The sequence below is a fragment of the Mya arenaria genome, chromosome 7 (genome assembly GCF_026914265.1).
Source record: "Mya arenaria isolate MELC-2E11 chromosome 7, ASM2691426v1".
NCBI lineage: Eukaryota > Metazoa > Mollusca > Bivalvia > Myida > Myidae > Mya > Mya arenaria.
The window spans coordinates 23897375-24041553 of NC_069128.1; the positions used below are offsets into that span (position 1 = coordinate 23897375).

Sequence of the window (144179 nt, forward strand, 5' to 3'; positions counted from 1 at the left end):
CCATCACAAAATAAAATAACGTATTTTGCATAAAATCGATTTATGAAGTTTGTGGCTGTAATAGTGGAGTGTAGCCAGAACTCCAGTGTTCATTTTATTTTTCTTGCGGTCACATGTACAGTGCATCTTATTTTCTTTAGGTTACATTATTGCAACTAAAATGAAACAAACATGTTGATTGGTTAAAAATACTAAAAGAGCCAATTAAAACACGCGGCTTACTTAGATTTAGAACAAAGTGTAAACATTCCTTAGTTTTTGAAACACAGTCCTTATTTGTGTGCTTTCACTTGAAAATGAACGCTTAGCGAAGTTTCATTTGGCTTAAAAGGTAAGTATCTGTTGTTTAAAAGACAAAAACAGCAGATAAGTTGACATGACATGAAATGATCATGACCATGACCCCGGATCAAATGTGTATTTGACAGATCCCGCACAGACCCGATATACGGTATGATAAAGCGCCACATTAATGGCTGTTTATCATTTAATAGCACAAAGTGCAACAACTTATAATCTATTGTGAAAGAAAGAGTGTATGCCCAAACAGAGGTTTGAACCCCATACCTTACAACCTACAGCCGACACCACAACATCAATGCCATAAAAGCTAGCTCAACAGCGAGGCTGTTGGAAGTGCCGTATAAGGCTGACACTACACATCATTCCATGACAATACATTCTAGCAAAGCTTAATATCCTTACAGACATCGCGAAAACTATTTGTCTGACGCTCTAGTCTAAAATAATAGACGTGTTATACGGGATTCTTTCTATACGGACGTCTATACGGGTTTGAAAAATATTGAAATTGTATTTAGTGAAGTATTTCATGTTTGAAATGGATAATAAAGGTTTATATACAAAACTATTTTGCACAAAACAAGCATTAAACACATGATCTACCTTTCCAATAAAACAAAACCTGACTGACACAGACAACAATTATGCCAAGCAGAACAACTTGACCCAATCGTAATAACTTGGCCACCTCCGACAAGCTTCGTGATAGACCTCGTAAATACAATCATAACAACTCGGCCATCACCGAAGTGCAGCCTTGCGTAGTTTTGACAGAATGAAATGAAGAAAACCCCATTAAACTCATAATTATTCGTTGGATATTTATTTATTCATAAATATTGTGTACGGAACTCATATAAAATAACCTTATCTAGTAATATTTCTTGTTTTTATGATATTTTATGGACGCAATATGCTTTAACCCAGAATCTTGATCAGAACAACTACCCACTTTTGGTACAAAACAATTTGTAAGTGAAGGATTTGACATATCACAAATTGTAAAAAAGTCTGTCAACATACTATTATTTGGACTATCTGACGCTCTAGACTGGTAAATTTTGACTTGATCCATCTTAAATTGTTATGAGTCGGCCTGTCAGACTAGACAGTTTTCAAGCCCAGATGTAAAAAATAATGAAGTTCTTATCTGTATAAATTATCAAACAAGAAAAAAATCTTTTGTTTTATAGAAAATCAAACTGAGTCAATGATATGGTCAAATAACCATTTGTTTATGAATCACTGGTATCTTTCTATGTGGTTCCTGTGTGATGTATAAAAAAGAACATTGTTACTTTAAAGGTACTGGTAGTTAACATTTTATTCTTGTGTAAAAGACATTTTATATGCCGCCAGAAACTGACTATTCAAAAGTTTACTATAATACATATTTCTGCTTATAGTGGTTCATTAATACAACTTTCATTGTCACCGCCAATATCAAAACTTAATTTTGTGTTTCAAAAGTTAAGAAGTAAAATGAAAATGTTAATAGATGCCGAGTACTTTAGCAGACATTTGAAGGTTTAAGATTGACCATTCAAAGAAAAAACAACGAGATATTGTCATAGCCTCAGGGTCATTGCTGCGTTGTTCAAAAACTGTAACCTTGGCCATAACCCAAAAACCATTTAAGTTTACATTGGCACACATGTTCTCAGTGGCAATAAGCATGAAGATAGCAAGACCCATAATTCTGGAACCTGTTTGACTGTAAAATAACAGATGGTTTGTTTTGGTGCTCACTGCTCTGGTTAAAGCAGTATACTTATTATTATATAGTCATTCTAATATCGCTGAATATCACTGTTATTTTCATTTGACATCTGACATGATCTGTGGCCTCCAAGTGATAACACTTTACATTTCAGACCCAAAACTTAGCCTGTCACCTGTGGTTTTAAGATACTCAAATGGAGAATTTTGTGTTGTATGAAGAGTTGGGAAGGGGAGACCACTCCATTATCTATAAGGGACGGAGAAAGGGCACTATCAACTTTGTGGCAATCCACTGTATTGAGAAATGCAAAAGACCGGAGGTTACTAACACGGTAAGATTTTTTTTGTCTTGTTCAAACTTTCTTCTTGTACTATCTGCAGGGTTCCCTCTGGGTTTTCGAAAGTTCTCACATCTTGAAGCAGGCGAAATTGGGCCTTTTGGTCTTTCAAGGGGAGCATCCTGTCAGGGGTCACAGGGGATGAAGCATCCTAAACCTTACGGTTTTCAAGCATTTAAGGGCCTAAGAAATCTGAACTATTTTTAAAAAAAAAATATTCTAAATTTCTCAACTAAAACTCAAATAACTTCATCAAAAAGTTGTAAGAAGTTAAAATTGGACAAAGTTGGAGCCAGTAAATTCATGTTTTTAAAAACACAACCAATTGGGGAAGGTTTTTTGCTGATAGTTGCTTACAGAAGGAATTATAAATAACTTGAGAATTATTTTTCCTGTTTCAGGTACGCATGACCCATGATATCCAGCACCTTAATGTTGTCAAGTTCTATGAATGGTACGAGACGAGTAACCATCTGTGGCTGGTCGTGGAGCTGTGCACCGGAGGTAGTCTGGAATACCTCATAACCCAGGATAAAAATGTGCCAGAAAGCTCTGTGCGGACATTCGGTATAGACCTTGTTACGGGGCTTCATTATATACACTCCCTCGGGATACTGTTTTGTGATCTGCGACCTTCCAAGGTGAGGAATAACACATTTGTGGTAATGGTTCATGTATCTATTGTGTGTTTAATTAAATGGGTGGCTTCATTGATCTTTTGTAAGGTACATGTATTGTAAAATTATATAACAACATTCTCTAAATCATAAGGGCAAGGCATTTCATATTTTTAGCTTGTTGTTATTTTAAGAAAACATCAAAGTATTGTAAGGGCCTTGGATTTGGAGGTGATTTCATTGGTATCATTGTTGTGCATAAACTTTATCCTTGGCCATCGTTAAAAAACAACAAAGGATATTCCCATGAAACTTCTGTCACATGTTTACAGTGACATTATGCACATGAGTATCAAGGCCGATAACTCTGATTTTAAAGATATTTGAGTTACGCTGCAGCTCATCTAAAAAATCAGCATGTTATCCTCTTTCAACGCTCTTGTGATATCTTATTTTGATATAAAGTTGTTTTAATTGTTGGTGTATGTATTCTAATATATCATCTTATACCCTCTATGGTTGGCATGTTGTAGTCGCACTTGCCGTCCGTGGGTCTGTGAAATCATTTGTAGTAATGTGAAAACCCTTGCTTGTATGATTAGAATAACTTGTAACCTTTCAGATTCTGCTAGATGGCCCAGGAATTCTGAAGTATGCAGATTTTGGGCTTGCGAAAGTGGAAGGGGAAAACCTAGAAGAACTTTTCCAGAAGTTTGCGGACGCTGGGGAAACCTGGAACACGGAGTCCGACTTCGCAGATAAAAGATCCAGGACAGCAGGTCAGGCCAAATGACTCTCTGTTAGCCTTAATGGTCGAATTAACACAAGCCTCTAGCCCTGCACTAGTGAATGTTTTATGGGTGTGGTCATATTCTGGATTTTATATAGCAGAGTTTGCTAATTTCTTGTTCATATTAAGCATAAGGGTAAACATTCGGGCTTGTTCAACCAAAAGTCTTATTTCAATGACTGTAGCCTGTCTGTTTCTCTAAGGTATTCTGTCAGCGTGAGAAAGCTTTGATCTTAACTAAATTACTGTTAACAATATTTACATGAAACTTAGTTTTATATGTTGCCAGAGACAATAGGCACATGTGTATCCATGACCATAACTTTGGCTTTGATAGTTATTAAGTTATGTCCTTTTCTGATTCAGTAAAAAACAGAGGAGTGACTGCATCTGCATACATGCCATATCCCCCGGCGGGGGGGAAAATCCCCGGGATTTTCGACCCATCCCCTGGTCCCCGCCGGGGGATCCATATCCCCTGGAATTTAAAAAAAATTTATTATTATTATTTTATTTTTTTGCAAAACTTGCTTAAGGTTGACAGTGGAAAGCATCAATAATATTATGAGTGTGAAATTCCATGAAGGACCATGATGACTAAGTCCAAAAATGATTGTAATTTGAGTGTATTTCTGTATTTATTCTTATTATTAATGCAGATATCGTGCAAGTTTTCGCCGCGTAAAAATCCCCTAGTGTGATATCAAAATCCCCTGGAATTCAGACCAAAATCCCCTGGGAAGCCTCTCAGAAATATGGCATGTATGCATCTATTTAAGTAGCTCTTGTTGATTTGTAAGATGAACCCAATTAGACAGAACTGTCTGGACATAAGTTTAGCATCCTAATTCATACGCTTATAATGTCTTTGATTACAAAATGCAACATGGTCATACGATTTACATTGCCCGAGAAGTTTTAAAGCTTGGTGAAATATCCATTCGCAGTGTTTAACGTGTCTATGTATATTACAGGTCACACCAATTACAGCGCCCCAGAGGTTCTGCAGGGTGGAGAAATATCCATCCTCAGTGATTTATGGTCCCTTGGCTGTACCATGTACGAAATGTTCACAGGTAAGAAGGCACGGTTTTCGGAGAGAGAAATGCATATAATGGAAGATAGTTATTATGTTCCCACAAATAAAGAGCACCTGGTTGCCACTTTGTCCGTCTTTTCTTGTCTGGGGAATAACATTAAAAGTTTGAATGAGAGTAACAAAAACAGGGGACAATATGTGTAGTGTGCAAGAAGTATATTCTTACTTTTTGTCATTGCTGAATTACCTCCTTCTTTCACTTTTAAAGTATGCATTAATAAGGAAGCACTTGTACTGACCATAACTCAAACAGTGCTGAAAGGATTTAAATGAAACTTGTTATATAGGTGGATAGCAATGAGAAGAAGTGTAGTGTGCAAAAGCTTTAATCCCACCGTCCCTATCTTCCGAATTATCTCCCCTTAATGATGGGTTTATACTTCATTATTGTCCAGTAGATGTAATTGAGGAGAAGTGCATTGCACAGAAACCATAGCTCTGGAGGCCACATTCAAATTTTGTAGCAGACAGCAAAACCTTTTTTCTCACAGAAATATTATAAAATATCATATTTCCTACATAAATATAAATGAATTTTTTATAGATATGACAACTTATATACTAGCTAATAATTAAATTGATAGTGATTTAAACTACAGAAAATTGTCAATGTTATTGATGAAAATTTAAAAAAAATTGATCAACTTGACCATAGTGTTTTAATTCTGTGTATCTGTACTATTTGCAGGCCACCCGCCATTCCTTGCCGAGTCTTACCCCCAGCTTGTCGACAAGATAGTTAATAAGGAGTTCCCTCCCCCTAAAGTCAAAGGTCAGTTACCAGGATATTGGAATAAGAGTACCAGTTTCTCAAATAGAGTATAACAATATTAAATATTTAAGTTTATTTAATCGAACTGCTAACTGAACTAGATATTTACGATGTAAAGAATGGTGTATTGGGATTATCATTTAAAGTCTTAAAACTCTTCAAAAGGTGAAGTACACAAAATTCTGCCAAACAAATAAGTGTGCGCTAAGGTTGGTTCTGTGATAAGGGACACAGGCTTGTTTAAGGTATTTGCACCAGTTCAATGAGTTGTCCTTGCAAAAAAGTAGTTGAGATATCGATTGCCTCACTTCCAAATGTTGAAGCTACAAAATCCAATGTTTTCAGAAGCAACGTTTTTAGTATTTATCTTGGTAAATTGACCACAAATTTTATTTTTACAAAATGCCGAAGTTACACTTTTTGTAGTAACAATTTCTGAAGGTTTGTCAGTTTTGCTTCTCTATGAGATGTCCAATTATTGTTGAACATTTGGATCACATGATACAACACAATGCTCTCATTGGACTCGGCATTTTGCAGTTAGATGCAGCTCGCCTTTATGATTTAAGTGATGTTTAACATTCCAAGTCGGAAAAAATGCAGCTTTGGCATTTTGAAGTGAGACCATTGATATTGTCCTAGCTGTGTTGCCATCATTGACGTCATTGTTTTGTAAAAATATCATCATGGAATGACCATATTTAAAAACTTAAGATTTTCTTCCAAACAGAAGTGTACACCTGTTACCAGTATTCTTAAATGTACAATTACGGTCAACACTATGACGTAAATTATTGTAATAAATAAGGCTTCTTGATGGATCGTGAAATATGAATTCAGAATTGGATCTCACTTGAACCGACAATAATAGAGGTTTAGAGTGCTCTTTGAAATTATGAATACAAATACTAAAAATTACGATAAATTATTATAATCATTTTGAGATTTTATAACACATTACAATTTGTATAACTCTGGCTTGTGGGAATCAATGCCATCTCTGCCTAAAATGGACAAACAAATAAATATATTACAGAAACTTGTTTTTAAAGTCTCCCTGGTCACAAAAATACTTAAGTCAAATCTCAATTTCAATACTCAACTTATCTATAACAGTTTGAAAAGTGTGTGACTGCATGAATAAAACTGATTTAAATCAACAGCTGACTTATATACATGCACACCAAATTTGAAGCTGACATCCCATTGGACAAATAGTAATATAATAATTTAAACGCTAAACCATATAAAAGTTTGTTCATAGAGGGAGAGTCATGCAGAAGGGAAAGTGTAAACATTCACAAGGAGTATTGTGTTTGTGTTTTATCAGGTACAAGGTTTTCATCTAAACCCTCTCCAGATTTTTTGAGCTTGATAGAAGGGCTGTTACAGAAGGACCCAGACAAAAGGTTAGTATGTTAACTATTTTAAGCCATTAAAAGAGAAAAATTGGCAGCAAGCATTTTTACCTTTGTTATAAGTTTCTGTTGACAGAACAATACCCTTGGCTATAACTCATAAACTGTTCAAGATATCCAAATAAAACTTAATACACAACTTGCTAGATACAAGACACGCATGTACAGCAAGGCCCATTACTCTGACTTAAATAATGGTTGAATCAAACCTTTTATTCGACAAGGATAAGCATTCGCTGCATATATAAGGCTGTATCTGCAACAAGCGATGTATGATAGTTGATGAATTACACATTTTTAGTTTGAATGTTTCTACTTCCAGGCTGGGATGGCCGGGACTCGTTACACATACTTTCTGGCAGGGAAAACTAGCTCACCTAGCCAAGGATTTGGTTATGTCGCAAGATGTCCAGGTAATTGAGTTTAACTTGAGGAATTGTCATAACTTTGTTGATTACATTGTTGGTGTCATTATTGTAGCAGTTGATGTCTAGCTAAGACTTATTTTAGTTATAATTTGGATAAGATTGAAGATATTCGCATAAAACTTGGCTGGACATTACATCAGTTTTATCTGAAGATATTCGTACGAAACTTAATTGGACATTACATATCTCACATCTGAAGATATTCCCACTAACCTTGGCTGGACATTACATATGTATAATCTAAAGATATTCGCACGAAACTTGGTTGGACATTACATAGGTTTCTTTCTGAAGATATTCCCACGAAACTTGGTTGGACATTACATAGGTTTCTTTCTGAAGATATTGGCATGAAACTTGGCTGGACATTACATTTGTTTTATATGAAGATATTCTCATAAATTTGGTCAGAAACTTGGGTAGGAATTACATATGTTATTATCTCAGGATATTTGCATGAAAGTTGGATGGACATTACTTATGTGTTATCTGAAGGTATTTGCATTAAACTTAATTGGACATTGCTATTTATTATCTGAAGATATTCCCATGAACCTTTTTTCAACATTACATATGTAAAATCTGCCATATACAGTTGAACCTTGTTGGCTTGAACTTGCTTGGTTCGAATTTCTTGTTGGCTTGAACTTGCTTGGTTCGAATTTCTTGTGGCTTGAACTTGCTTGGTTCGAATTTCTTGTGGCTTGAACTTGCTTGGCTCGAATTTCTCGTTGGCTTGAACTTGCTTGGTTCGAATTTCTCGTTGGCTTGAACTTGCTTGGTTCGAATTTCTCGTTGGCTTGAACTTGCTTGGTTCGAATTTCTCGTTGGCTTGAACTTGCTTGGCTCGAATTTCTCGTTGGCTTGAACTTGCTTGGTTCGAATTTCTCGTTGGCTTGAACTTGCTTGGCTCGAATTTCTCGTTGGCTTGAACTTGCTTGGCTCGAATTTCTCGTTGGCTTGAACTTGCTTGGTTCGAATTTCTCGTTGGCTTGGACTTGCTTGGCTCGAATTTCTCGTTGGCTTGAACTTGCTTGGTTCGAATTTCTCGTTGGCTCGAACTGGATGTAAAGGACCGATTTCTTAAGACTGAGTGTAATCAATCCCGCTTGGTTCAAATTTTCCGAGGCTTCAAGTATTTTCGCCAGTCCTTGGGAGTTTGAGCCATTGGGGTTAGAATGTATATGGGTCTTATAATGATCAAGTTATGCCGTTTGATAGTCTTAAGAGAAAGGATAAGCATAGGTATGGGTATCTGCTTGATTAAGGAGCATATGTTTTAGATCGGCTTAGACATAATGTTGTCTTGGGTAAATAGTCCTGTTCACCTATTTATATTCACAACAAAAAACACATTTAAACCAAAAGATAGGATTACGAAATAATCTTATAACAATGTATATATTTAAATTAAAGAGACTTTTCAAAAATATGTAAATATATCTATGATTGCCAGCTTATGACCCATGAAATGTTGCAAAAATGAATAAGTTGATTTCTTCCGCAGGACTCATTTTTGCTGAGGATGCCATATATATGAACTTATTAAGTTTATGATATGAATGTGGTCCTGGTATTATAAAATGGTAATGATGAATACATGAAGGTTTATTCTCTTTATTTATGTTATAGTTTATTTTATAGTTAGAAATACATTCAAATCAAATGTGTTATGCTTTTTTTTAAATCCCATTGCAAATGGAATGCTGGTTTGTCCAGTTAGACCACTCGTTTCTCAATTAGGTGACCCTGGACAGGTTTGAATCCTGGCCCAGGAATATGTGAGTTTGGTTTGTTGTCACCAAGCCAGACAAGTGGGTCGAATCAGGGTTCTTCAGTCTCCCCCACTCTCTAGCGCAACATTGTGCCAACAAGAGTCATTTAATTTAAATTATTATAACTTTCTTTAAAATCGTAGTAAAATAAATAGTTTTTAAACTCATTAGAAAGCTACTCTCTATGTCCTTCACGCCTGTTTTTTGTTTACCATATGGCATAGTGTTTCTTTTCATGTTTTATAGTGATTGATTTTGTCATTGAAATAAAAATCATATTACCCTGTTACAAACATCAATTTGATATTTTTCACTGTTTTTAAATTATAGCCCACTTTCTTGCCCAAATCAAACATCTTCACGCACACGGCTAGGGCACAATTTAAACCATGTTATTTTCGAACAAAACATAAATGCTTTTTAAATGCTTTAAATGAAATTATTATTTTCAGTGTAAGATCACAATAAAATTCACCTTGTGAAGGTCTGAAGAGAACATTTCTTGTGGTTCAGCCACTCAGCGAAATATATTGTGATCTTACACTAAAACAAACAATTGTCATCTATCTTCGATAATGCATGCATATAAATCAGCGACTGCCTGATGCTTGTGTCATATAAAGCTGCGATTTCTTATGACTTGCGATCGTTATTGCACCTTCAAACTTTGCTGAGGCCATGTCGCTAATCAAAACAATATCAAGACTGTCTGTGGCCTCCTTCAGTTTCGCCTTACACTTTAAACCAGTTTTTATTTCTGTCACGTCAACAACTGGACCCCTTCCTTTCAAGTACACAGTGTACTGGAACACTACTTCATCTGGCCAGCCTTCAGACGGTGGATGAACGAGTATTGTCGCTGCTAGCTCGCAGTCCGGATCTGTACGATAATTAGGATTTACTGATGTTGATTTCCATAACAGAAACATGTGATCGTTTATCTTGTTTCTTTTGCTGTAGAAAGTTTTTGTTTCTTTCCAAGATATTTTATTGTGGAGAGCATTTTCACCTTTGACCACCAACTGTCTGAGTACTCCTAAACTTAGGTGATCATCTTGGTCAGGTTTCAAACAGATTTTGGTTTCTTCCTTATGTTGTAGTTCAATAAAAGGTTCACAGATTGCGTAGCTATATGTATACATGTATTTGCCTTTACTGTTCTGAAATAATGAATGCCTTTTTCCGAACCGCATTTTTAATGTTTGTTTTATGTCATTCAATAGAGAATCCAATCCGTCACATTTGCCTGCTACAAAAATACTTACTTTCTTATCATTTTCTATTTCTTGCAAAATTCTATGCATATCTGGTGTTTTAAAGTCAAAAAGAACAAATAACTCCTGTATTTTTCCATCTTTTGACCGTTTGTAGACTGCAACAGTTGTCAACTGTTTGTTCATAAACATCGTTAGAAAAATGCTGTCATTCGAGCAGATTTCAAAACAGTATGAAACGTAAATAGCAAAGGCTGATAGTTCGGAAACCACATGTATTTTATGTTCTGGAAGACATGCTTGGATTGCGTATTTTTGTATCTTATAACCTATATCGATGTTTGCATGGGTTATTCCAGGTTGTAGAAAAATCCACTTAGTGTTTGAATAATTTGTCAAAGTAAATCCAGTTTCATTGTCATTTTCAAAAAGTCTGGTTGCTTCGTAAATAAGTGGGAACAAAATTCCACCCATGTCCACTGTGAATTCCTTTTCAATACAAGAAATATTTGTAATCGTATTATTTTTATGTAACACACATGTTGATTTTTTGTTTTCAAAGAAAAACAAGAAATAGTTGTGATCTCTTTTCTTTTGGGCAAACATTTTAATTATTCTTTTTTTTTATAGAAAATCCAGTCAATTTCAAAGATAAGAAGCAAAAATGTTGTTCGTATGGAGAACCTTTTTTTGTAAATTAGTGCAAAAAGGAAGTAGGTAATAAAAATCCTATTTTGCATCAATTAATCACTTCAGAAAATCTGAAACATTTCACTATGTTTTATTTTTCATCAGTGTATACAGTTTAAATTTGTATGTGAAAATATATTAGCTGCACAAATATCCGAAAAATTCAGAAATCCATTTAGCATATTAAATGTTTGCTTCTTAATGCTTGGTGATTCTTTATAGATTCAACTTCACTTAAGTTGTGGTGTAATATTTGCCTTTACATCAGGTTTCCTTGCTTTTTAGCTCACCTGTCACGTAGTGACAAGGTGAGCTTTTGTGATCACTCTTCGTCCGTCGTCCGTCCGTCCGTCCGTCCGTCCGTCCGTCCGTCCGTCCGTCCGTCCGTCCGTTCACAATTGCTTGTGAACACAATAGAGGTCACAATTTTGACCTAATCTTTATGAAACTTGTTCAGACTGATCATCTCTATAAAATCTAGGTCAAGTTCGATATTGGGTCATCTGGGGTCAAAAACTAGGTCACTAGGTCAATTAGTAGAAAAACCTTGTGAACACAATAGAGGTCACAATTTTAGCCTAATCTCAATGCAACTTGGTCAGAATGGTCATCTCTATAAAATCTAGGTCAAGTTCGATATTGGGTCATCCGCGGTCAATAATTAGGTCACTAGGTCAATTAGTAGAAAAACCTTGTGAACACAATAGAGGTCACAATTTTAGCCTAATCTCAATGCAACTTGGTCAGAATGATCATCTCTATAAAATGTAGGTCAAGTTCGATATTGGGTCATCCGCGGTCAACAACTAGGTCACTAGGTCATTTAGTACAAAAACCTTGTGAACACAATAGAGGTCACAATTTTAGCCTAATCTCAATGCAACTTGGTCAGAATAATCATCTCTATAAAATCTAGGTCAAGTTCGATATTGGGTCATCCGCAGTCAATAACTAGGTCACTAGGTCAATTATTAGAAAAACCTTGTGAACACAACAGAGGTCACAATTTTGACCTAATCTTTATGAAACTTGGTCAGACTGATCATCTCTATGAAATCCAGGTCAAGTTCCATATTGGGTCATCTGGGGTCAAAAACTAGGTCAGTAGGTCAATTAGTAGAAATACCTTGTGAACACATTAGAGGTCACAATTTTAGCCTAATCTCAATGCAACTTGGTCAGAATGATCATCTCTATAAAATCTAGGTCAAGTTCGATATTGGGTCATCCGCGGTCAATAACTAGGTCACTAGGTCAATTAGTACAAAAACCTTGTGAACACAATAGAGGTCACAATTTTAGGCTAATCTCAATGCAAATTGGTCAGAATGATCATCGCTGTAAAATGTAGGTCAAGTTTGATATTGGGTCATTCAGGGTCAATAACTAGGTCACTAGGTCAATTAGTACAAAAACCTTGTGAACACAATAGAGGTCACAATTTTAGCCTAATCTCAATGCAACTTGGTCAAAATGATCATCTCTATAAAATCTAGGTCAAGTTCGATATTGGGTCATCCGCGGTCAATAACTAGGTCACTAGGTCAATTAGTACAAAAACCTTGTGAACACAATAGAGGTCACAATTTTAGGCTAATCTTAATGCAACTTGGTCAGAATGATCATCTCTATAAAATCTGGGTCAAGTTCGATATTGGGTCATACGCAGTCAATAACTAGGTCACTAGGTCAATTATTAGAAAAACCTTGTGAACAAAATAGAGGTCACAATTTTAGCGTTATCTTAATGAAACTTGGTCAGAATGATCATCTTAACATAAGCTAGGTCAAGTTCCATATTGGGTCAACCCAGGTCAAAAACTAGGTCACTAGGTCAATTAGTAGAAAAACCTTGTGAACACAATAGAGGTCACAATTTTAGCCTAATCTCAATGCAACTTGGTCAGAATGATCATCTCTATAAAATGTAGGTCAAGTTCGATATTGGGTCATCCGCGGTCAACAACTAGGTCACTAGGTCAATTAGTACAAAAACCTTGTGAACACAATAGAGGTCACAATTTTAGCCTAATCTCAATGCAAGTTGGTCAGAATAATCATCTCTATAAAATCTAGGTCAAGTTCGATATTGGGTCATCCGCAGTCAATAACTAGGTCAATAGGTCAATTATTAGAAAAACCTTGTGAACACAACAGAGGTCACAATTTTGACCTAATCTTTATGAAACTTGGTCAGACTGATCATCTCTATGAAATCTAGGTAAGGTTCGATATTGGGTCATCTGGGGTCAAAAACTAGGTCAGTATGTCAATTAGTAGAAATACCTTGTGAACACATTAGAGGTCACAATTTTGGCCTAATCTCAATGCAACTTGGTCAGAATGATCATCTCTATAAAATCTAGGTCAAGTTCGATATTGGGTCATCCGCAGTCAATAACTAGGTCACTAGGTCAATTAGTACAAAAACCTTGTGAACACAATAGAGGTCACAATTTTAGGCTAATCTCAATGCAAATTGGTCAGAATGATCATCGCTGTAAAATGTAGGTCAAGTTTGATATTGGGTCATTCACGGTCAATAACTAGGTCACTAGGTCAATTAGTACAAAAACCTTGTGAACACAATAGAGGTCACAATTTTAGCCTAATCTCAATGCAACTTGGTCAAAATGATCATCTCTATAAAATCTAGGTCAAGTTCGATATTGGGTCATCCGCGGTCAATAACTAGGTCACTAGGTCAATTAGTACAAAAACCTTGTGAACACAATAGAGGTCACAATTTTAGGCTAATCTTAATGCAACTTGGTCAGAATGATCATCTCTATAAAATCTGGGTCAAGTTCGATATTGGGTCATACGCAGTCAATAACTAGGTCACTAGGTCAATTATTAGAAAAACCTTGTGAACAAAATAGAGGTCACAATTTTAGCCTTATCTTAATGAAACTTGGTCAGAATGATCATCTTAACATAAGCTAGGTCAAGTTCCATATTGGGTCAACCCAGGTCAAAAACTAGGTCACTAGGTCAATTAGTAGAAAAACCTTGTGAACACAATAGAGGTCACAATTTTAGCCTAATCTCAATGCAACTTGGTCAGAATGATCATCTCTATAAAATGTAGGTCAAGTTCGATATTGGGTCATACGCAGTCAATAACTAGGTCACTAGGTCAATTATTAGAAAAACCTTGTGAACAAAATAGAGGTCACAATTTTAGCCTTATCTTAATGAAACTTGGTCAGAATGATCATCTTAACATAAGCTAGGTCAAGTTCCATATTGGGTCAACCCAGGTCAAAAACTAGGTCACTAGGTCAATTAGTAGAAAAACCTTGTGAACACAATAGAGGTCACAATTTTAGCCTAATCTCAATGCAACTTGGTCAGAATGATCATCTCTATAAAATGTAGGTCAAGTTCGATATTGGGTCATCCGCGGTCAACAACTAGGTCACTAGGTCAATTAGTACAAAAACCTTGTGAACACAATAGAGGTCACAATTTTAGCCTAATCTCAATGCAAGTTGGTCAGAATAATCATCTCTATAAAATCTAGGTCAAGTTCGATATTGGGTCATCCGCAAACAATAACTAGGTCACTAGGTCAATTATTAGAAAAACCTTGTGAATACAACAGAGGTCACAATTTTGACCTAATCTTTATGAAACTTGGTCAGACTGATCATCTCTATGAAATCTAGGTCAAGTTTGATATTGGGTCATCTGGGGTCAAAAACTAGGTCAGTAGGTCAATTAGTAGAAATACCTTGTGAACACATTAGAGGTCACAATTTTAGCCTAATCTCAATGCAACTTGGTCAGAATGATCATCTCTATAAAATCTAGGTCATGTTCGGTATTGGGTCATCCGCGGTCAATAACTAGGTCACTAGGTCAATTAGTAGAAAAACCTTGTGAACACAATAGAGGTCACAATTTTAGCCTAATCTCAATGCAACTTGGTCAGAATGATCATCGCTATAAAATGTAGGTCAAGTTTGATATTGGGTCATCCGCGGTCAATAACTAGGTCACTAGGTCAATTAGTACAAAAACCTTGTGAACACAATAGAGGTCACAATTTTAGGCTAATCTTAATGCAACTTGGTCAGAATGATCATCTCTATAAAATCTGGGTCAAGTTCGATATTGGGTCATCTGGGGTCAAAAACTAGGTCACTAGGTCAATTATTAGAAAAACCTTGTGAACACATTAGAGGTCACAATTTTAGCCTAATCTCAATGCAACTTGGTCAGAATGATCATCTCTATAAAATTTAGGTCAAGTTCGATATTGGGTCATCCGCGGTCAATAACTAGGTCACTAGGTCAATTAGTAGAAAAACCTTGTGAACACAATAGAGGTCACAATTTTAGCCTAATCTCAATGCAACTTGGTCAGAATGATCATCGCTATAAAATGTAGGTCAAGTTTGATATTGGGTCATTCACGGTCAATAACTAGGTCACTAGGTCAATTAGTACAAAAACCTTGTGAACACAATAGAGGTCACAATTTTAGCCTAATCTCAATGCAACTTGGTCAGAATGATCATCTCTATAAAATCTAGGTCAAGTTCGATATTGGGTCATCTGCGGTCTACAGGTGAGCGATACAGGGCCATCATGGCCCTCTTGTAAATACAATACTTAGCTTGCTTTATAAATAGTCCTGTCAAATCATCAAATAAAAATACAGGCCAATATTTGTTATCAAGATGAGTATTTGAAGTTATAGACTATACCCTCAGCAGAGCTATTAAAAAAGTGTCATCTTATGGTTGTAAATAACGGTGCACCAGATTTTCAAGTAATCCCACTAGCTGATACATTGTATTTAGAAAGGCGGTGATATTATCTAATGTTTATCTTTCAAAAAAATATTTATATTTATCTATTTATTAATCTGTATTTATTTACTTATTGATGCATTTATTTCCTCACTTTTATATATGCAAAACACTTATTATCGTATAATTCAGATCTAGTTACTGGTTTTTTCTTTTAAAGTGTCCTCTTACAGACGTAAGAAACTGTTTGGCTAGGACGAACACCAAATTTATTCTAGGCTTTCCCTTGGAAAAATTGGTGATCCTCCTAGCGAAACGGCTTCTAACGTCTGTAAGAGGACGCTTTTGAAGAAAAACTTGTACTGTATCTATTACATAGTCTCATTTGTCATAGTTTGGTTTCAAATGGCAAAGATGAAATTTAAATTCTGTTTGACTTGAGCTGGTATGAAGAAAAAAGCATGGTTTACACAATTGTCGAAGAATGAAGCATATGTCATTTCTAATACTCTCTGCATCGTATTTTGACATTATGTCACCAGTTATTTATGTGCTTAAAAGTAAAGTGCAATACAAATTGTAAACAAAATTAGTTTCATCTAATCCAAAATAATATTAGAATGCCATTGTAACTTTTATTAATAAATTGATCAGTCTGATATGAATAATGAGGTATGTAGTTTTTCCTTGGAAAAAAATAATGAGAAACATGATAATCAGTGTGTGTATACCATGTGATAAATTGCGTCATAAATGCTACGTCGGAAGGCAATATTTTGCTTCGATTGAAGACTTAAAACAATGATAACTTTTCATTTTCTTTACTATTTTAAATGAAACATAGCGCAGTCTATGCAGCTAACGGAGCCCCGCCTTCGGTTTTTTACAAAATTTTGATTGAGAGTTTAGTTTCTTATAACACTTCGACAAACCTTTTCACGATACAGCCGTCTGACTGAGCACTGTCAAAACATTGTTTGGGAAACAGGTTTGTCGAAGTGTTTGATGAAACTAATCACCTTATCAAACTCCGATTATAAAACAAAGGTGGGGCTCTTTAAGCTGCAAAGACTGGCCTTTGTTTCATTTAAAATGGTGAAGTAAGTGAAAAGTTATCTTTGATTTAAGTCTTTATTTTATGCAAAATATTGCCTTCCGACGTAGCATATATGACCTAATTTATCACGTGGTATACACACACTGATAATGACAGACTAAGCTTAATATGTTATTTGTGTTTGAACAGTCAAAATTGAGCTTTTTTTTATTATAACCTATGTCACTGTGACGTGAGTTACTTCTCACATGACATGACACGTGATGGGAAATAAATTGATCTTATCTATCTTACAAATCATTTAGTGCGTGAAGCCTTGTAAATATTAATCAAGAGAGGCATACGCTTTTAAATATGTCTTCACAGCCTAATCTTATTGATTTATATACTTTCAAGCAAAAACACTTAGTCGACATCTATCAACACTTTTTCATTTTTGACATGATTTCTCCAGTTGAAAAGTTTTCATCATTCATCCAATTAGATTCATAATCAATGGGTAAAAAAATAAACTTACACAATGTTAAGTAATCCATTCCCAAATTAGAAAAATAATGAGTGGGTAATATTATGATAGGGTTAGAAGGTGACCCGATATGGGATATACTGGGCAAAGGAATTCCTGCATATATCCCATTTCCTGTCACCTACCAATCTCGTAACATATATATCATGTCAACAACAGTTTACATGTTCAAATGTTCCATTTATTTATTAGAATATTCATCAGAATCGGAAAATAGACGCCATTTTGGTATGATATAAATTTGGTATCCCAATACAGTAAAACTGCGATCGCTGGAGGTCGCCGGGGACCGAGCCTAAACCTCGAGGGAACCGATGTTTGAAACGACTCGATTTTCAATTCTCCAGTCTGTTATGAAATATAGTTCAGTGTATTTCAAGTATGAAGTAGTCTGTTAACTAAGACACTGTTTACAAAATGTTTATATTGCAAAGCAAAAAAAGGAAAAGGAATTATTTTCACAGATTCCGATGTTGGATCGATATGGTAGTGTTTATTCATATTTTTATTACTCATTTACATTTCTCACAATTAACTTCTCGTCATTAACCTCACACCTTATCAATTGCCTTTCAACTGCAATTGCAATTTTTACAACTTGCGAAAATTTTAATACCTAGCAATTGTGTGTTTATTTTGGAACACGCTTTTGGGAAAAAGTGTGAAATTATGACCTCGAGCGAGCCATAAGGTTTTGTGCATGATTTGTGTTCTTGGGACCGAGAATATTGCTCGACTCCTCGACATAATTAGGTTTCGATGCTGCGTAGGTATATTTTATATGCAAATAGGAGGAAAAAAGTTCGGGACCAAGCTCCGACCTCGAGGGAACGCCGGTTCTCGAACGATCGCTTGTTCGAACGACCGCAGTTCTACTGTATATACAAATATGGGGTCACCGCTTGACCAGCCCTTGAACAATGGCATTGTTTCATTTATGTTGGTGGCATGATTTCTGGAGTTCTGATAAAATGGCCATGCTTATATTGCTATGATAGAGTCTCAGAAACTGTCTGACAAAACACCGAGGTGCATGCAGAAATGTATAGGTACACTTAGTTGACCACTCGACTCACAATAAGCTATTGAGGGAGAAATGTCGGTATAGCTCTTTGTAATCTGTACATGGTAGCTACCTGTTTTGTCCTTGAAAGGAGCCTCCATTCTTTTTCACAAAGTACTGAAGAAATACAAACTAGAGAACTAGACTGCCTGTCTGTCTGTCCGGAAAATCTGGACATTGCAATAACTCAGAATACCTCAGAAAATAATATAGCAAGTTTTATTGGCCAAAACAAAAAAAATACAAAGAGGATCACACCAAATGAAAGAAGGCTATAGTGTCGTTGATGCTTACATCTTGCTCAGTGTGTCTGATGTGTGTTGTTGTTAAGGCAATGTCTTTAAACAATAGCCTACATTAAGGTGAAGAATTTGAAACACACAGGAGGATATTTAGTGAGCCATTTAAATCCTCAATATTTAAACAGGCCTTTACATATGATTTCAGGGCAGCATGGCTACCACAGCTAGAAGCAGTGTGTTTGTGGATGGGACGGGCTCGGTGTTGGGGAAGGTGAAGAATGTTGAACTCACAGACCGACCCACGACCACTCAGCAGCCTCACGATGAAAGTCTTTCAAGACCAGGTATGTGAAAATTGTGCCATTTAGGTTTGCTGAATGTAATAAAGTATCATTTTAAATTGGCATAATACAATAGAAACTTCAGGGACAAGCCCAGAAGCCAAAACTCCCAATACAATTCTGTATAGTGGCATATATTTACACCTCATCTTCCATTCCTTAAATGAACTGCCTTTCGGCAATTGCGTTCATCAATCGATGAACGCAACATCTTCGGATATGTTCGGATCGCAATTCATCGCATAACAATAAACATGAAAATTTGATCTTGTTATTGTTTGTATTGTGTCAGCAGGTCCCGTAAAATATAAATCAACATTTTAGAAAGTGCTAAGTTATTATATTTTAAATGTTTTGTTGCCGAAAGTGTTTCAATTTTACGTTTAAAAGTGATTTCAAGTGGTTGATCTTTTCCCACGTTATTATGACGTCATTTGAAAAAAAACGGTCGGGTCGTCCTATTTACAGAATGGGTAAGAACGGATTACTGAAAGGTAATCCGAAATGAAATGAAGTATTTTTTTAACGTTTCTTGAATAAAATAATGAACTATTGGTGTAAATATAAGGAATGAATTGCGGGGTTGATGTCATCATCGGGGATATGAACGCAATTGTGCTGGTCAAAGTACGCGTGGAGTCCTTCGGACTTCACACACTTAGACCAGCCCAATTGCGTTCATACCCCGATAATGACATCAAGCCCGCAATTCATTCCTTAAATGGTTGAGATGTTACAGTGACACATGACATCAAAAATGAAAAGCCAGGATAGTGGTACATGGTAAAGGCGTAAACAAGAGACACACAAAAGAAAAAACAATGACAGATTGCACATGCATTATTAATAATATCTTCATTAATACATGTTGGGGCTACCACTTTGATGTCTTGAATGCATACTTTGTGATGTTGTTGGAATGTTTTCATTAATATTCTAAAGGAAAAAGAAAATCAGGAAAAATGCTGTGTTATGTTAGACAGTATAATAAAGAAATCGGACAGTCTTGCTTTCAGTCTAGAGCATACGGCAATTTAGAAGTGACTTCTCAGTGTAGCATACCTTTTTTATGATCAAAACATGTCAGTGAATCAAAGCATGGTTATACTGTCTCTACACACGATGTGGTCACTTTATCAAATATGCAGTGGTTACATTCAACCTATTTTATTTGTCTTTTTAGAAACATAATTTTTTACATTGTTTAATATTTTGTTGGAAGTGGTCAAGCACTATAAATAAGTGTTATGTGCAAATTGGTTTAATAATTGACTAGTCTATGGAACATATAATTTTTTTATCAAGTGTTGACTAATATTTCTAGTGATCAAACTTAATAGGTTGGCTTCGTAATAGGGTATCAGACAAAGATGGCAGGGTTATTTATTATTCGACAAGTCAGCAAGAACTTTATACCATGCACAAAAACAAATGCTTTACATTAAAGGCACTGCAGGTGGTGACTTTCTTCGCCCAAAGACAGCACCAAGTGATGATGGCGGGGCTAGTCTCTTCACACTGAGGTAAGGTGTATACAGGAGGGAAGATGATTTAAGTTTCAATTGATTAGTATATGTGAGAGCCATATCACTGTATTAGATCTACAGATAACAGTTAGATAGTGTACTTGCTTTTAGAATAACACCTCTCCTCTTACAAACAAATTCAAAGTTGTAATGTTCACTCTTTGAAATCACAACAGAAAGTGCAATATCAAATACTGCATTACAAGATGGCAGTCTGAGAGTGAACTTTTAAACCTTTTAAATTTCACATTTCCCTACTTTATATAAAAAAAAATATTTTCATATCTTTAAAATGTCTACATTCGAAAACAAGGCTTCACACTGCATTGACACCAGATGACAGTTTGAGAGTTCTCTCCCTTATAAACAACACTTTTACCCACTTTTATTGAATATAAATTATATTGTGATTGTACTCTGTCTACATGTTTTACATGCAGTGCAAGGCCCCATACTGCTGTACCGCCAGATGACAGTCTACGAGTGAACTCCCCTTACAAGCAACACGCCTCCCCACTTTCGACCCGGGAGCCAGTGGGAATAGGAAAGGACACATCAGAACTCCTGCAGACCAAGAATGAGATACTGAACCTTGTTTACCACCCGTCAGATTTCTCAATGTCACCTATTGTGGATAACCCTAAGGTATTGTAAATGTTGAGTTTGTTAAATAATACAATGAAAAATGCAGGGACAAGCCACATAAGAGGGTCGTTTTGGAAGCTTGTGAAATTTCAATATAAAAAGAATGAATGTTTGTAAATTTGTACAAATAAAGTTCATTGCAATTTGCATTGGTGATAAAATTAAGTGGTGTATGTTCTCAAAAGTTACATCTAGATTTCTGATATCAATCAAGTCACACATTGTGTAATTGATTCAGGACAATAAACTATCACTACATTTGTGAAAAGAATATAATTTCTACAGTATGATATCCCCTGAATTTGGCAGGTTGATTTGGCTCTAAAATATGTGACAGAAGTGTCACGTCTTGACATTATTTCCTGAACATTTGAAGAAGTTATCTTTGGCAGCAGTAATAAGAGAACAGTTGTTTGTTTGTTCAATGACTCCGATTGTTGAGGAATCCATCCTCGGCACCCCAGCGTATCATAACCTATATGATATCATACAGGTTATGATACGCTGGAGTGCCGAGGATGTGAGGCATTATGCATCTTACATTTAATATTACCTCATTTGCATAAAAAATCAGTTTGAATAAAATATGAAATATTTTTCTCTGCGTAGGTCCAGAGACCACCCACAGCTAAATACGACGCCAAGACCTTGCCAGTGAATCCGATATCTCCGGAGAAATTCTCCTCGCTGCCAGAGAAGGACCAGACAAGGCATCTGAAGGCTCTGCTGGACAACATCAGTACATCAGAGAAAGGGCCGCCTTCACAGAAAAGAATTCAGGTATGTTTATATTGGGGTTTTGAAAAGGGGCTGCAGAAGAGGGACAGGGTGGTAATGGAGAATAAGCCCATTGTTTGTGGCTGAGATGAACTTTGACAGAAAATGTTCAGGCTAGTATTTAATTGAAGTATTATTAGGTTTCAAAATACAAATATCTAGTTTGTATGTATTTATAGTTTTATTAAAAGTTTTAATCAAAACAAAAGAAATTTGAAAAGTCTAAATCATTTTATTCTATGTAGGCAGAAGGCTTCATGAGGACAGAGGAATGCTTTTGAAAAAGAACAGGGTGCAGAACCCTTCTATAACTCCTTAGCTAAAAGTTTATCCCAAATCTTGGACATAAGTGTAAAAATGTTTAAGATAATCTTATGAAACTTGTTTAACATATTAAGTTTGACAGTGTGCACATGTGTAGCAAGACACATAACTCGTGAATGCTGGTCTATAGACAAGTGAGTTTCAACCATGTACTCCCATTACGCCCAGGTTTGAAATTAATAGATGAAGATTTTTCATGTAAGGAATGTTTAAATACTTTGAGGTATGTAGGAAATGCTAGCATTAAAAGGCTTGAAATAGACACTGCAGGAAGGAAGACAGACAGATAGATAGAAGTATTTTTTTCGACTTCTACATAGAACATTGTCAATACACAATATATACACATTTTAATATGTGTACAAATTACAACAATAGGGAACTGAATTTCACTTTCCAGGTGTACCATTACATGGCCGCCCTGTGTAATTGTAAGGAGGCCGCCACCTACCTGGCCAACAACAACGCCTTCAGTGTCCTGACCAAACAGCTGAAGGAAGTCACTCATGCCGAAGTGTAAGTGTACATGTCAGATAAGGGAGATAATTTTTGAGCCAGGGGAGGTCATATTTGAGGCAGGGGAATTGCTAATTTACAATGGCTGCCCTCTGTAATTGTAGAGAGGCTACCACACATCGGCCGGCCAAAGTGTAAGTATAGTCAAGGGGGATTATTTCAGTCATTGGAAAGACAATTAAATAATGTTAGTGTTAAAACTTAACTGACAACATGATATTGTAGCCAGGGGAGAGAATATTTATTCACTGAAGATATCTAATTTGTGTTTTTCACTGACAAGAAAGCAAATGAGGGGAAATAATTCCATAGACAGTGATTGAACCTTTATAAAGGTCAATGGAAATAATCAAGGGGAAGTTATTTGGAATGATATGGACACTGCAGAAATGGCAAACAACTTCAATGTTTTATCAGCCTGAACACTCATGTTCCACACTGTTACTGTGTTAAGTAAATTTTGCCAAAAATGATCAGTTCCACTCAAATTTTACCAGCCATGGCTGGTTGGTCTTAAGGGTTTTGTGAACTCTGAAATTGAATGTCATCTGACTTTGATTTTTGCTGTTTAAGCAGTCATATGCCTATATGAATATATAATCAAATATTTCAGGCGTGTAAAGATTGCCCGGGTTATTGGGCTGATGGCAAACAACACAACTACACTGGATGAATCTACCAAAGTATCGGAGGTGAGAACATTCGTTCCTCTGTCTGTCATTACGACTTACCCGGTATGAATTCTTTAAAGAGGCTCTCTGATGTAAAATTTGTTCATATTCAGGCCTTTTATTATAAAGTTATTTATAAAAGACATAGCAAGCAAGAAACAAAAACATTATTTGCAGCTGTTACCATTGTTAGCTTGGTGGGTTTAGAAATAAGGATAGATTTTCTACTTTCTTATCTTAATACAAAATATCTTAATACAAAATAATGGTCACTGATTAACTTAGGAAGTTTGGTTAAAGTTTTAGGATAAGTTGGGATTTTTCCTCAAATTTCGCTGTTCTTTCAATGGACCTGATACTTCAAATGGTTGTTCAGGGCCATCAGACCTTTAAGTTAGACAACTCTATATGATACTTATTACATATAATAGACCCTGATTGACTAAGGAAGTTTGGTTTAAGTTTTTCAGCACATTGAAACTTCAAATCTCAGAAAAGGTTCATTCAATTGACTTGTTACTTCACACAAATGTTAATTTAGTAAGAAAACTCCATCCTTATTATGGCTGCTGAATGATTTTAAATGTGGCGTTTAAGTTTTTTGGCACATTGGGTATTTGATCATATTTTGAATTTGCTTATATAATATGATTTTCAACGCAACTTAAAGCTACTGTTTTTAACAAGCACATTTTTTATCAATTATACATGCTATTCTGTAACGTTATATATATATATCATAGACACAGAAGCATATAATCGAGAGCCCTGTCTTCCAACAACTCTTGTTAATAGAAAATGTTGATTTATTTAACAGGCATTGACAATAATAACGGAGGTGTTTCGCGAGAATCTCAAGAACACAAGGGTAAAACAAGGCCTCCTGCCCGCCATGGGGGAACTCGTGTACCTGGTGGCTTCACAGGTAAGTATTTACACTCCTTTATCCTATTAATTGCATTCACATTTAAATGAAAGCCCACATTGAAATTATTTATTCGATTTAGTTTTTGACAATTCTTTCCATGTTATATTTTACCTGAATGATATTACCATTTTCCCGTGAATATGATCGTTCTTAGCGTAATATTGGTAGCTAAATTTTGGTACTTGTGTGTATGTAGTTAAACAAAGATATTGTGTATTTCAGTAAAGTATAAAAGCATTTAAACATCAATTATTTAGACTCTTGAGGGAAATAATTTAAATACTTTTCAGGAGGAGAAGCAGTTGTCCGCTATCGAGAACTGGAACATACCGTCCATGACGTTTGCTGTCATCTCCCGGAGCTGTAGAGATGGGGTATTTGCATGCACTTTAAATTTGGTATCATTAGTGTGTGAAAGAATCAAACCCAACATTTATTAACTTGGCATTTTGGAATGAAACTAAATCTGTATTAATTTTGTTGTATTGTTTTTAAATGTGAGAAAGTTATCAAAAACCGTAACTAACATTTTATATCCTTATTAGCTGTTCAAATAGATGATGCTGTTAGATAATTTAATAGATTTTGTTGTTTTGCTTTGATATCCTTTACACCACATTGCTGCAAAAAAAGTTGAGAATGTTGCTATGATGACCTGTCAGGTTGCGCAGATATAATATAGAGTTCTAAGGTTTAATTTTTTTGGTTCAATTTTAGGAGGATGCCTTAATACACCACATAGCGGCAAAGATAGTTGAGAACGTTGCCACGACAACTGGTCAGGTGACCCAGAAATTGGTAACCACGGAGATGGCTCAGTCGCTATGGTACATCTTCAAACATTCCTCACTAGATGCACTGAGGATCACTTCATTGTCAGTAAGTATTAAAAAAAATGAAAGACTTGTGTAACACCTTAATGAATAATGATGAACTGCGCAGCAACATTTACAGAAGTCTGTTCATACTTTAATATCATTTCTTAGCTGTTACATACTCAATTAACTTTGAATTTTGATCAACAAAAATGTTCAAAACAATGTGACGCACATAGCATCCATGCTCTTGATTTCAACGTCAACCTCGCTCTGACAAGGCCAAATCGGGGGCATGTGCCACATTCTTGTGACAGCTCTTGTCATTTTCAACTAATAAAATTTGAAACATTTTTTATTTTCAGGCAGATAAAAAATGTATGTAATTTGAAATACTGGGTATGTCTTATTTCACATCTCCAAGCGCAATCAGGCAGTTTTACACAGTAAGGTTGTCTACCTTATTTTCTGGATTGTCTTTTGCATAGAATAAATTTCCAATATTGCTTATTTTCAGGCATTTGATAGGATAACCAAACACAAACTGCTAGTTTTCCAGTTTGTCATTGATACAGTGGGCTTGTTTACCCCTTCTGCTAATTTAAAATAACAAAACTTGCAACACTTCTTTTCAGGCCTTGCACAGGATCACCAAACACAACCCGGCAGTTTTCCAATCCGTCATAGACACGGTTGGGTTGTCTACCTTACTTTCTGCATTGTCATTTGGAATCAGCAGAATCCAGCAGTCCATTGTTACGATGTTTGCTACACTGATTGTCTCAGGATCGGCTGTGAACAGGCTTACACAGGATAGGGTGGGCTTTATAAATGAGCAACATTTTCATTACCTTCTGTTCTTAAATAAGTACATTAAATTCTGATCTCCAGTTACTAAGTATCTTAGTACGTTGCTGGCCCCGAATTTCTCAACTGAACTCCATCTTTTTGATGGTGCACTTTCATTATATCTTTCTAGTATGTATGTCACAAAGTTTAGATTTTTTACATATTTTGCATATAGTTATTAGTTTGTGACTGGTGACCATATTTGATTTTGTCATCATAAAGATTGTTCATTCAAATTATCAGTTTCTGCTGGATGGATTTTAATGAAACTTCACTAAAATTATAAGCACGAGGTCTAGTTGTTTGGTTATGGCCATTTCATTTTTTACATAGATGCATATAGTTTCTTATCTGCATGATATCTTCAGAAATTGATTTCATGAATTTCTTCCTACCTTAGCACAGAGAATCTAAAATTTAAGTGGATGTGCTTTAAATGCTTTCCATATAAAATAATCTCTATTTTCATATGGTTTAAATTGTGAAATGTCATCTTGTTAAAGTGTTTTGGGTGAGAATTTGGCTAAATAAAATATGATAAACCTGTGAGCTAAGCCTAGAATGTTTCAATTTTAAGCCTTATGATCTTTATTTAAACATGCCCCTGGTTTATAACCTGGATAAAGGTAATTTTCTGACAAGCTGAAGAGAATTACCATAATCATTGTTTGGGGTGATAGATGGATCTAAATAGTTATAATTTTGTAATAGTGGTATTGTAATAGGGACAGTTTTGATTCAATTACCAAAAATGTCATTTGACTACGACAATTTCAGGACTTCCTGCAGAAGATTTTGCGGCTGTTGGAAAGTCCGTCCACAGTTATAAGGGGAAAGGCCTTTATTGTGATTCATGAAATGGCAAGAAACAACCATGATGTCCTGCTCCAAAGTTGCCAACTTAGGTATTTTTTTATGCCCTGTTTTGAAAAAAGGGGCTTATACTTAGTTATACACTTCTTGAACTGTTCATATGATAACATATCCCATGCTTAAGTTGAAAGAAAATTGCAAAATATAGCGACAAAAATGAAACACATTTTGAAAAGTTTAAATCCATATGGAATGCCCATCTGTATTTTTAGAATGAATATACTTTAAAACTGTGTACTCTTGTGCCAAATACATCTAAAAATAGATCCATTCGATCTTCACAAGAAATTCAAACCCCAATATCTTGACTTGTTGAAGCGGTGATATTTGTCCAATTTCAAATTTTTGTATTTTTATGATACTTCATACATTTCCACTGCACAGGTATCTTTTTTTCTGTTAATGAAGTTGGCTGTCTTTATCATTCATTTCCAATGCATTTGTTGAGGCTGAAACTTTATGCCATCCACAAACACGCCTGCCTGCCAACATGCCCATCCACCAACATGCCTGCCTGCCAACATGCCTATCCACCAACATGCCTGCCTGCCAACATGCCCAACCACCAACATGACTGCCTGCCAACATGCCCATCCACCAACATGCCTGCCTGCCAACATGCCTGCCTGCCAACATGCCCATCCACCAACATGCCTGCCTGCCAACATGCCCATCCACCAACATGCCCGCCTGCCAACATGCCTGCCTGCCAACATGCCTGCCTGCCAACATGCCCATCCACCAACATGCCCGCCTGCCAACATGCCCATCCACCAACATTCCCACCTGCCAACATGTGCATCAACGAACATGCCCATCTACGAATATGCCTGCCTGCCAACATGCCCATCCACCAACATGCCCATCTACCAACATGCCCACCTGTCACAAGTTTAGTTATCTTCTAAAGCCAGCTTTAATTCTGAAAAATTATGAATCATATAACAAGATTTCTTCTTGCAGGCTTGTTATGTACCTAGAGCGGGATTGTCGACGCCAGACACCGAGGGACACAAAAACTGACCCTGGCGAGATTGAATACTTGAATCAGTGTCTGGATCTGCTAATATCGTACATATGTGACGCGGTTCCACGAGTTATGGACGACATTTTGGGGGCCCTTGATGCAGTAGCGGGACGGAAACACCCAAACAACGTACAGGCCAAGCAGTTGAAGCTGGCATTGCCACTCGTCCATATATTTCTGCATCTGGTGACAAGCCAGGTTGGTACACTGTTAAAATAAAACAAATTATAGATAAAGTACTTTCCTTACATTTCATTCAAAATACTGTCTGTTCACACATTTACTTGGTGTGATGATTCAGAGATGTTTAGATGTATATGCAAGTTTAAAAGCCAATGCCTTTTGAAATACACAATGTGTAAGTCTCAGACTGTAAGCATTTCAGGAAATTTTTCATAGGATTTAAGCAAATGAATTGGTCATGAAATTTACGTTTTCTGCAAAGCTTATTTTGATTTATTGAAAATCATTTGGGTGTAAAATATGTTTAAACCAATGTGGTTAACTTTGAAGTCACGTTCTTGTTAACTAGGAGAGAGAGGGTGTTTTCAGGTATTCCGTCCACGTATAGTTAATGAAGGATTTATTAAAAGCCTGGGAAAACTACTGACCCATGTGAAGAAAATTGAAAATGGTGAAACCAACATCGATTCCACTAATGGTATGTAACTGTGTCTGAATGTTTTGGTGTGTGGTTAACATTTTTTGGCAATAGGGGAAAAGAGATGTGTGTTTTTCATCTTCTTAATTATTTGGAGAAAAATGGTCTGGCTATTGTGATGGCCAAGGTGTAAGGATCTGTGGCGTAGTGAAAATATTTTAACCCCATACCTCAGAAACCATTAAAAGTATTCAAATACACCAAATTACACATGTTGTCAGAGACAATACCCACATGTGTAGCAGGGCACATAACTCTGGCTTTAATAATTATCAAGTTATCAATGCATCTTGTACGACTGAAAATAACTTACATCAAAGGCCAAGCATTGACATTCACTATGCGACACTCTTGATTTATTTAAGCAGTATACATTTACACTTTTTACTGAAAAATTGTTTTTAACTTGTTAATGTTATATGCATTCGTTTCCATGGTTTAAAGACGAGATTAAATGGAAGGCAATATTGTATTTCATTTATAATTAATTCATCTCTGTTTTAAACTTATAAATATCTTCTTATTTCTACAATAATAATGTATTGTAACAGAGAAAAACAAAGGTAAACATTTGTTTTTACCCATAATAGATGTGCCAAGAGCTTTATCAAACAATACCATGTATTCACATTTGTGATGGTACGCTATCGCTAGGATTTTCTTTTGTGCCATATTGTTTCATTGCTTTTGAAGGTCATTTTGATCGAGGTAAAGTAAATACATGTTCATCTGTTGTTTAACTGTGTATTGAAACAAGAAAAGAAATACCGGCAGGTCATTAGATTGTCAATAATTGGCAGCAATTTTCATATTTGAATGAGTTTGAGTGAAGTTACATTATAACTAAATTGTAAATTCGGCTGATTTCGGCCCTTTATATACGGGGGTAACTGTCAGAAATGTTAGTATTTCTCAGGAATTGTTAATAAAATGCCCCCATTATGCTTCTGACAAAAAAAAAAACAGGATAAAATTGCTCACAGAAAACATCATGAATTGCTCTTAAGACCTAAATCATATAGAAATTTAACCCTGGGTGGGCAGGATGTGGCAAACCTGCCATTAAAACGTAGTTTTAAAAGAAAAAATAAATTCATGAATTTCTGATCAATAATGATTAATCAGAATATACTTTGCTAGAATTTTAGATTTTATACTTCAATTGCTTTTTATAGCTTCTTGTTTTTCTAGACTACAGTGCTTATTTCATTGTTTCAATATCTTATATGTCATCTGATTAATACAATTACTCAGCAGCTTTTTTTTTGCTTTTTTCCCAAAACAACAATTTTCAAAGAGTATTTTTTTTTCATATCTCAAATTATACTGTTGGGTCAGGGTAGATAGTACGCAGGGCAGAAATAGGGAGAAATCCGGTAAAAACTGTACAATCAGTCGAAACCCATTGGCTTAATAACACTTGGCTCGATTTTCTCGTTGGCTCGAACTTGAAGTAACGGACCGTTTTTTTTTACTCTATGTAAGCATTCCAGCAAAGCTTGATATTCCCGAGGCTTATAGTATTTTGGCCGGTCCCTTGGATATCAAGCCAATGGATTTGGACTGTACTTTGTTAAGTATACAGGGAAAAAAAACAACAATTCTTTTTATTCCAAGTCCATTCATAGAATCTATTTTATGCAGGCAATAATTTTATAGACATAAAATCTTGTTCTGTGGAGTAGAACCGTGTGGTATCTACAGTCAAATTAGATAGTGTCATTTAAACGTTTCGTTTGAAATATGTACATACTGTTTCTTTTATTTTATTTTTATACTTTCTTTTTTCATTCTTCTCTATCTGACACCCTGCAATTTTGTGAATTTTTTAATGCCCAATGACCTTATATAAGGACCACAATGGAAATAAGGGATTATCAATCCCTTTTTTGTGTTATCCTTAGATATATAATGTAGTTAACATGGATATATTTTATTCCTGATATTATTTATCATGTGTTTAATTCCATGCTATGTACATTTTATGCTGAAATAAATCTATCTATCTATCTACCTTTGAGGCTAATATAATCTTGGCATCATGTGAAAAGGTTTGATCGGTAGAGATAGGAAGTGTAAAAATTGTAACAAAACAATCTTACATATCAAGATTTCCTACCATATTTTCTCGACTATAAGGCGATTCGCTTATAAGACGGCCCCCTAACTTTGCCCATGAAATCTGGTGCTTTTTGTATTTCCTTTGAACAATAAGACAATTTTCAGAACTTTATTTAAATGTTATGAAGTACCTGGTAATTTATTTTACAATTTAAAAGTGATTAGCAAGCACTGCCCTTTTAAATGATACCAAAATTATATATGGTCATCGGGTGTGAAACTTTAACATACTTGCCAATAGACATGATAGGCTTTTTCTACACTGGATGCATTCAGTCTTTACCAACTCTTATACAGATAGATATTTTGAGAACTGTTATTTTGTAATTTAGATTGAAAAAGAAGGTATTTTTTTTAAATATCTGAAGTTTATGCTACCAAGATCACATAAGTTTCACAAAGGCTTGAGTTAAAGATGCACTCTGACTCCAAAATAAGATTTACCACAATTAATACAATTGTTTTAATCAAAAAGGATGAATAAATGTCGAAAAACAATGGTTCTTATGAAGGACACAGAGTTTAATTTGAAAGAAAGGTGCAGAAAACATGGTATTTCCACCTTATGAGACTATAGTAGATCACAGTAAATCGTTTAGCATTCACCAATCATTTAATATTTTTACGTTTTCAGCCATCAAATACACAGCTACAATTTTATTAACAGTAATTAATTTAATATTTTCCATAAATGCATTATTAAGTTAGAAGTTAAAGGTGTATCAGTCAAAATTTATGTTTGTTATCCATGTGTATGTATTGATTTTGAATAAGAGTGTCACTTTAAATAATATGAAAGATAATTTTGCTTGATTGTCATATAGTGCAATTCTAAATCATCTATGTTTTTTAGTTTCTAATTTCTTTTCATAGGTGTGATCACATCGTCAGAGTTTGTGAACACGGTAATGTCCGTGGTGGAAGGCATTACCCAGCATCCCACACTGCTTATGGAACAGGGCATTGTCGTCATGGAAAACATTCTACCCACACTTGCAGAGTTGGTTGTTAGCCAAAATGGTAAAGCTGATTGTCATTTGGTGAAGTTCTAACTGAATCATTTTAGCTTGTTTGTAAAAACAACTATTGGTCATCAATGGTAAAAAATCAAGAATTAAGATGCAGATTTCGCTATAAATCAGGATGTCACTCAAACAAGGCATTTTAAATTAAAGGTCAAAATTTATGTCCCAGTTACAAAAGTAACAATATTTGAAGCATCAAATACAATGTGGCAGTTACAATGTCTGAAGAGTTTTCTTATAGTTAATACAATGTATTCTGCACTGAACATGTATTCAGATTACAATGAAAACAAATTAAGATTTATAACATGTGGTGTAGATGATATATCAATTCTTTGAAAATGGTTTCTCTTCCAGGGGACACGAGGGTTTTATCTTTGAGCCTGTTCTCAGAGATGGCGACTGTGTTCCTCACCCAAGACGCTGTCGCCACTACTGCCAAGATTGACACCAAGAAACTGCACGCAATCATTGGGGAGAAACTGTTTCCACAGTGAGCTAGCTGTTATGACACTTCCTTACTTGAAAATCAAACCTATCTCTAATCTATAAAGCGGTTGTCAAATATTTAATATGGTGTTTGCAACTTCATGCATTTTGAATTTTCAAAGTCAATATCATGAATTTGTTAATATGAAATGATGAAATAATGGTGTTAAAATTGTGAGATCCTGATATTCAAATTTGCTCATGGTTCAGTCCATCACCAAAGTTATCATTAGCGATGTAATCTTAGAAGATACATGCTATAAACAGGAAAGCTGTGTAATTGTTGACACATGTCTATTACAGTTATGAACAGATCCTACTGGACCAAGATCCTCTGCCCTTCTACGGTCTCAAACTGCTGCTCGCCCTTCTGGAATCGAATGGCGGCTTCATTAAGCAGTTCCAACAGCTGGGCCTCGTCTCCGTCATCTTCCAAGTTCTTCTGGTTAGGACTCTTTTGTGTTGTTATAATCTTATTAATTAAATGAAATTGATGTATTAAAATGTAGAGAGCAAGCTCTTGGCCCTAATGTCATGAAAATATTTCAGTCAGATGAAATCTGAACACATTTTACCACATGAATGCACAGATAATAAAAAAATCTTGTAGGTTTTAAAGGTTATAACTCTTTTTAAAGCTGCATTATTTCAACATTAAAATATTTGTCAATATTTTATAGAAAAATAATTATTGAGCAAAAATTGTTCTTGTGCTCAATTATTATATTTGAATTATTACTCAAGGAAATTAATTTTAGGGCTCAATAAATAATTAACCTTCGAATATTGAGTAAGGTTGTTATCATCATAAGGCAAAAAAGAACGTAAAACATTTGTAATTTTGAATAAAGCCATGCTGTTATGTGAAAAAATGAGTAAGGCTTGAGATTGAGAAATGATCTGAGTATTTTCGTGATGTTGGGGTCTGGCCTCATTTTAACCTGACTTTGTTTGTATTATCTGCAATGAAAGAACTATCTTGTGAAAGATCTCTTTCAGTATTAACTTTCATTTTAAAATAGTTTATCATACTGTTTCCATGTTAACAGGATCATCAAAACAATCCACTAAGTAGCGCCATGCAGAGTATAGCCGGCATTCTAAACTGTCTGGTCGGACATAAGGAAACTAACATGAAAGAATTGTACGAACAAGGTAAAGATAAACAATTATCCTCTATATATCTTATGATGATATTGATTAAATGATCTCTCCTACCTGTGAGACGCCCCTCACGCAAAGTTCACAGTTGATGACATTACTGTCATTTTCTATTTCCAGTTTGTGGATAAATAGTTCTTGTAAGAGATTTTTTTATAGTTTATTGTTTACTTGTGATCATAGAAAATCTATAAATGTTTTTCTATGACACTTGTGAAATAATCTATATATTCTTTGATAATATTGGTTAAAATAAATTACATAAACTAAATAACTCCAAAATAAGAATGTTTAAATGGAGATTGATTTAAAGTAAAAAAAAATATGTCAGAATAAAAATTAAAGTTAGCATACTGACACAATTATTTTTCGAAATTCAACTTCATATGAATGCAAAGAATTATCTGAGTAGTGACTTCATTAACACTGAACACATGCAGTTACATACAAAACCTACCCTTTCTTTCCCAGGCCTTATAGACTACTTCACGACCATCTTCTTTGAGGTTTCCGCAGCGTGTTTTGAGGGTGAAGAAAACACGGGGGTTGACAGCAAAGTGGTTCTCTCCATGTTACAAACCTTGCTGGAGACGCTGCATGGACTGCTAAAGTATGTTGTATGACTACAGTGCCTTGTCTGTTTTTCAACAAAAAATTAAGGTATTGTCATAGTCTTGTTTTTGTCTATGTTGTACAGAATTTTTAACCTATAAAGTAGCAAAGTTCATAAAAATCAATTGAAACTCTGTACACATGTTGCCAGGTAGAGTATGTGCATGTACAGCAAGTGTCAAAGCTGTTATGTTTGTTGAGTTATGGCCCTTGTTTGACTGAAACAACAACAACAGCAGACCAGTGTTGGTGTTCACTCTGTGGCGCTCTTGTCTTAATTATAATTAACAAGGGTAGATAAACACTTACTAATGTCAATGAAGTGGTTCTTTTTCTATTTTGGGGGGGATTCTGCATGGACTTTTTGCAAGTGGTTTGGAAGTTTTGAATTTTCCCTGCATTTATGCTTTTATCATGTCATAAATTTCAAGCTTACCATATACATATATGCTGTAGTGTAGGTATAAGCTACAGAAATTGAAATAGGGAAATCGGAAGTTATGGCAATCTTCGGTTATTGTCATAGACAACATTCAGCTCCATTCTCATTCCAGTCATGCAGGGGTTCTGAAATTCTTGATTAACCCTAAAATAAGGATTGAGAGCTTTTCACTAAAGACTACTGTACAGTTGACCAGATTGTTTAACGCTCGGACTTTTGTATCTAAAACACTAGAATCACCTTGAAATGAATATAAATGACTTAGGAAATAATTATAGAGGTCTTAGCCTCTTTACCCTGCCTTGGCATGAATCCCTCAAACTCAAACAGATCACTGGCTATATTTCAGAATTGACTGTTAGTTAGAACCCCTAGTCATGCCTCTCAGCTTTATCTTATAATGTCTATAGTTGCTTGTATATTTTTGCAACAATCATAGTCGTTGTAAAAATAGGGAAATCATAAACAATTCCTCCATGATGTGACGGTATATTTCAGGTATGTGTCTGACTTTGTGAGGAAGGCTCTACAGGTCGGTCAGCAGGTTTGTGTGCTGTGATACCTTACTGTCCACCTCCGTAACTTTGTCCCCTAAATCTTGTCATCTTCACAATTTACCCAATAAGTTAGCCTATAGCCGGTAGCCTGTTAGGCATAGTTCATGATTTTAACAATATCCCACCCAAATCAGCCTAAATGATGATATAAACAATGGAACCACACAAAATGAGCCTCAATTATGATGCTAACAGTATAAAACCTATATCAGCATACCGGTAAAGTATGATGCTAACATTCTGCCTACCAATTCAGCCTCATTTATGATGCTAACATTCTGCCACCTCATCCTTTTTGTGTTGTTAAACTCTTCCTCTATTTTACAACAAACACAACCTACTGCCTAAATTATTCTATTATGTTTTTTTTAAATGTAGCTCAGACTGTGTATAACACATTTGACATTTTATCAGTATGGTCGAAATATTTCACATCCCTTACCCAATATATACAGTAGATGGAAAATAAGCTTGTTCTTAATCTAAATATTCTTTGTGGAAGCATGTTTGTTAACAGTCAAACTTTAAAGACTGTTTAAAGAAGTTCTTTCAATTTGTTAGAATAATGCTCTCATACAAAATAAAACATACAAAAATACCAAAAATCTGATAATATTCAATCAGGTTTCATGTAAACTGTGTGTATAAAAGTTTTCTTGTGTTTTTTTTTTTAATTTCTGGCTAAAAATGTATTTACTTTTCGTTTTTGCACTTCACAGTGCATAGCATTATGGGAACTGAATTTCATATGACATCTGTAATGCATATCTCCAATGTTTTCCAATAAATGTGCAATTTTGCATAGTTTTAGTAATCTAACACAGATTTAACACAGACTACATATATGTTATTCTATGTATATGGTTAACACAAAATTAACTATTTATAGCGCTAAGTACATAAAACAATGCTACATAGCATGCACAATTTACAACGCTATTCACTTATGACATCAAATCAAAAGTTAATAAACTAGTTATAGATAAAAAATATATGTCAACCCATTTATGATAGGGAAGTCATTTATGATATAAATGTTTATAATTAACTTTCAGGCCAAGAAGGCAGGAGGGGAGGGATCCAGCAAGGAAACAGAAGATGCCGAACACCTACTGTTACAGAACAAGGCCCTCACAGACCTGACCAGTCTCCTAACACAATTGGTAAGTGTAAAGTAGTGGTCCAGGAAACAGAAGATGCCAAACACCTACTGTTACAGAACAAAGCGCTCACAGACCTGACCAGTCTCCTAACACAACTGGTAAGTGTAAAGTAGTGGTCCAGAAAACAGAAGATGCCGAACACCTACTGTTACAGAACAAGGCCCTCACAGACCTGACCAGTCTCCTAACACAACTGGTAAGTGTAAAGCAGTGGTCCAGGAAATAGAAGATGCCGAACACCTACTGTTACAGAACAAGGCCCTCACAGACCTGACCAGTCTCCTAACACAATTGGTAAGTGTAAAGCAGTGGTCCAGGAAACAGAGGAGGCAGGATACCTACTGTTACAGAACAAAGCCCTCACAGACCTGACCAGTCTCCTAACACAACTGGTAAGTGTAAAGTAGTGGTCCAGGAAACAGAGGAGGCAGAATACCTACTGTTACAGAACAAAGCCCTCACAGACCTGACCAGTCTCCTAACTCAACTGGTAAGTGTAAAGTAGTGGTCTAGGAAACAGAAGATGCCGAACACTTACTGTTACAGAACAAGGCCCTCACAGACCTGACCAGTCTCCTAACACAACTGGTAAGTGTAAAGTAGTGGTCCAGGAAACAGAAGATGCCGAACACCTACTGTTACAGAACAAGGCCCTCACAGACCTGACCAGTCTCCTAACACAACTGGTAAGTGTAAAGTAGTGGTCCAGGAAACAGAAGATGCCGAACACCTACTGTTACAGAACAAGGCCCTCACAGACCTGACCAGTTTCCTAACACAATTGGTAAGTGTAAAGTAGTGGTCCAGGAAACAGAAGATGCCGAACACCTACTGTTACAGAACAAGGCCCTCACAGACCTGACCAGTTTCCTAACACAACTGGTAAGTGTAAAGTAGTGGTCCAGGAAACAGAAGATGCCGAACACCTACTGTTACAGAACAAGGCCCTCACAGACCTGACCAGTTTCCTAACACAACTGGTAAGTGTAAAGTAGTGGTCCAGGAAACAGGAGGCAGAATACCTACTGTTACAGAACAAAGCCCTCACAGACCTGACCAGTCTCCTAACACAACTGGTAAGTGTTAAGTAGTGGTCCAGGAAACAAAGGAGGCAGAATACCTACTGTTACAGAACAAGGCCCTCACAGACCTGACCAGTCTCCTAACACAGCTGGTAAGTGTAAAGTAGTGGTCCAGGAAACAGAGGAGGCAGAATACCTACTGTTACAGAACAAAGCCCTCACAGACCTGACCAGTCTCCTAACACAACTGGTAAGTGTAAAGTAGTGGTCTAGGAAACAGAGGAGGCAGAATACCTACTGTTACAGAACAAGGCCCTCACAGACCTGACCAGTCTCCTAACACAACTGGTAAGTGTAAAGTAGTGGTCTAGGAAACAGAGGAGGCAGAATACCTACTGTTACAGAACAAAGCCCTCACAGACCTGACCAGTCTCCTAACACAACTGGTAAGTGTAAAGTAGTGGTCCAGGAAACAGAAGATGCCGAACACTTACTGTTACAGAACAAGGCCCTCACAGACCTAACCAGTCTCCTAAGTAGTGGTCAGGGAAACAGAAGAGACTAAGATCTCTATTGCCATGGGCCTCAGAAGCTTTGTAAAAGATTAAATCAGAATCTGTTCTGTGACCAATAAAAGGAGACATGATGGTAACACTAAGGAATACTGTAGTAACTATTCTATTGTATTTCATGACATGTTGTTCTTTCAGGTTCCTTATTTGGTCCAATCTCTCACTGCTGTTGTGTTTAGCTCTAACTAGACTCAGTCTTTGTATTATTTTAACTTTTGATCTTGTTGAAAAGATCACTTTCAGTTGTTGGGAGCTGAACCAATAACAATGATGCCAATGAACAATTTGACTTTAAATTTATGAAATTATCTGCTTTGCATTTGGTAAAACTTGTGCTTTAAACTATTTGCTTAATATCTTTTTTCTTTCAGTTAACGTTTGAGAATGCAGCCATTATATTTCCCTTTCTGTTTCAGTTTCGTAGATGGGGAACAAAAGTAGGCTGTGGACTGAGATAACATGGTTTGATTCCACAATAACCTCTGTAGCTACCATTGTACATGTATTTCAGTTAACCCATGAAGACGCGGATATTCAAGACCCGGCGTGTAAATGTCTATCCCTGCTGGTACAGCTGTTTGGTGGTGAACATAAGGAGGCTTTGAACCCAGAAAACATGGTAAGAAAACAAAGAGTATTAATGTAATATTCTTAAACAATAATGAGCTAGGCCTTTCTGTTCATAATGGTCAAAAAGGTGAATAAAAGATTTTGCAGTTTCATAAAAAATGTGATTCTATACAATTGTTTCTTTTATAAAAATGTTTAATTTACAAAGGACCGATTGTTCAGAACTTTGATCTGAGCTAACAATGTGATTTACACCATTGTTGTTAACTTTTAAACTTGAAATATTTGATGACGTGCTCACATATATATATAGATATAAACAAGTATGGCTGAAACAGTTGTCTTAAACCTTGTTAGAAATATTGCAGAAGACAAATGTATCCATGAAACATTCAGAGCAGTAACGATATGAAAATTAACAAAGATGAGGTTAACAGCGTTATAAAAGTTCTGAACAATCAGCCAATAGAATGGCATGGTTATTCTTTATCATGTGTATTATTTTACAGAACATTGTAGGTTATTATGTTCTTCTGGGGTATTTGTTTTAGGAAATAATTCATGACAAAATCATATCTTCTCTTGTATTGTACGTTCCTCACTTGTGATACTATTTTTGCAGGATTTCTACAGTAAGGCTTTGAAGAAGGCTGATGCAAAGAAACAGAAAGTCTTGTTGAGGATTATTAAAAGATTGGTATGTATGATGGATGCTTTTAGTTTGTCTATTTTAAAAGAAAGTCTTTAGCATCATTCGTGTACATACAACTTTGACCTTGGCATTGACTCATGCTGTTCAATGTATTCAAATAAAATATATAGCACACATGTTGCCAGCGGCAGTATACACATGTCTTGCAAGGCTCATAAATATGGCTAAAACCATTATTGAGTTATACCCCCTTTTTGACTCACCCACTCCCACTTCAAATGAGCATTGGCATTTATTATTTGCTTAACTCAGAAAGTAAACTCCCTTACTAGGTAAGCTGATTGCCAAGTGCTAAAAATGCTAGAGAAAAGCTCATTGATTCTGTTTGCTCAGAATTCATATGAAAAACAAATTTAATTTTGTATTGAGCTTCAGGATTGAATTTATATGATATTCTTGTACTTTAGACATTAATAATACCGATATATATTATAAAATGTCTGTTTGTTTAGTTTTCTGTGACAATTAAACCTTGCACCTTGTTTTAAGTTGATAAGTACAAGTAAATTTCAAGTGTCTGATATTGAGAACCATATAGTGAAAAGGCTAGACATTCAAATATAATTAAGATGACGCAAATGGGAGCCTGACCCAAGCTAGTCACTTGTCGGAGGTTGTTGGTCAGAGGTTCTCAAAGTAATCCAAATGGATAATACAACCACATGCTATTTAAAATTCAGTTGTGCGGTAATTAACACGACTGGTTGTATTTAAATAGCATATGGTTGTATTATATAAGTTTGAACGACAACCAATGTCAGGTTAATTATAATTGAATTTTAAATAATGATGATTTTACTGTTGTATTAATACAGGTGAGTACGGACAAGACGCACAGAGAGTCCATGAGAGCCCATGGTGAATTGTTGGCCAACACCATTAAGAATCTTGTCAAAACTGCAAGGTAAGGTATCCTTCTGCATTTGAGTTTAAAAAGATGTATGGTACACTTTAAATCAGCTTGTTTAAAGTATGGTAGAGCAGATATATCTTGGCCTGCTCACAGTGAAACTCAACTCTAGATATCTGTATTCAGCTGTCTTAACAGTCAAGCTTAAATAAATTAGTATAAACCAAATAACTATCATAGATATAAGAAGTTGTTATAAAAAAATAAAAAACTGAAGCTAAGTCTTGATGTCGGTGTTGGTTTGTCTTCTTTTAGAAAAAAAAAATCAAAAGTATCCTCAGGGACTTGGGGTCATCATCAGCGTGCAAAAACCTTTTACCTTGGCCTAAAATCCAGAACATATTCAAGTTGTTCAAATGAAACATGGTACCAGTGTCGCCAGAGACAAAATGAACATGAATGTCAAGGCCCATATCTCCGGCATTTATTATTGTTTTCTTATGCGCCTTTTTCTCTGAAAAATATCAGACAAGTTTTTGAGTTTTCTCTTGGGCTCTCTTGTTCCAATCAAATACCCCATGTAGATATTGAGGCTGAGTGTAATCATAAGTCTGACAATATTTTCCTGAATCAACAATCTGGGAACCCAACTCAATAAGAACATGAAGGGGTTAACGAGTATTTGAATATGTTTCTCGCAAATATATTCCAATTATCAAGTTTTACTTTTATCATAATAAATGATAATATCCATTTCAGTTCCCACGCAGACGTGTCACTCTCATCCCTGGCAGCGGAAATACTGAAAATGACTGGCCACCTCAAATGATGGAATATCTTCCATATATATTTATCTATACTAGTACTGTTGTGACATTGTCTTGAATTAAATATATGCTTGCTATTTTCACAAGATATCTGTACCATTGTTGTTGTCAACTTGTCAGAGTATAATATGCTGCAAGTGAATTGTATAAAACTGGTTAAGTCTTTGGTTAGGTTAAAGTTGGCCAAAATATTTGTTGATTCATGGTCAATATTTATCCAAAAATCAATGTTAACCAATGAAATCATTTAAATATGCAACCTAGCCTGAAGATAACCTGTGGGCAACTTATCCATGTGTTATACAATTGGCCGGTTGTAGAGGAACATGAAGGATAGCTGTTCATGTTCTATTTATGAAAATTGTTGTGTTGGTTGTAATGTTCTATCAAATTTACATTTTACTGCAATGATCCTCTGATGAGGCACAATATTTAGAAAAAAAATGTCAGATTAAGATTTTTCTTTCAAGTTGTAATGTTTTCTGTAAAAGTTATGTTTACTGTATGTTGTTTAATATTCTTTTATTTGCAATGTTAAAGGCATATATATGATGGAAACACAACTTTCATGATATATTTAAATAAATGTATACATGCTACTTTGTTCCTGAGTTAGTGATAGATGTGCTAAGAATTTTGTCTAATAAAGTATGAAATATTTCAGGTATTGCTTGTTTTCAATATAAGCTTTTGCAATGAAATAAAATTACTATACAATTGTTATTTCGCTCCTTCTTATTTAAGATTGAGTATCAATTCTGACTGAAATGATATTGCAGAAGGCAAGAAAGAGGAAAATTAAGAACTAGCATGTGACATAACGATTCATTAGATACTTAGCGTAATGGATAATTCTGGGAACTAACTGTTGGAGATGAAAGGGAAGACAGATACTTAAGTGGCTGCAAGGTGAATTTTCATTTTATGTAAGGGACATAATTTATGACTAAGGCATCTTCTAGAAAAAGTATGCCAGCATAGCTCTTTATCAGAAACAGAAACTGACAATACCGATATTAACTTGATTGCCCGACAGACAAATCTACCAGCTTCATTTTGGATCTTTTGCAGCTTGCGTTTTTCGCAGTCTGTACAATTAATCCCATAAAGTATCAGCATATTCTAAAATGGGACGAATGTATGAAAAGTAGATAACTTCTAGACATCTTCTGTCCAGTCGGAATTTAAGCCTTGGCATGATGTATCTTCTTGAAGTGCTTTACTTCTATTGTACTCGGAGTGACCGTGCAATGACCAGTCACTAGAAAGGAACACACCACAATGATGATGGCACTTGGGGACAGTGTTTGTGGTCACAATGTTATTACCGGTATGTTCAAGTTTCAGTATGAGATCATTTACCCATGGGACACATGAGTAATGTTCCTTTTACATAAAGAATTGATTCCATGATGAATGGCTCTGGCAACAGAGTAACTGACTATGCAATTTAATGCCACAGATTTCAGAGGACACATTCTATTCCAAAGAATTCTAGTTGTAGTGTGTGTTTTTTGACTGGCTACATCTTACAAAGGCTTATTTCAGCAAAATCAATAATGTACTGCTGATTGAAATTTGATTGCATGTTCATATTGTTCAAAGGGTAAGAATGAAACCCTAAATTTTTATGAGAATATGAAAGTGACACTTAATATGGTCACAAATGTAAGATATTCTAAAAAGCTTAAGGCCATTAAGGTTGATAAATTAAACAACACACTTGATCGGATTAAATTTGCCACATCAGAAGTATAGGAATTCTACTTTACATAATAAAGTGTATATACTTAATTATAATAAAACATTAGTAGCAGCCTGGCTTATGATTCTTGTCCCAAAAATTAATTATAGCACCAGCCCAACCATACATGCCATATCCCCCGGCGGGGGGAAAAATCCCCCGGAATTTCGATCCATCTCCCTGTCTCCCGGCGGGAGATAAAAATCCCCAGGAATTAAAAAAAAATAATTAAAAAACATTTTTTTTTTTTTTTAGATATTTTACATCAGACAATAATGACAAAGTGAAACCACAGTATGTGAGTGAAATTGAATGTAACGAAACAACTCCTCAAGGGCGAAATGACTGTTTAAAAAAGGTTTGATAAATACCAAAAGAAAACAAGTGATCAATTAATTAGAAGAAATGATCAAAGGCAAAGAAATATTACTATTTTGGAAAAGGTAGAAATTAATAAAATTCATTCCATTTTCTTAGTGTCTGAACGTCATCATAGCTGATAGTTTTAAGCATATGTTTTTAAAAGACTTTGGAGGAAGTTAAATTTAATGTACAGTATTACAGCATGACATGACATGACAGTGTATCATAAGAATATGATAAATCATGACATAAAATAATTCTGTATAATGAAAAAGTTAAGAGGTTTTCATAGCGAAATATAATTATGTGAATTCATTTTTTCGTACTTCCGCATCTAAATATACTTTGAAATTTCGCAAACTTAAACCTGCTAAAAAATCCCCCTGAATACCACCAAAATCCCCCTGAATTTTTATCCTTCTGAACAAATCCCCCAGAATGGTCTCCAGAAAATATGGCATGTATGCCCAACCCACCCAACACTCTAGTTATTTCACTATATTTAGATGACGAAAATGCAACAAAATAAATCATAAAAGGTAAATATTCTATAATATGTAAAACTAAAAGGTGTATTATTGAAAACCACTAAAAATGAGACAAGCTCATTTCAATTAGTATGCAGTGAAATAATAGTTGACCCTAACCTTTGGTGTGTAACCTCATTTCCAAGATGAAAATGGAAACAGACCAACAAAATACGGACTTTAAGACTCTGGAGAAAGATTTGGAAACTCAGGAACTCGAAGTAAGTACTGTACTAGTGTTGTGTGGTAAATTTTGTCCAATTTAGTTTCTTTTGTGTTTTTAAGTTAATGTCACATATTTTCGCGGGTTGTTTATTTTTTAGATATTTGTTTCCAGAATGTTACTTTTTAGCCTAGAGTCGTATTTGAGTTTGTAACAACAGTAAATTATTTCGCATTTTAATTTTCGAAAGCTTATCTTGGATTAAATGACAAAGGGGACGTTTTAAATAAATTTTGCAGTTTAAAAACTTTCAACAAAATTGACACCTCTTAAAAATGATAGGCAAGTTAACATAATAAAGATTGTTCCTTTCTTTTTAGGCAGCCAATGGCATTCCAAGTACAGAGGTCTATGGAAGACTGCTCTGTTGCTACCTTCTACACAATGATCTGTTAGTATAAATATTGTACTCAGCTAGTTTTAAAAATTCAGGTTTTTAAGCATGTGCCCCAATTTTTATATTCTTAAGAAAGTACCGTACATGAAACAAGCCAGACTCTATGAAAGTTAAATTTATTTTGAAATAACTGAGAGGGTGAAAAACCAGCATCTTAAGTATTGTTTCCTTATCCACACTGTAGTAAGAGCAAATCAACCTGTAAAGCCCAGTCATTAGAGCACCGTGTTAGTGTTCTGGCAGACATGTGTGTTCACCCAGCGTTACTTTAGTTTACTGAATCTAGAAGTAAATAATGGGAATACCTGTATCAATTAAAAGAAAAGGTGAAAGGGGTGGTTGGGGATAGTTTAGTGTGCATTGGTAAGTAGTAGTCACCTGGTTTGTTCTGTTGGTAAACTCCTGTGGTAGTGTTGCCACTGTATTCAAGTTTAGCATCCCCGTAAGTTATTGTTATTGGCAGAGTGGCAGTGGGATGACTTGGTTTCAAATACAGTGTAGTGATGAAGTATTATGCCTTGTAACATGTAATGTTTATATATTTCCAGATGCAATGCCAAGTTCTTATGGAAAAGAATTCCACAAAGTGTTAAAACAGTAAGTGTGTTTGTATATTGTGGTATACCTTGTAGTTTCAAAAGATGAAACTTTAACTATAGATCATTTAAAACAATTTGATAAAAACATGTACCAGAACAAATGAATTTGATATTGCCACACCCATAAATTAATTACCATAAAAATGAAATTTATAAATTTAAAAATTGAATAACATTGGTACATTAGCCATTTTATCCTGACCCATGATACAATTATATTTAAAACCACACTTTTCTAATTTTCCTTTGTAACTAGGCAACACCAGAGCTTAGCAACATTTGGGCTGTAGGCCAGAAAATTTGGCAGCGTGAATTTCCAGGCATATACGAAACATTGCAAAAAGAATGGACTGACCCATACAAGGACTTGCTGGCAGCTGTTTTAGGTTTGTAATTGAACATTAAAGTAGCAAAGTTGCTTATAAGTATCTGTAAAGTGTTTCCATTGTATATGGGAACATCATCCTGTCCTGAGGGCATGTGTAGAAGTCGGATATGAGGCTTGTCAAACTACCAGTAATAATGTGTGCCTTTGAGTCGGATTTTCCCATCCGTTTCAGAAACACGATTTTTCTTGCATACTTATTTGATGTTAAATAGATATGCAGTTATATACATTTCACCAAACATGTGCTGGTGGTTGTTGACTAACGTGAAGTAATTTTATAAAAATTGAATCAAAAATAGTTCCCGTGAAAAACACAGAGTTAGAATATTTTGTATTGTTAATTGTTTTAGATAGTTGTTTATTTGATAACGCTGTTTTGGAATACAGCTGAAACCTGTTTGCTCGATATCCTAGAGACAGGCTAAATTACTGGTAATTCTTACTAAGAGTTAATCAAAATTGGTCCTTTTACATCTAATTGGAGCCAATGAGGAAATGGAGCCAAAGGGTTTCAACTGTATCGTAATTTAAATTGCTTTAATTTGTATGTAGTTAAACTATATTTATTGTCATGTTGTTGCATGTGACTTACCATCCATGATGAATGGTTGGGGAATTTTTTATGTTATAGCCTTCTTTTGAAAGTTTTACTTCTAAACATTCTGAATATATTATGGCGTTAAGTTTTAGAATAAAATACTTTATATTTCTTTCAATTTTCATGCTCGATATTTTGAGTACCTTAACTTTAAACATCATTGTATTTACAACACCAAGGTTTACTATTATAACTTTGCGAATGTTCATAACTCAACCAATGTTTTTTTTAATCACAACTTAAAAAGAAAATAATCTGACTTATATTGTTTTAATAACCCAAAATCAAATTTCAGAAGCGACCAGAAAGCGAGCATTCAACCTAGTAGCAAACGCTTATTCCTATATTGGTGTCGACGACTTCTCTGTGATAGTGGGCTTGCCTGTTAATGATGCTGTTAAAGGTAGGTAACATGAATGACCTGGAATTGCTTACAACTAGGGATAAAAATGAATGGCAAAATTGATATAAAAATATTCTGTAATTCATATGATTGAAATTTCGTGGTCTCGAAAAAGGACAATCTCATTGGTACTTAATTTTAAATGCAGGTCAGAAATAATTGATTAAATATTTAACCAAAGAAACTTAATGATTGAAGTGGCAAACACAAGTACAAGGTTAATATTCACCATGTTTAACATGTGGTGCAGCATAATCAGCTTGTTTTAATGTTACGGCAATGACATACAAAAAAAATGAATGCAGGTGCTAATAATTGACTTTGATTTATTATCTTTGAGGTTAAATAATATAAAACATCTTAATAGTAAAATAAATAATGATTTAGGTACTTACAAGTTGTATACCGTGACCATGTATATTCATGTCAATACATATACTAGTATTCAAATTTCCTGTTTAATGACATTATACCCCAACAGAGGATCGTTCCATAGGACGAGCAGCCTTGTTCTGGTATTGACCGTGACCACATATAAATATGGAAAAAAAACAAAAAAACTTGAGAACTAGTGAAATAATAAGACGAAAACAAACAGGAATTTTAACTCATCTATTGTTCCACAATGCACAAACGTTACATCGGAAAATGGAAAACAGTTTATAGCACATACATGTAACTGTCATTCATATCATCACAGCGATTTGATGTATATTGCACAGCTTATTTGGCAGCCGCCACAACAAATTCAGTGTGAAGGCCAAATCCTTAAATCCTTAATTGGCACGGTCATTTTTAATTTTCCAAAAATATTTGAAACTTGTTTGATGTCACTTGCCTAATATCCAGTTATCGTAAAACAAGGGGGACTGTTCATAGCCCCTGACGTTATGCCCCTAATTGACATAAATTATGATGTGTGTACTATCATCAGATTCTCAACTCTGGCATTAGGGGCCATTCGTTGTTAAAGCAAGACAAACAAACTTTATACACACCAACACAGTTGTACTCAAAAGGTTTATTACTTTATTTATTCAATAAACAACATTTGAGTACTGATTTTGACGATTTGAATACCAATTCCAATATTCCAATATTTGTTTGCATTCCTACATACAACCTTGCACTGGTTCCCAAAATTAATGCACATAATTAGTATTCAGATATGCATCAGGGTACCAAAAAAGCACTTGAGACTAACATCATTAGGCTGGTTCCCATTTTCTACTGTTACTTTATAAAGACATATCATGCATGCGGGAGAACAATCTGGCTGCTTTTCGGCTGTGCCAGTTTCAGATTGATGAACATGTCATGATCATACCTGTCCTTACATGTGCTGTTAGCACAAAACTCACAAAAATGTTCAGACTTGTGATTTCCATATGGACCAGTTAAAGTTGGTCACTAGTGCTACCCCGACTTGCTTCGTAATTCAGATCCTAATTTCTTTGCATGGACAATACTTGTCAAAACCATAAATTTTACTTTCAACTGTTTTTTGTTGTTGTTGTTTTTGTAGAAAAAAGCATTAATTTAGTTTGAAAATTTTCAAAAAAATTTGGTTCACATTACCGTATGCCCCAAACAAAACACTTGTGTTCAGCAAGGTAGAGTTGGGAATCGGACAGAAAAATTAATATCGATAATCGGTTCATGAAACCGATCAATGATTGATTATAAATCATTATTTAATTATCTTTGGCCATCATGTTTAAGGCATACAGATTCAGTACATGCACCAATTTTAAGCACCAATGTTCCCTTACAATAGTGTTTGTGCATCTCTTTGTATAAATTACATTATTTATTCAGAACACAACTATCCTTTAGTGTTTACAAGTTACTATTACAGAGCATGAGACCACAGGCTCTAATTTTTGGTTTAAACAATATTTATTCTATATAAGAATATTTAGCAAATACATACATTACATACATAAAAATTAGGATTAAGGTTGAGGAGATTATATTTATACCTCCCTTCTTCTAGGTTTTACCTTTCATTTATTAGTGTATACATGTGCAAAATAAATACAAAGAAATATATCAATTTCTTTATAACAATTAGTCAGTAACAAGTACAACACGCAGGTGAATATTCTATATGTTTTACAAGAACATTTTATTTAAGAAAACTGCGAAAACTAAATTCTTACATTGCGGGAAGTAAACAGTTAAATGTTTTAAAATCACTTTTAAACCACAAACATGAGAAGTTGAGAACCAATCCTTTAGCAGTTAAATTACAAAGTAAATGTGTAATAAGGTACTGTAGTGATAAGAATATGACAAGATAACATAGTAACACCTTAATATTTCAACATAAAGTAGCATTAACCGGAAACAAAAAATACACATGACAAAATCTTAACTGGTAGTCGGTAGCGGTTATGTCCCTTGTTTGTACAATTGATTGTTTAAATTTCACTATCGATTGTTGCCGACGTAAGCCTTTCCGATCAATTATCGATTAATATCAATCATCGGCACAACACTAAAGCAAGGCCCTTAACTCCGGCTTTAATTTTTGTTCAGTTATGAGTCTTGGATCAACTCTAAAATGATAGACAACTTTTTACTTACTTTTTGTGTTGCTGTTATTTTGAAGAAATTGTTTTATCGTCATAGTCGGGGTGATGTTTGCAATAATGAGAATGCCAATAAAAAAGTTCCCAAGAAACTTTAAATTTATATCATTATGTGTTAAACTTCTTATTTTGTGAGGTCAGTGTAAGGTGGACGTAACTGCTTCTACTTTCATGTGAAGTTACATCTGTCTTCAACTGAGCCCAGGCCCTTGAACATGTGTGTGTAATAAGTCCATTCACTCTTGTTACAATTTTTTTTAAGTAATTCATCAGTTCAACTGAGAAAAACGTACAGACAAACATTGACATATGCTTTAACGTACAGACTACAGACACCCTTTTGTATGTGCTTAAACTTAAGACAAAAATCGAAATGTGCTTAAACATACAAGCGAGCTTTGACATGTGCTTAAACACACAAGCTAGATATGACATGCGCTTAAAATACAAGCGAGCTTTGAAATGTGCTTAAACATACAAGCTAGATATGACATGAGCTTAAACATACAAGCTAGATATGACATGCACTTAAAATGCAAGCATGCTTTGAAATGTGCTTAAACATACAAGCAAGCTTTGAAATGTGCTAAAACACACAAGCTAGATATGACATGCACTTAAACACACAAGCTAGATATGACATGCGCTTAAAATACAAGCGAGCTTTGAAATGTGCTTAAACACACAAGCTAGATATGACATGCGCTTAAACATACAAGCGAGCTTTGAAATGTGCTTAAACACACAAGCTAGATATGACATGCACTTAACTTACAAGCTAGCTTTGAAATGTGCTTAAACACACAAGCTAGATATGACATGCACTTAAACATACAAGCGAGCTTTGAAATGTGCTTAAACACACAAGCTAGATATGACATGCACTTAACATACAAGCGAGCTTTGAAATGTGCTTAAACACACAAGCTAGATATGACATGCACTTAAACATACAAGCGAGCTTTGAAATATGCTTAAACACACAAGCTAGATATGACATGCACTTAAACGTACAAGCATGCTTTGAAATGTGCTTATACACACAAGCTAGATATGACATGCACATAAACATACAAGCAAGCTTTGAAATGTGCTTAAACACACAAGCAAGCTTTGAAATGTGCTTAAACATACAAATGAACTTTTGTTTATGCCCCATGCTTTTACATTCAATTTATATAAATCTTACTTGATTTATTTTTTCTTTCAGCTGCTCAGGACCGGGGCTGGACTGCAGATCAGAACTCAAGGCTGGTTATGCCTAGCAAACCTGGTGAGGTCTTTGTTGTAAATAAATTTGCAATCATAAGCCTTAAATATCAAGTGTCATAATGTCCATTAATTCCCAAAATTTACCTGTCAAGGGTCATTTTGTAAAACTTTCCTTGTTTGGTTAATGTAAATTTGATGCTTGGCCTTCAATATACATGATTTGCATAGGCCTGTTTATAAAATCAGACATATTATAGTTTTACCTGCGGCGTACAGGTACAAGTGCGGGCTGTGTCCAGAATGTTGTCCACCCAATAACTAATGCAGCCTTTGTACACCAAACTGGGCCATATTGCTTGAATCACTCAAGAGGCATCACCCTCTTACTATATAAATTACCTGAATCTGCCTTGCGCGATCAATTATTTTAGAATCCTTTGTCCAATCATCAGCAAACTTGGGCTGATTGTGTATTGGCAGAATGTCTTAATAATTAATTGTCTTAATTGTTATAATATTGAACATATAATATAAACATAATATTATAGTATGCAAGCTTGTATTTCCATGACGGTTATAGTGACTTAAGAAATAATATGTTTTTCTTTTCCAATTGATGACTTTTTCCTTTCACTTTCAGTGCCTGACACGGATCCATTGCTTCCCAGCGAACAGCAGCTGTCAGTTCTTACAGACTATGTATCGTTCTTGGAAAGTTGATGATTATAAGTGCTTAAACTTTGCTATTAGTGGTAATGAATTCTTACAGTGCTCATCATTTCATAAAGCGGATGTCAGAGATGTTAAATTTTGATGCCTTGTGACCCCATAATTTCATACTTTTTGTGTCATTTGACGAGGAACTGCTTGTTGATTATTGTAATGTAATATAAAGGACTGAGAATAATACGCTATAGAAGAAGCTATTTCAATGTGTGTTTTTGTTTCTTTTAGCTGAAACACAATGTGAAATAAATTTTATTAATATCAATGAATTTTTGTTTTCATAATCTTTCGCTACACACACAAAGTGCTGAAATGCATCCAGACTAATACCCAGCAGGCATCCAAAATTGCTATAGGTACAAATATTGAAGAACATGTAAATTGAGATAGGTGACCGTGAATTGTAATATGCCAAAAGTGCTCACAACTTATTACATGTTGCATCTTAGTGGAAATTTTCAATTTAGAAAAATGGAGTTATTTTTGTTAATTGACTTCAATGCAAACATTGGTCAAAAATAGTCCTGCACCAAAAATGTGAAAATAAATTAATCCTAAGAAAATGGTCAAAAGTAATACATTAATATGGGTAAATCTGATAAATTATAGGGGGTGTTTACAGTCATCAAATTTACCGGTAGTCTTATGGATGAACAAGCCAGAAATATAATACTACTGCTTGGCATAACATTTTTGAACAAGCCCTGCTGTATAAAACCCAGAATTTGAGCAAGCCCAAATAGAAATTAATGCTTTTACCAGTGCAGGGCTTGTGATCTTGTGCTATTTTCGACCACTGTGTTTAAAATATTTGTTGTTAGAAATTTGACATTTATCACAAAGTTGAAAATATTCACTAAGAAGCTTTATTAAGTCCCTGTCCTGCTTGAATATTTTCCTGATATAAGACCTGTAAGTGGTCAAGTTAAATATCGATCATGTCTTGGACATGATCAGCTATTGAAGTTTCCATGGAATCAACTTGTTGGTTATAATTATCGAGTTTATTAGAAAAAAATATGTACGTTTATATTTACATGTATACTGATTATTTTTGTCATTTTGCTGATGTAACAAATAATTTTTCATGTATTTGGTTCTTGCAGATTATTTTGTACATTAGAAGTGAAGAAATACAAGAGAGTTCTATATAAAAGCCAAAAGTTACTTCAAGGGTTTTATTGTAAAATATTTTCTCATTTTGAGAAATATAAGACAACATACCGTACAATAACAATTTTATTCAGGGGACATAGCTTAGATTTTGACATTTCAGCATTTTTGCTTTGTACACGACATAGATCAGGTTTATTATGAGTGTATACTGAAAATGATGTACTTGTATGAATGTTAAAATAATAATGTATGTGACTATTTCTTCTATGTAACTCGTGCACTAGTGATCACTAGATTATTGAAGACTTTAGCTTCTTTTGTGATATAACTATAAACATGCATTAAACAAATCGGAATTCCTTCTTCTGTTGAATTCTATAACTGTAATAACACCAACTTTATGTCACCTGTGTCTAATGCAAAAGCAAAAGGGAATAATCTGTGACATCACCTGCAGCTACACACTCATATTTCTGCTCTCTTAACTTAAATATTTGTTATCCAGTCTTTTTCTAACTTGGCAACACTGATTTTTGGCATATTGTCTCAATCAAGTTTGTTCAACGGCCAGATCACGCTACTTATTCCAGAGTTATGGCCCTGATTTGTCAACATTTGACCAAATTCACACAATTTTTGGTGCTGAACATAGTTTTCATAATGACAGCAGGAATATCAGTGGGGCGATATGTGGAATATATCTGTGTGTATATCTGTCGAGTCTTGCCTGGTCATATATGGAAGGATTTTCAATATGTTACTTGGAACAAACAATTATACACAATATCTTGAAATCTTTGTGTCTCAAAGTCTGGAAAGCAGTTTTTCTGCCCAGAAGTATATATTAATTGTTCAAAAACCTTTTGACGCCTCAATGGTGATAAACTGTGGTTGTTTCCTGTTAGTATGGTCTAACTGTTCCAAACATGTGCTCATTCTTTGGTACATAGTACTACAGCACTTTATACTGTACCATGCCTTGTGGCCTAATGAAAACCACAATCTTGATCATTTATCTCTTGATCTTGACCATATTTCCTGTGGCAGGAACTTAGGGCTAACCCTAACCCTTTTAATATCTGCCTTAATAGCTTACAAATTACTTACAGTACAGGCATATTTGACATGCAGCACTTACATTGGGATCCTATGTCAAGGCTATAGAACATGAGCTGCCAATTGTTTCGTACTGGGAAAACCTAATATATGAGGAAAAAACAACTTCTCAAGAAATTGACTTGGATGAAAAAGGAAGCAAGATATAAAGGATCATACGTTTTGATCCAAAAGATCATTGTACCAGTCTGAATAAAGATTTAAATATTTTTTGTTGTAAACAGAAATAAATCATTTGAGTATCATAATTTGAAAATAAACACAAAGATGAGGAAATAATAATAATAATAATAATAATAATAATAATAAATATGGACCCCCGGTTTGATTTAAAGCCCTTTGTTTTTGTACTGTGAAACATTGTTAAATAGATTCCTCCTTAACCTGAAACTTCCATGTGGACTTAAAAGAAGTGTTGATTCACACTTGATTTCCTATGGTTTCCTTTTTGACAGAGATATAGCATTTTGATGACTTAAGGTTACTTTTCACTGAAATGGCACACCACTTTTGTGGCCTAGTGGTTAGGGCACACCGCATTCAAGGCCTAGTAGCATCTACGAACAAGTGGGAGATCAAAGGTTCATGACTGGTTGCTGACTTGGCAGCTAGTTTAGCAATGGGTTCTGATTGCCTTCCTGCCAATCACCCAACATGTAGGATAGGAGTCGGGAGTAAAGATGTTCATCACTTAAGGTGTCTCAGCAGTCCTGCAGACTGGTTCTTAATTGAGAAGGACAACAATATAATAACATTAAACAAACACTTTATTATATAATGTTTAGGACATACTTTCTACCACGGAATTCAATGAAAAAATGCCAGCATCCTATCTATAGTATTGACATTTGTTAGAAGACCATTTCCAGCCCAGTTTGCTTTAATATAGAAATAAACAGAAAAAAACGTGTTTGTTTACATTTTTAACTTCAAAGGGACATAACCCACATCAATTGATGGATTAAGTTATATCAGCAGAGTAAAATCTAACTAACAATGAGGGACCTTTATCTTATATTGAAAAAAGGTGTAACAGTAATCAAATTGCCTAACAATCATTGTAATTTTATTGCATAAATTTTTCATAACAAACATAATCAAGGGTAATGATTATTTATAATATATTTTGTCTCTTTAATGATATTAAAACACAATAATAATGAGTAATAATATACATACATGTATTTATCATAATAATACACATCTGATTAATGTAAATTTATGCTAAAAATCTACAAATGAATGAACTTAAAAATATTGCACATTCCCAGTTAAACATCACAGATGCCAATAACAGAGGAAAGCTATCCTTTATCACATGATGTTTGTTGCCTATTTCGAGTAATACAAACATTACGTATTTTCGTCATAACATAATATAAAATGTCTCGTCATTGACGTCACTTCGCCCAACTTATTTAGCATCAAACATTTTCACAGACAAATGAATAAAATCTTGATTGATTGTGACAAATGTGTTATGTGATAAAAAGAGTCCCACATTTGTTGTCATTTAATACAAAATTTGATGAGGAATATAGACAAAAATAATGAAAAATGTTTTTAAACTGTACAAGAACAGTAAATGTACACTTCATATATGCAGTATGATTTTTAGTGAAAATATTTTACCAGTGTTGTTAAGTACATTACATTTGAGATCAAGGTTAAACTTGTATAACCCAATTTTAAGGAATTTTGTCAAAGAAATGATATACTGTAGATAATTTTTGAAACAGTAAGCCCAATATTTGAGAGAACAAGTTTTATTGAGGCTACTCCGTCACAGAATCTGGTCAGTTCCTGGATCTCATATAAAGCACAGTACCAGTACATACAATTGCACTTCAAGACTTGTTACCACAGGGGGCAGAAACATATATTTTTTATTTTATCTAGCCTATATGTATATATACATATAGGCCATAAAAAATAAAAATAGTTTGTTTCTGCCCCCTGTGCTTGTTACCTTCAACCATTCTTTTGACAAATCTGTATTCAATATTTACATATAACTAAATTTTAGTAATAAAATACCCTCAAATAAAAGGATTGCGGAGTTTTAATCAGTGCATTTTTGAACTGTTCAAAAGTGGATGAATTGTCATTGCCTTGGTGTTTTGTTGTTGTTCAAATCTCAGCTGTTCTCTGTTTTACAAAGAAAAAGGTCAAGTTGTTGTCATAGCCGTGATGTTGTTGCCTTTAAAGTTTTTAAAGTTTTTGCACAATAACATCAATCTTGCCCATACCTCCTACTCAACCCTGGAACATTTAAGGTATGTAAATAGAGTTTGATACACATGGAGCAGAGGCAACAGACTAGTATATAGCAAGGCACATAACTCTTATTTTAATCATTATTGGGTTATGCTCATTGGTCGACTGAATAAACAAGTGCAGGTGAGCACTGTCATTTGCTCTGCAGCTCTCTAGTTACAAATCAGGGACACGCAATCATGGGACCTATCCAGCGTTGAACACAATGATGTCAATTTTATGTAAGTTTCTGACAATTTACTTTTTTCTTGCAACTGTATCATCTGGTGTCTAGTCCCTTTAAATATAATTTCCATAATCTAAATCAAAGCTAAAAATTGGGGCCATTGTGATCTCATGTTCACAAAAGCAAGATGATTCTGATGAAGAATAGAATTTCAATTTTAAAATTTGTTGAAATAAATTCTCTGCCTGAAGACTGCAGTTCATTGAAACACATATTTGCAATGCTACAATTTTGTCACTTCATCTTTGTCATTGAAGTAGATCACTTCAATGTTGTCTGTGTGGAATGAAACTCTTGTATCTGGAATGCTGGATTTTAATTGGTCATACGGAATACTGCTACCTTTATTTTGGAGAGTATTTAGACATCTGCCAAGTTTCGGAGACATTTTGTCAAGGGAGGCAACTGACCCTTTCTTAGAAAGTTCAGCAGAGTTCTTTCCCTTTAAAGCACCATTTTGCTGCGTTAACTGTGAAGACTGGGAAACAGAGTTCTGATAACCAGAAGACTTACTAGAAGCTCCTTTTAATGCACTTTTTAATTTGACACATGAATCGGGGGAATATTTGGCACTTAACGAAGGAGAACCTTTTGGTGAAGAGTTAGGGGAATGTTTAGGCGAAGAAATTGAATTCAGTGACTTGGCAAAAGCATCAGGAATATTTTCATCAGATATGTCCAATTTCTCACTTTCTGCTGTGTTTTCTAACATTGCCATTCCTTTGGCTATCTCTATTGCAACAATCTTTTCCTGATAGTTAACAAGCCCATCCGACAACTCTGTCCCCTTTATAGGCACCTCTGATGTGTCAATATGCTCAAAGGTTGTGAACACTTCTTCCCCTTCAATACAAATCTTTGGCACAATCATTGTTCCATTCTCTCCCGCATAGTATACAGTATGTTCTTTCAGTGTCACATCACTCACTGTTCGAACGCTATCAGACCTACCCACCTGGTTTGTAGCCAGCTTTTCATCTTCAAAAACATCATCTTTCAAACTTTGCACACCACCATCCGTAAAATCCTGACCAATCTTGAACTTGGCTTTTGTCTTAAGAGTAGATTTCAGCAAGTCTTTTTCCACTCCTCTTGACGACCTATACAAGGTGCTGTCAGACAATCTCATGTTCCGTAGTTTAGACTTTTGTCCTTGAAGCGGTTCATGAAAGTTGCTAGCACCTGTTGCTCGAACCAAGTTGGAATCCGAAGCATACATAGTCATACCATCCATAGCAAATGAAGAATTTGCGCTGTCCAAACTATTATCCATATATTCATAATCGCCTTCCATTATTGAAGAGTTGTCTCCAACTGAGCAGCTCATTAAAGAGGCCGAGGACCAGCCAAGTGCATACAGACCTGCAAAATGAAAAGCAATTTTTGAGTCAACTATAACTGGCTGTATAAGGATTTTACTTTGCCATGGTCTTATTAGACAAAATAACATGTAAATTTGTTTTTGACACTTATTTTTTGGTAGATTTTCAAATATATCCTTGTTATAATATTAAGACAACCTAACATGTGTTATTTAATAATGTTGTAATTATATTGTACATAATTAATGTTGTATAATAACCATGTATTTGTATCTGTCTAAATTTTGTGCCTGGAAATGAGCTTGTGAATTTTTCATACCAAGAGCTCAAAGCAAGAGAGATAGTTACATCTGTCAACACTGAGCCCTCAACTAACTATATAAATATGCAGATGAAATCATATACTCATACGCTTAAAATAAATACATAATAACTGCAGACATTTGTATTAAAATTGGATAAGTTGTATACAGGTTATCTTTCGGTTAGTTTGCACATTACACATACCAGTGGATTTGAGACCACTAGGAGATGAAATCAGACTATAGGCATCCCAGCTTTCACTGCTCGAGGAATGCTGTGACAAGATGCTCTGACGAATCTGTTCATACCGCGATAAGCCAATGGTTTCACGAAGATCTGAAAAACACATTATGACACAGTTAAGGATAAAAGACCACTTTTGGAAGAGATAAAACAATTGTTGTCCCAGTTCTCACTGCTTGAGGAATGCTGTGACATGATGCTTTCACTTATCTCCTCATACAGCCTGTCAAGTGGTTTCACATTGACCTTGACCTTGACTCTCAAGAATCTGTTGTCCAAGGGTCAAGACGTAACTTTTATTGTTGCCAGACTGGTGGGCTTTGCTACTCAAATAGGTAATGTCAATGGACAAAAGTGTACTTAGTTTCATGAACTTCCCCGTAAAATATCACACATGGCTCCTGCCGACTACCTTTAAAGTCAAGGTCATTCATAGGTAACAAAGGCTAGATTTTCAAAGCCATTTTCTTCAAAGCCATTTTAAGCAATCACAATGGCCAGTTAATGAGTTTTGTCAGTGAGAAGAACAGACAAGCTAATAATAATTGCACTGAGGGGATATATGACAACTTTTAACGCTATTCCGTTGTTTTTTATAATGAAGCTGACCTATTCTGCGTGGTGTGACATAATCCAATACTCACTTTCCAGGATTTCCAGTTCTTGTGCCTCAATCTCGTGTAACTCTTGCTCCTTGGACCGAAGAACCGACTGAAAAGGAGACAATGCAGAAAATGAAGCAGCTTTCAGGCTGAAAGTGTCTCTATGCATGATATTGAAACACCGCTTTATGAATATTCATAGCTAATACACAAATGAAGAGATTCACAAGTCACATCATGATGCTGGAAAAACAAATTATAATTAAAAAGAGTATTAGTAATTTGATCTAGCATCACATCAATTATTATAGAGCTTTCAAAAGGAAGAAAAGTATTTTAAAGATTGATGATGATCTATTAGTCTTAGAACTGACAATTTATTAATTTCAAAGAAGCTATTTCTAATGTGACGTCTAAAATATGAGAGCGAGTTTCAAAATAGATAAATAAACTACAGCCATGCTTTATTGAATTAGCTAAGGGAAGATAATCTGATTTTGGTCAAGTCCAATTCCGCCCAGTGACAAAGTCGGCCTGGTCTATTTCGGCCTTTATTATTTATTATTGTATGTTAAAAACTAGCAGAATAATAAACATTTCTTCTGTTGTATCTTAAATATTTACTGGCATAGAAATAGTTTTGATCTAAAACATTCATTTACACAATTAACTTAACACAATCTATTAAAAAAATATAGTAAGCAGAGCCGGACCAGACAAAAATGGATATGGCCAAGATGGTGACTAGCTGGGCAAAATTGACCAGATATGAAAAAGAGCAAAACAGAAAATCCTAGGAAGGTAAAAACCTAACTTGAATTTAATGTTCAAAAACAATATGCTTACCTTGAGTCTGATGAACCTCTCATGTAAGTCCACCTTCCTACAGCAGTCTTCAAACAGAACAACCAGTCTGCAATTATATAACACATAACCATAAATGAAACTACACATCCACAAATTGAATAGGTTGCTGCTGGAGTACCAGTACCCACCATTTTGAATTTCTATTCGGGTCATTTTTGACAATTCAAGGGCCATAACTCTGCACTTAATGTTGTGATCATTAATTTCAAGGGCCATTACTCTGGACTTAAAGGTGTGGTTATTAATCTTGACAATTCAAGGGCCATTACTCTGGAGTCCATGGTGTTAACTTTGATTGCGACAACTCAAGGGTCATTACTCTGGAGTCCATGGTGTTAACTTTGATTGCGACAACTCAAGGGCCATTACTCTGGAGTCCATGGTGTTAACTTTGATTGCGACAACTCAAGGGCCATTACTTTGATGTTAATGGTGTTTTCTGGCTGTTAATCAAACTTTATCGAGATATAATGCCAATACAAATTGTAACCAAGTAAGGTAATGACTGGCTAACAAATGCTCGTATTAAGCGGGAGAGAGGAAATGTGGGATGCAGTGTATTAAAGGAAGCACTGGTGATGTGTGCACCATATTTCAGGTAGATATTCCGAACAATATTTGAGTTATGGACAATGTTAGTTTATGCAGAGCAATGCTGAATCCATGGCTTAGATAATACCTCAACTTTTTACCTGCGAAAAACAGATACTTAATAAACAAAAGCTAAAACATGAGCTTATATTAACAGCATTTACAGTAGAATGCATAGAATTTATGATATTCAGTATGGTCATAATGAAATCATCTTCTTTGCCAGATAAATTTATAAAAATATTCGAAACAAAAGGGCCCCGGAGAAGACACAACACTCTTCTGTTGTATTCCAGTCGAAAAAAGGGCAGTTCTCGACTATTTCCTAGGCAGAGTGATGAGCTTGTCTTCACATGCGTGGCTTGTCTCTGGCAACATGTGTGCCAAGTTACATTAAATTTGAATATATTTTTGTTTATGGGCAAGGCTAAAGTTGTTGCTTGCTGACAATACGGGAAAACCCAACAAATGTTATTTAGAGTCTGTTTAAATCTGGTACTTTAATATTATCATTTCTTACAATACAAAGAAGTATTTTTGTAACACATGTTTTAAACACTGAGTGTCATTTCTTAAATTGATTAATAATTCAACAAAAAACCTTTCTGACACTCAAGACAATACGTCTATGCTGCAAGGAGACATAATTATTAATTGATAGGCTTGTATAAATGAACATATTTCATTGTTAAAACTTAATTGACAAGACCACAAAACCAAAGAATTTCCTGATTCTAAATTGTCAAATAATTAATTTTGAATTTATCTAAATTTCATGCAAATTAAAGTCTTTTCAAATGTTCAAGGAAGTTATGTAAGACTACTTGAAAAAGACATCTTTAAAAAAAAAAAAAAAATGACATTAAAAAAAGTTAAATCTGCATAATTAATATTACCGTATTACACTCCCTTTTGGAGACTATTAAATATCAAAGAAATTTAATAAGAATCAGAGACATTGGGCAGATTGCACAGAACTTTGTTAAAACATTAGCGGATTTAGAGCAGGGTGAATCCAGCCTGCACCTCCTCTAACAGCGTTCAAGTTTACATATTTATGTCAATATACGAGAATCGATATGAAAATAAATGGTTTTAAATGCGATATTTCTGAACAAAATGGCTAAATCTTTCCTTGTGAATGACATCAAGCCCCAATTTACTTATTTGATACATGTCTTGTTAATATTATTTTTGAAGGGGGAGTTGTTTCTTATCTGAGCTCCCAAAGTGCATCCCCTTTAACAACAAATCCCAACACTGCCCCTGTTCAGATAATAACATTGTTTAATGTCATTGTACATTTAAATCTGTACTGCTCTGGAAGTTTAAGTAATATCTAGCTGAAGTGAAGTAAATTCATAATGAATAAGAATGGACATAGTGAGTGTAGCGAGCAAGCCCTTCTTATTCATTAAGAAATTACTTCAGGTCATCTAACTGACTGAGAATACAACCTCATTGGCTGATACATTGACAACACAAAATCTGACGCAGGGAGTGTGTATAAGATGAAAGGCAGTGGGGGGACCTTTAAACTCCTGCGAAAGGTGAAATTCTTAATGATTAAGTTTAGTACTTAACGATTGCCTATCTACAGTTTCATTGGCTGAAAATGTAGGGTGTAATTCTAATGAATACACCTGTGATTTGCAGTAGTTCTTACATGATTTGAGACAACGGTTTCAGAGGTACTTGTCTTATTTAAATTAATGTCACGTTTAAAAATTAACAACAATCTTGTCAATCATGTTGGTAACTCTCGGAAGTTCTGGACAGAGTATCCGATGATTTAAACACAACTATGGACATGCAGAAAGATTTTCCGTATTACACACTGTGTTTTCTGATTCTGTTTCACACGCTAGTGAGCAGCTCATGCACTAATCTACCTCCACAATACTACATTTTGTATGTACCAAATATAGAATATATTAGTTTGTTGAATTTGAATTTCTTTTACGAAAGTAAACTCATAATTACTATTTTTATTTGAAAAGTATGTTATAAGCATCAAATAAAAGAAACACAATGTAAGTTGCTTGATTTGTGGGGATTGTATCACTTCTCATTGCATATATGTTAAGATATTTTGCACTAAACCTGCCTTTTCATACCATGGACCTGATATAAGCATTGCCTTTAAGTGATACAACACCCGAGATCAACCACTATCATAACATTCTCCATTCATTACAGATTAACACAAAGGAAACAAAATCATGATTGTTTTGTCACTGTTGTACATTGATGTTGTTTTCTATACATTGCAAGAACAGGATGTCAACTAACTAAATGTATCAAAACCCTCATTTGTGACTAATACTAATATATAACTAATGTTACTAGCACAGTGTGGTAACTAGTCAGTAATAAGTCATCATGGAACACAAATAGAATTAACCATATACGTACACATGCAGTATGGGTCATGTAGGGAGTAATAAATGATGTATTTTATGACCGCTATAAATGGTCACTAACACGGACACTAAACAAGTTTATACTTAATTATCTAAACATGATTGTGAAGACAGCTTGGAGCTGATGTGAATCCCTCTGGAGTCTGTTTCCCCAGGGTAAAAACCAGTTCTAGTGTCCTTTATGAATGGTGATAATAAAGTACCCGTGGTCTGTGTCAAGCCCACAACATCTTGGGTGAGAGGCTAACACCTATACCACTAGACCACTCTCACTTTCAGTTCTTCTTGAAAAATATGACCAGTGAGAATGAACGTGAAACATTTGGGGAGAAGTATTTAATTCTGGTGGTAAAATAACAACACATTTGTTTCCAGTTTCCCACTGCTTCAGGGAAGATGTGTAAATGTATTGTTTCTATAAAAAAAATTATGCTCCAGTTAAGGTTATTTCCAATTCCATTCGGGCTGGTTTTAAGTGTGAAAATGATATTTATGATTTAAAGGCACAAAAAAATTCCTGACTTACCAACCCTATCTCTGGGGCAGTGAAATCTGTAACATTTATTTCTATTTTTTGGCCTTAAAATATTAACAGAAAAAATATTTAAAGGTTATTAAACTTTCTTAAACTGTAAGATCTTTTGATATAGATGAAGATGATTAAATTCAATGCAAATGTATTCAGCACTCGATATGCATTTTTAAGCTACTTATGGCCTGCTGAGAAAAGTTTTCAACATTTTCATTTATTGGTATATAAGACTTAATGGATTTGGAACAAACTATGTCATGCTTTAAATCTGGAAATCCTCTCAGACTGTTTAAAGTGTTTAGGTTAGCATTGAAGAAAACAACATGAAAATGCATTTTGGTTTTACTCAAATTTAATCCCCATCAGTAAATTTTTAGCTTACCTTGTTGGTAAAATGCCTTATAATAGAGTTAGTATGGTATTATTGAATACAAAGCGGGGTCATCCTCAGTGTTGTCAATAAGAACCCAATGCCGACCAAATTGGACAGTTCAAATGGAAATTGGGCCCGTTCAAAATTTAAAAAATAACTGAATTTTAAAAATAATAAGTTAAGTAGCTGGTCGGTTTCTTCATTATTTGAGGCAGTTCAACGGAAACTTATTAAGAAGCCTAAGCAACAAGCAAAAAATTAACTCAAAAATATCATTTATATTTTTTGAGGGTCACAAATAATGTTGAAAGGTTTACTTGTGTACATGAAATAAATTTCGAAAAAGCAATTGTTCAATTCATTCGTTGATAAGTCAGGGCCCCAATAATTCTCAACATGCACCTTTAAAGTACCTTAGTTTATCTCCGGCCAGTCTCAACATGCACCTTTAAAGTACCTTAGTTTATCTCCGGCCAGTCTCAACATGCACCTTTTAAGTACCTTAGTTTATCTCCGGCCAATCTCAACATGCACCTTTAAAGTACCTTAGTTTATCTCCGGCCATTCTCAACATGCACCTTTAAAGTACCTTAGTTTATCTCCGGCCAGTCTCGACATGCACCTTTAAAGTACCTTAGTTTATCTCCGGCCAGTCTCGACATGCACCTTTAAAGTACCTTAGTTTATCTCCGGCCAGTCTCGACATGCACCTTTAAAGTACCTTAGTTTATCTCCGGCCAGTCTCGACATGCACCTTTAAAGTACCTTAGTTTATCTCCGGCCAGTCTCGACATGCACCTTTAAAGTACCTTAGTTTATCTATGGCCAATCTCGACATGCACCTTTAAAGTACCTTAGTTTATCTATGGCCAATCTCGACATGCACCTTTAAAGTACCTTAGTTTATCTCCGGCCAATCTCGACATGCACCTTTAAAGTACCTTAGTTTATCTCCGGCCAATCTCGACATGCACCTTTAAAGTACCTTAGTTTATCTCCGGCCAATCTCGACATGCACCTTTAAAGTACCTTAGTTTATCTCCGGCCAATCTCAACATGCACCTTTAAAGTACCTTAGTTTATCTCCGGCCATTCTCAACATGCACCTTTAAAGTACCTTAGTTTATCTCCGGCCAGTCGTATCTGAGCGACCAGTTGCTGATGATTGATCACCCCGACCTTGTTTCCGTTGACAGATACAATCACATCACCTGGGAAGATAAAACACATGTCTTCGTAATAAATCAGTCATAAACCTCCTGATGAGTGCTATAATAGTCATCAGAGTACATGATTACTTGATGGTGATGGTCATTATCTTATTGATGCAACTGCTGTTTTACTGTTTCTAGCCTGCATTAACTATGAACATAATGCATAGGTACTCTAAAAGCAAAAGATGTTATAGGAAGATTTAATGTACAAATATGGTAAGGTCAATTGAGCTCCAAAAAAGACCACAAAGGTTTGAATGTAATTACATCAGACAGACAGAAAAACACACCCACATGCATGTACACATGTGTACACACTGTCACATGCATGTACACACACACAAACACACACACAGATGATATATTTAATGAGAAGTTATCAACAAACGGACATATACCACATTTTTATCAAAATTTATCCAAAGACCAGAAGGCTTGAATCCCTGCAGTTATTAATATTAGTACCTTTCCGCATGCCAGCCAGATAAGCAAGTCCATCCAGTTCCACGTAATCTACGTATGTCATGATCTCTGTGTCACTGGTCAACTTGTGGGTGATGCCGTATGTCTGGAAGACATTTTAAATTGCAACACTGGTAATATAAAACAAGACTCCATATTAGAACAGTTTTCCTTTGCATCTTGACACCAGATGATACAATTGCAAGACAAAATAAAATTGTCAAAAACTTAAAACATAAAATTGATATTGTTGTGTTTAACACATAGAATCTGACTGAATGATGAATCACGGCATCGCTTACGACACATTTATTTTAAGCAATTTTTGTGTATTTTCCAATTCGAAATCTGATGAGTTTGTTGACCCAGTAAGTTTAAAAGTAGCATCAGTGTATTTACAGACACTCATCATGTGACTTTCACACGCTAAATTTCCCAAAAGGACGGACAGTACAAGGAAGCAGAATACTGCTGCAAAACAATGTTGACACAGAGCCAGACATTTTAATACAAGTCTATGCTTGTTTTAAGGAAATACTTATTTGCCAATTTTGGGACCATCTGGTGTCTCATCCCTAATCAAAGCTTAGTTGATAAGTATGGTTTTACTTTATAATAAGAGACAAAATAATTAAAGAATAATTCTCTATAATTCATGACAGTGTCAAGTGTCACTTTAAGCTTCTAAGACCAAGAAAGTAGTATTTCCAGTTTTCAGCTTAGATCAATCTGTAAACAGGAAGGCAAGACGATTGACATTTTGCGTACACAAGCTGTAAGTATTCAGCACAGATCCGTAGTGGCATGACGTGTATTTAATTTGCGGGGTTTATACCAGAAGGTACCAAGTGACATTAAATATAGAAGGTTTTGGGATCAACTGGCACTTGTAAGCCCCATGAATTGTATCAATTAACAAGCCAGTTTCTCTTGTAGTGTTCATGTTCAAATCTCTGCGAATGGGATTGCCGGATGGATTCTGATTTTATCATTAAGAAATCTGTTGCCGAAAAGCAATCGCCAAAGTTATGTTTAAATTGTGTTATTTAGCAGTTCCTGCATGCATAGTGGCTGGTAATTTGCACCAAACACTGCACCCGGCTTATACGAAATTAATGGTTTGATATTTATAGCAAAATTAATATTAATTTATTTCTTTGTAAATTGTTTTCATCTAAAGTCGGTGAAATTTTGTAACGAAATGGTAGAATAAAATTTAAGTACTTAATTTTTACCTGCAATGTGAATCCCCAGGACTTTTTTCTGTCAGAACGTGTAAGCTGTAATGTACGTCGTTTCAGGTTATCACTGGGGTCTGTAGTTATGGCTTTGTCAAACTCCAAATGTTCCAGCTCCGAGCCAACCGACACTCGCTTACCCATGTTCAGCACGGTCTAGAAGAAAAAAATCACAGTTATAAAACTTTTATCTTTAAAACAATTTAGGTTTACACTAGACTGACGCCCAAATACCACCTTTGGTTTGTCTCAAATGTGGAAATGAAGGGGAGCAACTCCTTAACTGTTTGCTCGAGACAGTGATCTTGCTATGGTATATTTATTTGGTAATGTTTTATTTATCTGTAATATTTCATTCAATTTTCTGCATGAACTATTTAATTGCAATTAAGTATTTATGACATTTCTGATAAGATTTTTTCTGTTTTCTCTTCTTAATTTATTATCATCTTAATCATCTCAGATTTCTATCTTGTTGCTTATGAAACTTTATTCTTTGATAATTTTCATTCTGATTGACACTTCCTTAATCTTCATCGGTAGATTATTATCATTTAATTCTAATTGGTAACTTCTAATCTTTCATTTTGTACAGCAGTAGAGCATCCATTTTAGGTGTGGAAGGCCACATCAAACCAAAAGACAATACAATATGGTACCAGTAGGTCCACTGCCTAGCGCTTGGCATTAAAATGGTAGTACTGGGAAAATGGTGTACTCAGTGACTAAACCCAGTAAGTCCTATCCTGTGTATCGGTGCTTTACAAAGAGCCAGGGTACTTTGTTGCTTCAAGTCTTCTAATATCTGGATTACCTGGGAATTACAGTCACTTATATCTCATGTCACTTATGGCATTTAAGTCACGATGCCGTAACAGTCTGGTCGAGTCATAATGTAGCCATTAGGCGTGGGCAGACCTCCACAAACTCAAATAAATAAACAAAAAAAAAAGGAATAAAAACTTTGGGCGAGATAATTCCCCAAATTAATGGCACACTGCATGTGCCTCCTTGACATAGTGACTCTGAGTGACCCTACACCCCAAAACATAACCCCATGTGCAATGGCATATAACACGACAGGTTTATCAGTATTTCAACAAGGCGGATAACTTTAATTAGATTTAATCAATATCATGTCATTAAATTTGATATCTTACTGAAATAGTCTCATCGTATAGAAGAACATCTATGATCAGTGCATCTGTGTGTACATATGACAACTAAAACTGACCCAAAATAATGATATACCCTAAAACTGCATGTATAATACAAGTGTAATATATAAATTAAATAAAAACAGCTTTGTAGAAATCAATATGTATTTACCTTGATTGATTTTAACACTAAAAATGAAGAAAAATAAGCTAAATATTTACTGGTTGAGACTTTAAACAATCACAATCAGTTTGAAGTTTACTACATTATTAACGGCAATTAAACCCTAGTTCAATGGTCCATTACACTCAATCAAAATTAATGTAAAATAAACACACGGCGTTCTCCAGTATTTACTAACCTTATCTGCACACATACAAACCTTGAACAATTTAAGCACCGAACAGTATGTATCAAGAGTGTCTTTTAATTCTGTATTTGTTTACTGAACATATTCAACAGATTTGCCCATAAAGTTAGCTGATATACGAGATGAACACAAATGAAATTAAGATAACGTGTATGGTTACCATTTTGGATTTATAAAGAAAATTATACGAGTGCATTATAATGTATGCATATATCATAAAAATATAGGTCCTGTTAAAATAGCAATAACTTTGAGGAAAATTAATAGTAAAATTATGTCCAAATTAATAACATTGACCAGTTTTAATGATTGTTGTTCTGCAAGCAGATTGCTCCCTCGATTCTTTTATTAACAGAAAAAACACATTTTATTTCATTCAAGCGAAAATCTTTAAGATAAGGCCAAAAATATATCAAATATACATTTTTTATTTCTGATATAGCGATGGATGTTAATAACTACATGGCTTATGCTCATCATCACAGTCTCGGCTAATGGGATTGCAACATGAAGTCTGCCACAGGGCTTCCATTTAGAATTTTTAACTGGTATGAACTTCCTTGACATCAATATTGGAAGTTTATCTCTGATTTATGGAGGTCGATAACTCTAAGAATTTCCAATATTGTCCAACTAAATACTTTATAATTATAACTTGCAAATATCACACAATTGTATTTAAAAAAATCAGTTTAGTACAAGGCTTATTAAAAATGTGGCTATTAAGTAACTATGACACAAATCTTTAATATTCTGAACCTCCAATGAAACCTTCACTTTTGGAAGTTTTCTCTGAAATAGTGGAAGTTTTGGAACTTCCAAGGATTCAATTTTGGAAGTTTTGGCACACTTTGCGGGAGTAATATACTTCTAAACTTCCTTTAACGGAAGCCCTGCTTAAATTATCCAGAAAGAATCTGACAAAAACAACTTGCAAAATTTCATATAGTCCCGGGAATAGCGGGGCCTTTGACTTTCGGTCCAGCAAAGCCTGGGCAAAGTCCCCGACCTGCGGGGACAAAATGCTTGTGAAACCCCCGCCAAATGCCCCCGCACCCAAGGCACTTTAGGTAAGGCTCATTCCCCGCTATATTTGGCGGGAAGACAAAACCACCGCATACACCCAGCACTATGGGGCCAACTGGAAGGAAAAAAACACGGCCCATTTCCCCGGCTATCCCCAATATACCCCTGGACCTGGGGGGGCTGTGGTTACAATTGACTGGTGCATAGTAAAGAGACATTTGTGCCCAAAACAAGAATGTAATTGGGCTGATTGTTAATAAATTTGTTGAAGTTATCAACATTGTTAACATCATCGTTGTTAACTTTCATATCTTTTCTGCTCTCAAAGTCTAATGGATACAGTTGTCATCTGCTGTATGTCTAACAATTTGTTTTTAAATACGTGAACACATCATCAGATAGTTCACATTAAAAAGTTAACAACGATGTGGTTAATCACGTTAACTTTAATAAAAATCTGAAAAATTGGCTCAGGGTTATTTTATACGCTAAAATGCAGCATTAAATGCCCTAAAATGGGGTTGGCAATCTTGAAGATATCTCAGCATCCCTACACGTGACCAGGCTGGGACCAATTTTTCCATGTAGGGGACGCTAAACCCTTCAAGATGCACCCCTCGGGGTGTGCGGGGTGATTATTTTATTATTTACTAAACAATTATGATAATATTAAACAGGTACAGCAAATAATCGTTACTAATAACGATATTCAATTTATAAACGGCACACTTTCAGCAACAAATACGGTACGGTACTTACCCCCCCCCCCCCCCCCTGAACTTAATATTCATTTTTGTGCATGTTTGCTTTCCTTTAAAGCCTTTTGCAATATCATAATACAGACGGCTGTCATTTTTAAGAGGATTGTCTTGAAATAGGCTTAAGCAAACATTTAAATAACATAATGCAACATAATCAGATTTAATAACGTATAAGTGTGTCTTCCTTCAGGATATGCATAATTATTAAACACTGATAATATCAACGAATTAGTTAATCTGTTCAAGTTAAAACTCCTTTTAGATCATTTATACGAACAATAAAATAGGTTGCTGCTTGTTTAAGGTAAATATCAAACACCTTAAGATATATATTTATTTTTAAACACATTATTTTTTAGATCTTGCAATGAAACATGATTAGGCCAAAAAAAACCCAAGCATTTTCAGTGAAAAGATATCCCCCGCCAACGATGGCTTGTTTGTGCTTGATGGCTTGTTTGTGCTTGAAGGTTAAAAAAAATCTCAGAAAGAAGAAGATAAGCACATTGGTTTTACTGAGAAACGGCTGCAAACAATGATTTTTTAATAAATCAAGGGCAATAACTCTAAGGAAAATTGACCAATCCAAAAGAAAAATAGACAGGCATCATCACAGTATGTTGGTTCTTATTTATTCCAAGTGTCATGAAATTCTACCAGCTAGTTGCATAGAAAAGGCTGCAAACATGGATCTTTTAATAAATCAAGGGTAAATAACTGATATAGAAATTATACAATCCCAAATATAAATAAACAGGCATCATCGCAGTATGTTGGTTCATATTTATTTCAAGTTTCAAGAATTTCTACCAACTATTTACTGAGAAATGGCTGTAAATGAGAGTTTTTCAAAAAATCAAGGGCAATAACTCCAAGTACAATTGACCAATCCAAAAAAAAAATGAACAGGCATCATCCCAGTATAGTAATTCATATTTGTTTTAAGTTTCATGAATCCAAGGACAATTAACCAATCAAATTTTTTTTTGGAGGGGCATCATTCCAGTATAGTGGTTCATATTTATTTTAAGTTTCATGAAATTATACCAGCTAGTTACTGAGAAAACGCAGGTGACGGACGGACGGACGGAAGGAAGGACGGAAGGAAGGAAAGACGGACGGAGGACGGACGGACAACGCCATTTCAATATCCCCCTCCCTATTTCATAGGCGGGGGATAATAATTGTTTGTTTAGGGTACCCTTCCCAAAATTTCTACGTAGGGTAGGAAGGGATTTTTTTTTTCAAAATCTGTCATACACATGGCAGTCTTTCCTACATTACTGTCATTGCCTGACTTTATTTTATGATATAAACAATAATTCTGATCAAAATCTGCATTTATCCGCCCTGCGTAACTCTCTATTTGCTAACAAATACTTTTTTTGCTCAGAAACGGACAAAAATAGTTAGGGTCGGCGCATTTTTATAGGTAGGGTCGAGTTACCCGAAACGGACATATTTTTATTGTAGGCCGTAAGTTAAGTACATAAAAATGTTTGCCAATTTATTCATTTGATATAATGCCATTTGCAAAAAATGAATGATTAATGATATTAACATTAACATTTATACAAACCACATAGTCAAATAGCATCTCATTTACAGCTTTTAAAGGCAGCCAAGCATATATGATTTTATAAACCTAATTAAACTAAAATTAGTGATTAACTGCTTATACTGCACCTGTGCATTTAAAAACACAATCAGTACTAAGGTTGAATACAAATTGCAAAAAAAAATACCAAATTTTTTTTTTTTTTTAAAAAAAGGTTAAAGGGACTGGTTTATGTTTTGGCAGTTATTTTTTTCCCGGTAATGCATCTTATTACATTATAATAATTTTACTCTTGGATACCGATGTTGTAGAAAAACAACAACACACTTTCAAGAATAAAAAAACATTGTTGTAGTGGGGTGCGATCCATGCCGGTACAGTCAAGGAAAAAATATAAAACTGACAACAAAACCTCACGCCCACAAGAACTCATTCACAATCATAAGGATAACTTAACCTTTAAGCCTTTTGTTGAAAAGCATGACTAACACTATTAAAAAATCATGGACTTCTCAAAGACACTATTTGAGCATATATATCAACATTTGTTGACGGGTTTCAGACGTCAGTATTCTACTTTTAACACTCCTAATAATTTGCCACTCTTAATTTTGTCGTACAAAAAATGAGCGAGCCCTTTAACTTTATATGGAATTACCAATTCTGCAAAAGGACCAAAATTTAATACATATAAAATACCACTTTCAATCTTAGTCAGAAATTGAGACACCCCCTTCTTAACAAGTATGTAAAATGGTTTGAAGTTGGCCCATTTGGCATTTGATTTTTGTATTTTTGTGATACTAAAAATCCACCATTTTTAACTACAAAGGACCAAGAGGCTTAAAAACCATATATTATTGTTTTGTGGGACAGGGCACAAAATGATATTGTGCCCTTCAAGGTAAACCCTCTTTTACGTCAAATACTGGATTCGCCCCTGCTTCACATGTCAAGGGCTCACTCAAGCAAACTGTGGCCTACAATTCAAAATACTTCAGGTACGCCTCTGATCATTTATAGATGCAAGTATCAAATTGTGTCTAGCGTATGAATGAAGGATAAATACATTATATCATTTCGCCCATGCTGGATTTGGTAATATTATACTCTGTTATTAAGTGAGCCATATTACCAAACATCAGGCAAACCGTGGACAAACTGACAAATAGTAAGCATTCATAACTGCTGATGTTAGATTAAATATCTGTTTTCAAATTTTGAAGGTCTTAAAAAAGACTGTTTGCTTCTTTCCGTATACTAGACCCATAGACTGTGAAGTTTTCACTCTAAAAGGTCCATTATGTCAGAGCAGCAGGTAAAATGGAGAGGTCTATAGCAGATGCCAGCAATTGTCTTTTTCTCAGTAAATTCAAAATTCAGTATGTGCACTGGTGTGTTCCACTCCTTAGTATCCAAGAGATCATTAGTTCGAGACCTATAAGGGTTGGTTTGAGCCATACCAAGGTTGTAATGAGCCACACCAGGGGGGTTCTCTTGGCATCAAAAGAAATGAGCCACATCAGGGGGGGTCTCTTATGGCACCAAAACTGGTTTATACCCTGGGGAAACAGACTTGAGCAATCAGTAGTTCATAAATTAATATAAATGGAAAACAAGTATGACACTTAAACACTAAACTTGGCCATCATAGGACAATTTTTTATTTTTATAAAATCTAAACTGTCATGAAGAAAAGGCCCGGACTTATAAAACATTCCGCTGTAGGCGGAAGTGTGTTTGTAGTACATTGATGTACTTAATTATATGCAAATTGGCATAACCAGTTCTCCGTGTGGATGAAGAATATATGTATATATAAGACCGACCGCATGCTTTTCTCTGAATGGATCTGTTGCATCCTTGGTCTCACACGTTACACTTATACCTAATATCAAATCATTTATATGCCCTACATGTGGAGATTTCTGAGGTTATTAAGTAAGAGTTTGTGTTCACTTTTCTTCGAAAAAGTAAATCCGCAAGCTGGCCTCAGGCTGACGCAGACTAATCATTTGAATGACCAAAAATAAATGCTAACATGTTCAGTGTGAAATGCAGCGGGAATTCCTTTATATTTATGTCAGCCAGTATGCATGAGTGAACCTCTATATAACTTACATAATAAAACCAATTAATGACTAATTGGAAATTAACAGTTGAATTATTAAATCTAAATCTGTCATTGGAGGAGGTTTGAGCATGAAAACTCTTAACGCTACAATCTCAGACATGAACATGCCTTAAACCAAGAAACAGCCTTTATTCACTTTGCTTTGTTGCCTTCTATTAAATGAACATTACTATTGAATAGTAATTACTTTAAAATGAATTTTAATGGCAATATTTGTGTAAAACATATTACGCCCCATCAAACTTAATAGAGTCATAGAACTCCTCAATGAATGGCTGGTATATATATATTATACCCAAGTATCAACAAATATTAGCTCAATATTCACTAAAAAAGAAAAGAGAAGACATGTCATGTCATCTTCATTTACATCCTATAGAATTTCAGTTTAAGATATGTTTTCACTGAAATAAACTTGAGCACAGTATAAATGTTAACATGAACCAAGTACAGGAAAAAACTCTAATATCTTGATGAGCAAGCTTAATTTCATGTCAAACAATGATTTTTTTGTCATTGCGCAATAAATTTGTTATCAAAATAATCTAAACCACATATAATAAGACCCAAGATTTATAGTCCTTGCTTGTTTGCTTTCTGCCTGTTTTTGTAAGAAGTACTTTAATAATGCACCTGTCAATTGTAACCTGAGCATAGAAATTGGTGTGCTTTTCTTAAATAAGTTTAATTAAATGACTATTAATTCCAATTTAAGGCATATAATAAAAAGAAAAATTGTTTGTTTCAGTGCAAGATAGCGATATATTTCACCTCATGAACACCAAAAGAGAATATTACACTTGTGGCTATGCCACTTGTGACATATAAATTTTGACACTCATTCTGTGAAATATATTACAATCTTACACTGAAACAAACATTTATCCTCTAATTATACAAAAAAATCCAGAAAGGGCACAAGCACCGGTCTCACAAGACTGGAAAAAAACCCTGGCATTACTTATCAAATATTCCCTTTATACATACATGTAGCATGACAATAGATGTAATATAGATGTAACATTACAATAGATGTTACATAGATGTAGCATTCAAATAGATGTTACATAGATGCAGCATTACAATATATGTTACAAAGATGTAGCATTACAATATATGTAACAAAGATGTAGCAGTTACATAGATGTAGCATTTAAATAGATGTTACATAGATGTAGCATGACAATAGATGTAACATAGATGTAGCATTACAATAGATGTTACATAGATGTATCATGACAATATATGTTACATAGATGTAGCATGACAATAGAGGTAACATAGATGTAGCATGACAATAGATGTAACATAGATGTAGCATTACAATAGATGTTACATAGATGTAGCAAGACAATAGATGTTACATAGATGTAGCATGACAATAGATGTTACATAGATGTAGCATGACAATAGAGGTAACATAGATGTAGCATTACAATCAGATGTTACATAGATGTAGCATTGCAATCAGATGTTACATAAATGTAGCATAACAATCAGATGTTACATAGATGTAGCATTACAATCAGATGTTACATAAATGTAGCATAATAATCAGATGTTACATAAATGTAGGATTATAATAGATGTTACATAGATGTATGATTATAATAGATGTTTCATAGATGTAGCATTATAACAGATGTTACATAGATGTAACATTATTATCAGATGTTACATAGATGTAGGATTACAATAGATGTTACATAGATGTAGGATTATAATAGATGTTACATAGATGTAGCATTATAATAGATGTTTCATAGATGTAGCATTACAAACGATGTTACATAAATGTAGCATGACAATAGATGTTACATAGATGTAGCATTGCAATCAGATGTTACAGAGATGTAGGATTATAAAAGATGTTACATAGATGTAGCATTATAATAGATGTTACAAATATGTAGCATTACAATCAGATGTTACATGACAATAGATGTTACATAGATGTAGCATTACAATCAGATGTTACAAAGATGTAGCATTACAATCAGATGTTACATAAATGTAGCATAATAATCAGATGTTACATAAATGTAGCATTACAATCAGATGTTACATAAATGTAGCATTACAATCAGATGTTACATAGATGTAGCATGACAATAGATGTTACATATATGCAGCATTACAATCAGATGTTACATAGATGTAGCATTATAAAATATGTTACATAGATGTAGCATTACAATAGATGTTACATAGATGTAGGATTATAATAGATGTTACATAGATGTAGGATTATAATAGATGTTTCATAGATGTAGCATTATAACAGATGTTACATAGCTGTAACATTATTATCAAATGTTACATATATGTAGGATTACAATAGATGTTACATAGATGTAGCATTACAATCAGATATTTCACACGCACATATATATAAATATATATACATATATATATAACATTACAATAGATGTTACATACATATAGCATTACAATAGACACTCTTTCTTTAAGTTCATTCAAACAAGCATTTCATTTAATATCTTATTACCAGCCAAGCCTGAAAAATTCTGAAATTGAGCATAATAATACAATCAACTAAGCTGTTTTTCTCGTATTTTTATATGAAATCGGAAAACAGAAGGTTGGCTGTTTTAAAACAGATGTTTTTTTTCTAATTGAAAAACAAACGAACATGTTCTCTTAATCTTAAAGTGTTTTTTCATTAAGCTCTGTTTCGCTCTGATAATAGTATCTGAAATGTATAAACGCATATCTGTTATCAGTATAAATCAAATCCTATAACCCTGTATACATACCGACAACCGATGATAATAAGTTATTCAATAACTGATAAAACAGTTAATTGATTACATGTGCTGTAAATTCATTGCCAAAGATTGCACACACTTGCATATTGATCTAGTGTGTTCATGCAAATAAACCCTTAACCGATAAAACAAATCACTGAAAAGGAAACTAAATGCATACTTGCACTCATTGACGAAGAAGTAAATACTACCTTTAAATTTAATCTTGATTGAACAAATTAAACAATCCACATTAATATATATCATGCCATTAAGTGAATGACATAAATCAGGCTTCCATTGCAACCTCAGGTTGGACGCCTTATCATTATGTATGTCAACATTTAAAAAACATATTTGTAATAAGCATATTAGGGGTTGAATTTAGGGGTAAACATATGATTTACGTCACAGACATGGGTCTTAGGTCACATAGGTATAATTTTTCAGGGATTTTTCTTTCAAATACTTGCATGCCTATGAGGAAAATAAGTCCAAATTCTGGAAAAATTAGATCAAAAAAATAAAACTTCCTTAAGTTCTTTCTTTTACCCCATTAAAAGACAATGTTGTTATGGTCTGTATCATGTTATTACAATAGTTCATCAAACAGGCAGTACCACGATAAGGCTTTTAAGTGTTTCCATTTTCATGTCATTCTTTCATTTTTATTATTTGGGGGGGGGGGGGGGGGGGAGAGAAATGGATACTTATTCCTTGGGGTAACAAGTTTAAATATTAACTGCAGTAAATTTCATAACAAAACACATCAACACTGCTTCCTAAACCTGTTAAATAATTGAATTAGCAGCCTTAAAAAGACTGAATACAAAATCTAATTCATGTGATAGAAAACTCAGTCATGTGATGCTGTTTTCTGCATAAATACAAACAATTACCAAACATTGCAGTGAACTTTATTTTAGGTTCAGCTTAACATATATTATATAAATCAGGGCGTCATCAGCACTTTATTACGTCCAGTAATTGTTCACCCTTTGTGTGCAGACAGTCGGACGAACGGACAATTAAAAATAAACAAACAGACATTCAATAGGTTACATATGATTCAACACTTTCATAATTAATCTATATTATCAATTATTATCACAAATAAACATTACTCCAAATGACTGAAACACGAAAAACGCCCCCTTTAATCGCGTGCAGACGACAATGAAAATAAATAAGCGTTAAACTCACCTTTCCTTTCATTTTTCGCCTCGCCAACACGGTCGTATCCATTTTTTATTGAAGAAATAACTCCAAATGTCCTTTATTTACAAAATAAACCATTGTTTTAGCCATAATTCTCATTATTTACACTCGTATACGTCTGTTTATTAGCCGACTCTATCACTTACTGATACAACCTTTGACCCACAGATCGCTTACGTACTTATAATAAGACATGTATATTTTATACATGGTGCCGTATTTATTGTAATAAAACACATTCTATCCAGTTTAAAATAAGGTTTTATACAATTTCCTTCCAATTTTGATTTAGCATCATGTTTGATTAATATCATTCATTTTGTCACTAATAGTTTGAAGTTACCGAACACGATATGCACGTGATATGCGTCAAAATGAAGGTTTCGAGGTTACGCACCACTATAATTAGCGAACGCGCGTTTTAACTCAACCGTAGTATACGTTGCCGTTGTGTTCAGCTGATTAATGCGTCACTAATGCGTTAAAAATATCAGTCACTCATCTTCTATAATAAAATCAACAATAAGATTTTCTATAGCAAGAAAGCTGAAATAGGACACTATTCGAAAGAATTCGGTATTATTTACAGAGATTAATTGATCATCTTTTATACGTGTATTGTATAAGTATGTCAAACTAGAGAATAATTAATGAAGGTATCATCTAGAAGCTAGTTTTCAACCACACCATTGTGTTTTGTTCCGCAATGTGGATTACGTTTTTTATGATATACAACCAGGGGATATAATCGTCATTGTCCGATTGTGGTTGTTAATCTTATTATAACGATCGGGCATGACGAAGATCTACCGAAATAAATAAGTAGGACACTTTCATGTTATGACATGGCGAATCATTTTTTTTTCTAAGCGTGCAACTGGGATACGTGGACAATACACGCATCGATGTGTGAAATCGTACTGGCCCGATCTTCTTCCGTATATCTCGTCGTTTTGAACATTCTGCGTTCACACCTCGGCACGTCTTAGTGTTTCCGAGCTCCCACAATGTCACCCGTTTGTCATACTTCCGATTGGCTGTTTTTATTATTAAATGCTATTTTAGACCAACTATCCACCCCACAGTTTAACTTGATGAATGCCATATCAGCAATTGAACGTCAACGGTCCATCATCAATGAACTATACACACCAAAATGTGACACTGACCTATTTTGTGACCTGACTTCTCTAAAAGAAGATGACTAGTGGTCATATTTTATCTTTATTTCTAGCATTTCCAATGCCGCCACAACGTTCACTGCTATCAGAAAATATATTTGCACAAGTGTGACATTGCACTAAAATGCATGCAATTCTAAATGAGCGACATATTTTCTGTTGACTTGTCTATATACAACACTAGTTGGCGCTATTAACAGTATCATATAAGTTAACTAAAGTAACACAGAGTATATCGATGCTTGTATGATTTACAGTCATAGCAAAATAAGGACTAAAGCAGGACTATTATTAGTCAGAGTTACGGGCCTTACATTTCATGCGTGCATCACCTTTGACAAAAAGGTTTACCAAGTTTCATTTGAAGTAAATGAAGTTTTTGAGCCATGAACAAGGATAAATTTAGCACTACAATATCTTAATTCCTATCTTTGAAAACAGATGCGAATGTATTAACCAAATCATGATATTGACCTATATGAAAATATAACACTATCATATCTGTATAACAGAGTGGGTATTTATCTTTTCTTATCCCAAAGTTAAAATTGAGAAAATAAAACAAAATATCACATTTTAAATATTTTATTCATGTGTTCATCATAAACATATATTGGACCATGACAATATGCAACATGAATGACACTGAATGTACAGGAAGGCAGATATTGAACAAGGATGTCATGTTGTGTTTTACTTTAGGTATCAATAGTTCAGTAAGATTTTCATTTTATCATGCCATTGGCCGTAATGTTATGTTTTGATCCCAGGTGACCCCATAATTCTGGTCTTATTTAAAGTGTATTGCTGACTGATTACTAGTATGTAAAATCAATGACTAAAAACACATTACTGTAGCAGATAAAGTTATGGTCTTTGATATTTTTGTTCTTTAATAATATTTATTGGCGTCACCAGATCACAGTATTATACATTGACACCATAAATGAATAAATGTACCATGGACAGTAAATGTAAAGAATATTTAAACGCAGAAAATAATAATGATTATAATCATGTAACTCATATCAACCAGGATTATGTCATCGTTTCTTTGAATCTTTTTAGTCTATTATCTATTATCTAAAAATAGAACTGGCTCTTAAGCATCAAACAGTATGAACCTTTAGTCAGATAATGAATGGAAGAATGGAAATCCTAGGAAAACATATAAACTGCAAGATGACGTACGACGAGACTTATGTGATAGATGATGAGACTCATGTCTGACAGCTGATGAGACTTATGGCAGATGACGAGACTTATGGCAGATGACGAGACTTACGGCAGATGACGAGATTTATGACAGAAAAAAAGAAAGATAGACAGCAAAATCTGAAAAAAAGATTGAATGATTGAAATGTGAAAAGCGCTAAGAAATTACAGTAAAATGTGTAGTCATGAATACAATAACAATACAAGGGATTAATGTTGAATGTACAAAGCAACTAATCCCTCGAATGAGTCATGGCAAATGATCTTTAAGAGTAAAAATGGAAAAAAGAATGTTGAAGGGCAAATGATCATTATGGCAATGTTGCAAAGGAAAATGGTTGTAAGAACTAGAAGAGATCACATAACGAATGGAAAACACAAAATTCAAAAACAGTTACACATAATTACATCTGAGAGTTTATATACAGCAATTCAAAACGTAAGAGTCCGCGAAGCATCTACAACTTCCAGACAGCTGGTAACTAGTCATAAATAGCACTTTTGAAGTGACACAAACTAGATATGACATTGTATTCAATTTGAAATATAATTTTATGCGTAAGACGGGATATGGTAGGCTAAAAAATCATGAACATTAAAAATATGTAAATTTCGATTAGTGTATTAAAAATAACTTTTACTAAAAAATATGAAATTTTTGTACAAAGCACACTGAGAATTAAACATATTAAAAGTAAAAGAAAATCTCAATGTACATAAATACAAACATGACTGCCTAAGTTTCCTGTTACATAAATGGTTTCTTACAATACACAGAAAATTAAATGTTATCTTATATGGTAACTTGTGAATACTTGAGATCCTGGGTGCTGATATTCTTCAACGGGATGTTGTTTTCTGAATATGTTATAAGACTATCAAAATATCAAAGACAGCAATAGTTCAAAGACATGACCAATATCAACTTAGAGTCTCAAGTCTGAGTATATCATCAAGCTAGTATAAAGCGTGAAGATTTTTTTTTTTAATTATTTACTTCAGCATTTTCATTTACGATCAAGAAGTTCAGAGAAGTTCCATGCAGAACTAACATTGATGACCACAGTGAAAGTATCATATCCATGTCAAAAATGGCAGCCATTATAGGTTAATTTATATATATAGTTCAATATTTATAAATGAAATGATCACTAAAATAATGAATATTTCAGAGTAATTCGTTATCACACAGCATGGTCTTGGAGTCTTTCCTAAATCATATATTCCCCCGACTTGTTGCGAGCATAAATATTGTCCGAAACTGCTATCACTGAAGAACATCAATCAAAGTCGGAATCTGAGTCGTCAAAGTTGTATGTGACAGGTGCCCTAGATCGGCCACCCCCTCTGGTCGGTGCCGGGATGACCTCGTCAAGATCAATATCAAACTCGTCATCGCTCGTCTTCTGTTTCTATGAAATAGATAGAAAGTAATATTAAAATAATGTTTTAAAATTATCATCATATTTGTAATGGTTATTTGTTTAAACAGATTTCTTTTATATTTTGAAGTCTATTTGACGACCACCATGAAATTTAAAATCTCATTCTTATTTCACTTAAATTCATATTCACTACTCTCAATCCAATTCAACATGAATAAAAAATTGTTGTACATGTTAAGATGTAGTTACATGAGAACCGTAAGCAATACACTCTGACAGCAAGTTTTTGTACTAAGATGATTAATTTCAACAAGTAATGTCTAGGAAGAATATCAACAATATCCTTAAAAGCGGACAGCAAAGCTTGTCTGTCAAAAAGGGCAAATCTCAACTGTTATTAAGGCCAGAGTTGAGGGTCTTCTTAGACATGTATGTAATGTCTCTGGAAACATAGGTACCAAGTTTGTTGCATATCTCAATGGGTTTTGAGTTATAGCCTAAGTATTTGAAAGCCGAAACTGTCGCCAACGACAATGCCACCAAAGCTATGACAAAACATTCTTTGTAAACTAAAGGAGCTTTAACTCCGCAATATCATTTTTTTGTTTTTAACTGACCTTGTTTTTAATCAAGAACAAAGTAATTTATACCTTAGAAGCTTTTGATTTCTTCGGCTTAATCTCTTCTTCACTAAGATCAGAGATGTCAGAATCATCCACAATGGCACGCTTCTTAGCTGGCTTCTTGGCGGCGGGGGCTTTCTTCTCTTTAGGCACTGAAATGATGGAACACCAACATTAATGGAGCTCACAGGTAAAAGTTGTCAGAAAAATAATGCTCCATAGAACCAGTCAGTAGTCTATGACTTCATCACTGAAAATAAATGTTTTTTGTATATATCATAAATTCTGAAATCTGTATTTATGATTAATTGATACATCAGGGGCGAGGATAGCTGAAAGCAAAGCAAAGTTCTTGACTTCACAGTTTGAAGCATTTTAAGAGCCTAAGATGGAATTTGAAGATTTTGTGTTTTTTTTCCTTCCTTGAAGACAATTATTCCTTGAAATCTGCTAAAAATAAATTGGATTTCTTGTTCATGGGTTTTACAGAAATCAGACCATGCAATATGATACAATTAAAAACCAAATGCATGCCACTGATATTTTGTTACCAAACTGGAGACATGTCGTATAATAGTGTTAGAGTTACTGCCTTTGTAGGACTAGATACAAAGTTTATTTATTAAACATTTAAACAAAATAGAGAGGAATACAGTGAATGGCAACGAGATAACCTGAACATCCTCATCTCATTTTTAATCATGTTGATAATGAATGCAACAGCAGATATTTGATTAAAGATTTACTTCCCATACAGAAACAATTGTTCACATTTCAATGGTTTACCTGAACATGCATTAAATAGTTTGATAAATTAGCCTTTTCCTCGGATAACGCAGCCACTGAATAGTTTTGCTAGTTAGTTTTTAGTTAGTGTGTCTTTACCTGACCCACAAAAATAACAGCAACCCAATTTAATTGTTTGGCCCCTCTGGAAGTCTCAATTTTTTTTCCTTCATAATGAAATTAAGGGGGTAAGTTATCAAAAATAACCAAGCTATCCACAACTTAAACTTTGGGTAAAACCAAACAATCATTAATAGCCCTGGACACACATTTATTCCAATAGTCCTTGACCCGTATTTTATTTTTATAGTGAATCTAATTTGTTGGAGCATGTTCTTTTATGTACAAAATAAAAATATGCTATTTTCAAAATACAATTATCTTTATTCCAGCACTCAGCCACGAAATATCAAGAATTATTGCGTAATGAATGATGACATCAGAACATAAAATAGAATGTTATAAAAATGTTATTTATTATGTTATAGCATGCCTTTAAAGTAATTAAAACCAGTAATGTGTGTAATAAGAAGGTTATTAACACTGTATTTAGGACTGGTAGGCTGTATGCAACACGGGCCTTGCACGTGACATAGTATTTCAAGGCAAACTTTTGTGGTTTTACCAATTTACAGCTAGGACAAACAAGGTAAACAAACTGGTGCATGCACAAACAACAAACCGCTATTGTGCGGGCATAAAAAGATGTTAAGGTAAGTGAAAGTTGTAGGGACATTTCACACCATCACCAAAATAGACCATTGCAGAAGGAAACATGCCATCAATGTTACAAAACAAGGCCATTGTATTGAACATAACAGGGTTTTGTGCTCCATATATCAGGCATTTTCACAAATAAAAACTTCCATATTTAGTTGAAATTACTTAATTTTGAAGAATCACAGGAAACTTTATTTTCTAATAAAATTAAATGTGTTCTTTTCCTCAAAAAAATGAAAACTATTAGAAGAGACCCTTCCTAAAAGCCTAATAATAACCAAGTCATAGAACTTGGTTAAAAATCTGTTTCAAAATGTGCTTTGAAGAGCTTAATTTCTGACAAACCGTGTGATAAAATTTTACGTGCTTCAGAAATCAACAAACCTTCTCGGGCAGCGGAACTTTTAGCAGGAAAATCAACATCTGAATCATCTGAATCACTGACTACAAGAGGTTTTTTCTTGCTTTGAGCAGCGCTGGATTTAGCCATAGCAGTGGCTATTGAAGGTTGCTTCGTGTCTAGGTGGGGGAAAAATGGACAAAGGGCAAAATATTGAGAAGGGGTTTATACAATTTTTGTTTTTTCCCTTCTTGATAGGATATATATCTGAGATATGCAGATACATTAATACAGAGATATTCTGATTAGAGGGGTAAATGAATCCTACGGTACAAAAATACAAGGGTTCCATAAACAAGTGATGGTATAAGAGTTGTGTAAATCTCATGTCTACTAAGGGCTATTCTAGTAAAATATATAACAACCGGGGTGGGGGACTGGTGGGGGGAGGCAATTATTTAAAAAGTATACAGGTGAGTGTCTTTTTTCGCAAATTTGGACCCCACAAGGGTAAATTTGCTTCAGAAGAAGGGTGGCATAATTCAAAAGTGCCTTACCCCCGGGAGTTATATGTTAAATGGAATAGCCCTGAAGTTGTTAGTGAGTAAATAGTAGGGATGCAAACGAATATTCGAATATTCGATCGAACGTTTAATATTCGAATGTCAAAATCGGTATTCGAATATTCGATGTTTTTTTTTGTTTTATTAAAAAACCTTTTCCATACAACTGTGTTGTTGTAAATATTCGCTTGCATTGTTTTTACAACGATTGGTCCCTAATGCCAGAGGCGTGAACGTGATGACACTATACACGCGTCACATAAGGAACACATCGTCGGGGACAGTAAACAGTACCCGTAATTTTACGACATCTGGCTATTAGACAAATGACATCAAACAAGTTTCAATTGTTTTCGGTAAATTTTAATGACCATGTCAATCAATGATAAACGGAAACAGCTATCAAAGTGGTGTCATGGCTGCCAATTTAACTGTGCAATAATCGCCGTAATTATATGAATGACATGTGCTAGTTTCGTGCTCTAAACTGTTTTCCATGTTTCAACATGTACGCTCATGATATTGAATGTAACTGTATAGAATAGCATTTTAGGACTTTGTTGTACAATAGATGAGTCGATATGCAGGGTTATTTTTGTTTTATTATTGAACTAATTCCCGAGTTGGCCCGGTGTTTCTATAGTTATGCTTAGTAGAAATCAATCCCAGAACGAGGCTGCGCGTCCTACAGAACGACCATCTGTTGGTGCATCACGATATTCAACCGAAAATTTACAATCATGGCCTAGTTTACAAATACAAATGCTGTTAAATTAAAATTAATTAGGGTTTTTGTTTGTTAGGAATATTTGGCTTTTTGTTGGATTTATTTTCTGTAAATAGGAAATTGCAGGGGCTAATTTTGGGGAAAATCAGCGTCCGTCGCGTGTACTAACTATGACAAAAGCCCCGGCTATATCTGTAGCGAATACTTATAGTAGTTTACTGCATTTTTTTAAATATACATTTTGATCATCGAATATTCGATCGAAAGAATTACCGAATATTCGAATATCAATTTTGCCATTCGTTTGCATCCCTAGTAAATAGCCTATTAGTTTATAGAAATGAATAATAATTTTAAAAGGCTTATAACATATATTGCACAATGATGGATCACTGTGTAGGTCTACATACATTGTGTGAATATTTTGGTTGCTCATTTCTAAAGATTACATATTGCATCTACTTAAGTTGCACACCAAATAAGAGTAAGTCTCTATTCACATACATTACATTTTTTATGCAACAAAACAGCATATGAGAAAAGAATGCAGATTAGAAATAAATTAATTACCAAGAATAACAAATATAAAATTGTTTTACCTTTCTTTTCTGTCTTCTTTTTAGCAGGAGCACGGGGCTTCTTTTCACCTGCAGGTTTTTTGGCAGCGGGCTTTTTCTCGCCCGCTGGTTTCTTAAGGGGTTTTGTTGTCTTAAACAGCTCTTCCTTCGGAGCATCATCATCATCATCATCATCACTGATGTCAAAGGCAACAAGGTCATCTGCAAGATTACATAATGTTTCAAACATGACCTACCACAGGAATGATGACTACCCCCAAACATTACTTTGACACAGGATATTATATTTATAGATTATGATTTACTGGAAACCAGCATTTCTAGGTGGAATCAACCCTTGTCTGCTCAGTTGGCCAAGAAATGCAGCTGAAGCCTGAAGTGGTGATGGGTCAGCCATGTGTGTATAGACATGGGTAATGTGTACTTAGTTTCAAGAGAATTCACAGTCATACCAAAGTTTAAAAGGTTTCAAGACCTTGATCACTACAACAAGGCTATGGCAGTACCACACTTTTTCATCTTTTACCAAAGCACTCAGGGGGCCCAAAAGTTGATAATTGTCTAATCTGAAAAATAGCGTGGCGTCTGGGAGCAGAAAAACTCCTGTGGGGGAACGCATAACAAGGCAAGCCCCTGACCACTGCCAGGACTAGGCTTTTTTGAGTTAAGAACGGGCATAACTCATTCATTATCAAAGTCCAAGATCGGCTCTGGCACATACGTGCGCGATGCTTTTGGTAACATTCTGTACTAAGTTTAATGTAATTATCTGCATGATTTTAGAGTCATGCCAAAGGTTACAGTTTTTCCACAATGTCAAAACACAAAAACGTCTGAAAAATGTAGCCACTCAAATACATGCATCTCAAACCAATTTAATAACTAGGTAAACCTAAAGAAACAATCTACAAAAGCCTCCATACTTGACTTATCACTGGAGGCTGTACTACGGGCACTGGAGGCTGTACTCTGTGATGTGGTATTCTGCTGCTGTCCGGTGATTTTCAACCATTCATCATCTTTATCCCCTGTCGAAACTTCATGATCGCTCCCTGGCCCAAAATCAGAATCAGAATCTATGACCGCTTTCCGCTTGAAAGGTTTGTTGCTGAAATCAACACTTTTATTTTAGTTTCAGGAATAAAAAATATGTAAACATTCATATATATCCCTATTTCAAACCTTACACTCAATCCCTTCATATTATCATCCCAACACATATTTCAACCAGAATCCCAACATCAATCTCAAATCCAGGCCCTTTCTAGGCATGTTTGGAACCAGTATTTGGGGAAATGTATCCTTAAAAACCTTGGACATGGGAATGAAATATCCAGAGGCAAGATTTTAAGAACTGGGATCTCTGCATGATTAAAAAGAATTGAGTCATTGGGAACGTGCGAGATTATTTAACCAGTGTGAAGCCTATAACAAGACCTAAAATTAAACATACTCATCATTGGACTTAGCTTTCGTAGCTCCAAAATCATCATCATCATCATTGTCACTTTTGTCTAGAATTTCTGGCGCTTTGTCGTTACTTTGATCCATTTCTTCAAATTCATCCTCATCTTCACTGTCAAGTTCATTGAATTTGATTTTTTGGGCTGAAAAAAATAACCTCACATGTATAACATAAATTTATATTGGAAACCACGCCATTTAACTGTCAGAAGATCATAAGCAGTCACGGCTAAAGTATTGAGGTCAGGGAAGCAAGACATCATACTCAATACTGTCGATAGATTATTTAAGTAAGAATGGCCAAGACTATAATTCCTACATGACAACAACATTGCAAACAACACAAAGGCTAGGGAAGTACTGAGAACTCTGTCATTGAAACACCGAGGCAACAGGCCCTGTCTGTACTTCTTACGGAATATTTGTACCAAGAAATCTACCGTATAATATCCATTGGAAGTTTACAACAACTTCTGTATTGACTGACTTGGACTAAATCTTACCCGCGGCTCTCCTTGGACCTTCTCGTGGAATGTATGTTCCGAGGAAGCTGCCATCGTTGTCATTGTCTGAAAGGTCGCTTATATTGCTATCCTCTTCTTCTGATTCTGACCATGGGTTCCTCTTCTTTCCACCTTTCTTTGGTGAGCCTTTTGGTGATCTCTTCTGTTTGGGTTCTGATAGAGAAAGAATATAAGTTATTGCCTGATACAAGGGCTTTAACAGGGTTACCACAAATCATAAAAAAATAAAATTTCCCCGACTCTTCCCCGACCAAATTTTAATTTTCCCTGACCAAGCTATTAGCTTTCACAGAAGCTAAGCTTCAATGGTCACCTTTGATCATGATAAATAAATGTTGACCTCCATTTTCCTTATCAGCCAAACCATACCACCTCTGGTTATAAAGATAAACTATATATATTACAGTAGTTGTGTATTGTTAAAATTTCATTAATTTTCTTTGTATTATATTTCCAGTTTAAATGCTTAATGTTGTATGTGGAATTCTGAATGTCCTACATATGAAAACTGTGTAATAGTTAAACAATTTAAATAAGCTAAAATGGATTAAGCTGGGAGGCAGTTTTTATTCTTAACTAGAATACTGTGAATAAGATGTGTCACATATCATTTTTCTAGTAAAGGTAACGATAAACTTGATCTTTGACCTAATGACCGAAAGTAAATAGTGACTAGGCTGAGTACCTGTTCATGTATCAATTCATCCTCAACCCCAGGTACTGACCATAACCAATGTGTACAACATGTTTGGAAACACAACAACAAGTTACTCAAAAGTCGGCAAATTACTCCTAAAGTCTCTGCCATTCTTCAATCCTTAACATTACGTACCTTTTGCAGCTTTAGGTGCCTTGGGCTCTTTTGGGGCTTTTGATTTTTTCTCAGCTGGTGCCTTTCTCATGATGTCCACTGGGCTCCCCTTAATTTTCATGCGATCGGCCAATGACAGGGGTTCGTTGTTGCTCTCTTCATCGTCCTCCATCTTCATGAAGTCAAGGATCTTTCCGTTCTTGGCAGCAGCATCTTTGCGATCCTAAGGTTATCAACCACATATATTACTACATCAAAGAAAAAATCTATTTGAAAGAGCCGTTGGTCTAAAAGTAAAACCAAGTTACCTTTGATAATTGTACAAACTTGCACAATGATTTTTTTGTTGTAATGAAAATATGTTAAACAAAAACTAATACCAGCTGTTGTATAAAATAATGGGTTCTGTACAACAGTCAGAAGTTAAAAGCTCTCAAACCTGATTTCACTTTCAGGAGCTCCAACCTGTTCAGTTCACTGTCAGAAAAGATAGGTCTCAGTTCAGTGTCGGAAAAGATAGGTCTCAGTTCACTGTCAGAAATGATAGGTCTCAATTCACTGTCAGAAATGATAGGTCTCAGTTCACTGTCAGAAATGATAGGTCTCAATTCACTGTCAGAAATGATAGGTGTCAGAAATGATAGGTCTCAATTCACTGTCAGAAATGATAGGTCTCAGTTCACTGTCAGAAATGATAGGTCTCAATTCACTGTCAGAAATGATAGGTCTCAGTTCACTGTCAGAAATGATAGGTCTCGGTTCACTGTCAGAAATGATAGGTCTCAGTTCACCACTTCACTGTCAGAAATGATAGGTCTCAGTTCACTGTCAGAAATGATAGGTCTCAATTGACTGTCAGAAATGATAGGTCTCAGTTCACCACTTCACTGTCAGAAATGATAGGTCTCAGTTCACTGTCAGAAATGACAGGTTTCAGTTAACTGTCAGAAATGATAGGTCTCAGTTCACTATCAGAAATGATAGGTCTCAATTCACTGTCAGAAATGATAGGTCTCAGTTCACTATCAGAAATGATAGGTCTCAATTCACTGTCAGAAATGATAGGTCTCAATTCACTGTCAAAAATGATAGGTTTCAGTTCACTATCAAAAATGATAGGTCTCAATTCACTGTCAGAAATGATAGGTTTCAGTTCACTGACAATAGCATTAAGTCACAGCTCATTGACTGAAATAATATGTCTTTTATTCATTGACAATAATGATCAGTGCAATACTGTCCCTTCGCACAGGCTTAAGCTGTATCTAATTACGCCAGAAACATTAAAACTAAACAGATGATTAGAACTATGGGCTACCTTTCCCCTCTTAACAGCATCTGCCTTCTTCTTGATGGAGTCGTACTTGGGCTCCACACGTCGCCCGTACGGGGAGGGAAGCACTTCAACCTTTACTGGTCTTGGTCGCTTGCCTTTGGCAGGCTTGGCTTTGATGGCTTGTCCGGCATTATCATCCTCTCTCTCTTTAGTTTCCACTTTCTGCAAAGAAAAATGGTTTCTGAAGTTAGAAGCAATTTCTTAACTACATCATTCAATTGGTATATAAATATATATCATATATGTTGAAACATAAACAATATTTTATTGTATTTTAAGTTTTTGGGCTATGGCAAAGGTTAATCTTTTGTGCATGCTGCAGCTGCTGACAACAAGGCTATCAAAATACACTAACTTTTTTTCTGGATAGTTACTGAGATTTAAAATGCAAATTAAATATTGTCATCACAAGTTTTATTGCATCCATTTGCCTGTTAGTATTCAGGGCTGGTATTTATGACACATCAAGGTCATCGCCAAACTTCCCTTTACATGCACTGATTATAAACTTCCTGATAACTTAAAGAGTATTTATTTAAGACTTTATTAACATTATACTGAATAAAAACTTTTATATTGCTTTTTATTAATGGACAATACTTTTTTTTAAATGATTTAGGTGTGATAACAACCCATATCAGAGATATAGTTATGCAGATGATAGGGCAAATATTTTCTTCCTCATGCAGGCAAAATACACAAAAAAGGCCATGGTCAACATTGGATAAGAAATATTATCTTAAGTAAATGTTGAACAAGTACCAGCCAAGAAAGTAAACATCTTTAAAACACCTACATCCAACTCCTCTAAAAATTGTTCCAGGTCATCTTTCCACAGATCTCCGGGTGATTTCCTCCGCAGGGCTGACAGCTCCTTAGCTTTCGCTTCCTTCTTGTTGAGCAGCTCGTCCTTCTTCTCCTTCGTCAGGTTCCAGAGGGGCATGCCAAGAATGTAATTGTAGTCTGGTCCACTCTCCTCCTCCGTGTCTTCCTTAGCGTCGTTCAGGTCATTCTCTATTGCCTGATAGGAGAGGAATTCCAATCATACATGTGTCTCACCGTTTCTGAGTATATTGTGACAAAACTTGATATTGATAAAATAAAATAATCTGTTTGTGGGGATATTACATAAGCGGAGATTTAATATCGAATGTAGATGTAGACTGGTCTGCTCTCGTCCTCGGCATCATCTTGCTTCAATCTCTATTGTCTTATAATAATAAGGGGACAGAAAACATAAGGAAATATTACCCACAGACAGTTTGGGGCCCCATTTCAATAAACGATCTTAGTTAAAAACCTCCAATTTGTAGGAACAACAAAGCTGGCAAAAACGTATTGTCTTGGTTTCCTCAACTCTTTTTACAACTTAAATACTGACTCAAGTTCAGTTCTTTTAAGCATATATATCAAAATAACGAATATGAAGCAAGGATAATTTCACTTTACGACCAATATCTCTACACTTCAAGACTAAGATCTCTGTTGAAATAGGCCCCTCGTTTTTATTCCTAAATAGACCCTTAAGAGATCTAAATGAGAATATAGAGCTCTATCTTTAAGTTAATATGAATTGGTATAAAGCAGTATGTTTAAACATAACGAAATCTCAATGGTCCCGCATCTTATCAACTATCTTATAGGATGATTGCTTTTTCGATTCTATGTTTCAGTGTAGTGATAGTATCTCTTTCGAAAAAAATGGTTGCATTTTTCAAAAATAGTTTTATAAATTTGATTTTGCAAGCAAATCATTCAATCTAATATGTTACACTGACAAAACATGTAACCAAAATTCTTCATCTTACGATAACGTAAGCACATTGCAGAGTAGGCCCTATTAGTATTATGTATGTTTATTATTTAAGTATAAATAATTACATTAAGATTTCAGATCATGCACATTTATTGAAATATGGAGATGAGTTATTAGGGACAATGGCCATGTGGTCGGTGTGGGGGTTTCTGCTGGTCTGGATCCCGGGTTTGATCTCCACTAGGAAGCTTTTTCAATAATAGCACAGGCAGTTTATTTTATTTTTTTTATTTTGCATTTTTGCAGCATAAAAAACTACAAGAATGTCCCTTAAAAATCTCTTCAGTGTTTGTTATATGTTCATTATTGCGATGTGAAATAATATATTAACCTTTGATGAAATCATGCAATAGTTTCAAGGGAAAGAAATACATCCTTTTTCATTATCCTGGCCTAATATGACTGATGGAACATGAATTATGAAATATTACAATCATGCCACACAAACAATGTCAATTTGTTTCTTATTTCACCACTGCTGTAGCATGAAAACTAATTGGGTGTAATTACCTATCACCTACACATATTCCTTGCTGTGTTTAGTCTAAGATTCAGACAGCCCAAGTATAAGCCATGCCAAACTGACTCCATGTTTAGCATAATGAGTGGATCCATTTGTATTCTTTCAAATAGTAAAAATAATACCAATAAACAAAGCCAAAATACAGCTTACGGAGCAGACAGAGATAAAATGAGATGAAGAAAATAATTTTTACTGTGAAAAGTAAAATTTCTTGTCAGACATAGACTTAAAAACATATATAAACGAAGTAGTCGAATTTAACACAAGCCCGCAAGCCCTGCACTAGTAAAAAGTCGTCCGGGCTTGCTAAAATTCTGAATTTTATATAGCAGGGCTTGTTAAAGAATTTGATGCCAAGCAAAAGTATAAGAATTCAGGATTGTTCATCCGAAAGCCTAATTTCGATGACTGTTAAAACATATCTCTTAGGTTCCATGGTAAAATCCCATAGCACTTGCTGTATAACAAACTAAAAGATGATGTTTTTTCAAGGCACCTATAGTATCATCACTTGCTAGTACAACATTATTCATCACAAAATACAGACAGCACATGCTAAAGGCTACTTACTCTTTTGGGCTATTGGACAGCAAAAAATATCAAGAAATAGTCAAATCTGGCATATAACAATCAGGTTTTCTTTTTTTATTTTATCAAGAGTTTAGAATTACCTTCATTATAAACCTCTGTTGAGGGGGTAACAGCAATACTATCAACAAACCCATATCTTAATTTTCATTTGAGTCAATTTCAAGTATCTTTCATTTGGGTGAATTTCAAGTATCTTTCATGTGTATTCAAGACAGTTTGAAATCTGACCAGAGGGCAGGCGCTGTTGCTGGGTACTAGACTTACTGGGTTAACAGTAAGGCCAGTACAACAAGCCCAAGCCCATCAACCCTACAGTAGAACTCCACTCATATTCTTTTCAGGGCTTGCTTAAAGGATAACCCATTATACAGCAGGGCTTCGGGCAAAAAAAAAAATGTTTGTTTAGGGTAACCTTCCCAAAATTTCTAGGAAGGGATTTTTTTTTTCAAAATCTGTCGTAAGTTCAGAGTGTTTTCTTGCACATGGCAGTCTTTCCTACATTACTCTCATTGCCTGACTTTGTTTTATCATATAAACAATAATTCTGATTAAAATCTGCATTTATTCACCCTTCGTAACTCTCTATTCGCTAACAAATATTTTTTTTGCTCAGAAACAGAAAAAAATAGTTAAAGTCTGCGCATTTTTGTAGGTAGGGTCGGGTTACCCGAAACAGACATTTTTTTTTTTAGGCCTTCTCAATTTTCTTTTAATGCAAAACACTAATGTAAGAATTCAGACTTGTTCGGCAAAGGCCTATTAATTCTGATATGGCTGTTTCACTACATGGTCTCAGGTCGATAAGATCCACCCTGCATTCACGTAATATATATACTTATGTTCATACAAGAATTGTTTTGAGAAATTTGATCAAGTTACCTTGCCCTTGTTTTGAACCTCTTTCCATGCTTTAACAGGGTCGGAGTCGTAACCACGGCGCACCAACATCTCAATCAGATCCTTCTTCTTCTTGTTCTCTGAATATCAATAATATAATTGTAATATATTGTGTAGGCTACATACCCTATAAGCTTAAATTAAACAGCAGTGGTAGAAAATGGGGCCTGCTCAAATTCTGGATCATATTGAGAGCAACATGTTAAAACACATCAAACATTAGTATAGGAACTTGACCTATTTTATTTTAGATACATGTCTAATACCATGACAATAAATTCAGGGGTTTCTTTTTTGGTAACAAAATGGCCCTTAAACTTGGTTATTTGTAGGTTTAAAGTGTCACTCTTATTTAAATCCAATAAATACACATGTATAACAAACATACATTTTGAGTGATAAACCTTAACCTAGTTACTAGATAATGCATTTATAGAAAATATTAATACTGATAATAAGATTGTAACCGTGTTTTTAATAGCTGAAAATGCTCAAATATTAAATGATAGGTGAGTGCTAAAGATTGATTAACTATCATCTCATAAGGGAGAAAAAGCATGTTTTCTGCGTCTTTCTTTCAAATTTAATTCTGTATCCTTCATAAGAATCATGATTTTGATACTATTTCATCATTTTTGATAAATTAAAACAATTGTATCAATTGTGGTACATATTATTCTGGAGTAAGAGTGCATCTTCAAAAAAAGAGAAAATAGATTATTCCAATGATCTTAAAGCATAAAACCAATAGTGAATTCTATAAACGTTATTTAACCAATACCTTTGACTGTCAAATTATTTTTCGTGTGTCGTTAACTTAAAACCATTAACCAAGTTTAAACTTGTGCCAACCAGTGCATCATCTAACTCAATGATAAACTCAATCTCACCAATAGTCAGCGTCCCTTCAATCTTCTCCAGGATGAAGCGAGCGATGTTGTCATACTTGAGCGATTCCGCCGCCATCATACCTTCCAGGTAATCTTTACGCTTCTTGTACAAATCCATACGCAAGTCGAAGAACTCACGTAGGATCTCGTCCACAGAATTGTATCTCTTGATGCAGCCGTTGTGGTCAAACAGCACCTATAAAAGAGTTAGTGAACATGTAGTGATGGATTATCGCGCATATCTCATAATCCATCATCAAATCAAAATGGACGACTGTAATCAATGATTAATTCAAAATTAATTTAGTTTTGAGTTTCATGCCAGGAAGGCAAACAAAAGAAATAATATAAATTAACTTCCAAAGTGCCCTCCTGTTGTAGGATTATTTTTTTAAATGGAATAGCCCATACCTCTATATAAAAAAAAATAAATAAAAAATCTGAATTAAGATTCTTACAGTGACATAATCATGAGGACTACCTACCATAGAGTTGGAGGTGATTGTATTCTGCAGTTTGAACACCTTGTGTAGACCCGCTTCCTCTGACTTGGCGAGGTTCTCTGTGGTCATCTTCACAACAAACTTCACCGTCGAGTCTGTGTTGTACTCCTTGTAATCACTGAAATGTTTGGTTTAAACTTTTTCTTTATTAGTTTATACTAATGTATTTTCTGTAGTTTCTGCCGCTTGATAGTGAAGTCAGCCATAAGGGGATATAATTCACTGTAGCACCCATTTTCTGAGCATCAACTGTTATTGGTGATCTCTCTAAGTGGCCAAGAGATCTTCCTACTGGTGGGGCTTGAACTGTTATAGAACCTGAGATGGCCTGTTACGCTAATCCTTTATACAAAGTACAAGCCAAGGTGTTCTTGTTTAAGTTCATTGCAACTACCGGGTATCTACATGAAGTGACAATCAGCTTTTCAAATTATTTACAGTAAATAGATTAAAGGTCCCTGTATACTTATTTAGCTTTAAGCTCCATTGTGAAGAAAGCTGATAGCTTATAGAATCTCTCTCGAGATTGTTTCCTGGCAGGAAACCAGTACTGGTGTCTATTTTGAGAAGCTGTGAGAAAGTACCCCTGGTGGTGATCGAACCAACAACCTCTTGGGTGAAAGAGGGACACCTATTATACTAAACCTCTCTCACCCTATAGCTGTCCCTGTATCACAGAACTTCTTCAAATTATAGTAAAACTAATCATCTATGGCCTACTTAATATAAAATTCAACTTACGTGATAAGAGCTGGCACCTTGTCAGTACCGTTCAGCATTGGTTCCAGGACATCTTCCTTATAATCCTGAGTCCACTTCTTCACGGGAAGCTCAGTAATCTCCACAGTATTGTCGTCTATCACCGACACTTCTCCATTCACAACATATTTGTTCTCGATCAGTTGAACAATAGAGCCTTTGAAGTTCTTGTAGTTTGGCAACTGAAGAATAATAATAATTTTAACTCAACTCAACTATACTTTATTGTAAATAAAGGCCTCTGGCCCAGAATACAACATAACATTGTAAATAGTATATAATTGAAACAGTGCCCCCTTGCTATCACGATTATCTAATAATAATAATAACGATAATGGCATTAAACAAAGTCTTCCACATTTAGTCCTTTTGATGAAAACCATTATAATATATAGAGTAAACATACAATCATTCCCTTTATTATATAACACATATGTTCTAAATTTTATGTTCTTATTATTTCTTTGATCAAATACGAACAATATCACCAAACTGCCATTATGAACATATTATCGTCCAGTCATTGAAATTGGCTTTTGGATGAACGAGCCTGAATTCTCATACTAGTTATTGCTTTGCATCAATTTTTTTAACAAGCCCTGCTATATAAAATTCAGAATTTGAGCAAGCCCAAAGACATTTTACCAGTGCAGGGCTTGCGGGCATGTGTTAATTTCAACCACTGATTGTCGCAGTGAACAGTTAGTTTTGGAAGTAATTTTTTCTGCTTCAAACTTGAAAAGGAATGAATTCATGCACTTCTCTTAAAATGAAAAAGTTTCAAAGCCTACAATACTTTTAATACTGACATTGATACTTCTAAATATTACTAAAATTTGAAATATAATATAAGTCCCAGGGTTCGAATTTAACTTTGAGGAGCACTCGCAAAATTTTGCGAGTGCATTTTGAGGCAACTCGCAAAATGACAAATCAACTTGCAATTTTATTATTTGCTTTATTCCCTTATAATATTGTCTAATTAAAGTAGAAATTAAACACCTAAGACATATTATGAATATTGAAAAGTATCAATCTTGAGTGACTTGACTACTAGAACTTGTTGATGGCTTATTCTATTTGGGGAGTATGGAAAGACTCGTCTGATGCTGGCAGCTTTTTGATAACAAAGCTGTCCAATAATTTGACATTGTTCACTTTGTATATTTACCCTGGCCATCGGGTAATTTAATACCCATTTGACAAGCACGCTACAGATTTCATTAAGTCTATAAGTATTAACAACAATAAAATAATAAATTTAAAATAAAAAAGCAACAGTAAATGTAGCGTGGATACTTTGTACCATGAAATATAACGATCAACGAAGTCTATTCATTTTGACAGTTGGGCGGAAATGTATTCAAAGGATGATGGGGTTTACATATAGTGCGCTAAAGCGCTAAATTTAGCCAATGATTGAGCTAGGTGATTATGTCATTCGTATTTACTTTGTATTATGCACGCCTCGGAGCATCCCGGAAAGATTCGAGATAAAACTCAGCCTTTTCCATATTTGTTCTATTTTTGAAAACCTACTAGAGCGTGACTCCGTACTGTCTTCTTTATACCGGTAGTGTAAACATGCCACTTATAGGCTGTTTACTCGACTACATAGCGGAATTAAGTTCATGTTTATTCTACTATCCTTTTAACATTTTGTGGTCTAGAAAAAGCCACTCGCAGAATTTTGCGAGCTTGAATAAAAGTCACTCGCAATTTCCAAATGTCGCTCGCATTTTGCGAGTATGCGAGTCTAAATTCGAACCCTGAGTCCTCGAAAACATCCACAACACTACATACCATTGGCTCTGTCTCGTCCCCGTCCAACAGGCGCTTCACGTTCGCCACGATCTCCCGCACGTCGTAATTCGGAATGGACGTGCTCCAGCCTGTACCAATACCCTGAGCCCCATTTACAAGAACCATGGGTATGATGGGACAATACCACTCCGGCTCAATCCGGAGATTATCGTCGTACTGCTGTTCCAGCAGAGCTTCGTCATTAACATTAAACAAGTTTCTCGCTACGGGGCTGAAAAAGAAAATCAAACATAAGGTGTCCCACCCACAAAATACGCTAGTTCCCCGATAATTCTCATAATCATTATGTCAAATTCTGATACTTGGTAACCCATATAATGTTTGCATCAATTGGAAGGTAATTGCTGATTACAATTATTATTTTTAATGAAATGACCAACAACACATTGAACATAATGTTATAATATGGAGTCACTAGGCATCACACATTTACACTCAGTCTTAAATGCACTCAATTTTCAAGCTGCTCCTATGGACTCCCATTTTGAACTTCATTTACATCGCTTGGATCCGAAAGTATACTTTCAATGATGTATTCAGTGTAAACCATGCTAGAATTCACGAATCAGATGCTTCGCCTGTTGGGAACGCCCATATATTTCTGAGTAATATGCAAGTTTAAAAACACTACACCAAGCCGAAATTTTTTTATCGGAATCAAGTTTGACACAGCGAAACAACACAAACAGGGATCCCTGTGTCTGCCATGCTTTCCAGGCGACACAATATTGGGACCCCATATAATCATCATTTGTCAAACATAGAGGTAGAAATTGTTCATTTTGAAAATCTCTGTTTTAAATTCAATCCAACATGGTGATTGGTTACCTAGTTGAATGACTAAGTGTTCTGCATTTTACAGTTGCTGATAACCCCATCCAAGCAGAAGTGCTGAATGAACACTGAATATACTGTCTGTGACTGAATTCTCACCCAAGCCTTGTGAAAGCATACATGGGGAAGGAAGCATCCTTGTCTCAGTCAAGTCTCGTACAAAACTGACAGATTGGCACCAAATACTTTCTAAAACGGTCTAAAATATCAAATTATTTAAACAAGGTTAGAAATGGTTTCTCACCTGAGCATTGTGAAGATATATCTGGGGCTGGAGGCATCTTTGCCGCCGTGAAGTCTCGTGCCAAACTGTCCGATGGGCATCAGCAGGTTGATGTTGTTGCTGCCAACAAAGTTTTGGGCCAAGTTGATGATCGTGTTCATCAGGGAAACCTGGCATGGGAAACAATATATTAATATACATACAGGATTTATCAGTGATTGTGCTTTTTGCTGGAATTTATAAAAAAAATGTTCCCTCAAAAAGTCATGATTTTCTTACGAACACAGAGTTATGGGCTATGCTAAACATATGCGTAATGTTCCATGCATCCTACTTAAACGTAGTTTCATATAAATTTCTTTGAAAGTTTGTTTGAGCAAAAGCAAAAGATATTTTGCTTCAACTTTCCCAACTCACCTCACCGTGGTGGTAGGCCGACATCTCCGCCACAGAACCAGCAAGCTGCGCAACCTTTATCTCTTTATTGACAAGGTTCCTCTTGAAACACGTGAACAGCACTTTGCGCTGGCCTGGTTTCAGGCCGTCCACGAGTGACGGGATTGAGCGAACAAGATCAGAGTTTGAGAACAAGATGAGTTCACGGTTGATGAAGTCGTTGAACGAGACACAGCGTGTGTTCTTCCCATACAAGTAATGCTAAAATAAAAAGAAAATCAAATAAGGCCATTTATGTTAGAAAAAATATCAAGAGCACCTTATGAGCTTGTCTAGTTTTCGGATTTCCAGAAATATTTTTGGAAGAAAGATTTGAAACTGGCCTCAGTGCTCCAGCCAGGATTTGAAAAGGGCAGGGTAGAGTTCTGAAAAGGGCAAGCTACACGAGTCGTGTAGGGGCGATTGGGGGTGGTTGTGGGAATTGTCCACCCCTGTCACAAGGGTTGTTTTTTTTGGAGGGAGGGGGGTCTCCCCCTTGAATTTGTTTTGTTTTCATACTCAATTTAAATCAGTTTCCATGATTTTCAGACTTGAACAAAATGGTGTTGTTTTTTCTCAAAATCTAGAAGGGTGTGTTTTAATATCAAAATTAAAAATTGTCTTTTTGTCTATGGTAGTATGATCATACTTGTCTTGCATCTTCTTAAGTGCAATGTCACATATGTCTCCTAAAAATTATGTAAAATGAAGACAAAAACAAACACAGTTAAACATTTGAAGCAATCAAATAAATAGATACACAAAAAAACAAATATGTAGGGGACGAATCTTAGTTTGGTACGATCGGGATTGGGTACGAATGTTACATTCCGCCTGGCTGTTATTTAATTGTCTTTAGTAAAATAATGTTTAATATGCTGATGTTTTAGAATAAAATGACAATAAAAATCAATGCCCTTGCTTAAAAAAACACTTATAAATCATAGAACATTGATAAAATAACTCCGAAAATCGTTCTGACAAAATGGCGGTTTCGGCAAATTTGACAAGAACGTGGACATGATAGGTAAATGCTACATAAAGCATCTACATATTTTTGTGGGTTGCAAAGAAATTTTCACCATGAATATTTTACAAATAAACTTTCAAAACATTTACTGACAAGGTGATGTATTTGATTGTGTAAACGCCACCTTTCTTATATTTTAATACAAATCGGCAGTGACCGTCTGCTTCAAATCAACAATGATCAATTAAAATGGCGAGAATCTTCTGTACAATACAATTATTTAAAAAGATTTTATTATGCTTGACAACTTTGTTCACCATCCCTTTGCATTTTTTTCGCATTTTACAAACTTTCATAATTGAATGAACGAGTTCAAAATGTATATTCTGATTGGCTGACATTCAATAGCCCCGCCTCCTGCCGATGTTTCCCTATTTGGCTCTTCCTAATTATTGGATTAGAAGATGACCGATTATGAATACACAGGTCGTCTGCTCACTACACAAATACACAATTAGCTGTCATATGACTTCGACAAGGCACATGGGAAGATGAAAGGGCAGTACGGCATATTTTAAGAAGTCAATGGGGGCAAGGTGACACCTAGCGGGAACACTCTTATCATAAGTATTACGTAATTTGTCTCAATTATGACAGTGGATTAAGGGCTTCCGATCTTTCATAATGATTTTAATTGTAAAAAGGGCACTACAGGAAGAATTGGCGCTAATAGAGCATTTGTGAAAAGGGCGGTAAGGAAAGGGGGCAGGGCGGTAAGAAAAGGGGCACGGGCGCTGCGCCATTGAAAAACGGGCTAGCTGGAGCACTGTGGCCTTTAAGAGAATTTTATCAAGTCTTTAACCTTACCCCTCCACCCTCAAATTAAGCCTTATTACATTACCCCTTCTCCCAAAAGATAACAACAGAAGGTAGCACCATTTCTGCTTTTTTTTTTTTACTCCTCAACCTATGTAGACAGCCATTTTATCCTCTTGAAAATCTACCCCACCCATAACACTTTTCCATCCCCACACAGCCCATGATCCCTATACAGCCCAGCTCTATTTACCTGGGGCAGCCCCATCTCCGTCCTTTGTTTTTTCTCTTCCATCCAAGTGGACAGCCATTCTTTCCTCTCCTCAGTTTTCTTCTTGTTAAAGGCCAGGTTGATGGCAGCGTCATCTTCTGTCCCGCTGTATTTGAAATCAATCTTGTGTCGCACCATGTCACTGAAGTACTCTTTTGCCTCTTTTGAGGTGCTGGTACCAAGACCTGGCAGGATAAAAATAACAGTGTTTACAATATATAATAAACTGCTAACTTTAGACATTTTCAGAGAATGATCAAGTGCTGTGCCTTGTCACTCAAGTATGTTTCCAACTCCTTCAAGCTCTATACACCACTTCTCAAAACTGCCATTACCTAATAAACCTCAATGAATTATTTTATAAATATTTTTTATGATAAAATTGGGGCCAAACCTTTGTAGGTATTCCAGCTGCTGATTGCATTTTTCCACTCCTCAAATTTTGGTAAGCTGTAATACACCCCATCTGCTTGCCCCTAATAACCCTCAATTAACGACCTAAATACTAAGTTTTAAGATTTAATTGAGCTCAGACCTTTGTAGTACTTTATCTTCCATGTATTCCAGTTGCTGGTCTCACTTTTCCACTCCTCAAACTCCGGCAAGCTGTAGAAGGCAACCTCCTCTTTCCCTTTGGTTACCTGTTGGAAAAATATAAAATAGCTAGATCAATTGACGACAAACTGCAAATCTAAAAACATAGTTTATCATGTCATAAAAGCAATTACTTATGATTAGTTTATTTTTTAATGTCAATATGGTTTTTAAAAGTTGGCTTTGAAAATGCTTGCCATTGGCTGTATAATATTCAACAATATTCAGCAAGGCCTAAATTATTTGTGTTAGTTACAGACTGGCAGATCTGTGCTTATTTTGATAAATGCAAACATGTACATGATTGTACAGGCAGTGTTTGAGAAACTCATTTGAACTGCCAGCCCAATCTTGGTTAGGCATAATATTTACAAACCTCAGTAGCAAGGGCAGCGCAAAGTGAAGTCTGATGTTGTTTTTTCTCAGTTGAACAAGGGGCATTACTTTACAGTAATTGAAGCAAGAGTTTTGAGACTAGCTTTACATGTGCAAATGGTATATGGCGACATGTATACCAGCGGTCGAAATTAACACAAACCCTGCACTGGTAAAATGTCTTCCAGGCTTGCTTGAATTCTGAATTTTATATAGCAGGGCTTGTTAACAAATTTGATGCCAAGCAATAGTATAAGAATTTGGGCTTGTTCATCCAAACGTCAAAAATTTTGATGACTGGGTACAGGTAGGCAGTTATCAGCAATATTTGAATGCTAAATTTACCAGTGAACAAATTAATATGCCAACCTTCACAATGGGGGTGATAAACTGGTTGATAATGTTCCACTTGAGCAGGTTGGGCCAGAAATGCTGCATGAAGTTGATGAGTAGGCCCTTGATGTGAGAGCCGTCGTGATCCTGATCAGTCATGATCATCAGTTTGCCATATCTCAGGGTCTTCAGGGAGTCTTCGTCCTCGTATTTCTGCTTGAACTGAAGGCCCATGATCTTGACAACATTGTTGATCTCAGCGTTTTCAAGGATCTGAAAATTTACATTTAAGTACATGTTTACATATTAAAACATGATTTCATTTTACTGAAGTTACAATTTACTTTAATACAGCTAAATTTATTTAACAGCATGAGAACAGATACATGTACCGTACAATTGATTGAATCTCATTTTTTGTTTATCCAGTTTCAGATTTATAAGCAATGTTTCTTTATGTTCAGTAAAATATGTTCTGATTTAATCAAATTTTTAGCTGTATTAAATTTTCCATTTTCTTTTTTACAGCAGAAACTCTTGGAACAACTAATCCCCTTGCACAGACAATGTATGAATATGATATAATCTTTCATGGACAAGTAAAAACGATGGTGACAAAGAGTTCAGTTATCATACCTGTTTGTGTGAGGCTTCCCGCACGTTCAGCACTTTACCTCTCAGTGGGAACACACCATATTTGTCTCTACCCACCACTCCAAGACCTGTAGACATTGCATTAAACATTTAATTTACTTTTTGCAAAGAAACCACTTTTATTTTTTCAACAATCAATGATTTGCAGGAAAAATCCATTTTCCCATTAAGTTCTTGGACTTGTTTCATTAAAGAGATCATAGTTGTCCGTTGAGAGAACCTTTGCTTTTCCTCCGTGTCTGCCTCTCATCCAAGAGGTTGTGTGTTTGATCCCTATCAGTGGTTCTTTCTCATGACCTCTCAAAATGGACACAAGTACTGGTTTTTCTACCAAGGAAAGGACTTGAGAGTGAAGCTACCAGCTTCCTTCACAATGCTTAATGAAATTAGTATCTACACTAACATAGTTTCCTATATCATTTTTGTGAATTGATCCAGTATTTAGAAGAAGAGATGAGGAAACGGTTAACGTTTCATTTAGAAACACTTCACACTTTTCCTCAATTCAGATCATTAACTTTTTTTGTATAAAAAAGGGGCATAACTGCAAAAATACCAAAACCATGAGTTATTGGCCTTGCTACACATGTGTAGGGTGTCTGGAGTTTTAGCTTAAGTTAAAGTAGGGTAAAGTGCACCACTGTCAACAATGATGAAAACCAAGACTATCACAATTGAAGTACCTTGACTTTTATCAATAAAAAAACAGACAAGCTGAAAAGAAAACCATGTGTTCTAACCAGCCACAGCCAAGGTCTTGGCTGAATCTCCCTCAGTCAAGATGAGTGTGCAATCACGAGAGAATTTGGTCCCAGCATCATTGGCATCATCCAGTTTGGGGATGCCCTTGAGTTTATTTGTTTTGGATCCACCCACTTTTTTATTCAGCTGGGCCTGGGCTTTGAACTTCATCCAAGATGTGATACTCTCTACGATGCCACATTTGCTGACCTAAAAAATTTCAGAATTAATGAAATGGATTAAGGCAAGAAAAGCCGTAACTTCATAACACCATTTTAAAAAAACGGATGTTTGTATTTGCTGAATTGATTAATTTTTAAAATAATATGATCAAGACTAGGTGTTATAAAACTGTCTCTAACATTCTTACATTGGTTGTTTTTTGTAACTTTCTTTATACGGCATAATCTAGTTCCACTAAATTTGGGAATATTTCAATAATTCATTGAATTTTCCCAATCAGAAGGACACAGGCATTTAAAAATGTACAACATACATTATGGATTACTGACCTGTTGAATGAATTTATCAGTGAGACTGCATTTGGAGCCAAAGGATTTTGCCTGTAATGTCATGTTTTCCTTTGTCTGTGAGTCAAAGGACGGGTTTTCGATCAGGCAGTTCACAAACACCCACATGTGGTTCTTCACCTGTAAACAGGAAATTATGTCCTAACTGATTACAGTGGAATTACACATGGCACTTCACTTGTGGATAGAGAATATCATACCGGTAACTTGCTCACAGTGGTATTTCATGGAACCATTTAGGTATTGCAAATGCCACATATTCAAGCAAAGTTAAGAAATTTATTCAAATTTCAAACCACCAGAATGCGTGTTTTTCCTCATAAATTTAAAACCATTATAAAAAGTAAGATATAAATAGGTACAATGTAACACCATTTTCACAGTCCTGGGTTGGTGTTTCACCTCTGGCTACTGAAATATTTTAACCTTGTAACCGGACTTACACCCACCTTTATACATCTATTTAAACCCCAACAGAACCTACCTGAAATGGTTTGATAGCCACACCTCCCTTGTTCTTCTTGGAGATTGTGTCCATCAGTTTCTTGACCACTTGTTCTGCTACATGGTCAACATGTCGGCCACCCTAGAAGAATAAAATTTTATACTTCTTTAAATAAGAGCAATTACAAATTATATTTATGATTGGCTATAAAATGTTAAAAATTTGCATATCAGAATTTCATTAAGCAGTGTTTGTTCCATTCTTTTCAAGACAATTAGTAAGGTTATAATTCTGGGTTTCAATTTCAATGAATATTTTTACTCATGCAACTTCAGGTAATAGCAACAGAATTCTAAACCTAAATGTATGAAATCGTAAACATCTGTCATTCATTTTGAAAAATATTTGAATGCTTCTTGTAGACTCACATATTTCTTAACAATAGGTCCTGAGCAAAACCACTCCATTCTACCATACTTCTATTGAAAATGTCTCCTAGCTATGAAATTGCTCGTAGGATTTTCAGTGAAAAAGTGACAAACATCAGATTTCTTTAAAATACACTACAGTATTTGAAAGCTCCCAATACCAAAATTAACTTTTGACACTGACTTTTACGTTGCTTCTGTGAGCGAGCCTCTTTCTTACCTTGGTGGTAGCAATGCTGTTCACAAAGCTGGCCTGTTGGAATCCTTTATCACTGAGACACACAGCCACCTCCCAGCGTTCATTAACAACATCGTGAACGACCTTGAGGGGCGCTCCGTTGTCGTCAATTTTGTCTTTGACATACAAGTCCACATAATCCTTGAAGGATTTTACCTGAAAACAACAAACAATATGGATTTTAAATATTTTTTAAGAATTTGTAAAAGTTTGTTTTTACTATTCAGTTTTGAAAAATCACAACATGTCCAGGCAAACATGTCTGACTTTGTCTTTAATTAAAGGTGCCAAACTTAAAGGGGCTGTACTCTGTATGATGAAATAGCGAAAAAAAGAAGAAAATTGTCGAAAACTGACATAAACTTGGTATCGATGTGTACAATGCAATGTAACTTACTATCTAAAGTACCTAGATTACAATTAATTTATTTTTTGCAGTTTTTTCGTAATTTTCCATTAAAAAAGATTATAAGGTATGTCTACCTAGTAGAGTTCATTCCTTATGCGTGATTGGCTAGTTGATGTTATCACGTTATATTACCAAGTTAGGTATATAGCTTAAATATTCCAACTGTTTAGGGTAAGCCTTCGTAGCACAGTGGATACAACAGTGGACTGCATTTATGGCGACACCGGTTCGAACTTGATTTTTTTTTTTACATTTTGGTAGTGTTTTTTTTACAATTATGATATCAAAAAATAAAACATTTGATTAAATAATTGTCCTGAGATTCGTAACAGAATTTTTTTTTGGGTGCCAATCTGGTGTACAGTCCCTTTAAGGGAAACACAGCTGTTAAACAAGTCTGTAAAGGGCTTCTTTTCAAATTAACTTCATCTTATTCTCATTTTTAAAAGATTAATCAGAAAATTTTCTTTTATGCTTTTCAAAGTTATTTTTATTCTGCTGTTAATTTCAGGAAATTGGGAGTCTTTTAATAAATTCTTCTATATGCGCTTTTTATGGATTTCCTGATTGGGATTTTTTATTCAAAATTTGGAGAAAAAAAAAGCTTTTTTGGCAATTGGAAAGGAAGACAGTTAACAGCTGTAAAATTGGCCACTTACTGGAACTCTCTTCCCATTTAACATGACTTTGACGTTCTTTCCCGCAGCTGCTATATCAAAGGCTCGCCTTGTGAACAGGTCAACGATGTCTTTATCCAGAGTAGTCATGCCAAACTTGGTCAGATCAGGGTAAAATGTGATGGCGGTGAAATCGCTATCTTTGGAGTCGTTGATGGTGGGGCTTTTAGTATTACCCATGTTGTCAGTCCATGTCTGTGAGAAAAACAGATGAGCATGAATTAAATAATTTTAAACAAAAGATCCAAGGAGCATTAACAACAACACTTGTCTGTTGTTATCAAGCTTACATTCAGTAAAAACAGTATTGGTCCTTTACAGCCAGTTCAAGCTCAAACTTTGTAGAAGATTAACTTGGGTGACAACTTGCAGGTATCCGTTTTAAAAGTGAACAGGTGCTTTAGTGCTTGAAAGTCATGATAAGACAGCTATCAAACATATATATTTTTCATAACTGATTATGACAAAAATATTAGTTGACAGTTGTCGGTGACCTTTTCGATAAATTTTATATTATAATTAATTATTTAACAACACTAGCCACATGACCATGATAACTATACTACCTGTTTGAAAGACTTCCCGTATTCCTTATAAGAAGTCTCAACAATGAACTTGTTACTGAAGATATTGCACAGCTTGGCACCATAACCATTGCGGCCACCTATAAACAGAAACGTTTTTTCATTTTTACTCAAGAATAACACCTAGACACATTTAGGGCTTAAATCTTGGCCCAATTGGCAAAGCTATAACATGTATTTTTTCCTAAAAGTTCAATACAGATAATAAGAACGCCAAAACCCATAAAATTAACGGAATCAATAGCAAACTTTCCCCCCAATTTCTATATGGTATTAAAAATTCCCAAATATGACTGGCAATGCCTCTTTCAAATTTTTGCTTTAAAAACCCTTTAAACCAGGGTTTTTGTTCTTTTTCTTCTTCTTTTTTTTTTTTTTTACAGAAAATGGAGCCAAAATTCACAACCCCACAAGTACTTTTTTCTTCTTCAAATATTAGATGCAAAATTCACAATCCTAAAAGAAGAAAAAAGGAAACCAGTTATGTTTAAATGCAATCTAATTTTCGTAAAATTATTAAAATCCATTATCTAAATGTGGTCTCCACTTTGTTTGAAAGATCTATGCTATTGGTAAATTCACAATTTTAGGTATTTTATAGATATGATGACATTTCTGAACCCCTGCCCAATTCACATAGAGGTGGTAAAGAAGCCCTGTTTTATTTAGTGTAAACGTCAGATAAGACGTCTGACCAGGTAAAATCAACACACCGGTGACTTTCTTCTCCGTGTCATCGTAGTTACTTGATGTCAGCAGATGCCCGAAGATCATCGTTGGCACGAACATTTTATGTTCCTTGTGTTCAACGACTGGAATACCTCGCCCATTGTTCCAGATCCGAACCTTGTTACTCTCCCTAAGTGAACAAATTATCATAGTTTTCTATAAAATAGGCTATTATCTGTGATAATAATTTTGGTTAAAGTTGTAAGTCTCTTTACAATGTCTATGACTAATTTTAAATACCATAAAACTATTCAGATGAATCACTTGCTTAAACTAATTGTCTGATATTTAGGACGACATCCTTAATTAAATTAAACAGTTTATTCCGTCAAAATTCATAACTTTATTACTTGATGCTATATTAAGATACATACTCAGTCACACATGTTCACCATTCACAGAAAACCCCAGTCCCTGCCTGGTATACCAATATCCTACTAACTGTACATTCCGCAGACTCCCCAAATCAACTTTAAATGAGTATAATCAGTTATTTTAGGACCCCATAGATTAGAATAACAAGAAATTTCCAATTTGTCAACTCTGATTGCAGTCACAAAACCCAAACCTGAACTTCGTACGATAAACCCCCTGAGCATAGATTTCTTACGGGTCGATGTCAATCTTGATGCAGTTCATAGTTGGATCTCGCTGTCTGTTGTCTGAGGCATTCACTGAAAACATTCATCATATTATGAAAGATGTTATAATCTTCTATGACAACTAACATGCATACTGCATTGCAATGTATAGAACTGTCCTAAAATTATTAAAGATTGATGATGTAATCAAATAATGCTGATTCATGCAATAGCAAAAGGCCTTAAGCGGCTATCAAATAAAATTAACATTATTTTTTTGTCACTAAAGTAAATGCGCCATAATTTTACACTAAATACGAACTACAGTAATTGTATTCTGACAATTATTTAATGACATTGATTTAATAGTAGTAAGATACTAGTTATATTGATAAGATTACTGAGACCAATAAATATTTGTGCACATAATCTCCAATATTGTCATTGAACTAATGTACATAATAATATAGCTACATTGACAATATCATTGATTACTCACAGCCGATTTAAAGCATTTTTGAACTGACTATTTCGTAGCTACATTCAATAATTATTACAATTCATGGTGAAGATTAAATTGTTAATAAAGAATCAGTTTTATAAATAACTATCTGCCAAGTGCCTTAGGGCTTTTTCAAGTTTTAACAATGCATATCAGTCTGACAGTGATAAAATTCTTGCAGCGCCTGTTAACTTTCTGTCAGGTTTGTAATAAATTTCCAATTTTAAGCGAAATACTCATGGAAGGATTCAGGTTCAATTTTCACAGCTGATAAATTCTAGAAAACCTCCTCACCAAGTATTTCATCAAAGATCTTGTAGAGTCCAGGCACGTAGGTAATGTCCCTCTGCACCATCATGGTATGGTCATCATTTAACACCCACATTGGCTGAAAAATAAATGGTTTGTCCTCAAAACTTCACTTGCAAAATTTGAAAAACGTGGGTAAGCATGATGATAAAAAATTCATACACATGATAATGATCATTTAAACAAATAATTCTGGAACAGTGTAGGTTATTGGCCAGTTGTAATTTGGAAAGTTAGTTACATATATCAAATGACTGGTTTATATTATCAAAAGTTTACATTGTTGACACAATTTGAACCAATAAACAAAAGAAATTATTTAAATGAAGTTAATTTTGCATTTAATATTTGATAAGGTTACACTTATACTAAGGAAAATTTTATTCAGATATCTTCAAACAACAACAACAACCAACAATATGCCTGTCTGAGAACTATTCGCATACTGGGTATATCTTTTCATTTTTATTGTTGACTTTCATCAAAAATGGGAAATAAAACATACACAAGAGTGCTTCGCAGCAAACTAAAAAACAGTCTTGATTTAAAGGCGGGTATGGTTTCTGGCCAAAATGTGTTTCATTTAAATATCTTCACTCTTGATCGTTCTTTTCAGATATGGCCAAGGTTTAAGTTTTTGCCAATTGATACCAACGCTATGACAATTTCTCAAACGTTTTTTCTGTCACAAGCTAGGTAAAATTAATCATAAATTTGCATTCTCTTTATAAAATTTACCTAAGGCTAAAATATTTCAAGGCAGATCATTTGAAATTACTTGTGTCACAGATTCAACGGAGCCGATGTATGTATCAGGTCTAAGAAGAATGTGCTCTAGCTGGGATTTTTTCTGGTATATTCTCTCGATGGACATCTTCTTTTTCTTTGGCTTCCCCCCATGGTCATCATCTCCTCCCGGCACAAAGAATTCATCCATGTTTTCTTTGGCAGCTGATTTTGGTTTTGATTTGACAGCCACTGCTTCTCCGTCACCTTTATTCATCTTGTCAAATAAGGTCTGAAAAAAGCAACAATTGTTCCAAAGCACATACAATTTTAAGCAAATGAAATTATTTAAAATCGAATCTGAAAATTAATAATTTGCATCAACATCAAAAATAAAATAAATATGTTCAATAAACAACATAAAATTATCGTGAAAAATTGAACATGCAAACCAATGTAAGTAGATAAGGCAATTCAGAAACAAAATATGCAGGTTTTATTTATTTTGAGAAAACAGGCTCAAAATCAGTGCACTTTTTAAATTTTATAACTACTGTACTGTACGTAAGATTTGATTAAGTTCATCACCACAAATCACCTTCAATGGCCCAGAAGACGCCATTTCTCTCGAAAACTGCAAATCTAACTGATTTATCCTACTCTGTAATGCGTTCACACATCCAAACTTTTTACTTCGACTCCGATTTACAAATTTAAATGTGTTTGCAAGAGCCCTTGTAAACAATCTCATTCAAAGCTTAATTTTGGCGGGTCAGGCCCGACTAATCAAATTCAAGTATTAAGTCACGTGCAACGGCTCCAGCAGGTCATGAACCCAAACATCAACATAAATTAAAGTTTGAAAATTGCCATTTTTTAATCACAACAGATAGTTTTCGTCAACTTACTGACGCCTTCATCGAGTCCACGGCCTGTTGTGCCATCGTAAACCCACAAAAATATTTCAAAGTACCTTTTTGCTCGATAAAGTTAGTTTTAATCGAAAGTTGCCGGTCTGAAGATGTAAAACGTAACAAGAATGGCAGGTGTTTTCAATTTGTAATCCAGATTTCTATGAAAAGTAGCAAAAACTATCATGAATGTGGTCTGCATTAACTACTCAAAATAACATCTATCGAGTTTATTGCACACTTTAGTGTTAATATGGATGTTTATGACACCATAGCGCATCACAAAGCATGCGCCATTACAGACATTTAAGATTTCGATGTTATGTCTATTTTCATTGGCTGATCGATTTGATTTGAACCAATGAACTCGGATTGTCCAAAGCATGAAAATATACTCCTAAATTGAAGAGTCAAGGTTTGACAGATGTGGCACAAGAAAAACAAATTGCAATAAAATGGCAGGATCAGCATTAAAGAGGCTAATGGCTGAATATAAACGTAGGTTAATAGCACGGAAACGAAATGTTATCAATGGTACTTTATTTGAATGGCATATTAATTATATTTCAGACATGTTCTGTGATATTTACGGACTACAAGTTGTCATATTTGTTGTGTATGCATGTATGTATTTCTTTAGACATGGCAGTCAAAGTTTACCTGTGAAAGTGCAAGCACTTACTTCCAATGGGGTCCTAAAGTAAATTAGGGAGGACAAGTGCCCGGCTAGGTCGGTAGAGCATGAGACTCTAAATCTCTTGTCGTGGGTTCGGGCCCCAAGTTGGGCGCCAAATGTAACAGACTGCACAAATTGCTTAACAGCGATGCTGTTGGAAGTGCCCTGTACAACTGACACTACACTCCTTTGTTTTTGCTGAACTGATAGCTCGTGGAAGAGACAGTGGTGGGATACAAGGAAGTCCGAGTGTGATACCGTAGCTCTTTTTCGAAGAGACCCCTTGGTTCTATTACATGCTCAGTGTATAGCACCGATATAGGGGTACAACTTTCCTGGGTTAAAGCAGTAAAGTAAACCTTGGAGGGAAAGTGGGCCCGGTGTGGGGCTCGAACACACAACTGCGGAACACTAGCACAGCGCTCTAACCAACTGAGCTAACCCTGTTTTTCCGCCCCAACAAAGATTTATAGTTTATTTGAAAATATGAGGATGAGACTACTTAACAACTTCTGGAATCGATGATGCATTTATCATGTAGACATGCATATCAGGGTTAAACTATGTCTTATACATACACCTCTGAGACTGAAGAAAGAATAAATGAGATAAGATTTTGTCCCGCTTCCTTTCTATATTTTAAAAATCTGTCTGAGAAACTGAAGATATTTTTTTCTTGGCCTAAGCCAGCTATGTATGAAACTCTGGTACATGAAATATTCATTACAATTTCAGAGCTGACACTGAACCCACCAGAGGGAATCATAGCAGGACCAGTTAATGAAGAAAACTTCTTTGAATGGGAAGCGCTTATCATGTAAGTAAATAGAGCTTCAGGTAAGCAACTTGAAAACAAAATGCAAGTAGGAATTATTCAATTTAGGGACAAACTCACAAATTTAGTTGACAGCAATTCTTACCAACTTATATATAGTCATTTCATTAGAGTTAATGAACAAACAACATTCAGAAACTTGCAGGTACCTATTTGAATGGAATTTTGTAAATTTAAGCGCTGTCATTTGATTTTCATTAGCATTACTAAAGCATATCAGCAAAAAGAGCATTTTGTAACACATTTTGAAATAATAATTAACAAATGAGCTCTGGTATGTACTTCTGATTATCATTGTAATCAGTAGTGACATTTGACAAGAAAGGAATGTTTTCAATGTCTGACCCATACACAAGTGAAAAGAGAGGTCCAGATAATAATAATTAACAAATGAGCTCTAGTATGAATTTCTTATGAGTTATCAGTATTTCGGTCGCATTTTACAAGTAAGGAATGTTTTCAATGTCTACTCCATGCACAAGTGAGTTTCTAAGAGAAGTACAGATAAGCACTTTATACCAAGATACAGGGTCACCACCAACAATTTGGGACCAAACATAGGCATTCTATCACAAAACAGCATCCGCAGGATATTGATAAAAATGATTAAAATAGATTGATATAAATCCTCTTGGATAACCAAAAATAATTGGGATGAGCATGTTCTTTTAAGAAATATTTTTAATTGAACAGCTCTGCCTTGCACCTTATTTAGAGCTTTGAGTGTGGTGGATTAGTGCAGTGGTCAGTATACACATTTTTTATTTAATATTTTTTTTTTGCGTGTGTTCAATTTGCCACTGGACTAATATTATCCGGCGCTAATTTTTCTCCTTATTTTGTTTGATGTGATTTTGCACTGCAAAGACACATCAATGAACTGTTTTATAGAGAACTCCAATAAGGAAGTGTTGACCAAAATTAAATGGTGACTGTTTAAAGTCTGAAAATGGTATGCATACACCTTTAAAAATGTACAGGCCCTATTTTAATAAATTATTGAATGGCAATTAGTTGTGTTTATAACATAAAATAAAAATAAAAACATGTTCATTTCAGTAAGATATCAATAATATTTCATCTCTTGATCACAGAAAGTTGATATTTTGACTCCTGGCTGCACCACTTGTGAAAATATGGCTGTCAGTCCTCACTCGATATATACTACCATATAGATCTCACTGAAACCGCAACTATCATCTTAGTCTGTATATATCGATAAACATTTCTTACGCTTTGGGGATTTGCTGAGTTTAAAAAAGTATGACATATTACTTTGTAAACAGTAAAAAAAAAACCCAGATCACTACTATAGTATGCAAATGTCTTATATTACCGTAAGACAATATTGTTTAAGAAGAATTTGATCAGTAGTTTATCAAAGTCAGGGTTCTCAATAAGTTTCAGTTGAACCATCTCAAATAGTAAAGTAACCGACCAGCTTCTACTTATTCTGCCTAAAATTCATTTAGTTTTCCAAATTTGAACCGGCCCAATTGCCATTGGAATTGTCCATTTTGGCCGGCAGCCGGTTCTTATTGAGAACACTGAAAGTTAAGGTAAATTTTGTAATGTGCTTTTTTGTTTACATATTGAATATATGTGTTTTCAGGGGGCCAGAGGGTACCTGTTTTGAAGGGGGTGTATTTCCTGCCAGACTAGCATTTCCACCTGACTACCCACTGGGCCCTCCGAAGATGAAGTTCACATGTGATCTTTTCCATCCTAACAGTAGGTGATAGAACTCATAGTTGCTGCTAACATAATAAAGAATGTGTTTTACTCATCTGAAATTGGAAGAAACAAAGTTGACATGTTGTGAAAGCCTTAGTTTAAACATTATATATTTTACAACAATTGTGAAGAGAGTAATGATAATTTATACTAAGTCACTCTCATTGGCACCATGTTGCGGGAGAGTGTGGTCTTGTGTTGTGGGGGAAACGAGAGTACCAGGAGAAAACCCACTTGTCCGGCTTGGTGACCACTAACCAGACTCACATGCGCCCAGGTTGGGAATCGAACCCGAGTTGCCTTGGTGAGAAGCGAGTGCTCTTACCAGACAACCTGTGAAATCCTTCAGGGGTTAGAGAGTTGTCTGTTTTAGGGCAGTGTTTATGTTAAGATATCGTCATTATATTTCACATTAAGAGCCCTACCTACTGGTTACTATTCTGACTTGAGAATTAATGCATATTTGAAAACAACGAAAGCACTCTCCAATATGGTTAAATGTTCATTTCCAGTTTACCCTGATGGGCGGGTATGTATATCTATACTACATGCCCCAGGGGATGATCCAATGGGCTATGAGACAAGTGCTGAGCGGTGGAGCCCTGTACAGAGCGTGGAAAAGATACTGCTCTCAGTTGTCAGCATGCTAGCAGGTTTGAGGATGTTGTATTATAGCATTGTCTTCAACTTTCGGTCTTTAATCAACCCTGTACAATGAAAATGTGAATATGTGTTGCAGATCCAAAAACATTGAGCTGAATACTTGTTGAGTTGTGTGCCTTTATAATCCTACAAAACAGGCGAGCATTTACATTTTGTATTTGTGAGCTGTTAATTATGCATACAATATATGTATATTTATTATGGTGGAAACTTTGATAACCAAAAGGTCTTTAAACGCCTAGTTTAAGGAATGTTTGGCATGATAATCCCCTGCTGTGCATCTCCTGTTTATTGCATTGGTGTCACAGTAGGGGTTATTTCCTGTGTATAATCATATTATAATCATTTGAAAACAACAACTAAAAGACAAGTTGTTTTGTCCATTTCAATAATAAAACCACTATAACTGCACAGCTGGACACTCAGATCTCAGATCTGATTAGCAGAAATTACACAGAAGTTGTGTACTATTCACGGATTTGGGGGGGGGGTAGTTACTTATAGAAGGCTTAAACTAGGCCTTTAAGGAATACAATTTTTGCTGAGTGGTATAAAAAGCAAAACACAGTTTTATTTGTTGAGAAAGAATATGTACAAATATTTTAAAGGCACAATTTTATTTTGGCCTATGAAGATTGCTAAATAACCGTATTCACATCTGATTTCAGTAAAAATCAACCAAAATCAATACAAAGTGCAGTAACTACATCCATAGTGTATTTTCAATCATTTATTTGACATATTTGTAACTGCCAAACAATTTCAAGGTTTCCAGTGACATCAAAATTACATAGGGTCACAAGTCATCAAAATGAATTCATATCACCAATGACTCGATTAAATGATAAGGTTGTCTGAGCATTAATTTATGTGTTTCAGTCATTCAAATTTATGTTATGTCTTTTCAGAGCCTAATGATGAAAGTGCGGCCAATGTGGATGCTGCCAAGATGTGGCGGGATGAGCGATCCAAATTTGAAGAAATGGCAGCTAAACATGTCCGCAAGAGCCTTGGATTATGACACCCATTGGATACTGTTGACAGAGATTTATAGACAATATGGACAGATTTGGGGGTGTGGATAGCAACGTTGATTACACCTGTCATCAATGTAAGACTTAAATGAACAAGTCTGAAAACTACCACTATTACTTGACATAACTTTATTAACAGGCCTTGCTTTATAAAATCCAAATTTTGTACAAGTCCGAAAAACAAATACCAGGCAATGCAGGGCTTGCAGGCTGGTGCTAATTTCAACATCTGATACATGGACAGTATATTCTGGTATATGCTGTCCAACTAGACATGTGCTGCATTTAGAATAAACTTTCTCTTAGCCTCTCAAAAAGGACTCTGTATTCAAAAATCAACTTAGATCTAACTTAATTTTAGAGTGGAATCCTGAGTGTTCTGATTGGACTGTAAAAGTAATTGGTCAATAGTATGTAGACTGAATGCTGAATGGATTCACGAGGTATGTTTAAGGAGAAGAAATATACTTATTATCAAGGAAACTGACCTGCCCATGATCCATATCAGCTTACATCTACCATCATGATCAAGTTGAAATAAATAGAAATCTAAAGGTTAGACCTGATATGAACTATACAATGTATGAAATGGGTGTTTCCATTTTACATATCTGTTTTATTCTTGATTGTCTGTGATCAAGAAAGGTTTATGTAGTACGTTTATATGAAATTTATTCATTTTTACTTACAATATTAATTGTTTGTGTACATCATACCATTCATGTACATATTTGTCACATTTAAATGAAAATGGAACATTATTATTCATTTGTTGCCAAACTTTTTTTATTTATTTTTTTAAATTATAACATAAAAAGTGTCTAATAAATAATTATTAATCAGTTAATTCAATAGTTATTATAGAAATTTAGAAAATGAAATATTAATGAATTTGTTGCATACATGTTGTTGCAAGTCTATGATATTGTGTATTCTTTATTTGATCATTGTTTTCGATAACCTGAAATGTGCAATTTATTATAAAATAAATTATTCATTGAATCATTGTTATTTCATTTAATAGCTCTCTTGGTATTTTCACACCCTTGATGTCTTAGTCTTTAGCTGTAAAAAACTCATGGTATTCATACAGCCTTTCCCCCCCCCCCCGAATTTGGGGAAGTATGGCGAGGCCTTTTTGACAGGGGAAATGTAACTTGTATATTGCAAAATTAGGGAATTTACAAAAATCATGTTACCATCATGCGAGCTAGATTATCGATTGTTTGAAACTTAACATGGTGCCCACCTGATCTTTACCTGTTTTCACAGTTTGACAATGAAAATATGACTTCTACAGATAGTAGTAAAATAAAATTTCCACAATGGGGGAATTTTTGACACAACCTGGGGAAAAATATATACTTTACTCCATGGGGAATGGGGCCCAATATCGGCCCCAAATTTGCCATAAAAAAGGGCTGTCATATGAAACTTGGTACACATGTTGCCAGATACAATATGACCATGTATAGCAAGGGCTTTAACTCTGGCTAATACTTGTCAAGTTATGTCCCTTGTACTGAATTATAAAGACGAGCATTGGCATTCATTCCGCAGGGCACTCTTTTTAGACTAGGGACATTATAATGCTTATGTGTCATAGAGTCAAAAAGTGACAGGTTAAAATTAGATAGCTAGATTGTGTTGAGTGCCTCCTGTGCCTGGGCACTCGAAACCGCTTGTAGTTACGGCTGTTATAACTTATTTTGTTCACTGAAGTTCACCATATGATGTCCTGCTGTTATTCTTGTTCAATTTGCTTATCTTGAGAATCACAATAGTGAGTTTAAAATACAAACTCAAAAGTTTGGTGCTTGCATGATCAAGGTCAATCATAGATTTTGAGGGTTATTGCCAAAAACTGGATGTTCGCTGTACCATATAAATTGCTTGTCAGATGTTTTTAATTGCATGGCTAAATGTTTAACATATAAGTGCATACATATATTTGTTTTCAAGTACTTTTTATGATAAAACATATTTTTACTTTTAGAACAAATAATGTGTTCATTGATTCTGGACTTTACTAAACAAGTGTAGTCAGGAATGAACATGTAAAACTAATCCGATAAATATATACATAACTTAACAATGAAGTCCGAAATAAAAATATATTTTATTGTTTTAGAATAAGGCTGTATAATAATACTGAAATGTTTTTCTGAACTAGAAATCAAATGTACAGTACATTGTACCTTGGCCCATGTTTCAGATATAGCCGATTTTGAGTTCACCGATTTTGAGTTCACCGGGTACAAAGCCCCCATGGAGCTTTATACGGTAGGCAACACAATCTAGCAACCAATGCTTTTAATCACTCTTACAAATTCGGTTAGGCCAAGTGTTTCTAGTTAATCTATGTCAAATGCGATTATGGGTCATACATATAAAGTGTAACAGAAGGTCATTAGGTCGAATAACATTAGAAAAAACGATTTGAGATAACTGTAGTCAAAAATGATACTGTGATTAAACCAGTGTGCCCTTTTTGGAAAATGTAAACATGGTTGCACTTTTATGTGCCCTTTTGTAGGAAAATGTACCCCTTATTGAGGAATCACTATAACAGTATAATGGAAATGTACTTAAGAATTTGATTTGGGTCTGCGAGGTCAAGGTTGTTGCTACTAAAATAGAAAGGAACGTTTTTGGCTCAAAATATCTCGTAAGAAATAATGTATACTCAATTATACCTCATGTGTTACATATCTTAAAATTACATTTCGGGTCCGTGTGGTCACGGTCAAGTTGCTAAACCTAAAATGAAAAGAGACAATATCACTATTTAAGAATGATGTATACGTGATGACACTTGGTTTATAGCATCGTTTGGAGATGTACATTGACATAACTATTGGGGGTCGATGGGGTCAAGGTCAAGAACTTGAGCAATGTAAGAATGCATGTACAGAGATAGAAACTGGTGTATAGCAAGACCATAAAAGAGGCATACGTTTATATTACCTTTGGAGTCGATTTGGGCATGGTTTCTAATACTAAAAGTAATCGACTGAACTGCTTAAAATAGAAATGTCATTTGGAGATGTACCTTGGGTTCTGTTGGGTCATGGTCAATGTCGTTGCTATTAAAATGTGTTAATAATGTATTATCATGAAACGTGCAGTTAGCCTTTAAGGAGATACACCTTGTGGTTGATTTTTTTATATGTGGGGTCAATGATCAGGGTCACTGTTACTAAACAGACTAGACGCAAAATGGCGACAGATCGAGCCCGTTGAAAGTGCATTTGCAACACAGGCGACTCACCGCCTCATGATGATAAACCTCCATGATTTTTTTTAAATACTATCATGCATGGTAAAGAGGCAGCCCGGACAAGGGTTAGTCTAAACCAGTTATATCAACATAACTCATTCTGTGTCATGTGTCTTTTACCTTTGAGCTACACACCTGGGTCATGTGTGCGACAGACCACCTCATCATGGTGAATTTTCATGGTAAGTAGTTTTGAAAATCCTATAACTCATGTTTAAGATACAGCCCGGACAAGGTTCAGTCCGGACGGACGCACGCACTGACACACTTACACTAGCACATGCATGGCGCCACCATTATGGCAGCATCATCCAAGGTTATTAAACACTACAATAAGTCGAATTACCAACTATATTTTCCCAAATGCATTAAATAGTTTGTAGTCTTTTAAATATTCTGCCTGTACTTAAGATGTAGCATGTTGTGATACGTTTTTGTGACATATTTTCAAGAACTGTGAACATTTATTATACTGTACTTTGTGTTACGAAGTGTCTATGAGTGTGTTTTAGCATGAGTTAACATCCATTCATCCATCCACTAGACAACAAACGAAATACACAAATATGTAAATGCTATTATTTATATTAAATCTTTGGGTTACCGAATGCTATAAATACCCTACCAGTTTGCATTTAAAAAAAAAATAAATGGGTCGCTACATCACAGAAAGCGACCATTCTCTAATCCTTTAAAGTGAAACTCATATTCGAAATCAATACATGTATACACATGTATAACAAATACAAATAATTTTTGAGTGATAAACTTTTGACTACTTACTAAATAATGCATTCAGGCAAAATATTAATAGCTGATAACAAGAGTGTAACCGTGTATTTAATAGCTAAAAATGCAAAAATATTAATTGTTTGGTGGTTAAAAAAAGAATGTTTAAGAGAAAACACGTATGTGCCAAACGATCGGAAACAAGAAAGGTTTGCATTGCTCATGCTAAGAAACAATTGCATTGTGATGGTTGATTTTACCTTTTTTCCTGGTGGAATTAGGTTTGGTCATCAAACAAGATTTCTCCATGGTGCAAACAATTTGCCCAGACCAATCATTTACAGGTTAAGTCCGTTCATAAAAAGAACTAATTTAGCAGATAAATCCGAATTCTTGTCATGGTTATTCACAGGGGCGTTCTAGGAGGTGGCACTAGAGGGATCGCAGGTTAGGGACGTAAATATGGTCGCCTCCAATAGATAACAACAAAAAGACCAAACAAAATCACTCAGAACAACAACAACAACAAAACAGCAAATCCACAAAACAACAACATAACAACGACAACAACTTTTTTACTTATGTTGAAGTGAAAAATAAGTATTTTTTTGATATTTTAACATCATTTGCCCTGTATTAATTTCTTATTTGCCCGGTTTTTAAAAAAATAAATACGGGACGTATTATAATTTTACTTTAAAGGCGGACATGTGGCGTCCAGTATGCTGTCCAATCAATAACTTTAGAAGCCTTTGTCCAATCATCACCAAATTTGGTCAGAATGTGTATTGGCATACTATCTTTGCAAAACTCGTTAACATGCCGTCTTGCTTGAATCACACAAGAGTAATCATCCTTTAATTATATAAATTACGTTGAATTGGTCGTGTCCGATCACCTACTTTAGAAGCTTTTTTTCTAACATCACATTTGGTCATAATGTGTATGGTTAGGTTCGATAACCAACCATTTTGTCTCAGTCAGTTGTTATTACCCTTAAATTGGCAAAACCTGTATTTACAGTGTTGGCCCTGTTAATTTGGCTAAACGTACAACCACTTATCACCAAAATAGTTTTCCTAGAATTAGGACGGGCATGTTTGTGAGAGTTGGCGCTCTTGTTAATCTTATATTTTGTCTGGAGCATATGCCTTCCACTCATTTTGATTTAACACTTAATATTTTTCTGCACTTATTTAGGCGTAGGATTTGGCAGTCTATGACTGCTTCTTGTTGAAACAGGAACATCAACGGATTCTCTGCCGCCTTTAAAAACAATGGGTATGATCTGTCTGTTCCGTGGTCTACTTGTTAATTAATATATTATGTCTAAATTGTCTTATCTGTAAAATGGCATGAGTTTGGTTTTACCTTGGATTTCGAAACCTCAGTTATAGGTTGCTCCTTCGTGTAAGTAAAATGACCCATATTGCTTTTAGGGTTGTAAAGTGAAATGTCAATGTCTTGGTCAACTGTAGTATAACAACTTAACCGCATCCTAACTCTAGAACAGTTTCATGCAGTATCAATAAGCTTATGACTTAGCTTGCCCAGGACAAGTAGATGACAACAACTGGTGATAAGGTCAAAGGTTAAGATCACAATTGACTGCATTATGAAAACTTGACCGCCCAACACACTCAAGATTAGTTTGACGTATGAAAAATAAACGTCATAGAGTGGTTGGCCTTGACCAGTAGATGATCACGAGGTAATTTGGGTCATTAGGTTAAAAGATCATGATCAAAACAAACCGTGATATCCGCATTTGATGTCTTTGTAATTTTGTAACCATGAGTTTGTGACCATTTGTTTTGTCACAATAGTTTGTTATTTTGATTTTGTTTGTTGGTAGGTCAATTCTTCCAGAAATAACTTGTATCTCGGATTATGGGAAGCATAAGACTAACAAAAAACTAAACTTCTTCAAATGCGTTAATCATTTTAAAACACCATTGCACGTTTAAACACCATTGCACGTTTAAAATAAGCTCATAGTTTGTATTGTTCTATTGTTTTAGGCACACACTTATGATTTTATATATGTCATTTCTGAAAATCGTCAAAACCGTTACAAAGATTTTTTTGATAAACTATAATATATATAATTTGTTTTTAATTGCAAGCCATAATATACCTGATTATAACATTACTGTTATTGGGATGAAACGAGTAAGATAATCACATGTTTGGATATAATGTGCCAAGAATTTCACAGAATTCAGAAATTTCACAATAAAGCCTCAGTTGACTTAGTATTGAAAAGAAGTATTTCCAGTTATCTGATATTTTTCAACGTTTTGCCTTGCATAGTGTTGCATTTGAGTTATACATACAACTTGTGCTGCTGAGATTGCCAAACGTTATTATATTTTTATCATTTTACATGATGGCATTGCGTAATGGTGTTGACTCCAAGTTAAGGAATATACAGTTCATATGAAGGCATTTGCTATTTAATCACAAATGTAAAAAATCATCTGTACTCACTTATCATTTAAATATTCATAATTTACACAGAAGATGTCGTAACAGCATATTATCAATACATAGATATATAATATTGTTAATCACTAGTTATTGATAGTAAATATGTAACAATGGTCTAACTTTGTTTTTTGCTTTTTTTTTGGTAGCATTGGTTTATGAATTCAGTGACTTTGAATATATGTACTGTATTGTTAATTTTTGCTGTGTTTTTGTGTGACACAAAATGTAGTGACTTTGTAGAAGTCTGTTGTATGGGTTTAATAGCTATTGTCTATATTCTAAATGACTTTGCATTGCAAGTTTTTTATGCGTTTCATTAGCCATGAACTATGCTTTTATTGGCTGTGAAGAGTTCTGTTGTAAACTTGTATTGTTGGCTTTTTCTGGCTCATTTCATTCATGCCCATGAAATATGTATACATAAAATTTATATCGTATGTGTTTGAATTGTTTTACTTTGATGTGTTCTCAGTGTGTTTTTGTAGCAATGTTTTCTGTAGCAAATGAGTTTGAAACATTCTAATGTTCTGTAACTTTGTAGCCGCTTTTTGTCTATGTAATAACTAAATAAGACGCTTAAAGAATACTGTTGTATTTTGTTTTGTTGTTATTATTAAGTTGTATTATTTTTATTATTATATTTTTGGGTATTTGTTTTGGAAGCCATTGTGTTTTAATTCTATAATAATTCTTGTTTTATTATAAGATCATGGTCTATCTTTAAAGTGAATTTATTTGTTTGTTCTTTATGTAAACTTTTCTAGCCATGGTCTTATACTAAGTGACTTTGAAGACTTATGCTCAGTGTGTGTATACCACGTGATGAAATGCGTCATAATACTACGTCGGAAGGCAATATTTTGCTTCAAATGAAGACTTTAAACAAAGATAACTTTATTATTTTTTCACCATTTTAAATGAAACATAGCGCAGTCTACGCCGCTTACTGAGCCCTGTCTTCGGTCTTTTACCAGAGTTTGAGAGTTTAGTTTCTTAAAACACTTCGATAAACCTTTTCACAATACGGCCGTCTTACGGAGCACTGTCAAAACATCATTTGGGAAACAGGTTTGTCGAAGTGTTTGATAAAACTAATCACCTTATGAAACTTTGGGTATAATACGAAGACAGGGCTCTTTAAGCGGCATAGACTACCCTTTGTTTTATTTAAAATGGTGTAGTATAAGAAAAGTTATCTTTGATTTAAGTCTTTATTTTAAGCAAAATGTTGCCTTCCGACGTAGCATATATGATGTAATTTATCACGTGGTATACACACACTGATGCTGTATTATTAGTTTATTTTGTCGTATAATTTAATGGCAGCTTTAAAGAGCTATGCTGGTAAAAAAATCCTTTTGCTTATACCTATTATTTATTTTGTTAGGGTTTCAAGCACCCTAGTGAGTTGTCAATTTATTATCTGAGAAATTTGTTGATAACCATACTGTATGTAATTTTTTGTGTGCTCTGATCTGTTAGCCATAGCGCATATATATGTATAATCTCTCGACCATAAGTTTGGTTTGTACTCTGTAGCCATCGTTTATTTAAAATCTGCTGAATTGTTAGTTTCTGTCTCTGTGTTTTAAGCCATGGTATTTTTATAATCCGTTTTGTAAGCCATTTGGTACGTTTAAAATTTGTTGTACGGTTATCATTCTTTTTGTTTTAAGCCATGGTATATGTTTGCTATGTTGTATTGTTAGTTTATTTTGTGCTCTGTTTTTAGTCATGGTATGTGTATATTACTTACTCAATTATGTATTGTATATTGTATATCGACTTTATATTGCACAATTGTTAAATAGTGTTGTTTTCTCTCTATTGTTGAAATAATTTATTCTGTGTTAATTCAAATACCACCTGCTTCGTTTCGTTAATGTATTTATCACATTGATAACCTTGTATATTTGCTTCATATTTATTATTTCGCTCATAAATAACCACTTAACAATAGTTTATATTTATCCTATCTATATACATGTATGTTATGCACCAAATACTTTTGGATGAGTTTTTTTTTCTATTATATATGTTTTTCCTTTCTTCATTATTGAAGGCAATATTAATATTCAATATAAGTATTGAATTGAATTGAATTAAATTGAATAATTTGATATACTAAACGTTAGTTTTGTGCTCTTTTTGTTATCCATAATACAATATAAAATATTTGTTCTGCTAGGTGTTTTCTGCTCTGTGTGTTTAAGCCATGGTACATGTTTAATCTGTTGTTTAGTTATTTTGTTTTGTGCTCTGTTTTGTTAGCCATGGTGTATGTATAATCTGTTGGTTCGTATTGTGCTCTGTTAGGTCTTCTATGGTCTATGTACTATATGTAAGACTGTTAGTTTTGTGTACTTTTTGGGTAGCCATGGTTTATGTATAATCTATTGTACTGTTCGTTTGTTGTGTGCTCTGTTCTATGCTATCCATGCTCGATGTATGTAGTATTTTGTTAGTTCGGGGATCGTTTGGTAGTTACGGTGTATGTTTTTAGTGACTTTATAAAAGTATGCTATTCTTTTATCTTGGCTTTCATTGTTAGCCATGTTTTATATATTAGGACGTTTTGAAAAAAATCTAGCTGCTGTAACATAAGCATGTTTAAGCATTTTTATAGCTATGGCATATTTTCAAATTTATTCTCTTGATTTGGTTAACCTGAGATATGTGACGTGCGTGAGTAGACCTTTTTTGTTTGTTGGCTTTTGTTTGTAGCCATGGTCTTTGTATTTAGTTAAAATGAAAAATGGTGTTGGATTGTGAAGTCCTTTTTGTTCATTGTTGCACACATGATATTTGAATTTATTGATTTCTATTTCCTATGTTCTATGTTGTAGTTTTTGCCAATTTTGTTGTTAACTACAGTTCAATTCAAAGAATTCCGTTAGTGTAGATATTGGCTCTTTTTGGTAGTAATCATCATGTACTGAGGGACTTATAATACTTATTTTGCATTGTGCATTGCTTGTTTATGTATATTTCATTGTATAATTAAAAAAATCTGAAAAATTTCGTTATATTGATGGTTTGTGTTCGCTTTTTGGGGGTGGCAATTGTCTAGATGTTTTTTACCCTTGAAGAAATATAGTGGTGTTTTTGTCTCATAAGGTGTAGCCATGGTCTGTGTATTGGTTGACTGAGATAAATTATGCTGTACATCAGCTTGTTTTGGCTTTTGGGTTAGAAGCTATGGTATATGTGTTACCTGTTGCACTGTTTGGTTATTTGGCTGTTTTTATAAACCAGGGTATATCTATAAATTCACATTCAAACCTATAATGTTATCATTGTATATATGTATAATTGAATTATAGTTTGATTATGTAATAAGGAATACGATTGTGTTCAAATTACTTAATAAATGTATTGAATCTTGAAAATCTTGAATCTTTAAATTGAATGAACAATTATTTTGCAGTCTTAGTTTGTTTAAGCTCTTTTGGAAGTAAAGCCATCGTCTGTGTTAAAAAGTGACATTGAATAATTATATTATTTTGTTATTTCTTTGGTTATTGTTTGGGAGCAATGTCATATTATTTTTGGTAGCAATGTATATATATATACACATATGCATATATGAATTTTTCGTAGTTATTGAACCTCTTCATTGTTTTGCAATTGGCGTGTTGAGTCTGCGCATTTCGTCTGATTAAGTTAGAATTGTTCCAAGAACTGGCATAAAGTTACATTTTTCGTGTAGTTTAGTCTTTAACCTTTCCGGCAGTATATTATATAATATTTCCTAAAATATTTGACAATGTTCAGGGCAACTGTGGTTATGGGGATTTCTGGACATGGGAACCATGTCTTTTTATATATAATGCTATTTTTCAAGTTATACTCTTAAAAATTATTGAAATGTTATTTTATCAATTTTAAATATTTTTTGTTAAATTTTAAACAATATCAATGGACTGATGGGCCACATTCATTTTTTTAAAACTATATCAAAGGCTTGAAGGGTCATTTTTAAGTGACCAAGCTATGCGACGATCACCTGTGTTTCCATCAAAAAAATGGATATTTTAAGACCCAAACTCGGAAAAACCCTAGGTAGGCAATTCCTCATCACCATTGGAAATTTCTGTGTTGTCAACAAAATTTCGTTCGTATCGTCAAATTAAACAAATGAGAAAGCATGCAACCTGCATCGTCGGCAACCACTTTACTTTTTTCCGTTTATACTCTTCATACATACCGTGTATACTCTTCATACATACCGTGGGTCAATTGACTGACAAACTCTCGTTTTATTGAATATGCATGAGGCAGGAGCGACAACTCTTCTTCCAATGAATTCGCATGGTAAACAAACATTTAAGGAATACACAACTCTATAATTATGTAGTAATACATTTGATAAATAGTGCAGAAGTTCAGGAATACAAATAATTTGAAGATCAAGTTTATCGAATTTGTAATCTTTTGGATATTTTGCAATGAGTTTTTAACAACTCCAAGATTAAATTCCACTAATTGACCACAAATAAATAGTAAATAATAAATTTCGGTGAGTTAAATCCTCACATGCTTAGAATCTCTTCTTACTTGGAGACCATATTCCTTTCTCTGGAGGCGGTATGGAATTCCGGACAGGACCATCCCTTGACCAGCATAGCTTCTTGTACTTGAAAGTTCATCAAGAGCTTAAGTAACAATTTGGCTATAGAACAAATAAACAAAACATTTGTATTTTAACAGGAATTTACAGTTTATTTAGGTGTATGGAGAGAAAAGCAATACTCTTAATGTAACCGGAAAACCTTTTCCCCATTTGCTTTGAGAAGTTATTCAATGATAAACACTGAATAAATGATTAATTGGAATGAGAGGTATTTTCTTTTCAAATACATTGACATAATGCGAAATATACAAATAAATACCGCATGACGTCATACACCAATTGATTTTGGGCTGGTGGTCCGTCATCATTCCCTAGGGCCTGTTAAAACAATAAAGTTATACTAAGGAATTGAATATTAAATATATGAACAAATATTTCCACAAAATACAATTATTAGAGCCCTTATATACAATACGTCAGTCGGTTACATGAGTAAGTAGTTCGTTTGAACGAGAAACGTAAGTCGTATAACGAGATACATAAGTCGTTTTAACGAGGTACGAAAAATAAGACATACCGGGTATGTTTGCTCAGTCTATGCCACCATATATATAAACTGGGTTCTCATTAAGTTTCGGTTCACAAATAGTAACCGGCCAGCTACTCCTTATTCTTATTTAATATTTATCTAGTTTTTTCTTATTCAGACCGCCCCATTGCCATTTGACCTGTCCATTTTAAACGGCAACCTGTTCTTGAATGAAAACACTGTATTATATTGAATTAAAGAGACTAGACACAAGATGGTCCCAAAATAGGCAAATACAGGTTTTTCTCAAAACAAGCCTAGAATTGTCAACGCAAGGCAGGTATTAGGAAGATAAGACATCATTTTACATGATATAAAATAATAAATGCATCAATAATGTCGGTCTTTCAGCTAAGTTTCCCCGTTTAAAAATAGCGCATAATGGTCACCCAGTTTAAAAAATCATGGAATGGTATTTCCGAACACTTTGCAAGTCATGTGATCGTTTCACACACAGTAAGCTGCCAATAAGCGTTTTAGCAACTCGCCGTCTTTTCAGCAGAGTAAACCTCTTTCTAAAGTTTTCATTGATTAATTTCATCACCATTGTTGATCTGTCGGGTTATGTGTCTACGCTGTTTCGCAGCAGTATTCCGCTTCATTGCAATGTCCAGTTTTTCAAGGAAGCCATGAAGTGTCTACATTAAGCATGTGAAAGTCACGTGATGAGAACATTTAAAGATTGATTGCATTTTGTACTTGCTTTTATGCTGTACGAACGCAGTAGGGCTCGCGAGCAAATTCAATGAAGCGTCCTAGCGCTTCTTTTTCATTTGCTCGCTTTCTCTTCTGCATTTATACACATAACAAAAAATATCCATATATGGAAAGTGCCGATCTAAAAATGTATATGTACATCGGGTGTTTCCGTAATGATTATCATTGGTTAACAGAGTATGGACCCCACCCACAACATGTACAAGTTGCTTACCGGCCTGCACGCGCATTATATGAGCCAAAACTGACAAGCTTTTACTGGTTCCAATTTTATGAGTTAATTGTGCCTTCAAGCCTATATTAAAAAGGTTTTATTTTTGTATTTCAGTTCGATATTACGACTCGGATATATACTTTTATAATCATTCCTACGTATCTGTCGGAAGTATGCCGAGACATACATTTAAATACACCAGACTGTGACGGTAATCTCTTTTTACTTGAGACAGTTTGGAGTAAAATCGTGAGGATAGTAAAGTGACATGGTACGGTGAACCAGGCTGTAACGATCAGTCGTGCTGTGTGGCTCCGTAACTTGTATTGTATATTTTATTATTATAGGCATTTTTTCACTAATTTTTGTTTCAAAATAATATAAAAAATTCATACGTTTGGCTAATTGAGAACATTTAAACACATATACTTCTCAAAAGTAAGGCTTTTTTTAAATTGAACTTCATTAACATACCACCGCTTTTTATATGCATGTGCTCTTCATGGTAGATAGATGTAAATCAGCTCAATACGAGTAAAGTATGTTTTATAATAGGATAATGCTCAGTTTGCTTTCATCCTGTTTTTCTTTTCGGTCCGATAGATTGCTTTGGGTTAAATAATACCACAAGATAGCTCTACAGGCTTCTTTAGTTCAAATCAAGCTTCTTACTTCCCTAATACTTTACGGTTCTGAATTAACCTGGTTGCTCAAACACTTTTCACTTCAAAAAGAAACACGACTCCTTCTCGTTCCATTTAAACTATTGATTAGTTAAGCATACCTTATAAGTGTTATAGTAATAGAAATAAAAATGTATTATACATAATTAAAGATTGTACCGACTTTTTCTTCAAACTCCGTTTGGATTGTTACTTTTGGTGTTTAGATATACATTGTATTTAATATTTGAGAAAGCAGAGGCGACTGTGCCCTCAAAGCTCGCAAAGACGACTTGAGCGGTCAGGCGTCCCCGTATCGCCATTGACGAATATCTCACCTACATCGACACCGGAAAGGTCCTGTCAGCCTCCAAGACGACGATTTATATAAATGTAAATCCCAGAAGTTATGACTTCATGAAAGGTGCTTGTTTTTGAAACGTGGTATTTTCAGACTAGAACATATGAACATTTTCGAGGATATTGAAGGTACAGTAAATATGCAACAAATAACTATATTTTGAGTGCAGGCTTTCCGCAAATGAAAAAAAAAACACACTTACAAACTGAAATACTTCTCGTCATAACATATGATTCAGCTTGATATATTGTACAGTGATTGTAAAGTTGGAAACTAACCATTGCAGGATACTGAACTTAAACAGCATATTTCAAATCTCTTGGATTTGAAAAGTAGTCGCAAGAAATCGGTTAAAGTTAGTTAGTTCTTTAATCGTTGAATTTTTCTTTTGATTTTATGGTTAATTTCGAATTATAAGTAGATTATTTTATTAATACACCATTGTCATTTAAGGATTGATCTCATTTCGTTTAGCGTTTATGCTGTATGGACGCGTTTATGCTGTATGGACGCATTTGGGCACGCGAGCAAGGAATCTTCACGAGTGGTGCAGCCACGGGAGAAAATATGACTTTTATGATCACGAGTGTAAAAAGGATAACACTGAAATCGCCCTTTGTTATTCACTCATGCTAATTTTCGGGCATTTAGTATTATTATGTTTTATAATATCCACGCCGGAAGTACATGCTGAAATTGTTGTAAGCGTTTGACAAGCACTAGCAAAACATTGTTTCTCACTTTTGATGATTAAATCTTTATTATTTTGATGATTAAAACAACTATATTCGGTTCTGTGTCATTCAGCGATTACGAAAACTAATAATTAACTACACAAATGTTTTCATAACATACTTTCTTCCAACCAAAACCGAACATGACCCCCAGCGCTCCTACCCACGGAATCCTGAACATCGTTTATTAGGGACTACACTTAATGTTGGACATGAATCCGGATAATCATTTGATCATTTTTATATAAATAATTTAAATGGGGCAACATTAGAAGCAAATACATAACAGACTTATTATTCTGGAACTTTGCAGGTTCACTTTCAAATTAGTATACGGCAGTACTTAACGTTAAAACACATTTTCAGGAACTTGCAGCAGTGCAAACGTTAAGTGTGGTACCGAACTAACCATATTATTGCTAATAGAATATTCACCTATACTTGGAGTGACTATAAAACGTCAAAACCTTTGAACCTTTTTGTGATTTTAAATCATGGAAACACACACTTTCTTTAAACTTCAAACACAACTGAATAGTTCGATGTCAGAACCTTAAAAACTTTATTGAATCCATTTACGTGTGGTTAAGTAATTTAAGATTTGGCAAGCTATTTATTTCCTATTTGGGTAATCGCGATCCCGCCCTTGCCTTTAAAAAGAGAAAAAAAAAACACCGCGATATTTGTTTGATTAAGTGTCGCATACATTATTTAGTATGTTATAGTATAAAAACTCTAGGTAGTCAATGAAAACAGATACGCCGATGCAACAATAAATATTGAATTCATTTCTTAAGACAAACTTATTAAAAAAAGATGAACTCGGGCAAATGTCAAAATTTCGCATTTTTTTCAATTTGTACAGTACATTCTATAGCAAAACCAATAGGTAGTCACAGAAAAAACGTTCTGGGGATGTTTAATGTCAAACCTCGCATCTTTTAATTTATCAAATTTCAAATGAAATCAAAATAGTTGTCCTATACGAACTACTTTGAAAGAAAACAGATAGGAAAATGTAACAAGCAAATGTCGCGTTATTTTCATTGGTAATTAAGAAAACGAGGGATGGGATCACGATGGCCCTAATGGAAATCCGTACGATGGCCCAAATAGGATTCCGTACGATGACCCAAAAAGGATTCCGTACGATGACCCTTATAGGATTCCGTACGATGACCAAAAAAGGATTCCGTACGATGACCCTTATAGGATTTCGTACGCTGACCCTTATAGGTGTCCGTACGATGACCCTTATAGGATTCCGTATGATGACCCAAATAGTATTTCGAACGATTGGCTCAAATAGGATTCCGTACAATGACCCAAAAAGGATTCCGTACGATGACCCAAGTATGAATCCAAACAATGACCCAAATAAGATTCCGAACGATAACCCAAATAGGATTCCGTACACTGACTCAAATAGGATTCCATACAATGACTCAAATAGGATTCCATACACTGACTCAAATAGGATTCCATACAATGACTCAAATAGGATTCCGTACACTGACTCAAATATGATTCCATACACTGACTCAAATAGGATTCCGTACACTGACTCAAATAGGATTCCATACACTGGCTCAAATAGGATTCCATACACTGACTCAAATAGGATTCCGTACACTGACTCAAATAGGATTCCATACAATGACTCAAATAGGATTCCGTACACTGACTCAAATAGGATTCCATACAATGACTCAAATAGGATTCCATACAATGACTCAAATAGGATTCCGTACACTGACTCAAATAGGATTCCATACAATGACTCAAATAGGATTCCGTACACTGACTCAAATAGGATTCCATACAATGGCTCAAATAGGATTCCGTACACTGACTCAAATAGGATTCCATACAATGACTCAAATAGGATTCCGTACACTGACTCAAATAGGATTCCATACAATGGCTCAAATAGGATTCCATACGATGATCAAATAGGATTCTTACGATGATCAAATAGGATTTCGTACGAAGATCAAATAGGATTCCATACTATGATCAAATAGGATTTCGTAAGATGATTAAATAGGATTCCGACCGATGATAAAGTAGGATTTCGTACGATGACTCAAATAGGATTCCGTACAGTGGCTCAAATAGGATTTTGTACGATGATCAACTAGTATTTTGTTCGATGACCCAAATAAGATTCCATACGATTATCAAATAGGATTTCGTACAATGATCAAATAGGATTTCGTACGATGACCCAAATAGGATTTTGTACGATGATCAAATAGGATTTCGTACGATGACTAAAATAGGATTCCGACCGATGATCAAGTAGGATTTCGTACGATGACCCTAATAAGATTTTTTACGATGATCAAATAGGATTCCGTACGATGACCCAAATCGTATTTCGTTATTCCCTTCAATGTTATAAACCTAGCCATACAAAATTTGGCATATCTAGACTTGTGTCGCTCAAAACAAAAAAAAATCTCTATATGATCAAGAGTCATAAAAGCCTAGGTTAATGTTGTTTCGGTGATGAAGTTGTGCACATGGAGATTCACTTTCCATTGAACTTAGTAAAACCAGAGTAATGGCCCTTCAATGAGCAAAAAGTTGCATTTCTGGACGTGTGTCGCTCCAAACTCCAAAAGGTTTCGTTATAACTGAATGTCAATTACCCGCATGTGGTCTAGGATGCACCCTCTATATTTAGTATTGAGAATGCCACTTTACACCGATACGTTGTTTAAGTCTGAGTAATGCACGTACTTTATATATATTATTCTTTCAATTCAGTGCAATACCTCCAATCAGAAAGAGACAAATCATGGATATCCCAGGGATTGAATATTTTCTGCTGGACTAGAACTTTGCTTACTTCCGGCCTGAAGCAAGATGGAGTCCGTGAAAAATTAACGGAAACTAACTTCAAAGAGAGTCAATGTTCTAAGGAGAAACCTTCTTTTTATTTTTTTTTAAATCAATTGGCTTTTAACTGAATTTTAAGAAATTGTATGGTTGTCATATACATGGAACGCTAGAAATGACATTTTTCAAACCTGAAGCGTTGCCTGTATATATAGAAGTGTATGGGGAAATGAATAAGTAGTATACAATTTGGAGTCAATAAATCTTGGATGAATGTTAGTTAGGTGATGAAGTTCTAGACCTTGGGTTTCGTTCCCACTGCACTTAAAGCGCCAGAGTAATGATCCGTCAATTTGTAAAAAATGGCATATCTGGACTTGTTTCGCTCAAAATTCAAACAATTTATGACCAAGAGTCATTTTGGGGAACGTTGTTCCGGTGATGAAGTTGTGCACCTCTGGTTTCGTTTCCCGCTGCACTAGGTAAAACACGATAAATTACACTTGAATTGGCAAGAAATTTCATTTCTGGACTTTTTCGATCAAAACTCTAAAGTCATGAAACTTTTGGGAATTTTCTTCGGGTGATGCAGTTGTGCACCTTGGGTTTTGTTTGAAGCTGCACGTAGAATATCGAGACGGTAAAGGCAATGGAATAGGCAATATTGGCATATTTGGAGTTGTGTCGCTAAAATTATTTCACCTAGAGTCATATAAACATGGGAGAATCTTGTTCAAGTGATGCAGATGCTCACCTGGGGTCTTGTTTCCCGCTGCACATAGTTCAACTTGAGATTTGCCATTGCATTAGCAAACATTGGCACTTTTGTACTGAACTTATAACTTCGCTCATAACTTCGGAATTATTAGTAACACACTCATGATAACTTTCATGAAGTAAATTAATGTCTATCAATGAGAAAACTCACAATTTTGATGCACATTTGTGGAGAATGAAAAACAAAATTATTATCATTATCATTATCATCATTAACATCTCACTATCATCATTACGAAAATACTAGCATGTACACCACACTGATACTGTTAATGTAAAATTTCTATATATGCCATTTATTTTGCCGATTTTACATCTTTTGAACAGGATAAAAGTGTTTTGAGCACTAGTAAACATACAATTAAACCTAAAATATGTAAATATATGCCATCTGGGACAAAGGCAACTACGACAAAACGAATTAAGAAGAATTCGGTAAAGTTCAAGGTTATAATGTAAAGATATATAACAATAGATGAATCATGCATTCATTGCATTTGAATTATGATTTTTGCAGGTATAAACTAACCGTGCAAAATTAAGGACACAATCTATAGATTAAGGTATGCACCCATTGGACTCGTAGTTTACTTTGCATATTCATTTCAATGCAGTCAGCTCATGTTTCTTATCAATCACGAGCAACTGACATGCAAAATGTCCGTATTATCTTTTCTAAATGATTGTTCAATTCGTATCATCTTTTCGTATGAAATCCGGGGTGGGGGTGGGGGGTCAGTCAGTCAGTCAATCAGTCAGTACTGGAGAGATAGAATGTAAAATACATTTCAACACGAATGCAATCTAGCTCTTCATGCCGCATTATTATTATATTTCCTATATAATGGAAGAATTGTATATCCATATGTATTAAACTTGACTTCAGATTTTTTTCCTGATATCATGTCATTGCAGATAACTATTTCCAATTGTCAAATGTCTATAGCTTTGTGTAGAACTTGGACGGTAGATGCCATTATATATTTAATATTAGAATAAACACAGTTTGACCATCATTTTTAATTGGATAATGTGGAACACCCGTGTTATTTATCTATATCGCGGATTTTTGTTTGGCAAATTAACGACTCACTTTGTGGTATAGTTTCCGTTCAGGCTTAAAAAAATACATTTGGTTCGGGTTTCCCGACCCTACCTACGGAATAGGCGCCGACCCTACCGTTTTCATAGTCAGTTTGAAATATTTTTTTTGAAAAACTAAAAAAAAAAATAAAAAATAATAATATTTTTTTAAATTGCTTTTCACTTTGTAGTTGAAAACCTTAAATGCTTATACAGAAGATAACTTTAACACCATTATCCAATGATGAAAATGACATTCTTATATAAAGCGTAATAAAAAAAGCCTACCTACCCTACCTATTCTTTAAAAGGATGTAACCCTAACCAAACACTTTTTTAGGCTTAATTATAATGTCAATTTTGTCATCGTGCTAAGTTCTGCATACTTCTTCCAAATATCTGTTGACATAACTAGGGAATTCGCTTTTGGCTTCTCCAAAGGGGCCCCGACCTATGATTCGTAATATATGCTCGTTGTTACTATGATGCAATAAAACCAAAGTAAAGAACATCTCTTCACACATGTCAACCTTTATTCAAAATAAACAAAACAAAATGACAATAGATCATTCTATTCCATTTTATACCAGATGTTTCCACAAAGAAATCGTCGTGGGATTTAATTTTTCTTTTCAATTTTCGATAATAGTTCAGTTTTTTTCCAGACATATTGCACTTGAGTTCATGAAATATAACGATTTCATAATCAACAAAATTTGGTCGCAAAATATTATCTCAAACACTCATGCTATCGCACACGGATGGACCCGGGTACTATTGATGTACCTTCACCGACTAAGACATTATCAGATAATGAATTGAACATAATTTATTACAGTAAATAAATTGATGTTAAGCTCAATTAAAAAGGTTTAAACTAATGAAACAAACATTTCACCTATAGATGACTTAAATAGCTTAACAATATAAACAGTTTAAAAAATGCACCCACATAAAGATACATACGGATTATCACTTCTTAGATCTCATCAATGCTCAAAACAAAACGATGTTATTTACAATATGTTTGGGGTGTTTATAGAAACTTTATCATTGTTTAAAATATTGAAATAATATTTAGGCATCAGTCATATTTTAAAGCTGACCAAATGTAATCCTTTCATATTAATACTAACTCATTTCCTATCGCGGTTTAATTTTGCATATGTTTCAACTTTAAAATAAATCATTTATACTACCAAAATCAATATCCTTTCTGTATCAAGGTTTCTATATTGCATATGATTGGGATATAGTCTATGGCATTCCCCTGTGAAAGTTGACCAGACTCAAATATTTCCCATTGATCCCGCTTATCCCGAGACAGTGACGCCATTATGACAGCCTGCGATGTTTTTGCATGAGTAAAGGAGGTTTTACATAAATCATTAGACTCTTTGCCCTTTTCAAAAAACCTGAGACTTGGTTTCTGGAAATTGGCTAAAGTTGGAGCGATAAACGAACTAAGCGTGAAAAATAAATGTGTGACTGTCTTGGGAATATTCTTAAGATCCACATCAATAGTATGATGCCCGATTCTTCTTTCTGAATCAAGAACATCTCCCGAATGAAGAATTCCGGGGACAATGACACTTATTCGATGGTTGTAATCTATTGTAGCAATATGTTGTCTTTTACTATTGAATATAATACATGATGCATCAAGGTAGTCTTGTCCCTGTTCGGGATAACCCCAATACAGATCAAACACGACGTGTTGAAGATTGTCTGGAATGGAATACAGTCGCACGACAAGGTACACGGTCGAATCTGGAGTAATGTTGTAGTCTTGCAATCTGCAGAGCGCTTGTCCTTCATTGCGTTCCTGCAATATATAACAATTATAATAAGTTTCTCTTATTCCTGAACTTTTAAAGCATGACGATTGGCTTATGGCCTCAAGACGTGACTTTACATATTTTAAAGAGGTGGTATTACGTATATATGCACTTAAGCTTCGGCGCCATGAGAGTATGTCCCATTTAGAGGCTAACGGGACATAACACACAGTGACAACACAATCATAGTTAGAGCAACCTGTAGTACCTTACTTCGTTTTAAGATGATATACATACATACCAGTAACTCTGTGTCGTTATACAGAAGTTTTTGCCTATCTGGGTTGACTTTAACTATTGTCGCTATTCTGTCCTTCAAGGCATCGATTGTCATTCCAGAGTCGAAATCAATTTTAAAGTTTTCGCCCGTCAAAAGAGTGACTTTAAACGCATCTCTATTGACTGTATCTGCCCTTTCGTTGGTCATTCGCAACTCTGATGATGCGTATGCTTTAAATTTAGTGTCCAGTATTGCTTGGAAAAATCGTATTCTTTCGTCAGATATGCAGGCAGTTCTTGCACATCCTGGATGTGGACACGACGAGTTAATTTTCACGGAGTTAACAGTACACTGAAATTTGAAAGACAGTAATCATCAGTTATATACAAGCCTATTTGTTGGGGCTGTGGGCCGCTACCAACCCCAGCGCTGTTAGAACAGCGGTGGTCAACAACCTAATATACATTACCAATATGTTCTTATAACTACGGAGAACTGCTTTCTGCAAGAGTGGCACTGTCATGAGTATTCATAACAATTGTGTTGTGCAGATAATTCGGTGCAGATAAGCTGCGTATTTGCATAGTTTGCGCAATTAAAATAATGAAAAACGCATTTTTTTTTAATATCGCCGAGTCAGAAAATGCATTATAAAAAACAGAATATGCGACTAATATCTAAATGTACGCGGACTGAATTAAAATGAATTAACGTATATATCGATGTTGACTATTTGGTCGCGGCAGGTTTTCTAGATAACATCGGTTTAAAATAGAATACAGGCAAAACAAATTCAAATGATAAAATGTATTTGATGGACATTTGCATTTTGAGTTCGAAGGTGGTTTTACCACAGTCCAGCAACCGTTAGTGTTATGCTAATATACAATCTAATTGCCGCTTATATTTTGAACTGCATTTATTTTGTCATTGCATAAAATATTTGAAAAAAACAACAACAAAATGAAATCGTAAATAAGACTTGGTTTGGACTTTAAAAGTTAATTTCCCATTTGTACCAAATAACAACGGTAAATTGTAAAAAGACCATAACACTTAACAAGTATGAAACAATTTGGAAGGATGTGTGTTTGAAATTTTTGGTGTTAAATGAAGAAGTGTTACTCAATTAAAAACTAAAACATCAAATTGATATATCAAAGAATATTACATTACGGATGAAGTCCTCTTCTGATAAACAATAACATTTGAAAGTATGTTTTATAAAAAAAATACATGCTTAAGGCGCATGGTACCCTTTAAATTTGTTAAAATGATCGCAACATCAAGAATCAAAAATCCAAGAATGCATTGGCATTTTTAACTAAATTGACTGTAATGATTAAGACCAAAAATGCATATGACTGAGATACTGATAATAATATAAGCGATTTTTTGGCCCTTTTTGACTGTTATGTTTGGCCACAGTGGTATTAATGGGAACATCCGATTTATAAAAGCTAATGTATTGTTATCTTCCTTAATCATAAGCAATTTTTGGTTTTGACCATACATGTCCAATGATTAAAACACGATAACACATTATCATTTTTTCATCAACCTATACTTTAAATTCATGTTAAACTGAAATTATATAAATTGTTCAAGCTTCAGCGTTTCACTACGTTTAAAGCGTTTTATTTAATGTGAAAGTATACGTCTGAAATTAAAATAAAAATGAATAACATAAAAAAGAGTTTTTAAGTCGCAAAGATTGTCCAAGTCATAAACACAGCGAATAAATATTACAGTCATGTATTCGAAAACATATACACCTGAACAAATCAAGGAGGATACATGAGTACAAGGATCCATACATTAACGATACGCTCAAGTGACATTGCAATTAAAAATGTGTAAAATAAACTGATTCATTTCACCTGCAGGCGGGTCTTCTGTTAACAAAATAGCACCAAAACACTTCATATGGTCAGCACATTTTGTTGGCATACCGTTTAAGAGATTTAACAGTTTTCCACCAAACTATGTGATTCTCATTTCAGACTTGCATTGTATGTCAAAACCAAATCCAGCCTCATACACACGTAGGAAGGTCTTAAATATATTGGTCTGAATCTATATAATAACAAAATTTGAAACACAATCTGTTCACTTCCTGTTGTTTTGTACTTAAATAAACAAAAAAAGGGTTTAGTTCAACCTCGATACAGAATCACTACAAGGATTTTTTTTAAATTATTCAAACATAGACCTTTTTACTTTACAGGTAAATGTGTCATTTAAGCGTCATTTTAAATTACCGAACTGGATAATACATACTCACAAATCGTCACTAAAACAAAATATAACAATACATACCCTTAAACAGAAGAGAGTGGGGTGGTCACATTGATCCGACACATTTTCAGGGGCAAATTCATTCGGGAGTTTAGACTTGTTGCAAATACTGCACTCCATGTTTTATTTTCAAATGCTTAACTGGCATGACTATCAATATCCACTGGATGACCGCATTACAATTAATAGTTACAAGGGCTGTTTCAAAATTCAATTATGATTAAGAACGTGTATTGCTGTCTCAATTCATTTCAAGTCAATATCCCTTTTCCTAAATAAGGGAGATACGGAATATATATGAACGAACAATATGCATTACTCACGTCATGTGAACCATAGCTAAATAATTATTTACACATTCTTGTCAATGATATAACCCTGGTGGGTTTTAGATTTTATAGAATCAAGGAATATCGTCGACAAATCATGATTAACAATTGTATTGTGTTCCATGACGTGACAAGCAGCCCATAAAATGTTGTATTTTTTCATTTTAAGGATCAAGACTGATTTTACTCAGCTGATGACACAGGCAACTATTTAAAGTAAGCCAGGAAAAGCTGTTGTGATCTACATAATACATTAAATTCTATTGGTGTTAATGCTCTTTTTAACTTCTTATTTTTGTATTGTGTCCAAATTGACTGAATATCGTTTGTAAATATTTATGTTGACACTCTTGATAATTTCAATATTTCTTCATTCCATTTTTGCATAAAACACTCTACAACAACGCTCCTATATAGACGTTCAGGTGATGCGGCGCCTTGTTTATTGTCTGTTAGGTTATTGCGCGCACACGCACACACACACGCGCGCGCACGCACGCACGCACACACACACACACATTATGAATTATTTTTTTAGTATTTCAGGAAGTAAAAAATGAAACGGAAAATGCATATGTATTATTCTTGCTATTGGCATAGAGATTAGGCGACTTCTGTAGAGGAAGGAGGACTACCATTTAAACACATAACCGCATTAAACGTTTACTTTAAAAACGTTTAGATATACCGGCTACCGGGCCGCTAGGGTACATTTTGATCAGCCCATACAGAACAGATCACCATTCGAATCTAAACTTGAGCTATGTGACAAAATAATCTATTAACGATTACAGTTGTTAAAGGCTGTTGTTTTAAAATTTCGCTTTTAAAATGTTACGTTTATACCCTAGTTCGAAACCAGATAAAGTTGAACTGATGTTTATCTTTTTTTACATATATTTTACAAAACGAAACTATTCCTAAACTATTTCGGAAAGTAGGTAAAAGCTTCCTTTAGACATCCCTGTCTACCCTATTCAATTACGGTTTTGATTTATTTATGCTTTTCGTTGCTTTATTTAAGAAATGTATATTGGTGGAAGTATATCCTGACAAGCTCAACATTTGAAGCAGTTTTTTTTTATTTCAGCCCATTTATTGTAAAAACACGAACAGTAACACACATGGTGCTGTGATGAAATAAAACCTGACGTCACATGGCTACCGTGTGGTTCTATATTCCAATTAAAAACAATTATTGATTTTTTTATGAACTTTAGCTAAGATATTAACACCTCAGTACTCCAACGAACGGCCTTTCGGCTATTGTGAACACAACATCTTTGGATATGTTCGAATTGGAAGTCATCGCGTGTCAATGTAAATAGCGTGCTGTTGATTTTCATGTGTTCGAAACGTAGTCTATAGGTAACACAATTAACTTGCAATCCAGGGGTCGCAGGTTCGATTCCCCGCCGCACAATTAAGAAAACTTCTTATCGTTTAAAGGGGGGGGGTCCCGTGTGACAGTGCTAAACACTAGTGCACGTTACAGAAGCAGGGTAGGTGTAACCAGGGTCTGAGCACTTGGCTCCAAAAATCCAAAATGACTAACAGTCATATCAGATTACTTGCTGAATAGACCTTGTCCCAGTGCGAGTATAAAAAAGTTTATACGACACCACCTTGTAATGAACATGTTGAAAAATGTTCATTTACGATTTGTTAAATGTATTGTTGGCATTCGCGTTTCAATTTTACGTTAAAATAAAATTTATCTCGGAAATATTTTGCCTGTAGGAATAAAATGTGTTAACCGGTCTGGTCGTTCTATTAACTCTATGGGTGAGAAAGAATTACCGTAAGGTTTTCTTAAACAAAATTACTTATTTTATTTAATTCTGAAGAGAGATAAAAATAATGTTTGTTGATTTCAGTGTAAGATCGTATTTTATTGCACGAGTGTTTTTTCACGGGTGGTGAGGCTATATGGTAACACAGCCGTATGACGTCGAAAAGGCCTGAGTTTGGAAAATTACCTACGCTGCTGTGTTATCTGACGATATGACAAGGGTCTAACGCAGGCAAATTTTTGTTGTTGTATTGAACGGCCTTTACGGTAATTATTGCTTATTTGGAGGTATTTAAATTAAACGTTCGAACACAACACCTTTGACCGAACGTTAAATTTATTAAATACCCCAAACACATGGCTATCGATAGGGTCAAAGGCTGCTGTTTTTGTACCTGACTTTGTAAATATATCGGTCAAAAAAATCGCGAGAATACTCATCATTATTTTAAAATTTAAATTGAATTGATTTTTAAAACAATGAAAAAAAAAGAAACAGCCTTTAATGACCTTATGGTGTCAGGCTTTATAAACGATCAACATTGTCAAGGGCGAGATAGTTACCGACAGTGGAGCGCGCATGGCACAATATGGACGTTATATGTTATGATGAACATTTTATAATCAAATAAGACTCTGGTGAATCTTGTAAGGACAGTGGTTAATCATGGCCACGGGGAGGGCGCGGATGAAAAAGGATTATAAAAGTAAGTCTTCAATTCTTATCTCTTTAAAACTTCATGTTCAAGCGAAGGATTTAGATCAGCAGTTAAATATTTTTCCAATTGCGAAAGGGCATTTTTATTTAGTTATTTTTTTTTAAAACTAATATAAATCAAAGTTACATCAAACACCAAAATAGTGCAAATCGCGCTCTTTAAAAAGCACTCCACTAAGTTTAGAGTAACTAATACTAATTTGATCAAATTTCAATTAGATTGATCTGAAAGAATATGAAAAACTATATGTTCCGAGTTTGTGCATTTACATTTGATTATCTCATGAAAGATATATTGTTGTGTTTTTGATATCCTCAGCATTGCAATAATGTGCATATTATCTTATCAATCTACGCCATCAGAATAAAATTTGTCAGGGCTGACTTGATGAATACATCAGCATTCCTTTGTCTTTATACTAAGTGGAAATTGTGAGATGAGCTTAATATCAATTGAAATTACGTCACATAACTAAGTGTTAGAACTGTTGATGTGTGTTATGTGCTCCAAGTGTGGTTTTTATGTAAATATGTGTAATTGTGTGCTAAAGATGTGAAGACGACAGGTCTTTGAAATCTGCAAACAATTAGTGATATTTACTAACAATCTGTCGAATGATGTTGCAAGTAGTAAGCTGTGAATTATGCATGATATCAAAGCAATACAACAGTATGGACAATGTTGTTGCAGCATGTTTTGACTAATGGGATAAATAATCTGCACATCCTCCACTGAGACTCGTACAAACTTGCTATCCATCGTTATTCAATCCTCCATCTGCAGATCGAAGATTTTAATTAAGGAATGAATTGCGGGGTTGATGTCATTATCGGGGTATGAACGCAATTGGGTTGGTCAATGTGTGTGGAGTCCGAAGGACTCCACGCGTACTTTGACCAACCAGATTACGTTCATATCCCCGATAATGACATCAACCCCGCAATTCATTCCTTATATTTACACCAATAATTCATTATCTCATTCAAGAATTGTTAAAAAATTCTTCATTTCATTTAAGAAAACCTTTAAGTAATCCGTTTTTACCCATTCTGTAAATAGAACGACCCGACTATAACCGGAAACATTTTTTTCAAATGACGTCACAATAACGCGGGAATAGATCAACCACTTTAAATCACTTTAAAAGGTAAAATCGAAACACTTCTGGTACCCTTATATTTAAAATATAATAAACTAACACTTTTAAAAACGTTGATCTATATTTTACGGGACCTGCAGACACAATACAACCAATAACAAGATCAATAGCTTTCATGTATATTGTTATGCAATGAATTACGATCCAAACACATCCGAAGATGTTGCGTTCATCGATTGATGAACGCAATTGCCGAAAGGAAGTTCATTTAAGGAATGGAAGTTGAGGTGTAAATATTTGCATATCACATACATCTCTCAATGCTGTACGTCAATAAATCAGTCTCGAAAATCACCTTACTATTCCCCAAGTCCCTTAGCACTTTCAATGCTCTGATTTCTGGAAAACAATCGCAAATATGTAGACAGCGAGGAGTAGGCACTGACGACATTCATTACGGAATATGTCAGTTCAATATTTACAGGCGATTTAACGCCTTTTTACAACTTATGCACTGCTTATGAAGTGCCAATAATAACCAAGTTCATGTGTGCACCTTCCTTTGCAATACCTCCAATTGACGGAGGTTGTATCACAAAATTTAACTCAAGATAGGTGCGAATGTTATCAGCATCAAATGAAATTATATATATATGTATACCATCTGCTCATTAATTGAACCTGTTCATTACTCTCAACACCAACTATACTATATCCCCAAGTCTACCACCACTCTCAGTGCTTTATACTAAGGAGAACACTAAAGTAATCCCGTTTCTGTTTTTTTTGTGCAACAAAAGTCCTCCGTACATAAATGCAGCCAAAACTAGCTCAATCTGATAATCATTTTAACTGTTTGTCCCCCTTTTCAACTAAACCAGGACTCAAATGGCATTTTAAGCATCAAATGTTGCGGTTCTACGAATCTTTACACTCATTTCAAGTTCTCGCAGTCAATTTTTCACCAACGCTTAACATATTGTGTGCTCATAGGAATAATGCAGACAAGATAAATACATTTAATAGAGATAATTTGTCACAAATATAGAAATGCAATTCACCCATTGCCCCAAATGACACTTTTAAACAAAGCAGTTTGGTATAATGCCAGATCAAGGCGTGCAGATCCAAACATGATTGTGACCAACCTGATCTACCCATCCGTTTAAAGTGACACTCTTTTCAAATCAGTACATACACATGTATCACAAACATCAATTTTCACTGATAAACCTTTAACTACTTACTAAATAATGCATTTGTGGGAAATATTTATTACTGATAACAAGATTGTAACCGTTTAATAGCAGAAAGTGCAAAATTATTAAATGATAGGTGAATGCTAAAAGATTTAATGTGATCTACTATAAGGTAGAAATATCGTGTTTTCTGCTCATTTCTTTCAAATTAAACTCGGTATCCTTCATAAGACCCATTGCTTTTGACATTAATTAATTAAGTAAGAGTGCATCTTTAAGGCGAACATTTCACCTCGACACTGACTGAAACATGAAGCTGGAGCGCGCTTATGGTTTGAACGTTAAAATAGGGAACAGTTTACTCGATCAGGGATAGCAATTTACCAAAAGCCATACTTTGTACCATACAGCAAGACCATACTTAAAAATCACTAAGTCCTTTTCATCAGCAAATTGATAAAATTAAGTTTTCAAACACAATGGTGTATGTATTTCTAACACATCTATTCAGTATGATATACGAGTTAAAATTATTCCATAGCACAGTTACTGAAAGATTTCAAAGAAATAGGTGAACGTACTAAGTCCTTAAATATTTCATCTTTGACTAATGGTCTTTGAAGATTGCAAAGGGCTGAAAGCACTGCATTTTCCTGTCTATTTTCGTAACATATTTTATCTTCGGTTGCAATTAAGCACTTTGGTTGTCTTTCTCAACATGAATGTAAACGGAAGCGTCTCTTAAGCTGATATGTGC

General features: G+C 34.8%; 6 protein-coding genes across 14 annotated transcripts; 4 read left to right on the plus strand and 2 right to left on the minus strand.

Moving 5' to 3' along the window:
* Positions 1 to 206: 206 nt before the first annotated feature.
* On the plus strand, positions 207 to 41544 carry LOC128241491 (serine/threonine-protein kinase ULK4-like). Of its 2 annotated transcripts, none has more exons than XM_052958444.1 (32): positions 207 to 331; positions 2178 to 2357; positions 2765 to 3004; positions 3603 to 3759; positions 4745 to 4846; positions 5558 to 5641; positions 6972 to 7050; positions 7382 to 7472; positions 19020 to 19158; positions 20603 to 20678; positions 21122 to 21326; positions 21936 to 22106; positions 22828 to 22943; positions 23557 to 23635; positions 24432 to 24539; positions 24833 to 24916; positions 25260 to 25421; positions 25993 to 26175; positions 26984 to 27111; positions 28043 to 28304; positions 28659 to 28767; positions 31762 to 31908; positions 32271 to 32406; positions 32706 to 32847; positions 33452 to 33557; positions 34035 to 34173; positions 35116 to 35161; positions 36230 to 36337; positions 38443 to 38550; positions 39124 to 39198; positions 40029 to 40117; positions 40823 to 41544. In XM_052958444.1, exons 2-32 carry the CDS (start codon positions 2220 to 2222, stop codon positions 40890 to 40892), a joined length of 3879 nt encoding a protein of 1292 aa, XP_052814404.1. In that variant the 5' UTR covers positions 207 to 331; positions 2178 to 2219; the 3' UTR covers positions 40893 to 41544. The 2 variants fall into 2 exon arrangements, with proteins under 2 accessions (XP_052814404.1, XP_052814405.1); XM_052958445.1 differs by having other exon boundaries at positions 35116 to 35149.
* A 2088-nt stretch (positions 41545 to 43632) lies between these two features.
* On the plus strand, positions 43633 to 52141 carry LOC128240705 (COP9 signalosome complex subunit 8-like). Its single transcript, XM_052957470.1, has 7 exons — positions 43633 to 43745; positions 44068 to 44138; positions 44693 to 44741; positions 45000 to 45129; positions 46025 to 46132; positions 49937 to 49999; positions 50579 to 52141. Exons 1-7 carry the CDS (start codon positions 43671 to 43673, stop codon positions 50656 to 50658), a joined length of 576 nt encoding a protein of 191 aa, XP_052813430.1. The 5' UTR covers positions 43633 to 43670; the 3' UTR covers positions 50659 to 52141.
* Positions 52142 to 53645: 1504 nt separating this feature from the next.
* Positions 53646 to 76714, minus strand: LOC128240704 (uncharacterized). 5 transcript variants are annotated; one of them, XM_052957465.1, is made up of 8 exons: positions 76548 to 76714; positions 65567 to 65725; positions 64335 to 64437; positions 63773 to 63866; positions 58716 to 58782; positions 57912 to 57978; positions 57229 to 57360; positions 53646 to 56761 (listed from the first exon to the last, which is right to left on the minus strand). In XM_052957465.1, the coding sequence occupies exons 1-8, from the start codon at positions 76587 to 76589 to the stop codon at positions 55623 to 55625; spliced, it is 1803 nt and encodes a 600-aa protein (XP_052813425.1). In that variant the 5' UTR covers positions 76590 to 76714; the 3' UTR covers positions 53646 to 55622. The 5 variants fall into 5 exon arrangements, with proteins under 5 accessions (XP_052813425.1, XP_052813427.1, XP_052813426.1 ...); XM_052957467.1 differs by lacking the exon at positions 76548 to 76714 and adding an exon at positions 67110 to 67185; XM_052957466.1 differs by lacking the exon at positions 76548 to 76714 and adding an exon at positions 67089 to 67131.
* Positions 76715 to 78312: 1598 nt separating this feature from the next.
* LOC128240362 (DNA topoisomerase 2-alpha-like) lies at positions 78313 to 110244 on the minus strand. Of its 4 annotated transcripts, none has more exons than XM_052956988.1 (32): positions 109996 to 110244; positions 109075 to 109314; positions 108282 to 108375; positions 107515 to 107578; positions 106889 to 107034; positions 106158 to 106255; positions 105574 to 105786; positions 104488 to 104661; positions 103879 to 103980; positions 103377 to 103514; positions 102864 to 103074; positions 102106 to 102191; positions 101506 to 101742; positions 100703 to 100808; positions 100150 to 100352; positions 98093 to 98332; positions 97697 to 97845; positions 96598 to 96829; positions 94777 to 94976; positions 94018 to 94153; positions 93533 to 93728; positions 92625 to 92722; positions 89612 to 89836; positions 88798 to 88977; positions 87501 to 87702; positions 86648 to 86821; positions 86134 to 86287; positions 85604 to 85788; positions 84702 to 84881; positions 82857 to 82991; positions 80994 to 81118; positions 78313 to 80370 (listed from the first exon to the last, which is right to left on the minus strand). In XM_052956988.1, the coding sequence occupies exons 2-32, from the start codon at positions 109297 to 109299 to the stop codon at positions 80239 to 80241; spliced, it is 5040 nt and encodes a 1679-aa protein (XP_052812948.1). In that variant the 5' UTR covers positions 109300 to 109314; positions 109996 to 110244; the 3' UTR covers positions 78313 to 80238. The 4 variants fall into 4 exon arrangements, with proteins under 4 accessions (XP_052812948.1, XP_052812946.1, XP_052812945.1 ...); XM_052956986.1 differs by having other exon boundaries at positions 109931 to 110244; XM_052956985.1 differs by lacking the exon at positions 109996 to 110244 and adding an exon at positions 109621 to 109908.
* A 38-nt stretch (positions 110245 to 110282) lies between these two features.
* LOC128240364 (ubiquitin-conjugating enzyme E2 G2) lies at positions 110283 to 115867 on the plus strand. The gene is made up of 5 exons (XM_052956989.1): positions 110283 to 110431; positions 111345 to 111426; positions 113057 to 113175; positions 113691 to 113831; positions 114750 to 115867. The coding sequence occupies exons 1-5, from the start codon at positions 110389 to 110391 to the stop codon at positions 114860 to 114862; spliced, it is 498 nt and encodes a 165-aa protein (XP_052812949.1). The 5' UTR covers positions 110283 to 110388; the 3' UTR covers positions 114863 to 115867.
* A 14436-nt stretch (positions 115868 to 130303) lies between these two features.
* Positions 130304 to 131194, plus strand: LOC128241017 (circumsporozoite protein-like). The gene has a single exon (XM_052958001.1). It carries the CDS (start codon positions 130304 to 130306, stop codon positions 131192 to 131194), a length of 891 nt encoding a protein of 296 aa, XP_052813961.1.
* The last annotated feature ends 12985 nt before the right edge of the window (positions 131195 to 144179 follow it).

Excerpts from the sequence above, each read along its gene's own strand:
- LOC128241491 (XM_052958444.1), top strand. The coding sequence starts at position 2,220 with ATGGAGAATTTTGTGTTGTATGAAGAGTTGGGAAGGGGAGACCACTCC. Across the intron at positions 3,005-3,602 it reads GTGATCTGCGACCTTCCAAG|ATTCTGCTAGATGGCCCAGG; the intron begins GTGAGGAATAAC and ends GTAACCTTTCAG. Across the intron at positions 3,760-4,744 it reads TAAAAGATCCAGGACAGCAG|GTCACACCAATTACAGCGCC; the intron begins GTCAGGCCAAAT and ends TGTATATTACAG.
- LOC128240705 (XM_052957470.1), top strand. The coding sequence starts at position 43,671 with ATGAAAATGGAAACAGACCAACAAAATACGGACTTTAAGACTCTGGAG. Across the intron at positions 45,130-46,024 it reads CTTGCTGGCAGCTGTTTTAG|AAGCGACCAGAAAGCGAGCA; the intron begins GTTTGTAATTGA and ends ATCAAATTTCAG. Across the intron at positions 46,133-49,936 it reads TGTTAATGATGCTGTTAAAG|CTGCTCAGGACCGGGGCTGG; the intron begins GTAGGTAACATG and ends TTTTTCTTTCAG.
- LOC128240704 (XM_052957465.1), bottom strand. The coding sequence starts at position 76,589 with ATGGATACGACCGTGTTGGCGAGGCGAAAAATGAAAGGAAAG. Across the intron at positions 64,438-65,566 it reads CCTGGGGATTCACATTGCAG|ACATACGGCATCACCCACAA; the intron begins GTAAAAATTAAG and ends AATGTCTTCCAG. Across the intron at positions 57,361-57,911 it reads AGAACTGGAAATCCTGGAAA|ATCTTCGTGAAACCATTGGC; the intron begins GTGAGTATTGGA and ends TGTGTTTTTCAG.
- LOC128240362 (XM_052956985.1), bottom strand. The coding sequence starts at position 109,773 with ATGAGATTGTTTACAAGGGCTCTTGCAAACACATTTAAATTTGTAAAT. Across the intron at positions 104,662-105,573 it reads TAAATGGGAAGAGAGTTCCA|GTAAAATCCTTCAAGGATTA; the intron begins GTAAGTGGCCAA and ends TGTTGTTTTCAG. Across the intron at positions 97,846-98,092 it reads CGGCCTACCACCACGGTGAG|GTTTCCCTGATGAACACGAT; the intron begins GTGAGTTGGGAA and ends TTCCCATGCCAG.
- LOC128240364 (XM_052956989.1), top strand. The coding sequence starts at position 110,389 with ATGGCAGGATCAGCATTAAAGAGGCTAATGGCTGAATATAAAC. Across the intron at positions 110,432-111,344 it reads GCTAATGGCTGAATATAAAC|AGCTGACACTGAACCCACCA; the intron begins GTAGGTTAATAG and ends TTACAATTTCAG. Across the intron at positions 111,427-113,056 it reads GAATGGGAAGCGCTTATCAT|GGGGCCAGAGGGTACCTGTT; the intron begins GTAAGTAAATAG and ends ATGTGTTTTCAG.
- LOC128241017 (XM_052958001.1), top strand. The coding sequence starts at position 130,304 with ATGGCCCTAATGGAAATCCGTACGATGGCCCAAATAGGATTCCGTACG.